Genomic DNA, 142,023 nt, shown 5'->3' with positions numbered 1-142,023 from the left:
TGTGACAGTTTCTTGGTCTTTCCTTCTCCTTCATGGCCTTGACACTTTTGCAGAGTCCTGGTTATTTGGCAGAGTGTCTGTCAATTTGTGTTCCTTTGAGGTTTTCTCATGAACAAATTGAGGTCATGCATTATTGTGAAAAATGTCACAGAGGTGGCATCATGCCTTTCTGGGTGCATCCTTCCAGTGAGAGGTCATGGCAGGTCCCAGCTACTTGGGAGGGTGGGGCTGTTATGCCCCAACTTCATTTTGCTGGGGGCTTTCTGCACTTCCCCTTTAAGACAGGAAGCTCAGCTGAAAGAGTTTAGTAATAACTGCAAAACCCCAGCTTCCCCTTGTAAGGATTCCCTTTACCAGGTGTTGCCTCTTGTCAAATTCAGCATGCATTGAGGATTCCCCCTCCCCTACTGAAAGCCCCTTATAAAAGGTTTCCACCCCTGCTTGTAGGGGTCCAGAGACTTTGAGGCGTGGGTCTGTTCTTGGTCAGGCTCATCAATAAAGGACCCTTGCTTAATTTGGACTCAGTGTGCTGGCATTTCTCTATTCCACTCGCTTAGGGTCTAACATTTGGAGGCCCCAGCAAGATTTGCCAGCCAGAGGGTTGGCCTCCCTGTGTAGCCCCCTGGAGAGGACAGGAATTATAGGGGAGGTGCCCCCTGGGATGTTCCAGGGCCCCATAATTCCCTGAACTCTTCCTGAGGGCTTCAGAGGGACTCCTTCCAACTCCTTACCCAAATTCAGGTCCTCCAACTTACTCTCAGGAGGTAATTGTTCGTGGTATTTGAGTCTGTGATGTTTGTTTGAGTCTGTGGTGTCTGTTTGAAATTGTTTTTTTGTTTAGAAGGGCTCTTAGGGACCTCTGAGGGGGGACCACTGGACAGGAGTCTCAGGGCTTGGCTCTGGCCTGTCAGAGACACTAGGATACTAGAGCCATCTGGATACAGAAGCTTTGGTCTTTTGGTCTCAGGGAAGTTTGGACGCAGGTAAAAAGGGAGCCTCAGGGGTTGTCCCTGAGGACAGGCCCGTAAACCTGTGAGACAGGAGCCTCAGTGAACCTGGCCTGTCTGTTAAGGCAGGAGCCTCAGTGAACCTAGCCTGTCTGTTAAGGCAGGAGCCTCAGGGGAGCCTGGCTGCCTAGAGCTCTCAGAAACGTGTGGGTGACCCATCCCTAGAAACACCAGGACACTGGTGTGGAGCCTCAGCCTCAGATGCGCACTTTAGATTTGTCTATGTCTGTTTATAGTAACCGTTGCTTTTTGGGAATTGTGTGTATTTCAAGTCATTTTGTTTGTCCTGATGATGTTATCTATTTTTGTTTGTCAAATCGTGAGATCTCATTCTGCAGTACTTCTTGCCTGTCCCTGACCCCAAAAGGGTCAGCAGACCCCACCAGTTCTTGCCGCATCAGGGGAAGAGGATTTGCTGCCTCCTCACAATGTAGGGGGGACTCTCCCACAGTCTCCTCAATGGGAGAAACTCCGCGACTGGAGCCTTCCGTTTCTCAGCTGTCACCTCCCCCCCCCCCCCCGCATCTTGCTTCCCGTCTCGCATGAACCCTAAGTCTAAAGCAGCAGCCTGGATCCTCCCCCTTTGGGAGGCATCTCCCAGGGAGAGAGCAGGAAAAGGTGTCCACCCTTTCTTGTCTATGTCCCTTTTTCAACAGGGTTAAAACTGAAGCTAGAAAAGTGATGCTGGGGAGGAAGGGCAAAAGTTTAATAAAGTTTTTCTGGCAGAACAGCTGGATGGGGACCCCAATACCTTAGCAGGATTCCAGGCTCTAGAACAGCAGTTCTCAACCTGTGGGTCTCAACCCACAGGAACTGAATTAAAGGGCCGTGGCATTAGGAAGGTTGAGAACCACTGCTCTAGAAGCTTTTTATCAGTCTCTTTTAATTGGTCTATGGGCAGCAGCCTGAAAACCTATAAATTTATGAAAAACAACTAAGGTGGTCCAGGGCCCAGAGGATTCACCTGGGGCAAATTTGGAGCGACTCAGAGTCCTTCTGAATTTATACCCTGTTTGCCTCTCAGCTCCAGAAAATGCCAGGGCAGTGAACTTAGCTTTTGTCTCCCAGTCAGCCCCAGACATCAGGAAGAAATTACAGAAGCTGGAAGGATTTGCTGGGATGCACTAAGAGTCAAGGACAGGAGAAAACCAGCGACTCCCTGGCCCAAGTTGATTGAGGCTAGAAAGAGACCAATGTGCCTACTGCAAAAAAAGAGGCCATTGGAGAAGTGAATGCCTGGAGCTTGGTGCCGACAGTAGCTCATATGGAAGATCTTGGCACTGCCTACTGAAAGAGGCAGCAACTTGGATTGAAGGGGCTGGGCTCTCTTCCTTTAGGCCCCCAAGAGCCCATGGTGCAAGCCAAAGTGGGGGGCTGCTAATTAAATTCCTGGTGGACATGGGTGGGGGGGTGGAGTGGTCTGTTTTACAGGAGTCGATGGGAGCCTTAGCTGAGGAGAAGATCCCCATCCATGGAGCCACTGGGACCACCCAGATGTGTCCAGTCACTGGACATTGAATGCAGGTGACCCATATGTTCCTGGTAATCCCAGATTGCCCTAACCCCCTCATGGGTACACACCTGTTCTGGAAACTCCAGACAACTATTTCATTATCCCCAGAGGGAAGTGACATAGTATTAGACCCAGACCCCACTCCAACGCCTAAGTCCCCTGTCTACCAGTTACATTTGTCTTGTCCGCTCCTTTATAGGAAGAGTACCTCATCCTAAATACTGATGGAAATGAGGCCAAAGCAGAAAACACAGTCCCCACACTATTAGCCCAGCTACAAGCAGACTTTTCTCAAGTATGGGCAGAATCCAACCCCCCTGGACTGGCTGCCCATCATCCTACAATAAAATGGCAAGTTTGAGAATTCCTGGGGGTGGCGGGCTACTGCCATTTATGGATCCAGGGTTTTGCTAAATCACAAAGCCCTTGTATGTTACCACTGCTGGTGATGGGCCCCTCCTGTGGACAGACCTAGAAGATCAGGCTTTTTTTTTTTTTTTGGACACAGAGTCTCAAGCAGTCATCTCTGGGTAAAGCACTGTGGCAACCTCAAACTCTTGGGCTTAAACGATTCTCTTGCCTCAGCTATCCAAGTAGCTGGGACTATAGGCGCCCACCACAATGCCCAGCTATTTTTTCATTGAAGTTGTCATTGTTGCTTAGCAGACCCAGGCCGGGTTTGAACCTGCCACCCTAGGTGTATGTGGCCAGCACCCTTGCCAACTGAGCTATGGGCGCTACCCGAGGATCAGGCATTTAAAGCCTTAAAGCAGGCCCTTGTAACAGCCCCAGTCTTCTTGGCTTTACTGGATACTACTTAGCCATTCCACCTGTTTGTCCATGAAACCAGAAGCATTGCCAAAAGAATGTTAAGGCAGATTTTTGAACTGTGGAAATGGCCAGTGGCCTGTGTAAGTGCCCTGACCCAGTTGCTGCTTGGTGGCCAGGCTGCTTACGAGCCATCACAGTCACAGTCCTACTGGTGCGGGAGGCGGACGGATTGACTCTGGGACAGGACTTGATTTTGACAGTCCCTCACGCAGTAGAGATCCTCCTTCAAGGCGCTACAGGTCACTGGATGTCAAATTCCAGACTCATGGGGCAGCGCCTGTGGCTCAGTGGGTAGGGCACCAGCCCCATATACTGAGGGTGGCAGGTTAGAACTCAGCCCTGGCCAAACTGCAACAAAAAAATAGCCGGGCATTCTGGCAGGTGCCTGTGGTCCCAGCTACTCAAGAGCTAAGGCAAGAGGATCGCCTAAGCCCAGGAGTTGGAGGTTGCTGTGAGCTGTGACGCCACACCACTCCAACAAGGGCAATAAAATGAGACTCTGTCTCAAAAAAAAAAAAAATTCCAGACTCACCCAATGCCAGAGCCTACTACTTGATCAGCCATGAGTGGAGTTCACCCAGGCACAAAATCTGAATGAGATTATTCCTAGATATGGGCTACCTCTTTCAATTGGTTCAGATAATGGACCAGCTTTCGTTTCTACTTTGACACAAGCAATTAGTAAAGCCCTAGGTATACAGTGGAACCTTCACTATGCCACTGGCCCCAAAGCTCAGGACAAGTAGAAAGAATGAATTGGGGCGGCGCCTGTGGCTCAGTTGGGAAGGTGCCGGCCCCATATACCGAGGGTTGTGGGTTCAAGCCCAGCCCCGGCTGAACTGCAACCAAAAAATAGCTGGACGTTGTGGCGGGCACCTGTAGTCCCAGCTACTCGGGAGGCTGAGGCAAGAGAATCGCTTAAGCCCAGGAGTTGGAGGTTGCTGTGAGCTGTGTGATGCCATGGCACTCTACTGAGGGCCATAAAGTGAAACTCTGTCTCTACAAAAAAAAAAAAAAGAAAGAATGAATTGGACCCTAAAGAGATTTTAACTAAACTCATTAATGAAACCAGTGGAAAGTGGGCAGAGATCCTGCCCTTAGTAATTCTCAGAGCAAGGTGTACTCCGTATAGAGCGGATTTTACTCCTTATGAAATCATGTACAGGAGACCTCCCCTTCTGCTCCCTGGTGTACCCTCAGTTAGCAGACATAACTAACGATACTCTTTTAAAGTAACTCCAGTCCCTCTCCCAGATCCAGAGGGACATCCACCCCCAGATTTGAGATACTTACTGGGACCCCAGAGGGACCAAAAATGACTCCAAAAGTGCCCGGCCTGAAGATCAAGTGTATGTTAAGTCATTCCAGAAAGAAGGCCTCACTCCAAAATGGAAGGACTCCTTCACTGGCATCTTCACCACCCCTATGGCTTCGAGAGGCGATGGTTTGTCAGCATGCAGACACCACACCCAGGTGAAGAAGACCAAAGAAGACAGCAGAGCCCAATGGACAGCGGTCCCAGGAGAAAACCCTCTCAAACTAAGACTGTTCAAATCTTCATTTCTTTCCCGTACAGGCTAGCCCAATATAGTTAAATGTGCCGCCCAGGAGCCACCTAAGACCAGTGGGGCCACTTGTACAATTGAATGACCCACTGTAACACCTTTGCTTTCTATTCTGTTAAGTATGTTAAATGATATGCATCATCTTTAAATGTAACTCAGCCAGATTTAGCTTTTGATTGTTGGTTATGTCTACAACCCCGATCCCCATATTAAGTAGGGGTAAGCAAGCAAGACTCAGACCAAGAGTCAAGGGTTTGACTCAGACATAAGACCCGGGGGAATGTTATGCCCCAACTCCATCTTGCTGGGGGTTTTCAACATTCCCCCTTTAAGACAGGAAGCTCAGCTAAAAGAGTTTAGTGATAACTGCAAAACCCCAGCTTCCTCTTGTGAGGCTTCCCCTTACCAGGTGTTGGCTCTTGTCAAATTTGGCTGGCATTAAGGATTCTCCTCCTACCGAAAGCCCCTTATAAAAGGTTTCCACCACTCCCCTGCTTCTAGGGATCAAGAGACTTTGAGGTGTGAGTCTGCTCTCGGCCCAGCCGATCAATAAAGGACCCTTGCTTAATTTGGACTTAATGTGCTGACGTTTCTCTATTCCACTCGCTTCAGGTGTAACAAGGCAAGAGAATCTCTTGAGCCCAAGAGTTTGAGGTTGCTGTGAACTATGATGCCATGGCATTCCACCCAGGGTGACAGAGTGAGATCCTATCTCAAAAAAAAAAATAAGAAAGAAAGAAAGAAACTATAAAAATATCCTGTTTCTTGGGTGGTGCCTATGGCTCAAAGGAGTAGGGCGCCAGCCCCATATGCCGGAGGGGGCGGGTTCAAACCCAGCCCCAGCCAAAAACTACAAAAAAAAAAAAATTCTGTTTCTGCTTACGGTTTAACTCAGTAAAGTTATCATCTTTCGTGTTCAGTGCTTTATAAGTTACAGTTATGGTTATGATGATGATGATGACAATGATGAATTGGATCTCAGAAAAGCACTCGCCAGCCAGGTACTCGGAACTAGTTTTTCCTCTTGGAGCCTCAGCTTTCTCATTCGTGCAATGGGATCGTTAGGAATCCGACCTCCAGAGTTGTCGAGGTGGCTCATGCCTGTAATTCTAGCACTGTGGGAGGCCGTGGTGGGTGGATTGCCTGAGCCTCACGGGTTTGAGACCATCCTGAGCCCCATCTCTAAAAATAGCCGGGCAGGCTCAGTGTCTGTACTCAGTGGCTAGGGCGCCAGCCACACACCAAAACTGGAGGGTTCGAATCCAGCCTCAGGAGGCTGAAGAAAGCAAATCGCTTAAGCCCAAGAGTTTGGAGGTGCTGTGACCTGTGATGCCATGGAACTCTACCAAGGGCAACAGAGATTATAATTATGATGTTATGATGATGATGAGAATGATGAAGTGGATCTCAGAAGAGCATTCACCAGCCAGGTATCCAGAACTAGTTTTTCCTCTTGGAGCCTCAGCTTTCTCATTGGTGAAATGGGATAGTTATGGGTCTAGACCTCTAGAGTTGTAGAGGTGTTGTAATGAGATACTGGTAGCAGAATACCCAGCACAGGGCCTGACACATAGTAGGTATCTTGGGATGGGGCTATCAGAGGACTGGACCATGAGGACAGGCTCTGCTTGCAGGGTGGGAGGCGGCAGTATGGGCAAGGCGTTGCTGCATAGGTTCTGAGTGGGATGATCGTAGGAATCTGTGCCATTGTCTGTGATCAACAAGCTGGGGAGGGCCTTGTCTCTGGAGGTCAGGAAGGGATCCTGGCAGAGTTCCTAGACTGGACTGTTAGGTAGATAGCAAGGGACCTTTGAGACCCTCTTAAGGGACAAATTGGGTGCTCTGCCTAGGTGCTTCCTGGAGCAACTGCTCCACCTGGGAAGAAGGACAAGAGCAGGCCCTATCTCATTGCTGCCCATCTTAATCCTATTCTAAGTAACTGCCACTCCTGGGAGAAGGAAGAATCCCTGCTAATCTGCAAAAGAATACAGAGAATCCCCCAGGGACAGGCCAGGAAGCCCCAGCACAGTAACATTTGTAAAATGACCTACTATAACCTAAGGCTAATTATTATGTTAACTGTCCATCAAGTGGTTCCATGGTGATGTCTGAACTATGAAGAAGACCCAATCTAGATGGTATAAAGGACCCCAGACCATTACCAGAGCCTTTTTTGTTTTATGAGACAGAGCCTCAAGCTGTCACCCTGGGTAGAGTGCTGTGACATCACAGCTCACAGCAACCTCAAACTCTTGAACTTGAGCAATACCCTTGCCACAGCCTCCAGAGTAGCTGGGACCACAGGTGCCCGCCACAACGCCTGGCTATTTTTTTGGTTGTAGCCGTCATTGTTGTTTGGCGGGCCCGGGCTGGATTCAAACCCGCCAGCTCAGGTGTATGTGGCTGGTGCCTTAGCCACTTGAGCCACAGGCACCCAGCCAAGGCTGGCACTTTGGGAGGCTGAAGTGAAAAGTGTAGCTTTGGTTACCAAAGCCTATTGTGGCATGAGGGCCTACTAAGTGCCCACCTGCCACTACTGCTCACGTTCCAGCCTGCAGGCTTTGCATGAGTTACTTCCAGTAATGTCTTCCAAGCCTCCTTTACTTGAATTCACCTCCTCCAAGAAAGCTGTTCCTACAGGAATTTAGGCAGTTGTCTGTGTTCTTGGTTCCTGGGGTGCTCCTAGCTGAAGAATTACCAGACCCACCAAAGTAAAGCAAGTGTGAAATAAAGCTTATTGAGGAAGAGGAACATAAGTTTACAGAGCAAGAGCAAGATGTACAAAGCAAGATGTGTTCTCATTCATAGACAATGTACCGCCCCCACTTGTCATAACAAAAAGGCTCTGGTAGCTCAGCGCATGTGGCTCAACCAGCTAAGGCCCCAGCCACATACACCTGAGCTGATAGGTTCGAATCCAGCCCGTGCCCACCAAACAACGAGGGCTGCAACCAAAAAATAGCGAGGCATTGTGGCGGGCACCTGTAGTAGAACAGCTACTTGGGAGGCAGAGGCAAGAGAATCCCTTGAGCCCAAGAGTTTGAGGTTGCTGTGAGCTGTGATGCCACAGCACTCTACTGAGGGTGACAAAGTGAGACTGTGTCTCAAAAAAAAAAAAAAAATAGCCAGGCATTGTGGTGGGCAACTATGGTTCCAGCTACTCAGGAGGCTGAGGCAAGAGGAGTTTCAGGTTGTTGTGAGCTACGACACCATGGCACTGTACCCAGAGTGACAAAGTGAGACACTGTCTAAAAAAAAAAGATATAGTCTCTGTATTTTTTATGGCTGAATAGTATTCCATGGTATATTAATCCAGTGACTTATTCATTCACCAAGTATTTCCTGAGTGCTAACCATGTGCTAGGCACTGTGCTAACAGTGGGCACATGGCAAAGAACAAAGCAGTCTCATAAAACACTCATTGTAGAGACAGAAAACATGGTAAGTAAACAAATAAGCATGATTGTTTTGTCTATATATTGCTCCATAACAAACTACACCAAAACTTGGTGGCTTAAAACAACAACTATTTTACGATTGGCACCCATAGGTCAGTGGTTAGGGCACCGGTCACATATATCAAGGCAGGTGGGTTTGAACCCACCCGGGCCTGCTAAACAACGAGAACTGCAACAAAAGAATAGCTGGGCGTTGTGGTGGTGCCTGTAGTCCCAGATACTTGGGACGCTGAGGCAAGAGAATCACTTAAGCCCAAGAGTTTGAGATTGCTGTGAGCTGTGACACCAGGGCACTCTACCCAGGGCAACAGCTTGAGACTCTATCTCAAAAAAGAAAGAAAGAAAGAAAATGGGAGGCCAAGTGCAGTGTCTCCCCAGCACTCTGGGAGGCCTAGGCAGGTGGATTGAAATTAACCAGGCATTATGGTGGGCACCTATGGTCCCAGCTACTGGAGAGGCTAGGACAAGAGAATCACTTGAACCCAAGAGTTAGAAGTTGCTGTGAGCTATGATGGCAGAGAACTCTAGCAAGGGTGACCAAAAAAAAAAAAAAAAAAGAGAGAGAGAGAGAGAGAAAGAGAAAAGGGGTAACTGTAGTTAAATGTACCTTTGTTTACAAAATATTTGTTAAAGTCATCTGGGAATGGTGGCTCCTGTCTGTAATGCTAGCACTCTGGGAAGCCAAGGTGAGTGGATTGTTTGAGCTCAAGAGTTCGAAACCAGCCTGAGCAAGAGGGAGACCCCTGTCTCTACTAAAAAAATAGGAAAAAAAAAAAATAGAAAAGAGCTAGCCAGGCACAATGATGGGTGCCTGTAGTCTTAGCTACTAGGGAGGCTGAGGCAGGAGGATGCTTGAATGCAAGAGTCTGAGGCTGCTGTGAGCTAGGATGATGCCACAGCACTATACTCAGGGTGACAGAGTAAGACACAGTCAAAAAACTCACAAAAACCCAAACGAAAATATTCGTTACAAAAGCTTAAAAAAAATTTACAAAATATTTTCTATTTGTTACCCACCTCTCTTTGTAAATTTTTGCTCTTTCTCTATAAACCTACCTTTATCTTCCTCAATAAACTTTGTTTCACGCTTACCTTAATTTGGTGGGTCTGGTCATTCTTCCCTACATCCGTACGTGTACACAAAACACACACTCTCCTACTACGGGCACAGCTCTGGCTGCTGTTCCTGAAAATTCCACCAGAGGCCGCCAAGGCAACAGTCTCCTCTGTTAGCACCGAAGTTTCTCGCTAGCTTTGGCGCAGCTCGGGCTCTACTCGAGAGTGGGCGCCAGTGGCCTGGAGAAGGCGAGAAAGAGCAGCGGGTGGGTGTTTGCTGGCGCAGAGTTCAGCTGTTCTGGAACACCCTGGCCCACCTCCCACCACTACCCTGCAGCTCAGAGAGCTTAGGGTCTCAAACCCAATAAATGAGTATCACCCAGAGATGTGGTTCTTCACTGTCATCTGCAGCCATTCTTTCAAATTTAGACCCTGCTCTGTCTCCACTACCTATAAATAGGAGTACCTGTCTGGCATGGTAGCTCATGCCTATAATCCACTCTGGAAGTTCAAGACGGATGGATCACTTGAGGTCAAGATTTTGAGACCACAGCTCTGCTCCCTTAGCTCAGCGGCTACGGCGCCAGCCACATACACCAGAGCTGGCAGGTTCGAACTCAGCCTGGGCCTGCCAAACAACAACGACAACTACAACCAAAAAATAGCCGGGTGTTGTGGGGGGCGACTGTAGTCCTAGTTACTTGGGAGACTGAGGCAAGATAATCACTTAAGAGTTTGAAGTTGCAGGGCGGCACCTGTGGCTCAGTGAATAGGGCGCCGGCCCCATATGCCGAGGGTGGCGGGTTCAAACCTAGCCCCGGCCAAACTGCATTAAAAAAATAGCGGGGCGTTGTGGCGGGCGCCTGTAGTCCCAGCTGCTCGGGAGGCTGAGGCAAGAGAATCGTGTAAGCCCAAGAGTTAGAGGTTGCTGTGAGCCGTGTGATGCCACGGCACTCTACCCGAGGGCGGTACAGTGAGACTCTGTCTCTAAAAAAAAAGGAGTTTGAGACCAGCCTGAGCAAGAAGGAGACCCCAACTAGCCAACTTGTGTGGTGGGTGTCTGTAATCCCAGCTACTTGGGGCTACTTGGGAGGCAAGAGGATCTCCTGAACCTATGAGTTTGAAGTGGTTGTGAGCTACGACTCCACGGCACTCTACCCAGGGTGACAGAGACTCTGTCTCAAAAAGTAAAACAAAATAATAAATGGGAGTACCTAGGTTTTGTGGTGCCTCTCATGAAAAGAACATTTTGTGAATTTTGCAAAATACACAAAAAACATATGAACACATGGCCAGAGCTCTTTCCAGGTAAAGATTAGGAGCCTTGAAGTTTAAGCTTTAGTAATTTCCAGGTAAAAATGCACCTCTGATTACACATATAAATACTTACTGTCTTCCACTAAGTATGGAAGTTTCAAGAGGACAAGGATTTTTACCTGTATTGTTAGCTGCTGCTTCTTTTTTTTTTTTAGCTTTTGGCCAGGGCTGGTTTGAACCTGCCACCTCCAGCATATGGGGCCAGCGCCCTACTCTGTTGAGCCGCAGGCGCTGCCCTTAATTTTTTTTTTGAGACAGTCTCACTATGTTGCCCTTGGTAGAGTGCAATGACTTCACAGCTCACAGCAACCTCAAACTTTTGGGCTTAAGCGATTCTCCTGCCTCAGCCTCCTAAGTAGCTAGGACTACAGGCACCCGCCACAACACCCGGGTATTTTTTTGTTGCAGTTTGGCCAGGGCCAGGTTTGAACCCACCACCCTCAGTATATGGGGCCAGCACCCTACCCACTGAACCACAGGCACTGCCCTGAATTGTTAGCTTCTGCAGCCCTGTTCCTAGCCTTATTGTAGAAGCTTTATAACTATTTCTTGAATGAATCCATTTGGGCTGGTAGTTTTCCAGGTAGAGATGGTTTAGTGCATGGGTTTGGGGTGATATCACTGAAACCTCAGAATAATGAATATAACATCGATTTCAAAGCTAGGAATGCTGACAGAATGGTGAAGCCAAGTGCCCAATCAAAAGTGTCACTGGGCCCAGAACCAGCTTCTGCTTCACCTCACCTCCTCTTGGCCCCAGCCACTATCCTCCCTTTAACCCCCTTTGCACAAGGCCCTGATGCAATGCTGTACCGGCCTGGGGCACCCCTCTTGGGGGCAGCGCTGGGAAGGAGGTTTTGCAAGAGTTGGGGCAGGAAGTAGCACCAGCCAAGGACGGGCAGGTCAGGGAGATAAGAGTGGCCCTGCCCTCTCCCTGAGCTCTTCCTGGCCTTCTGGTTTCCTCTTCCCTTCCCTTTCCGGGAAAGCACTGCCTGCCCGCACCCTGGCCCCAGCCTCGCCCAGCTCCAGGCCTGGCCCTCTGACTCACCTCCTTTCACTCTAGCAGCCAGGTTGGGGGCTGATGCCTGCCTGCCACTGGAAGCCCTGCTGTGTGTAACCTGGGAGGCAGGGAGCCTTCACTGGCTAGCATGTCCTGGTACTCAATAAGAATGACTGGCATGAAGAAAGTTCTAGGGCTGGGCTTTGGACTCAGGAGATACCTTGTAGGGGGATCCAGTGGCACCCCACCCCTAATCAAGCCAGCTCTCAGGTTGAAATGACTCAGACGGGCAGGTGTAAGGTTGATATTTGTGTGTGAAGCATCCCTGGCCCCTGGGGAGTGGTGTGGTGCTTCCAGAAGTCAGAATCTAATGACCCCTCAGCCTCCAGGACAGAGTCAGACCTTTCCACAGAGTTTGATTGGTTTCCACTTGGCTTCCTCCCTGTGTGACCAGTCTGAGATCTCAGAACCAGGTCACACAGGACCTGACCAAGGACCTCTGAGAATGACCAATGACCAATGACCTGGAGGTGGCCATTTCCATCTTTCTAGGCTCTGATTAGATTTTTTTTTTTTTTTGTAGAGACAGTCTCACTTTATCGCCCTCGATAGAGTGCCATGGCATCACACAGCTCACAGCAACCTCCAACTCCTGGGCTTAAGCAATTCTCTTGCCTCAGCCTCCCGAGTAGCTGAGACTACAGGCGCCCGCCACAACACCCAGCTATTTTTTGGGTGCAGTTCAGCCGGGGGCCGGGTTTGAACCCGCCACTCTCGGTATATGGGGCCCGCACCTTACCGACTGAGCCACAGGTGCCGCCCGCTCTGATTAGATTTTTTTAAACTAAGAAATGCCAAAACGTGGGTTGCAAAAATTGTGATTTGCATATATGCCTTGCATTTATGTGGTTTATGCTTTTAAAAAATAAATAACCAGGTATTATTTTAATTGGAAATAGGACAAAAGGCTATACTGAACATATTGTAGGAACATGAAGACTCTCAAGCCTGAGGTGTTCAGGGCTGATTTTTGAAAGTCAGTGTCCCAGTGTGACCTTGAGTGGGTCTCTTTCCCTTTCTGCAGTTCTCATCTGAAAAGCAATGGGCCCACATGCCTGATGGGGCTTGTTGAAACAATCCCTTAGTAAGGCATCAAAACACTTGATTCTGGGCGGCGCCTGTGGCTCAAGGAGTAGGGCGCCGGTCCCATATGCCAGAGGTGGTGGGTTCAAACCCAGCCCCGGCCAAAAACCAAAAAGAAAAGCAAAACACTTGATTCTAACACATGTGAAAGTATCTACCACAAGCCAGAGAAAGGGGCTGAGCTTTTCAATGTCTATCAGTTCAACTGATCCTTAAGACCCAAGTTATGAAGCCCATTTTTCAGATGAGAAAAGAGAGTCAGATAAGTAAAGTGATGAGCATCAAGGCTGGTTCTAGCCAGGCTAGGACTTTGGTAGGCAGAGGTAAAAGGATCCCTTGAGTTCAGGCATTGAAGACCAACCTAGGCAGCACAGTGAGACCCCTGACCACACAAAAAGTAGCCAAGTGTTGTGGTGTGCACCTGTAAATCCCATCTACACAGGAAACTGAGGCTGAAGGATGGCTTGAACCCAAGAATTTAAGGTTATACTGAATTATCATGATACCACTGTACTCCAGCCTGGGCAACAGAGCAAGACCCTCTCTTAAAAAAAGAAAAAAAAAATAAAATAAAGGGCGGTGCCTGTGGCTCAAAGGGTTAGGGCACTGGCCCCATATGCCAGAGGTGGTGGGTTCAAGCCCAGCCCTGGCCAAAAACTGCAAAAAAAAAAAAAAAAAAGGCTGATTCTCTGTGTTCAACCTGCCTTTCAACTAAAATATTAACTTATTATTGTTGCTACTATTTTTATAATAAGGACTGGTCCCAATAAATTCTCAGGATTTAAATGAACTGATACTTTATAAAGAGCGTACTACCGAAGAGCGCTGTTAGTGTTTGTTAAGTAAAATAAAAAGTACTTCAGGTCTCAGGCCCACAGGCAGTGCCCAGGAAACTTCTTCCCGGTGTTTCTCTATGTTTTCCACCCTGGCTCTTGGCTGCGCCCAGTCCAGGAAGGGTTAAGGCGTTAATGATTTCCAAAGGAGCAGGGTTTTGTGTGCTCTACACACACACACAGCCTCTGTCCCCCTCCCTCCGCCCGGCCCCGAGCCTCTTATGCAAGCCGCCGGCGCCCGCCGGTTCCCAGGCCCGGCTGCAGCTGCGGGCGGAGGGGCAGGGCGGGGGCGGCGCTGTTTGTCTAGCGCGGCGGTGCCAAAGACTGCGGGCCCCAGACAGCCAGGCGCCTCCGTACACCTGGGGATGCTCAGGTTAAATAGCTCCGCATTCCTCGGGCCCAGCTGATGGAAACGCTCCCAGGCCGCCGCCGAGCCGGCCTCCAGATGGGCTGGGCCCGGGCCAAAGGGGAAAAGAGGGAAACGTGGAATCCAGAGTGCGCCTGAATGGCGGGGGAGGTGGCCCTGAGGCCCGCCGCTGCCCCTTCCTCTCCTGGAAGAAGGCCCCGCAATGTAGGAGTGCGCGGGGGGGGAGGGGAAGGTGGGACCCGCCACCTCGCCCATGACCCAGTGGGTGGGCTGCCGGAGGGGGCCCATACGTGGGAGGGAGTGGGCGCACACGTGTGCTTCCAAGGACACACGGGCGACAATTATTAACTATAATTTATAATTTATCAAACGCTCCGTGCCAGGCACTATGCTAAGTGCTTCATTTGATTTAATTTATACTGTACTGCAGTTCACTGAGGTGGGCACTATAAAACAGCCGTGGGGTGGGAAGGGTAGCAAAGGACATAATTTACCCACAAATACTATGTTCTTTGGTGAAGTCCATAAAATGCTTGCGAAGCCAGTGGTACCTGGCTTAAGGTTAGTGCTCAATAAATAACAGTTAATTTTGATTTTGTTCATCCCTTCTCTGAGCTTGTTTCTTCTGCCAAGATCAGAATTCTGCCTTTAGCCCACATGAAATCCTTTCTGTGAAGGGTTATCGACCTAAACCGAAGAGGCTGAGGCAAAATTAATACAAGTAGAGAGTTACTTGGGCCAAGTGTTGAACGTTGCAACCCGCGAGCATAGATTTAAATTGCCCTGAATATACACACTGATTAGCAGCAGTTACAAGTGGATTTTTTTTTTTTGTGTGTGATTTTTTTGGCCGGGGCTGGGTTTGAACCCGCCACCTCCGGCATATGGGACCGGCGCCCTACTCCTTGAGCCACAGGCGCCGCCCTACAAGTGGATTTTTAAAGGCAAAAGGGGGACAGGAAATGGGCTGATACAAAGTTGTTTGCCAGAAATTCTCCTTGGTTTAGAGAAATAACATTGATTAGCGATTGGCTATAACCTAGCGATTGGAGGAGTTATAGTGTCTGGTGTGACATTATTAATTTGTAGCTACTGGTAGCAATAGTAAGTAGTTTCAAGAGATGAATACACAGCTCAAAGGGGAGAGAGTAGGGACTGATTGAGGTCTCAAATGTTTCTCTGGGCCTGATAATTAAAACGACTTAACATTCCACAGATAAAAATTCTTTTCTCAGGGTTGAGCATAGAATCAGGCCCCTGCTACTAGGTTGCTATTTATTTTATTCTATTGTGTTTATTAACAAAGTGTATTAATAGTCCTTACCCCCTCTGGGACAAATGCTTTGCCCTTTCTGAGACTCAGTTTCTCCATATGTGATACATGGGAGTTGACCTGGCAGAGATACTTGAAAGTTAGTGTCTCCAGGGCCTAGTAACTGCCCAGGGAGTAGGTATTCGAACTTTTGAAGAAGGGTTTGTCAAAACACAGATGCCCCCACCCCCTCAGGGACCGGCAGACTGTCAACCCTTCTACAGAACAATTACACATGGAAACTCAAGTGTGGATCTGTGGCCCACGGACATAAGAACCCATCCATGCCCAGATGCTCACAGTAGAATACACCAGCCCAAACAACTGGAAGTTGCACACTCATCTGCAGAACGTATGTGGTTCCCATTTGCTCTTCTGCACACACCCAAGCATATCCTTATTTACACCCCAGGCCTGCCATCAATAGATGACCAAGCCCCATGGCTGGGGGGCAGGGGAACTACCAGTTCACTCACATTATACTCACAGGCCCAGACAGTCATGTGCCCTCCCGTGTTAGTACAACCCCACATACATGTTCAGGAAGATAGACCCTTGCCAATGACATCTTTTTCCTGCTCAGGAGCTGGGGACAAGAGACTCACACCACTGCTCAGAGCCTACGCATTAGCCCTGGGGGAATAGAGGTTTGAGCTGCAGGCAGAGGGAGGCCAAGGAGAGGGAGCTGAGTCTGGACCCACTGCAGGTGGTCCAGCAGCTGTGCCCAGTCTGGCCCTGCCAAGTCGCTCACCCACTAGGACAAGCCAGGAGCCCCAGGGCAGCCTCCTGGGATCCAGGATGAGGCTCCCAAAGGGGAAGGAACTTCCTACTAGGAAATGGGCATTAGTGCTACTTCAGACAAGCTGTCACCCTGGGCAAGTCCCTTTCCACTGGATCTCACTTCCTACTATATCCATAAGAAGTGGGTGGTCCAGGGACCTGGTTCTCAAAATTAACTGGCTTGTTCAATAATACTTCCCAACTCAAAGCCTTGGAAGGTTCATCTGCATTTTAACAACCTCCCCAGGTGATCCAGATGGCCTAATGACCACTTTGAGAAACCCTAAGAGATCTAGAGTATTTAATTTTATGACATTGGGGAGCAGGAAAACGGCCAAGGATTGGGGGTGGAGGGTGAGGGTTAAAAGACACCGGAAACGTTCAGGCCGGTAAAAGCAACAGTCCAGATGTGACCCTCCAGTTCTCCTCCTCCCAGCACCAGCTGTGAAGGTCAGGGGTCAAATCCCAGCTCAGGGCCCTCTCCTCTTAGTCCAATCATTCACAGCAACTTTACCATTTAAAGTTATTTGTTTAATAACAACAACAAAAACACACACCCCAGAACTATTGTAAAACAATATTCTCAGTCGGTGATCATTGTAATATACAATACAAAGCAATTTCCTCAGAAATCTGAGAAGCACGAAACGTGACCATTTTTTAAAACGTCTGCTTTTCAAAAAATAGAAACACACGGGGGAGATCCCCCCTCAAGTCTCTGGTGACTGGTAAGTGTGCCAAGAGGGTCGGGCCCCTTCTCCTCAGTCCACCAACCCTGGGCTGGATCCAGGAAGGGCCCAATGGCTCCCGATCTGTCTTGTTGCCCCCTAGTTCCGGAGAGGAGCTTGGGCGGACCCGAGAACACTTATTTCTCTTGCCCCATGAAGGGCTGGGGTTCGCCGGTCCCTGGGGCAGGCGCTTCAGCGACACAAGATGCGATCATCCGCTGGAACACAAGCGGCCTGGAAAAAACAAGGGAAAAGTGAGAGGCAGGTTGGAGGGATTAAGGTTGCAAGCGCAGCAGAGTCCCTTTGCCCAGAGACAACATGGGTGTTTTATGGTCTCTTTGGGCATCCCCGGACAGCCAGGTGCCAGAAAGGACAGAATGTACAGAGTGCAAGCCCCCCCCTCGCCTCAGTTTCCCCAGTGGTAGGAGAACGATCCAGTGCTCCAATTCGGACCTCACCTCGGCCGCCAGGGCGCTGATCTCGCCGTTGAGGGTGCTGAGCGGAGCCCGGACCGGCAGCCCACGGCCAGCTGGGGTACCGACTTCGGATTCCGAGTTCAGTTCCAACTGTAGGTCTCTGATGTAGTCGATAACGTGCTGGAGGATCTCCACCTTGCTCACCTTGCGGTTCTGGGGCAAGGTGGGCACCAACTCCTTGAGGCGTGAGTAGCAGCCGTTCATGTCGTAGAGCAACACGTTCACCTGCTGCTCGTCCAGCAGAGCTGGCAGACGTGCCCCGGCGCCGCCCGCGCAGCGCGAGATGGCCACGCTCTGCTCCGACAGACAGCGTACAACCTCGCCCGCACCGCCTGCAGTCTTTCCCGCCTTCAGCGCACAGCTGGGGCCCGCGGCGGCCGTGGCGCTGCCACTGGCGACCTTCATGATCCTGATTTCGGGTTAAAACAGAAAACAAGCTAGGCCTGGAAAACGTGGGAGCTGAACGTTATCTAAAGACACTACTGGCAAAAGAAGACGACCTTAAAATGCTAGAGCCAAGCGCCACAGCTCGTCTTTTATAAAGAGGTCGCGGCCCCCCCCAGAGGGTGGGCTCAGAACGTTCAAAAGCAGCCAATAGGAAGCATGGAGGCGTGCCCTCGCGCGCTCTCGGGCCCCACCTCCAACCCAACCAGCGCAACCTCGCGTTGGTGGAAGGGAGATCCAAGTTATAGAGGGTGGGTGAAGAGCAAGGGGCAGGGCAGCTGAAGGATGCGAGGCCTACCTTGGGCTCTTTAGAAAGGAGGCAAAGAAGCTCAGGTGGTATTGCCAGTAACGCAAAGACCTCAGGAATCAGTTTTCCCAGGTTCATTTTCTCACCTCTCCAGTTCCATTTCACAGATGAGTGAAACTGAGGCCCCGACGGAGAAGCCGCTTGCTTTGGGTTTCCCAGAAAGCCCAGGACAAATCTGGGTTTTCGGATGGATCCTCTTGGAAAATTACTCTGGTCTAGGACCCTGGTCTCCAAATATCAGGACAGAAAATTAACGGGGACCCTTCATTACCCTGTGCTCCCCAAGGCTAGTTTCTCTTTATCACTTACCGCAGGTTAGCGTTAATGTCCTTGGTACCAGAGGGCCTACCCTAATCCCTTCGGGTGGGAACAGTTAATTTGGTAAAGTCTTCCAAGGTTAGGGGCTGGGACCTGAACTAGATAGAAGGAGCGCAGTGAAGGGAGGCTGCATCCTATTCTACCCTGAATTTGCATCCTGGCAAAAATTCCCTGAATCTTAAGCAACTAGTGATTTTTAATTTTTCTCCCTTTTTTGGTTGGATTTCCCCCCGCGCCCCCCTCAAAAGACCTCAGAGCAGGGTCTCCCACAGCGCAGCAGCTGCGAAGCTAAAGTCTACCCACCCCCCTTCCCGAGCTGGTCTGTGTCAGCGGCTGAGCAAGCAGCTCAGACCGTTAGACGCCAGGCCCGTGACGTCACCCATTCATAAAATCCGGACGGGCTGTCAAGCTGGCGCCGCGCGGGCGGTCGCTATGGAGACGGCAAACTGGGCTAGAGCGTTCCTTTGCTCCCCTAGCCAATCACCTGCAGACCCCGGGCGGGGGGCCTGGGAATGCGCTCCTTGCAAGCATATTAGCTGGGTAAGGGTCACCTTACCTCTCGGTCCCACACCTGCAAGTCTCCCTACCCGGGCCCACAGCTTGGACCACTAGAGAATTTCTTCACCGCTCCTCCCCGCCCCAGCTCCCCCCTTCGGGCCTGAGGAAAGAGGCATGAATTCCTATACCAACTCTGCTGCTAGGTGAATTTAGGTGAGTCGCATGCTCTCTCTAAGCCCTAATGTTTAAGGGACTATTCTTCTTGCCAGGCACTGTATGAAAAGTTTCTCTTTATTTTCTTTTGTAGTCCTTTCCACACCCATAAAGAGAGGAAACTGGTTTTTTATACAAAGAAGGAAACTGAGTCTTAAAAAAAACCCAAAGAACCACAGTAGTTGTAATGGCTGCATTAATATTAAAAAGACACATAACTGTAATTAAGTCCTTTCCTGCAAAGGGCAGGTATTCTGACTCCAGAGCCATAGACATGCCACAGGTGGGGAAACTGAGGCTCAGAGGGTCCCAAGGCCATACGGTATTAGCAAGACTAAAATGCTGTGCTCCCATAAGGGAGGGTGTTGTTATGGTCTTCTTCCCCCGACAATTAATTCACTGGCTACATCAGGTTCTGTTTTCCCGCAGAAATTTAGAGAAGTAAACAAATCAGCCCACTGCCTCCACCATCAGGAAACCGGGAAGACTGATCAGAGACCAGCTTCAAAAGAGAGAGACATGATCAATTAGCTATTAGATTCCTCATCCCCTTACTATACACCCCACCACTCTCCAAATTTCTAGGCCTTCTTTAGCAATCTTCTACTGATGGGCAAGAAAGTTTTGCTGCACAAAAGCATTGCTGAAAATTTTGATGATCAACCAGAGGAAATTACAATGTTAATTAATCACTGAGGATTTATTAATTGACTCAGCAATTCTGTATGCTGCAATCAAATCCAGAGAAACTTACACAGATGAGCCCAAAAGATGTTTCTCAGAGGACAAATAGAAATAACCCGAATGTCTATACACAGTGGCTTTAACATAAACTATGAATGGACCATCAATACGGAGACCTGCCTATGCAGTCTCTGGGAAGTGTGGCTCTGAGAGATATTTAGATCTTGCTGTTAATGGAAAAAGCAAGTGATAGATGGAGGGATCACGGTAGGACCTCTTGCATGTAACAAAACAAACACATTGCTCCTAAGTATACATGTATCTAGAAGTGAAAAAAAATTTTTTTGAGGCAGAGTCTCACTGTGTCACCCTTGGTAGAGTGAGTGCTCTGGTGTCACAGCTCACAGCAACCTCAAACTCTTGGGCTTAAGTGAGTCTCTTAGCCTCCCAAGTAGCTGGGCGCCCGCCAAAACACCCTACTATTTTTTTTGGTTGTAGTTGTCATTGTTTGGCAGGCTGGGGCTGGGTTTGAATCCACCAGTGCACGTGGCTGGCACCTTTGGTGCTGAGCTACAGGCACCAAACTGAATTTTTTTTTTTTTTTTTTTTTTTAAATTTGAGACAGAGGGCCTGTTAATCGTAGCACTCTGGGAAGCCAAAGAAGATGGCTTGCTTGAGCTCACAGGTTCGTGACCAGGCTGAGCCAGAGCAAGACCCCATCTCTAAAAAATAGCCAGGCTTTGTGGTAGGCGCCTGTAGTCCCAGCTACTTGGGAGGCTGAGGCAAGAGAACTGCTTAAGCTCAAGAGTTTGAGGTTGCTGTAAGCAATGAAAGCACAGCACTCTACTGAGGGCGACTAGAGACTCTGTCTCAAAAAAATAAAATTTGAGACAGAGTCTTACTCTGTCACCCTGGGTAGAATGCCATGGTGTCATAGCTCACAGCAACCTCAAATTCCTGGGCTCAAGTGATCCTCATGCCTCAGCCTCCCAAATAACCAGGACGACGGGGCACCTGCCACCACGCCCAGCTGGTTTTCATTTCTTTTTTTGAGACAGTCTTACTTTGTCACCCTTGATAGAGTGCCGTGACAGCATATCTCACAGGAACTTTAAACTCTTGGGTTCAAGCAAAAAAAAAAATAGAAAAACTGAGGCAAGCGGATCTCTTGGGCCCAAGAGTTGAAGGTTGTGAGCTATGATGCCAGGGCACTCTACCCAGGGCAACAGCTTGAGACTCTGTCTCATAAAAAAAAAAAAAAAAGACCAACTTATCAGTGATTTTAGTGGATCTTGCTTTTATTATCATCTAAGAAAACCACTGCTTGTCAGAGCAAAGGTGGCCCATGCCTGTAATCCTAACACTCTGGGAGGCCGAGGCCAGTGGATTGTCTGAACTGAGGTGTTCGAGACCTGCCTGAGAAAAGGAAACCCCGGGGTGGCACCTATGGCTCAATGAGTAGGGTGCCAGCCCCATATAGTGGAGATGGCAGGTTCAAACCTGGCCCCAGCAAAAAAAAGAAAAAAGTAGTAAAAACTATTTGGGCAGCACCTGTGGCTCAGTCGGTAAGGCGCCGGCCCCATATACGGAGGGTGGTGGGTTCAAACCCGGCCCCGGCTGAACTGCAACCAAAAAATAGCTGGGCGTTGTGGCGGGCGCCTGTAGTCCCAGCTACTCGGGAGGCTGAGGCAAGAGAATCGCTTAAGCCCAGGAGTTGGAGGTTGCCGTGAGCTGTGTGATGCCATGGCACTCTACCGAGGGCCATAAAGTGAGACTCTGTCTCTACAAAAAAAAAAAAAAAAAGAAAAGGAAACCCCATGTCTACAAATAGAAAAACTAGCCGGGTGTTGTGGCAGGTGCCTATAGTCCTGGGTACTTGGGAGGCTGAGGCAAGAGGATTGCTTGGGCCCAAGAATTTGAGGTTGCTGTGAGCTATGATGCCATGGCACTCAACCCCAGGGTGACTGAGTGAGACTCTATCTCAATTTTTTAAAAAAGACATCTTCATTCAACCTAAGACCACAAAGATTTTTTCCTATATTTCCCATACGTTTCACAAGTCCTGAGCTCAAGTGATCTGCCCACCTCAGCCTCCAAGAGTGCTAGTATTATAGGCATGAACCACTGCACGTGATCCGGGCCCAAGATTTTGAGGTTGCTGTAAGTTATGGCACTCCACTGAGGGCAACAAAGCAAGACTCCATCTCAACAAACAAAAAAAAGCCAACTCCAAATGTTTGGTATACCTCCTTCCCTCCCTCCGGGCCTGCTGGTCTCAGTGAGACAGAATGCCAAGAATACTTTGCAGACAAATAGGGGAGGAAGAAATCAAGGGACAATTAGGACCCCAAATACTTAAGTGCACTTAACATTCTTTTTTTTTTTTTTTTTTGTAGAGACAGAGTCTCACTGTACCGCCCTCGGGTAGAGTGCCGTGGCGTCACACGGCTCACAGCAACCTCTTAACTCTTGGGCTTACGCGATTCTCTTGCCTCAGCCTCCCGAGCAGCTGGGACTACAGGCGCCCGCCACAACGCCCGGCTATTTTTTGGTTGCAGTTTGGCCGGGGCTGGGTTTGAACCCGCCACCCTCGGCATATGGTGCTGGCGCCCTACTCACTGAGCCACAGGCGCCGCCCGCACTTAACATTCTTGACCATCAGCTCGGCTCGGCATCCTAGCACAGTGGTTACAGTACCAGTCACAAAACACCGAGGGTGGCGGGTTTGAACCCAGCCTGGGCCAGCTAAACAACTGCAACAACAAAAAAAAATAGCTGGGCGTTGTGGGAGGAGCTGAGCTACCTGGGAGGCTGAGGAAAGAGAATCACTTAAGCCCAAGAGTTTGAGGTTGCTGTGAGCTGTGATGCCACAGCACTCTACCAAGGGTGACTGTCTCAAAAAAACAAACAAAAAACACTGTTGACCATCCACTTCCTGCCAAGTGCTGTGCTAGCCACCAAGGCCATGGGTAGGAACTGCTCTCACATGAGCACTGTATGGTGAATATTTCCTGCTAGCTGCCTTAGAAATACAAAGAAAGGATAAGTTGTGTCTTGGAGGAAATCAGAGAGGTTTCCCAGGTAGGAATCCCACAAGGAGAGATGGCCGAAATGGAAGTATGTGTGGGACACAGGTGGTTGAGCAAATGAACTGCTTTGACATTGTGGGGAGAAACAGTCAGCTGCAGAATAGTTGAAAGGGCTGAGGCCTAGGATTCAACAGCTCAGGATTCAAATCCTTTTTCTACTGTGTGACCTGGAATAAGACCCTTCACCTTTCTGAGCCACAGCTTCCTCATCAGCAAAATGACAAATGTTCCTACCTCCTTTGGTTACTGCAAGAATCATGGAGATTAGGCTTGCAAAGCACTTGCAAGCACAAGTAAGTGCTTGCTTAACAGTGGAGCGTCATTGCATCTGCTCAACTCCAGGCCAGGGCCCTGGGACCCAGTTGGTTACAGTTTTGCCTCAAGCTTACAGACTGCACGAAATGTTCTTTTCAGTGTGCTACCCTCAGACTTCCTATCTGAAATGATATTTCCCTACATATACATTCATCCCAGGCCTATGGAGAAGAGTTGGCTTCATTTCACTTCAGAAATGTCCAGTACTCTGTTAGACACTGTTTTTTTTTTTTTGTTTGTTTGTTTTTTTTGAGACAGCCTCACTTTGTTGCACTCAGAGGGCTGTGGTGTCACAGCTCATAGCAACCTCCAACTCTTGGGCTTAAGTGATTCTCTTGCCTCAGCCTCCCAAGTAGCTGGGACTACAGGCGCCCGTCACAACACCTAGCTATTTTTGTTGCAGTTGTCACTGCTGTTTTAGCTGGCTGGGGATGGGTTCGAACCCACCACCCTCAGTATATGGAGTTGGCGCCCTACCCACTGAGCCACAGGCGCTGCCCTAGACACTGTTTTTTTTTTGTTTGTCTTTTGTTTTTGTTTTTGAGACAGAGCCTCGAGCTATTGCCCTGGGTAGAGTGCCGCCGTGGTGTCCTAGCTAACAGCAACCTCCAACTCTTGGGTTTAAGTGATTCTCTTGCCTCAGCCTCCCTCAGCTGGGACTAGAGGCGCCCACCACAACACCTGGCTATTTTTTGGTGGTGGTGGTTGTTGTTTGGCAGGCCTGGGCTGGATTCGAACTCTCCAGCTCTGGTGTATGTGGCTGGCATCTTAGCTACTTGAGCTACAGGTGCTGAGCCTAGACCCTGGTTTTAAATCTCTTACTTTTTTTTTTGAGACAGAGCCTCAAGCTGTTATCCTGGGTAGAGTGCTATGGCATCACAGCTCATAGCAACCTCCAACTCCTGGGTTTAGGTGATTCTCTTGCCTCAGCCTCCCAAGTAGCTGGGACCACAGGCACCCCCCACAACACCTGGCTATTTTTTAGTTGCAGCCATCATTGTTGTTTGGCGGGCCGGGCTGGATTCAAACCAGCCAGCTCAGGTGTATGTGGCTGGCGCCTTAGCCTTTTGAGCCACAGGCGCAGAGCCTAATCTCTTACATTTTTAAGGCCTGACAAGGAGTTTAGATAATAACTGCCTGTTTATCTTGATGTCAGAATGGGCATTTTTCTGGTCTTCTCCTTGGTAGTGTGAATTTAGTGAGTATTTTCCTCCCAGTCTTCCTTACCCAGGCCAGCTCAAGAAAACAGAGCCCTCATCTGGTGACCAGGAAACATGGAGGGCTCCTTCAGTGAACCCCACACTCTCTCAACCCACCCTTCATGCTGTAGTCTTTTAGGAAGCCCTTTTCATGTTCCTGGCACCATTTGATTTCACAGCTGCTTCTTGGGGCTGGGAGCAGCTATATTATTAAAATGCCTCATTTCACAGCAGGGTATACTGGAGCCCACACAGGAAAAGGGACTAACCCTTGGCGTCTTGAAATCCTGGCTCCACCACTGACAAACTGGGCCTCAGTCTTTCTCATCTGTAAACTGGAGTAGTGCTCATCTGTCTTCATAGTATGGTTATGAAGGTAAAATATGCCATGCCAAGAGCTGACCACAGCACTGGTGATAAGCAAGAATGTCTTTTCAATAGAATTTCTGTCATTAGAACTACCTTTCTGCTTTCCAGGGTGCCTCCGCTGACCCTCAGGGCTCCAGGCAAATGGTTCATGTTTACTCATCACTCCCTGAATGTCAGATGTGGTTCCAAGTATTAACCTGAGATAGTGGAGCTTGGGAGGGGAGGGACCACATGTTGTGACTCAGAGCCTATTGCAGTACCTGGCACATGGGACACACCGAATGAATATTTGTTGAATGAGAAATAAATAGCCCATGGAATAAGCAGTAATATCGTGTTCCCTTTACAGCTGAAGCCACTGACTCCTAGAGAGGTTGAGTGACTTGCTTCAGATGACACAGCTGGGAGGTGAGGCAGGGGTTGCGTGCGTGAATGTCCAGCGCTGCACAGTGCAGCCTTCTTGACGTGTATTCACATCCAGTATGTTCCCCTCTGCCCCTCCCGGGAGTCTGGCCTTGTAGACTCTAGGGCGGTCCTGCGGGTGCCACGTGACCCATTCTGGCCCGGCAGCTGCTCCCCAGATGTGCCCACAGTGCAGTCTTCCAGCCGCCAGGCCGGCGCCTCTGGGCTGGGACTGCTGGAGCTGCGGGGGAGAGACCTTTGGCTCTGGCTGTCCCCACCTCCCCTCTTGTAACAGGAGAGTACTCCCCCCTCTACCAGAACTGTGTGCCCAGCCCCCTTCCCTTGCTCAGGCCCCGCCTACTACCACCATTGCATCTCCTGCCCTTTCTCTCACCAGCTGCAGGGCTTTCTGTCTTAAACTTGCTTGGTCCTGCCTCAGGGCTCTTGCCCTGGCTGTTCCCTCTGCCTAGAACACTCATCAACCCTAGATCTTTGTAAAACTTCACATTCTTAGTCTCAGGTCAAAAGTCACCTTCTCAAAGGCATTCTTGGACACCCCCTACTTCTTTCATATAACCCTGCTCTTAATTATTCATTGAATTTATTACCATCTGAAATAATCTTTGTTTTCTTGTGTATCGTCCCTTCCCTGCTCCCTTTTTCCTCCCCAGGCTGTGAGCACTAAGAGAGCAAGAACCACTGTCCTGGCTTGGCACGTGTGTTCAGTGGGTAGGGCACCAGCCACATACACCAGAGCTGGCCGGTTTGAACCCAGCCCTGGCCTGCCAAACAACAATGACAACTACAAGCAAAAAAAATAGCCAGGCATTCTGGCAGGTGCCTATAGTCCCAGCTACTTGGGAGGCTGAGGCAAGAGAATCGCTTAAGCCCAAGAGTTTGAGGTTGCTGTCAGCTGTGATGCCACAGCATTTTTTTTTTTTTTTTTGAGACAGAGCCTCAAGCTGTCGCCCTGGGTAGAGTGCCATAGCATCACAGCTCACAGCAACCTTCAACTCCTGGGCTCAAGCGAGTCTCCTGTCTATGCCTCCCAAGTAGCTGGGACTACAGGCGCCCACCACAATGCCCGGCTATTTTTTGGTTGCAGCCGTCACTGTTGTTTTATGGGCCTGGGCTGGATTCGAACCCGCCAGCTCATATGTATGTGGCTGGCGCTTTAGCCGCTTGAGCCACAGGAGCCGAGCTGATGCCACAACATTCTACTGAGGATGACAAAAACAAAAAAAGAACCACTGTCCTTTTGGTCACTGCTGTATCCCAGGGCTAGGGCCTGGCCCAGAGAAGGTAAGCAATTGGCTCAGGTCACATAACAACACTTAGGATAGAATGATGTTTAGAGTAATGTCTATTGAATAATGAATTGTTGCCTTATGGTCCTCATGTGCAAAATGGGGATAAGATCTGACCCTACCCAGGGTACTTAGTACATGGTAAGCTTTCAGGAAAGGGGACCAGAATGGACAGTTTTGTGTCCTTCCAGAAGTCTCATTTCTCTATTGCCCAAACTCAGCAGGAGGCTGTGGATGGGCACATGAACAGTTCGGAGACTTTAAGCTCTCTGCCCTTAATAGGCAATGAAACCCTTGCTAAGTCCTTTTTCCATTCTGGCCCTCAGTTTCCCCATCTGCAAAATGGGACTGTCGCCAGCCCTCCTTCCTGGGTACTTTCAGGGAGTGTGGGGGTCTAGGCCTTTTTGCCTCCCATCCTGTTTTCCAAAGAGTCCCCAGAACAATGGATGGGAGGATGGAGCCTGCCAGTCTGGGCTCCTCCCTGGGTCTCCTGCAGATGGATGGGGGTGGGGCCTTCCTGTGGCTGGACAAAGGGCCACTGCTGCCCTAGTCTCCAGCCACTAAAGGGAGGGACAGAGTCAAGGCTCAGGGATCATCCATCTCAGGGTACTGGGTACAGGCCAAATCTGCAGGGGTACACACACACTCACGGCTGCACACATCCATACAGCAATATGTAAATGTACATCCCCACACAACCAACACAGCATAAATACACACAACTGACACAACTGACAAATCAAATTTAACAGCAACACACCAGTACACACAACCAACAGAGCAACCTGCCAAAATGCTCAATGTATGATATTCCATAACGTGTAATCAACATGCTAGCCTCAATGAACACAAGACCCCATCTCTAACACACACAACACACAGATACATGTGCTTACACTGCAACACACCAAACACAACACATATTTACACTTACAGAGTAATGATCACACCCAAACACCAGCCAAACCAAAATGCTGAGCCACCTGCCCCCAGCCTTGCAGAAAACAATCAAATGCCAAAAGATAAACAAGCTTCCTCAGCACCCCAGCCCCACAATGTGCATTTCTTTTCTTTATTTCTTTTTTTTTTTTGCAGGTTTTGGCCAGGCCGAGTTCAAACCTGCCCCCTCTGGTATATGAGGCTGGCACCCTACTCCTTGAGCCACAGGTGCCGCCCAGACATAATGTGCATTTGTGCATTTCTAATTAACACCCACACTCACCAATTCAAAGACCCTATATTGCCTCCCACCACCCCCAAAGTCTATTTATTTATTTATTTTTAGAGACAGAGTATCACTTTATCGCCCCCGATAGAGTGCGGTGCCCTCACAGCTCACAGCAACTTCTGGCTCCTAGGCTTAGGTGATTCTTTTGCCTCAGTCTCCAGAGTAGCTGGGACTACAGGCGCCCACCACAATGCCCAGCTATTTTTTTGTTACAGTTTGGCCAGGGTCGGGTTCAAACCCACCACCCTTGGTATATGGGGCCAGTGCCCTACTCACTGAGCCACAGGCACCACCTGTGAAGTCCTTTTAGATATAGACAGTCCCCTTCCTCTCAACACATACAACTCAGAATCCTGCATTAAGGCCCATAGACACACCACTGCACCTACCCAACCCCCGGGGCATCTCACACCCATGAATGCAGGCCTTGGCCCTGCCCAGGGTGGAGGTGTGGGAGCTGGTCTGACCCTGGCAACCAGAGAAGCTGATGCCACCAGTGGGAGTGCCCAGTTGGTCACACCCTAGGCAAAGCACTGCAGAGACCACTGACCCCAGCTGAGAGGCCCCATGAGGGACCTCTGAATGACATGAAGTAGACTGACAGAGGCCTCTGGGTAGATGGCTTCCCTATATTCCCCCTGGGTGGTGGACAGGATTTCCTAGAGGCCCCCTCCCAGAAGCAGCAGCCCCACCCCTGCACTCACCGTGGTTGTCCTTTGACTCCCCTGCTTCCCGTACACCTGGCTCACCCCCACTGCCCTAGGGCCTGAAACCCAGGAACTGTGTGAGATTGAGTGTCTCAGGACCCTGCCCAGCTCCCTGCCCACCCTGGGAGCCTGGGGCAACCACCGCCCTCTCTGCTCAGCCCAACCCAGAGTACCCTGTCACTTCTCGGTGGCACCTCCAGCTGCACCCTCACCTCAGGGCACAGCAGGGCTATATTCCTCAAGTACTGTGACTCATGATCTCTTAAGTTTTCTGTTAAAAGGTATTATTTTTTTGCTGATGCAAAAGCAGTGATATGCCAGTTGATGTTAAGACATCTAAAAACACTTAAGGAAAAAAAGGACCCTTTTTCATGGGAAACAGCAGAATTAAGTCTCTCAGAGAACTAAAGAGCCCCTGAGTTCCCATCCTGGTTCCACTAATTACGAGCTGTGTGACTGTAAGTCACATCTCTGTTTTCCCTTCTTTGAAAGTGGAGTTGGTGAGAATTCCCAACTGTGAGGAGTAAATGAATTAAGTCACATAAAGAGGTTAGAATGGTTCCTAGCGCAGTCGGTATTTTATAGACACTAGCTGTTATTACTGCGGTGACTGTTCTACCTCTCCTACAGTAATCCCTGTTAAACAATTGGGTATTGGCCAGAAGTAGCTCATGCCTGTAATCCCAGCACTACGGAAGTCTGAGGCAGAGGTTCTGGAGGCCAGAACTTTGTGACCAGCCTGGGCAACACAGGGAAATACCGTTTCAATCACATTTTTTTTTTTTGTTTTTTTGGTAGAGACAGAGTCTCACTTTATGGCCCTTGGTAGAGTGCCGTGGCCTCACCCAGCTCACAGCAACCTCCGACTCCTGGGCCCGAGCGCGATTCTCTTGCCTCAGCCTCCTCAATCAGATTTTTTTTTTCTTTTTTCTTGAGGCAAGAGTCTCACTTTGTCACTGGAGCTAGAGTGCTATAGCATCAGCCTAGCTCACAACAAGCTGAAACTCCTCGGTCAAGCAGTCCTCCTGCCTCAGCCTCCTGAGTAGCTGTGACTACAGGTGTACAATGCCTGGCCAATTTTTCTTTTCTTTTCTTTTTTTTTTTTTTTTTTTTTTTTGTGGTTTTTTGCCGAGGCTGGGTTTGAACCCACCACCTCCAGCATATGGGACTGGCACCCTATCCCTTTGAGCCACAGGTGCCGCCCAATTTTTCTTTTCTTTAAAAAAAATTTTTTTTTAGAGACAAGAGTCTCACTTTGTCACCCTTGGTAGAGTGCTGTGGCATCACAGCTCACAGCAACCTCCAGCTCTCGGGCTTAGGCGATTCTCTTGCCCCAGCCTCCCAAGTAGCTGGGACTACAGGTACCCGCCATAATGCCTGGCTATTTTTTTGTTGCAGTTTGGCCAGGGTCAGGTTTGAATCCACTACCCTCGGTGTATGGGTACAGTGCCCTACTCACTGAGCCCCAGGCAATGCTCTTTTCTTTTCTTTTGAAAGAGTCTCACTTTGTCACCCTCAGTAGAGTGCTATGGTATCATAGCTCACAGCAACCTCAAACTCTTGTGCTCAAGCGATTCTGTGCCACAGCCTTCAGAGTAGATGGGACTACAGGCACCCAGCACAATGCCTGGCTATTTTTAGAGATGGTGTCTCGCTCTTGCTCAGGCTGGTCTCAAACCTGTGAGCTCAGGCAATCTACCCATTTCAGCCTCTCAGAGTGCTAGAATTTTAGGTGTGAGCCATGACACCCAGCCATTTTTCTATTTTTTGAGGCAGTCTCAGTATGTTGCTCTTGGTAGATGGGAGCTACAGGTGTCCACCACAACACCTGGCTATTTTTTTGTCATTTTTGTTTGGCAGGCCCTGGGCCTGGTCCAAACCTGCCAGCCCTGGTGTATGCGGCCAGTGCTCTTGCTGCTGAGCTACAGGGGCCCAGACAATTTTTCTGTTTTTAATAGAGATGGGGTCTCACTCTTGCTGATGCTGATCTCAAACTCCTGACCTCAAGCAATTCTCTCACCTTGGCCTCTCAGTGCTAGGATTACAGATGTGAGCCACTGTGCCTGTTTTTTTTTTTTTTTTTTTTTTTTTTACAGAGACATAGTCTCACTTTATTGCCCTCAGTAGACTGCCAGGGCATCACAGCTCACAGCAACCTCTAACTCCTGGGCCTAGGTGATTCTCTTGCCTCACCCTTCTGAGTAGCTGGGACTACAGGCGCCTGCCACAATGCCCAGCTATTTTCTGTTGCAGTTTGGCCGGGGCTAGGTTTGAACCTGCCACCTTCAGTATACAGGGCCGGCGCCCTACCCACTGAGCCACAGGCACAGTCCACTGTGCCTGGTCTTAACCACACATTTTTTTTTTTTTTTTTGGCAGTTCTTGGCTGGGGCTGGGTTTGAACCCAGCACCTCCAGCATATGGGGCTGGCGCCTTACTCCTTTGAGCCACCGGGCTGCCCTTAACCACACATTTTTAAAAAAATTAGCTGAGGGGGGCGGCGCCTGTGGCTCAAAGGGGTAGGGGGCTGGCCCCATGTGCCGGAGGTGGTGGGTTCAAACCCAGCCCTGGCCAAAAACTGCAAAAAAACAACAACAACAAAAAAAAATGTGTTAAAAAAATTAGCTGAGGGCTCGGCGCCTGTAGCTCAAGTGGCTAAGGCGCCAGCCACATACACCTGAGCTGGCGGGTTTGAATCCAGCCTGGGCCTGCCAAATAACAATGACGGCTGCAACCATAAAATAGCGGGGCGTTGTGGCAGGCACCTGTTGTCCTAGCTACTTGGGAGGCTGAGGCAAGAGAATCACTTGAGCCCAGGAGTTGGAGGTTGCTGTGAGCTGTGATGCAACAGCACTCTACCTAGGGCGACAGCTTGAGGCTCTGTCTCAAAAAAAAAAAAAAGAAAAAATTAGGTGAGGCTGAGTGTGGTTGGAATCACAACCGTAATTCCAACATTTTGGGAGGATGATGCAGGAGGATTGCTTGAGGTCAGGAGTTGGAGACCAGTCTCAACAACACATTGAGACCCTGTCTTCACAAAAAATAGGCAAATTAGCCAGGTGTGGAGGCCAGTGCCTGTGGTCCCAGCTACTTAGGAGACTAGAGTCTAGGAATTGACTCAGTTGGCTGAGTTGCAATGGGCTACGACCACACCAGTGCACTCCAGCCTGTGTGACAGAGCAAGACCTTGACTCTAAAAAAAAACAATTGAATATATGTTCCACCACTGAATTACAAAACTTTAGAATCATTAAATACAAAGCATTCATTTCATAAACAAGTAGTGCACAATACTCTGTACTAGGCCCAGCAGGAAAAAACTAATAACCCAGGTTCATGCTTTTAGGGACCCACATTTAGTTGAAGGTATCCAAATGGGAATAAACCCTACCAGCCAGGTGGTTGGTTCCTGGCTGCTGCTATCCCAAAGGGGCACTTTGTGGGAATTAGAAAAAGGAACCCCTTACTCTGATTATTTGAAGTTTTTTTTTTTTGTAGAGACAGAGTCTCATTTTATGGCCCTCGGTAGAGTGCCATGGCCTCACACAGCTCACAGCAACCTCCAATTCCTGGGCTTAAGCAATTCTCTTGCCTCAGCCTCCCGAGTAGCTGGGATTACAGGCGCCCGCCACAATGCCCAGCTATTTTTTGGTTGCAGTTTGGCCGGGGCTGGGTTTGAACCCGCCACCCTTGGTATATGGGACCAGCGCCTTACCAACTGAGCCACAGGCGCCGCCCGAAGTTTTCTTTTTTTTTTTTTTTTTTGTAGAGACAGAGTTTCACTTTATCGCCCTCGGTAGAGTGCCGTGGCCACACAGCTCACAGCAACCTCCAACTCCTGGGCCTAGGCGATTCTCCTCCTTCAGCCTCCAGAGCAGCTGGGACTACAGGCGTCCACCACAACACCTGGCTATTTTTTGTTGCAGTTTGGCCGGGGCCGGGTTTGAACCCGCCACCCTCGGTATATGGGGCCAGCGCCCTGCTCACTGAGCCACAGGCGCCGCCCTATTTGAAGTTTTCTATGAGAGAATGATTTAAAAAAATTAATTGGGTGGGGCTCGGCACCGGCACCGGTAGCACAGTGGTTTCTGCGCCAACCACATGCCCCGAAGCTGGAGGGTTTGAGCTCAGCCCAGGCCACCTAAACAACAAGGACAACTGCAACAACAGAAAAATATAGCTGGGCGGTGTGGCAGGTACCTGTAGTCCCAGCTACTTGGGAGGCTGCGGCAAGAGAACCATTTAAGCCAAAGAGTTTGAGGTTGTGAGCTATGATGCCACAGCACTCTACCATGGGTGACAAAATGAGATTCTGTCTCAAAAAAAAAAAAAATTAATTGGCAGGGTCATAGAGACTCACACTGTAATTCTTGCACTCTGGGAGGCTGAGATGGGTGGATTGCTTGAGTTCATGAGTTTGAGACCAGTCTGAGCAAGCGTAAGACCCTGTCTCTACTAAAAATAGAAACCAGTTGGGCATTGTGGTGGGCACCTATAGTTCCAGCTACTTAGTACTTAGGAAGCTAAAGCAGAAGGACTACTTGAACCCAAGAATTTGAGGTTGCTGTGAGCCAGGCTGACACCATGGCACTCTAGCCTGCGCAACAGGGTAAAACTCATCTCAAACAACAACTTTTTTTGGAAAGAGTTTTTTTTTTTTTTTTATGGAGACGAGTCTAGTGGCATTGTCAAAATTCTGGGCTGAAGGGTGGCACCTGTGGCTCAGTGGGTAGGGCGCTGGTCCCATATACCGATGGTGGGTTCAAACCCGGCCCTGGCCAAACTGCAAACAAAAAATAGTGGAGTGTTGTGGTGAGCACCTGTGGTCCCAGCTACTCAGGAGGCTGAGGCAGGAGAATCGCATAAGCCCAAGAACTGGAGGTTTCTGTGAGCCGTGACATTATAGAACTCTACTGAGGGCGATAAAGTGAGTCTCTGTCTCTGTAAAAAAAAAAAAAAATTCTAGGCTGAAGCAGTCACCTCGCTTGAGTCTCACAGAAAGTCAGGATTACAGGCATGAGCCATTGCCACTGTGCCTGGCCATAATTTCTTACTTTTATTTTATTTTTTATTTATATATTTTTGAGACAGAGTCTCTCTTTGTCACCCTCAGTAGAGTACTTTAGCATCATAGCTCACAGCAACCACATCACACGGCTCACAGCAACTCCAACTCTTGGGCTGAAGCGATTCTCTTGCCTCAGCCTCCCGAGCAGCTGGGACCACAGGTGCCCGCCACAATGCCCGCCACAACGCCCGGCTATTTTCTTGTTGCAGTTTGGCTGGGGCTGGGTTTGAACCCGCCACCCTCGGCAAATGGGGCCGGCGCCTTACTCACTGAGCCACAGGCGCCGCCCAATGCCTGGCTATTTTTAAAGACAGGGTGTTACTCTGGCTCAGGCTGGTCTTGAATGTGTGAGCTCATGCAATTGCCCTTCCCCTCCCCCCAGGCCTCCCAGAGTGCTAGGATTACAGGCTTGAGCCCTAAATTACACAGGCTGGTCTTTCTTTTTTCTTTTTTTTTTCTTAGAGACAGAGTCTCACTTATCACCCTCGGTAGAGTGCCATAGTATCACAGCTCACAGCAACCTCCAGCTCTTGCGCTTAGGCAATTCTCCTGCCTCAGCCCCCTGAGTAGCTGGGACTATAGGCACCCACCACATGCCCGGTTATTTTTGTTGCAGTTTGGCTGGAGCTGGGTTCAAACCCGCCACCCTGGGTATGTGGGGCCTGCGCCCTACTTATTGAGCCAGAGGCGCCGCCCCCCTCTTTTTTATTTATTTATTTTTTTTAGACAGCCTCACTTCGTCGCCCTTGGTAGAGTGTTGTGGCTTCATAGCTCACAGCAACCTCAAACTCTTGGGCTCAAGCAATTCTCTTGCCTCAGCCTCCCAAGTAGCTGGGACTACAGGTGCATGCCACAATGCCTGGCTATTTTTTAGAAAGGACATTTCGCTCTGGCTCAGGCTGGTCTAGAACTTGTAAGTTCAGGCAATCCACCCACCTCGGCCTCCCAAGTGCTAGGATTACAGGTGGGAGCCACCTTGCCCAGCCTCAGGCTGGTCTTGAACTCAGCCTCTAGTGGTGCAGCACCTCAGCCACCATAATAGCTAGGATTCCAGGTATGAGCCACCATGCCTGGCTTGAGAGCACTATTTGTAGCACTTTTGTGCTCCTCATATCCTGCTCAACGGCCCTGCGAATGTTGTCCCTGGCTGTGGAGCTCAGAGTCTGGTGGGGTAGACTGACTGTGGTGAGGCAGTAATCCCCCAAATTCTCATTGCCTGAATGGAAAAGCACAAATGACTATGGGAAGCACGGATCAGGGGAGACTGTGAGCTATGATATCACAGCTCTTCCTTACTGCTGAGGAAGATCAGGGAGGCCTTCCTGCAGGAGGAGATCTCCCATCTGTGGTGAAAAAAGGTGAGGAAGAGTGAGGTGGACCAGTATTTGCACATTTGGGATGTCTGCAGGAGACAATTGCCATGTGACACTGTAAAATACTTGACTGATACAGCCAGGTGCAGTGGCTCATGCCTGTAATCCTAGCACTCTGGGAGGAGGAGGGTGGATTGCCCTTAGCTCACAAGTTTGAGACCAGTCTGAGCCAGAGCAAGACTCTGTCTCTAAAAATAGCCTGGCGTTGTGGTGGGGGCCTGTAGTCCCAGCTACTCTGGAGTCTGAGGCAAGAGAATCACTTGAGGCTCGGCACCCGTAGTTTAGTGAGTAGGGCACCAGCCATATACACCGAGACTGGCAGGTTTGATCCTGGTCCGGGCCTGCTAAACAACAATGACAAATACAACCAAAAAATAACTGGGTGTTGTGGTGGGTGCCTGTAGTCCCAGCTACTTGGGAGGCTGAGGCAAGAGAATTGCTTAAGCCCAAGAGTTGGAGATTGCTGTGAGCTGTGATGCTACAGCACTCTATTGGGGATGACAAAGGGAGACTGTCTCAAAAACAAAACAAAACAAAACAAAAATACCAAGAACTTGACTGATAACATAAAATATCAGTGAGGATATGAGAAAATAACTTTCATCCAGTGCTGGTGGGTGTGTAAACTGGTATGATGACTTGAGAATTCAGTTTGGCAATACTGAGTAAAAGTGAACATTTGAACACTCTATGACCCAGCAATTCACTCCCACAGATACAGCCTGAGAGTCCTAGGCACAAGATAGCAGATGTGGGCAAGAACAAGGCAGCCATGTCTACAACTGCAACAAGTTGAAAACTACCTACTTGTCCAATGACAGAACGGGGAAATAAAATGGTAATGGGATAGTACACAGCATTTAATAGGAATGAGCGTGATCTGTGTGTGTATTCTATTAGATACATGCACAAATGCCATGTTGCTTAGGGAAAATGCTGAAAGATTCTTAAAAAAAATGTAAATTTAGGCTGGCGCCTGTTGCTCAATGAGTGGGGCTTCGACCCCATATGCCGAAGGTGGTGGGTTCAAACCTGGCCTGGCCAAACTGCAACAAAAATAGCCAGGCGTTGTGGCCGGCGCCTGTGGTCCCAGCTACTGGGGAGGCTGAGGCAAGAGAATCGCCTAAGCCCAGGAGTTGGAGGTTGCTGTGAGCTGTGATGCCACAGTTCTCTACCGGGGGAGACAAAGTGAGACTTTGTCTCTACAAAAAAAAAAGGTGTAAATTTAGGGCGGCCCCTGTGGCTCAGTGAGTAGGGTGCCGGCCCAATATACTGAGGGTGGCGGGTTCGAAACCGGGCGCAGCCAAACTGCAACAACAAAATAGCCGGACGTTGCGGCTACTCAGGAGGCTGAGGCAGGAGAATCACTTAAGCCCAGGAGTTGGAGGTTGCTGTGAGCTGTGTGAGGCCACAGCACTCTACCGAGGGCGACAAAGACTATGTACGGGGAGGGGGGGGAGGCCCAGTGGCTACTATTATTTGTAAAGGTTTATTTGAAGAAGCGGGAAAAGAAGCGAATGCAGCAAACGCTCCAGAATTGTTAGTTCTAGTTGGGAATGTGGTGTTAGTAACCCAAATCGCTGTATTTCTTGGTCATTTTTACATTTCATAAAATTAAGAATTAGGCAAGCAATGAGGGCAGGGACATTCTAGGCGAGGGGCCAGCGCTGCTGGAGATTTGGAGGGGTGCAGAATTGTTGCATGTAGGAAAAAGGGGGTGCTGTTGGGCGCAGGCAGGTTGGCGCACCCACCCTCTGGGTAGGCCCGGGAGGGGCGCGGCGGCCTCCCAGTGCCCCAGCAACCCTAGGCCGGGAGAGGCGGCGCACTCGCCTGAAGGGCATTCCTGGGTACGGTGTCCCGCCCCCTGGGGACGCCTGGCGGCTGGGCCCGGCCGCGCCAGGCAGAAGCCTGCGGCAGATGGGCGGCCCCGGCTTCCCGCGCTCGGCCCGTGGGAACCCGGCCGGGCGGGTGGGGGCGGGGGCGCCAGGAACCGCCCCGGGGGAGCGGCGCACAGATGGGGCGGGGGCCGGAGCGGCGGCCGATGGGTGAGAGGCCGGCCTGGGGCCGCGCGACAAAGGCGAAGGGGCAGATGGTCGCGGGAGCAGGGCATGGGGGAGGAGAGCCTGGAAAAACCTGCTCGCTTCCCCGGACGCTGCTCAGGGCGAGCCCCAAGAAGGTGCGGCTGGTGGGGCCACCGCCTGGGGCAAGGAAAGGCGGGAGTCGAGGTCACGTCTAAGGGCGTCTCAGGTGGAAGAATTTTACCTCTGGCCGCTCCCACCAAGTCAGCGGTCCCATCCTCTTGCTGGGACTACTAGAAAGACATCTCAGGAATCTGGACTGAACACACCTCCTGCTAGGGGTCGCCTCCCCCAGCCCCTTTAGTAATTTGTGCGTGCTCCTGCACACCCCTGTCTTCAACACCATCCTCATTATCATAGCGACGACAATGATGGCTGACAGTTATTAAGCATTTACCAGGCCTTTAAACCATTATTTAATTCTTTTTTTGTGTGTGTGTGTGTGTGTGTAGAGACAGAGTTTCACTTTATGGCCCTGGGTAAAGTGCCGTGGCATCACACAGCTCACAGCAACCTCCAACTCCTGGGCTTAAGCGATTCTCTTGCCTCAGCCTCCCAAGCAGCTGGGACTACAGGCGCCTGCCACAACACCCAGCTATTTTTTCGTTGCGGTTCAGCTGGGGCCGGGTTTGAACCCGCCACCCTCGGTATATGGGGCCGGCGCCTTACGGACTGAGCCACAGGTGCCGCCCCCGTTATTTAATTCTTACAGCGCGGAAGTTGCTGTAAATATCTCCTCTAGTGAGGGCCTGTGAACCAGAAGGTCCTGAATAAGTAATAAGAGCAGAACTGGGGTTGGAGTCCAAGAGTGGGACACCTGCTGCTTGCTGGACAAAGAGGCAGCGCTGACATGGCGCAGGGAACAGAACTGACAGCCGTCTTTGTCCTGGGGCAGTTTTTATTCTGGGTTTGTGTGGAGGGGATTGCAGCAGAGTACACAACATATACTATGTTATCTGATGATAAATATAATAGAGAAAAATGTCAGGGAATTGAGGGGAGAGGGAAAGCTGAAAAATTGGGGGTAGGTTACAACCTTGAATAGGTTGGGTGGGAGGGCAGTAAATGCGTCCCTAGAAAGTTGGTATTTCAATTAAGAACTTGTTCCTGGCCACGAGTGGTGGCTTAGGCGTATAATCCTAGCACTCTGGGAGGCTGAAGCAGTTGGATCCCTTGAGTTCAGGAGTTCAAGACCAACTTGAGCAAGACAAGACCCCATCTCTACTAAACATAGAAAAATTAGCTGGGCATGTGGCACACACCTGTAGTCCCAGCTATTTAGGATCCTCAAAAGGATCGCTTGAGCCCTGGAGTTTGAGGTTGCTCTCAGCTATGACATCATGGGACATTATTCTGGGCAACAGAGTGAGACTCTAAAAACAAACTAAAACAGGGCAGTGCCTGTGGCTCAGTGGGTAGGGTGCCGGCCCCATATACTGAGGGTGGCAGGTTCGAACCCAGCCCTGGCCAAACTACAACAACAAAAAAATAGCCAGGCATTGTGGCAAGTGCCTGTAGTCCCAGCTACTTGGGAGGCTGAGGCAAGAGAATTGCCTAAACCCAAGAGCTAGAGGTTGCTGTGAGCTGTGATGTCACAGCACTCTACCGAGAGCGATACAGTGAGACTCTGTCTCTTAAAAAAAAAAAAAAAAAAAACTGGGCGGCACCTGTGGCTCAGTGAGTAGGGCGCCAGCCCCATATGCCGAGGTGGTGGGTTCAAACCCAGCCCCGGCCAAACTGCAACAACAACAACAAAAAAAAATAGGCGGGCACCTGTAGTCCCAGCTGCTCAGGAGGCTGAGGCAAGAGAATCATGTAAGCCCAAGAGTTGGAGGTTGCTGTGAGCCGTGTGACACCACGGCACTCTACCCGAGGGCGGTACAGTGAGACTCTGTCTCTACAAAAAAAAAAAAGAAAAAACTAAAACTAAACAAAACTAATCTTGTTCCTTCACTTCCTTCAGCTATTGAAGAAAATAAAACCATTTTAGGCAGCAGTCACAGCTAGTGCAAAGGTCCCGAGGCAGAGGTGTGCCTGGTATACAACAGGCCAATGAGAGGCTGGCTGTGCTCTAAGGCTGATGCTCGCAATCTCAGCACTTTCGGAGGGTGGGGTGGGAGAGTAGATTAAGGTCAGGAGTTGACCTTAAGGATACCAGCTCAGGATACCAGCCTGAGCAATATAAGTGAGACATCATCTCTATAAAAAAATAGTAATAATAAACTAATCAAAAAACCTAATCGAGTGTGATGGTGCACACCGGTAGTCCCCGCTACTCAGGAGGCTGAGGCAGGAAGATCACTTAGCCCAAGAGTTTGATTGAGGTTGCAGTGAGCTATGATCATGCAACTGTACTCTAGCCTGGTCAACAAGAGTGAGACCATGTCCCCAAAACAAAAGCAAAACAAAAAAATAAGATGACAGGGCGGCACCTGTGACTTAGTGAGTAGGGCACTGGGCCCCATATACCGAGGGTGGCGGGTTTCAACCCAACCCCAGCCAAACTGCAACAAAAAATAGGGTGTTGTGGTGGGCGCCTGTAGTCCCAGCTACTCGGGAGGCTGAGGGAAGAGAATAGCCTAAGCCCAGGAGCTGGAGGTTGCTGTGAGCTGAGACGTCACGGTACTCTACTGAGGGTGACAAAGTGAAAAAATAAAAAATAGGATGACAATGTGACTTTAGCTAGAAATAGGGTATTGGGGAATGAGGCCAGGCACATACTGGAGTGTGGAGCACAGCTGGATCCTGTAACCCCATGTATGGGCACACTGAGGACTTTGCCCCCTTTTTTTTTCTTTTTGAGACAGAGCCTCAAGCTGTCACCCTGGGTAGAGTACTGTGACAACACAGCTCACAGTAACCTCAAACTCCTGGGCTCAAGTGATTCTCCTGCCTCCGCCTCCCGAGTAGCTGGGACCACAGGTGCCCGCCACAATGTGCGGCTATTTTTTGGTTGCAGCCGTCATTGTTGTTTGGTGGGCCCGGGTTGGATTCGAACCTGTCAGTTCAGGTGTATGTGGCTGGCACCTTAGCGGCTTCAGCCACAGGCGCCGAGCCATTCCCCTTTTTTTTTTCTTTCTTTTTTTTTTTTGTAGAGACAGAGTCTTACTTTATGGCCCTCGGTAGAGTGCCGTGGCCTCACATAGCTCACAGCAACCTCCAACTCCTGGGCCTAACCGATTCTCTTGCCTCAGCCTCCCAAGTAGCTGGGACTACAGGCGCCCGCCACAAAGCCCGGCTATTTTTTGGTTGCAGTTTGGCCGGGCCAGGCTTGAACCCGCCACCCTCGGTATATGGGGCCGGCGCCCTACCCTTTTTTTCTTAACCTTTCTTTTTTTTTTTTTGGAGACAGAGCCTCAAACTGTTGCCCTGGGTAGAGTGATATGGCATCATAGCTCACAGCAACCTCAAACTCCTGGGCTCAAGTGAGTCTTCTGTCTCTGCCTCCCAAGTAGCTGGGACTCCAGGCGCCGGCCACAATGTCCGGCTACTTTTTGGTTGCAGCCATCATTGTTGTTTGGTGGCCCGGGCTGGATTCCAACCTGCCAGCTCAGGTGTATGTGGCTGGCGCCTTAGCCGCTTGAGCCACGGGCGCCAAGCCCTTAACCTTTCTTTCTTTCTTTTTGAGGTAGAGTCTTATTTTGTCACCCTGGGTAGAGTGCTGTGGAGTCATAGCTCACAGCAACCTCAAACTTTTGGGCTCAGGGGATCCTCTTGCTTTGCCCTGCTAAGTAGCTGGGACTACAGGTGCCCACCACAATGCCTGACTAGTTTTTCTATTTTTTGGTAGAGATGGGGTCTTGCTTGCTCTTGCTCAGGCTGGTCTCAAACTCCTGAGCTCAGGTGACCCATCCACCTCAGCCTCCAAGACTGCCAGGATTACAGGTGTGAGCCACCATGCCCAGCCTTTTTAAAACCATTTATAAAACACCTTTATTTTGGCCCAGAGTGTTAGCTTACACCTGTCACCTGTAATCCTAGCACTCTGGGAAGACAAGACAGGTAGATCACCTGAGCTCAGGAGTTTAAGACCAGCCTGAGCAAGAGCAAGACCCTGGCATTGTGATGGGTGCCTGTGGTCCCAGCTACTTGGGAGGCTGAGGCAAGAGAAGAATTTCTTGAACCCAAGAGTTTGAGGTTGCTGTGAGCTATCATGCAATAGCACTCTACCAAGGGTGACAAAGTAAGCCTCTGTCTCAAAAAAAAAAAAAAAAAAAGAGGGTGGCGCCTGTGGCTCACGGAGTAGGGCGCTGGCCCCATATACAGGAGGTGGCAGGTTCAAACCTGGCCCTAGCCAAAAACTGCAGAAAAAAAAAAAAAAAGAAAACTTTATTTATTTATTGAGACAGAAGTCTCATTCTGTCACCCTCGGTAGAGGCTGTGGCATCACAGCTCACAGCAACCTCAAACTCTTGGGCTTAAGCGATTCTCCTGCCTCAGTCTCCTGAGCAGCTGGGACTACAGGCGCCCACCACAACGCCTGGCTATATATATATATTTTTCTTTTTTTTTTTAATTTTCACATATACATGTGTTCCATTAGGCTTCCACTTTTTGCCTTCATATATATTTTTTTTCTTTTAGAGACAAAGTCTCACCCTATTGCCCTCAGTATAGTGCTGTGGTGTCACAGCTCACAGCAACCTCAAACTCTTGGGCTTAAGCGATTCTCTTGCCTCAGCCTCCCAAGTAGCTGGGACTACAGGTGCCTGTCACAACACCTGGCTATTTTTTTGTTGCTTTTGTTGTTGTTGCAGTTGTTTAGCTGGCCCAGGCCAGGTTGAAACCCGCCACCCTTGGTGTATGTGGCTGGTGCCATAACCACTGTGCTATAGGTGCCAAGCCTGATGGGTCATTTTAAAGTGCATGGTTCAGTGGCATTTAGTACATTCACAATGTTAGGCAACCACCACCTCTATCTAGTTCCAAAACATTGTCATCACCCCAAACAGAAACCCGTATCTGTTAAACTGTTGCTCCCTCTTCCCCCTCCTCACTGCCCTGATAACCACTAATCTCCTTGTTTTTTAAAAAAAATTGTATTAATTTTAAAAAATTTAAATTGACTCATAATAGATGCATATATTTGCAGAGGGACTTTGTCTTTTACTCTGGGTGAGATAGGAGCTATGGGAGGGTTTTGAGCAGAGAAGGATCGTGGCCTGATTCACTGTGCTGAATCTCATCAGCTCTGATGCAACCAATGAACCGTTAATATACCCACTGTGTGTAAGGCCAAAGCCCCAGCCCCATCTCTGGCCTTGCATCTCTCCATTTGTATAATGACAAATGGAGAGTTTCTTTTTTTTTTTGTAGAGACAGAGTCTCACTGTACCGCCCTTGAGTAGAGTGCTGTGGCGTCACACAGCTCACAGCAGCCTCCAATTCCTGGGCTTAGGTGATTCTCCTGCCTCAGCCACCCGAGTAGCTGGGACTACAGGCGCCTGCCACAACACCCAGCCATTTTTTTTTTGTTGTTGCAGTTTGGCCGGGGCCGGGTTTGAACCCGCCACCCTTGGCATATGGGGCTGGCGCCCTACTTCCTGAGCCATAGGCGCCGCCCAAATGGAGCGTTTCTTAAAGCTCTTGGGTAAGTTTTAAAGTTGGATGAATAGGTCAGGCATGATGGCTCACGCCTATAGTTCTAGCACTCTGAGAGGCAGAAGTAGGTGGATTGCTTGTATTCGGGAGTTTGAAAACAGCTTGAGTGAGAGGGAGATCCCGTCTCTACCAAAAATAGAAAAACCAGGTGGGTGTAGTGGTACACATCTGTAGTCCCAGCTACCCAAAAGGCTGAGGCAAGAGGATCGTTTGAACCCAAGAGTTTGAGATTGCTGTGAGCTATACCAGGGTACTCTAGCATGGGGCAACAGAGTGAGGCTCTTGTCTCAAAAAAAAATAAATAAATAAAATTGGATGAATTTGATGTGGGTTTTTTTGGTGGGCAGAAGGAGCCACAGCTTCTAATACATTGCCAAAAGGATCTTGGAGGGATAGCCAAAGTGTTCTCAGCAACCGTGTTCATTAGAGCAACCAAATGGAAACAACCTAAATGTCTGTTACAAGGAGAATGGTTAAATAAACTATGAAATGTCATGTGGCCATGGGAAATCATGAGGTAGCTCTTCCAATTTCTGGAATCTGTTCTAAGGATATACTCAAATGTCTGAAATAATGTATGTTCAGGAAGTGCAGCCAATTGGAAAAAACTCGTATGTCCTTCTAGGGGAATTGGTTGAATAAAGGACGTTGTAGACAGACAACAGAATACTATGCAGCTGCAAATATGCCAGACACAGAAAGACAGATAGTGCATGATCTCATGCCTCCAAGGGGGATGAAGGGAGACATTTGTACTTTTTTTTTGTTTATTTTATTTTATTTTTTGTTTCTTGAGACGGAGTCTCAACTATGTCACCCTTGGTAGAGTGCTCTGGCATCACAGCTCACAGCAACCTCAAACTCTTGGGCTTAAGTGATTCTCTTGCCTCAGATTCCCATATAGCTGGGACTATAGGCACCTGCCACAAAGCCTGGCTATTTTTGTAGTTGTCACTGTTGTTCTGCAGGCCAGGGCTGGGTTTGAACCCACTAGTTCCGGTGTATGTGGCTGGCACCCTAGCTGCTGAGCCACAGGCGCCGCCCCACATTTGTACTTTTCGAATGTAGTATGTTTTACTGTTCAAAAAATGAAATTAAATTGAAAGGTAAAGGGGAGAGGTTTATACCCAGAAAGGGTTAAGGAAGAGCCCTCTGGCCCTGGGGTTTCCCCCTCACTCTGAGGTTGTATGTTAGGAAACATCTGTGAACAAGTGAGTGAAACTTATCTGGTGGGTGAAACTCATCTGGACCCTGGACTTGTTCTTGGATCTGAGAATTGCTCAGTCAGAGCTACCTGGAAGTGGGGTGGTGGTGGTGGTGGTTGGGTGGGTGGGGTGTGTGTGTGTGAGGGGTGTGAGGGGCTGGTGAAGGCTCAAAGAAGCATTTCAGGAATTTAGTTTTTCTTTAACAGCATTATTGAGAGATAATTCATATACAATGCCATTTATCCATTTAAAGTGCACAACTCTGTAGCTGGGCATTGTGGCGGGTGCCTGTTGTCCTAGCTTACTCGGAAGACTAAGGCAAGAGAATTGCCTAAGCCCAAGAACTGGAGGTTACTGTGAGCTGTGACGTCACAGCACTCTACCAAGGGCAACAAAGTGAGACTCTGTCTCAAAAAAAAAAAAAGCACAACTCTGGCCAGGTGTGGTGGCTCACACCTGTAATCCTAGCACTCTGGGAGGCTGAGTGGGTGTATTGCTTGCGCTCAGGAGTTTGAGACCAGCCTAAGCAAAGTGATACTCCGTCTCTACTAAAAATAGAAAAACTAGCCAGGTGGTGGGTGCCTGTAGTTCCAGCTACTCTGGAGGCTGAAGCAAGAGGATCACTTGGGTCCATAAGTTTGAGGTTGCTGTGAGGTGACACCAGGGCACCTTAGTCTGGAGCCACAGAGTGAGACTTGTTTCCAAAAAAAAAAAATGAAGAGGCAATGATTTTGATTTTCTGTTACTTTCTGTAAATGGTATCACCTCCTCTCAGAGGCTTTCTATGAGTGTCCTGACCCCATCCTAATCTCCGTCACTTACCACAAGTTGGGATAATATATTTGTTTAGGGAATCATTTATTTCATAAACATTTGAGTTCCTGGACAGCACAAATTAAATAGAAATGACAATTCCAACAGCTCTCAGTTAAAGAGCAGGCAATGCAGGAAAAGTTTGAAACCACCCAGGGCACAGTGTCCTGCATATAGTTAAGTAGATGCTTCATAGAACGTAATGGATGCGTGAACTGATGCCACAGTCCAGAGAATAAAGATGTGTGCTCCATTTCCGGTTATTTCGTTTGGTAAGGCCTTGGTTATTTATTTTTTATTTTTTATTTTTTGAGACAGAGCCTCAAGCTGTCGCCCTAGGTAGAGTGCTATGGTATCACAGCTCACAGCAACCTCCAACTCCTGGGCTTAAGCGATTCTCTTGCCTTAGACTCCCAAGTAGGTGGGGCTACAGGCGCCTGCCACAATGCCCAGCTATTTTTGTTGTTGTTGTTGTTGCAGCCGTCATTGTTTTGGAGGCCAGGACTGTTTCGAACCCTCCAGCTCAGGTGTATGCGGCTGGTGCCTTAGCCATTTGAGCCATAGGTGCCGAGTCAGGCTTTGGTTATTAAGCACCTACTATGTGTCCTGCTCTGGCCAAGTCCTGGGTAGACAGATGAATAACTTTTAGGTCTCCTTCCTTCCTATATTCCTTACAGATTTTTATGTGGCTTTTTCTAAGATCATTATCTAATTTAGTAATTGTAATGGTAATAATGATGATAATGATCTAATGATGTAATAGTTAAGATTCAGGCTCTGGGGAGAGGTAAGGCAAAGCTGCATTCAAATCCTGGTTCTGATGAGGTGGGGACTGCAGTGCTTTGGGCAGTCTACCTTCACTGGGCCTCAATGCCTTGTTTGGCAAATGGGATCCCAGCGCCACCATTTGTGTTGTTGGTGGGGATGCACTGTGGCATGATGGCTCTGCCCAGACTGGTCCTGATAATAAAGTTATTATTATTATTAATGTATTTATTTGAGACAGAATCCCACTCAATTCCACCTAGAGTGCCTGGCATCATAGTTCACAGCAACCTCCAACTGTTGGGGTTGAGCAATTATTCTCCCTCAGCCTCCTGAATAGCTGGGACTACAGATGCCTGCAACCACATCCAGCTAGTTTTTTATTTTTTTTTTTTGTAGAGACAGAGTCTCACTTTATGGCCCTCGGTAGAGTGCCGTGGCATCACACAGCTCACAGCAACCTCCAGCTCCTGGGCTTAAGCGATTCTCTTGCCTCAGCCTCCCGAGTAGCTGGGACTACAGGTGCCCGCCACAGCACCCGGCTATTTTTTTGTTGCAGTTTGGCCGGGGCTGGGTTTGAACCCGCCACCCTCAGCATATGGGGCCAGCGCCCTACTCACTGAGCCACAGGCGCCGCCCTCACATCCAGCTAGTTTTTCTGTTTTTAGTAAGGGGGGGTCTCACTTTTGCTCAGGCTGGTCTCGAACTTCTGACCTCAAGCAATCCACCCATCTCTGGCTCCCATAGTGCTAGGATTACAGGCATGACCCACCAGACCAGCCGAGTTTCTTATATGGGTGTCATTCTCCATGTATATGGCAGTCCACAGGTCAGCAAGCTCGTCGTTTACTACCATTCCTATCAGAATCCTCCCACCACACTGTGACTCCTGTACCAAGAGTGCCAGTTTCCTGATGAAGAAACTGAGGGTGTTGAAGATGGACCCAAGGTCCGAGGCTGGAAGAGCTCTCACTAGCTATCTCCCAGGGCACACGTGAGACTGGGGGCTGGAAGGAAGGGGTGCTTTTCCTCCTCAATTTCCTAGCCATCCCTGGGAAAATCCAACAGGTGTAGGGGCTGCAGCACTGGGGACCATTGTGCCGGGAGCCTGGGAGGGTCTGGAGGGCCCAGTGTTTGTCTAGGCAAAGATTGATGTCTTCATTACCATGTGAATCCTGGGAAAATGCCGTGGGGGGCTGAGTGGTGGTGGGTGTGGACCACAGGGACGGGGGGGGGGGGGGGGGCTTGGCTTTCTCAGACCTGGACCACACAGAGGCTGGGAAGGGGTCCCGTGGAATCCTGAGAGACTGTTAAAAAAAAAACCCAAACCCTAGATAATGGGATTTTTCTCTTGGTTAATTTCTTATTTTAGGACATTTCCATCCTGTGGGGCTTAAAAGAGACATAGATTGAAAATAAAAACAAAATTTTTAAGGAAGAAAAAAAATTTTTTATCTCAGTTGGAACTTTCCCACTGATTGACCTGAATATCTTGGCCTGAACAGGCGAGTTGTGGGCCTTTCACAGTCTGGGACAAATCAGCATCTCTGGGGAAGCACATCCTAGTAGGCTCTTCCCTGAATGGCTCTTCCATTTTTTTTTTTGCAGTTTTTGGCCAGGGCTGGGTTTGAACCTACCACCTTCAGCATATGGGGCTGTTGCCCTACTCCTTTGAGCCACAGGCGCCGCCCTGAATGGCTCTTCCATTCATGTAAAATATGCCCTAGGTAAATCCTGGGTGAATACTGAATTGTTGCTGGGGAAAATGGGAGAAGCAGGGTTTAGGCTTGAAAAATAAAGTTGTTATCAGTTTGGCCAGAGCAGAGAGGACTGGCTGGTGTAGGGGAAGGAGGCAGGTAGCAGGGAGAAAATAATAATAATCAGAATAACAACAATTACTAGTGGCTGTGTGGCTAAAGCTGCCCAGGGAGACAATAGCAGAGTCAGAATCCAAACCCTGTTTCTGTAACTCCAGAGTCTGTGTTTTCTGGAGTTTCTCCAACAGGCCAGAAGAGAGAAAGACACGGGGAGGTCGTGGAGACCTTCAGACCGAGACAAAAGGGAGCACAGACCAAAAAACAGGACCTGGAAAACACACACACACATACAGGCAGAAAGCAGACTGAACAATACATATCCACAAATTTGCACAAGCAAAGCCTTTGCAAGAACCTTATAAACCCAAATGCTTCTAGATGATATATCTCTCTCTCTCACACACACACACACACTGGTGCAAGTGCTTGCTCACAAATATTCTCACAAACACATTTCCTAAACATGCCAAGATAGAAACAAACTCATGGGGCGGTGCCTGTGGCTTAGTCAGTAAGGTGCCGGCCCCATATACCGAGGGTGGCGGGTTCAAACCCGGCCCCGGCTGAACAGCAACCCAACTGGGCGTTGTGGCGGGCGCCTGTAGTCCCAGCTACTCGGAAGGCTGAGGCAAGAGAATCGCTTAAGCCCAGGAGTTGGAGGTTGCTGTGAGCTGTGTGATGCCATGGCACTCTACCGAGGGCCATAAAGTGAGACTCTGTCTCTACAAAAAAAAAAAAAAGAAACAAACTCATAAGCATCTATCTAGAAACACAACCAGATAGAAATGTGTCTATGACACCATCCCAGGGCGGTGCTTGTGGCTCATTGGGTAGGGCGCCAGCGAGGGTGGCGGGTTCAAACTCAGTCCCGGCCAAACTGCAACAAAAAAATAGCAGGGTGCTGTGGCGGGCGCCTGTAGTCCCAGCTACTCAGGAGGCTGAGGCAAGAGAATTGCCTAAGCCCAGGAGTTGGAGGTTGCTCTGACGGCACAGCACTCTACGGAGGGCAATAGAATGATACTCTGTCTCTACAAAAACAAAAAACAAAAAAACCCCACCATTCCGGTAAGATTTCAGCATCTTCATCCTGACCCACCTGTACAAACCCAAACACTAGCACAGGTTCTCACAAGAACACATACTCTCACACACAAACTTGTGGACACATACTCAGAGTTGCACAGAGAACCTGTCAAGCAGAAGGGCTCTCTCCGGAGCGGCGCCTGTGGCTCAGTCAGTAGGGCGCCGGCTCCATATACCGAGGGTGGCGGGTTCAAACCCGGTCCTGGCTGAACTGCAATCAAAAAATAGCTGGGTGTTATGGTGGGCGCCTGTAGTCCCAGCTACTCAGGAGGCTGAGGCAAGAGAATTGCTTAAGCCCAGGAGTTGGAGGTTGCTGTGAGCTGTGTGATGCCATGGCACTCTACCGAGGGCCATAGAGTGAGACTCTGTCTCTAAAAAAAAGAAGGGCTCTCCCCAACTCTACACCTTGACATCTGGCTTTCTAGCCTTCACCCTCTGAGTTTTCTCTACTCCTTCATGGGAGACACATGTATCTCCCATGCCTCCACCTCCCCGCCACCCATCCCAGCTGGATCCTGGGGTTGCCCAGGAAGAGGTGGGTGCCCAGCTCCTGACAGCAAGTGAGGACACCTGCCCAAGGTGAATGGGCCCATGGGGGCCTTGAAGCAGCACCAAGGGCTCAGCCTTCACTGAATCTCCCTTCCTACCCAGGGCCACTCCTTAGGAAAAGGCAGGGTGAGGAGGGTAGGAAGGGCCCATCGAAGATCCCTGGGCCTCATCCGCTGCTAGAGTCTGCCTTCACATGAAGATAACCTGTTTGTCTCATCTGTCCTGTCTTAAAATTACACAGGTTGGATGCTATTTGGGTACTGGATAAGATGACAACTGACCGAAATGGGAAAAGAATGTTGTTAACTGAGGAAACAAAATGGGTGTCAAAATTGGGCAGGTGTGGTGGCTCAACCTATAATCTTTTTTTTTTTTTTTTGGTTGCAGTTTTTGGCCCAGGCTGGGCTCGAACCCGCCACCCTCAGTATATGGGGCCAGCGCCCTACTCCTTGAGCCACAGGTGCCACCTTCATGCCTGTAATCTTTAAACATGGCTTTTTTTTTTTTTTCAAAGATGTAAAGTTTTCATCTTTTCCTTCTTTCTTTTTTTTTTAATTTAATTTTTTTTATTTTTGTTGTTGTTGTTGCAGTTTGGCCGGGGCCAGGGCTTGAACCTGCCATGCGCCCTACTCCTTGAGCCACAGGCGCCGCCCCCATGCCTGTAATCTTAGTACTCCAGGAGGCCAAGGCAAGTGGATTGCATGAGCTCAGGAGTTGGAGACCAGCTTGAGCAAACGAGTGAGACCCCTGTTTCTACTAAAAATAGAAAAAGTCCCCAGGCATGATGGCCGGCACCTATAGTACCAGTTACTTAGAAGGCTGAGGCAGGAGGATTTCTTTTACTTTTTTTTGTTGTTGCAGTGGGGCCGGGGCTGGGTTTGAACCTGCCATCCTTGGTATATGGGGCCGGCGCCCTACCCCCTGAGCCACAGGTGCCACCCAAGAGGATTTCTTAAGTCCAAGAATTTGAGGTTGCTATGGTGCCCTGGCACTCTACCCAGGGTGACAGAGTGAGACTCTGTCTCAAAAAAAAAAAAAAAAAAAAAAAGGCCAGGCCTAGTGGGTCATGCCTGTAATCCTAATCCTAGCACTCTGGGAGGCTGAGGCAAGTGGATCACCTGAGGTTACAAGTTTGAGACACATCTGAACCAGAGCGAGACCTCATCTCTAAAAGTAGCTGGGCAGGCTGAGCACCTGTAGCTCAGGCGCTAGGGCGCCAGCCAGATACACAGAGGCTGGCAGGTTCGAACCTGGCCCAGGCCTGCTAAACAATGATGACAACTGCAACAACAACAAATAGCTGGGTGTTGTGGTGAGTGCCTGTAGTCCCAGCTACTTGGGAGGCTGAAGAAGAGAATCATTTAAACCCAAGAGTTGGAGGTTGCTGTGAACTATATGCCATGGCACTCCACCCAGGGCAACATAGTGAGACTCTGTCTTAAAAAAAAAAAAAAAAAATTACATAATAAGCACAGAAAAAAAAAATCTGAAAGTATATTAAGGTGTTAACAGCAGTAGTCTCTGGGTGGAAAGAGTATGTTTTTATTTTCCCAAGCTTTAACATCGATTTTTTTATAATGCACACGTGCAGCTTCTGTGTTAATAAAAAGTTTTTATAAATAAATAATGACAAGAGAGTGGACCAACCAGGCTGAGGGTGGGGACAGTGCCCTCTTACAAAAGCTTGGGAAGGCTCTGGATGGTGCCTGTGGCTCAAAGGAATAGGGTGCTGGCCCCATATACCGGAGGTGGTGGGTTCAAACCCAGCCCTGGCCAAAAACTGCAAAAAAATAAAAAAGCTTGGGAAGGCTCTTGGTTGCTGGGTGACCTGACTACTCTGTGCCTTTATTGCCTCATCTGTATAAGGGAGGCTCATCACATAGGGGTGTGGGATACGAAAGGATATAAAGTTTTTTTTTTTTGTTTGTTTGTTTTTTTTTAATTTGGCCGGGGCTGGGTTTGAACCCGCCACCTCCGGCATATGGGACCGGCGCCCTACCCGCTGAGCCACAGGCGCCGCCCAGGACATAAAGTTTATAAACACTTAGAATGGTGCTCGGTACAATGTAAATTATTTTTTATTTTTTTGAGACAGAGCCTCAAGTTGTCACCCTGTGGCATCACAGCTCACAGCAACCTCCAACTCCTGGGTTCAAGCGATTCTCCTGCCTCTGCCTCCCAAGTAGCTGGGACTATAGGTGCCTGCCACAACGCCTGGCTATTTTTTGGTTGCAGCCATCATTGTTGTTTGGTGGGCCCGGGCTGGATTTGAACCTGCCAGTTCAGGTGTATGTGGCTTGTGCCTTAGCCACTTGAGCCACAGGCGCCGAGCAATTTTATTTTTTATTTTTTGAAACAGAATCTCACTTTGTTGCCCTTGGTAGTGTGCTATGGCATCACAGCTCACGGCAACCTCAAACTCTTGGGCTCAAGTGATCCTCTTGCCTCAGCCTCCCTTGTAGCTGGGACTACAGATGCCTGCCACACCACCTGGCTAGTTTCTCTATTTTTTTTTTTTAAGACAGAGCCTCAAGGTATCTCCCTGGGTAGAGTGGGTGGCATCACAGCTCACAGCAACCTCAAACTCCTGGGCTTAAGCAATTCTCTTGCCTCAGCCTCCCAAGTAGCTGGGACTACAGGCGCCTGCCACAGCAAACTATTGAATACTCTTACTTATTTTTATTTTTTTTCAGTTTTTGGACGGTGCTGGGTTTGAACCTGCCTCCTCTGGCATATGGGGCTGGCGCCCTACTCCTTTGAGCCACAGGCGCTGCCCTACTCATATTTTTTTATTTTAAAAATGTCTTGGACTTTTATATATATATTTTTTGAGATAGAGTTGCAAGCTGTTGCCCTGGATAGAGTGCTGGGGTGTCACAGCTCACAGCAACTCCAAATTCTTGGGCTTAAGCGATTCTCTTGCGTCAGCCTCCCAAGTACCACCACAATGCCCTGGTATTTTTTGGTTACAGTTGTCATTGTTTAGCTGGCCGAGGCCATGTTGGAACCTGCCAGCTGGGGTGTATGTGGCTGGTGCCCTACCTACTGAGCTACAGGTGCCGAGCCTTTTTTTCTATTTTTAGTAGAGTTGAGGTGTCGCTTTTTGCTCAGGCTGGTCTCGAACTGGTGAGCTCAAGCGATCCACCTGCCTCAGCCTCCTAGAGTGCTAGGATTACAGGTATGAGCCACCTCGCCCAGCTAGTTTAGGACATTTTTAAGTGTGGGAGTGGTACAGGTTGAACAACCCCCAAGGAAGAGGAAATTAGTAGGTAGAGTCAGGACACAAATGCCATGCTGCTGAGGGACATTTGGATGACCCTTTGGCTTGGTTTGAGTCCTTAAGTCTTTCTTGTCCATTCACCCCTTCAACCCTGCCCTTTTACCACTCAGACCACCATCATCACTGGCCTGGGGCCCCATCCCTGGGTTATTTGCTTTGTCCATTTATAATGTCTAGAAAGGATGATGTCACTCCCTTGCTCAGAATCCTTGTCTCCCTATCACCTTGGAGATGAAGCCTAAGCTCCTTGGCCTGGCCTTGTGGCATCTGCTCACCTTTGCACATCTCTTCCCTCCCAACCTTCCCTTTTGGCCCTCCTTCTACTTAGCTGGGATTCCCTCTTCCTGGAGAAGCGATAATGAGCAAATTAAGGAGGTGAGTTGTCTCTTCTTGTTTAATTTGGAGTCCAACAAATTTGCCTTCTTATCTCACCTTTTTTTTTTTTGAGATAGATTCTCAAGTTGTTGCCATTGGTAGAGTGCTGTAGCGTCATAGCTCACAGCAACCTCAAACTCTTGGGCTTAAGAGATTCTCTTGCCTCAGCCTCCCAAGTGGCTGGGACTACAGACGCCCACCACAACGTCCGGCTATTTTTTGGCTGTAGTTTTTATTGTTATTTGGCAGGCCCTGGGCCGGGTTAGAACCCACCAGCCTGGATGTATGTGGCTGGCGCCATAACCACTGTGCAACGGGCGCTGATTGCTTTTAAAATATGTTCACCTGGCTCAACATTTTTTTTTTGAGACAGAGTTTCACTTTGTCTCCCCCGGTAGAGTGCTGTAGTATCACAGCTCACAGCAACCTCCAGCTCTTGGGCTTAAGCAATTTTCTTGCCTCAGCCTCCCAAGTAGCTGGGACCACAGGCGCCCACCACAGTGCCCACCTATTTTTTTTTTTGTTGTTGTTGTTGTTGCAGTTTGGTCTGGGCCAGGTTTGAACCCGCCACCCTCGGTATATGGGGCCGGTGCCCTACTCACTGAGCCACAGGCGCCGCCCCATAACATGGTTTAACATATAAACTTATGTAGAGCAAAATTCTCCCAAGCCACCCAATTCCTTGCCTTCAAATTTGCCCGAATACATATAAAGTTTTTTTTTCATATATCGGAGACTCTTCCACAAATATCCTCTATTAAGGATAGAGCATGTGTGCTTTCCATGATTAGTTTTTTCACTTCATCCTCACAGTAACCTATGAGGTAGCTGTGGAAAGTGAAGCTCAGAGGTGGTAAGTCACTTGCCTGAATCACACCCATTGGTAAACATTAGATTGAGTGTGTCTATTTACGAAGTGCCCAGTATTATTTTAGGCCCTCCGGATTGTGCCAAACCTTTATATTCATTCATACAACAGATACTGAGTGCCTTCATGTTTGAGGCACTGGGCCAGGTGCTGGGACAAGAGTTTACAGTGGAGACAGCCGGTGGCTGCGGGAGGTACAAACAATACTTGTTCCATTTTCCAGGTAAGAAAGCTAAGGAACGGAAGAGAAAGACATTGTCTAAAGTCACACAGTGATAACATAGCTCCGATAAGCAGCCCCATTTTAAAGGTGGGGAAGTTTAGGCACAGAGAAGTGAAGGGACTTGCCCAGAGAAACCCTGCTGGAAAGTGGCAGAGACGGGTCTCCACCGCTCGGGAGAGCTCGCAGGCCGGGCTGCGGCGGCCTCTGTGCCCCGCCCCGACGGGGGCGGAACCAGCCCCGGTCACACCCCCGCATTCCTGGCAGCCGCGGCGGCGGTTTCCTGCCCCGGTTGCTGGGCGGGCAGCCGGCCCATCTGGCAGCCCCCACGGGGCGGCGCGGGGAGGCGGCCCAGACTTGCTGGAGCCAGGCGCCGGCCTGGGCCTCCCTGCCCGCCTGGAGAGCCCAGGTGTGGCCGCGGCGGGGTTGGGGGTGGTGCTTTCCTTCCCGCTCGGCCCTTCCTGACGCACTGGGCAGGATGCAGTTTACTACGTCCCTCCTGCCTCTGCCTCCACGACCCGGCCTGGAATCCCAGAAGGAGGAAGCGGGGTGGGAAGGTAGGAGGGGCCCCCACCTCTGATAGCCAGTTTGTGAGACCCGTTGACTTGCCGCCCCCTCCCCTTTTTGGAAAACCGCTGTAAAGTTAGCACCCCCTCCGTTTATTCAAGAACCCAACTTCCCCATTTGTGCAAGGACAGCTGAAATCCCACGGGGGTCGCACAGGCTTTTGCTTCGGTCCTCGGGCACCCCAGGCACGACTGTGGAAAGAGGAGGAGGCCCTTCCCCTGCCCAAGGCACAGCTCTTGATTTGACATCCATTTTGAGCTGGGGTCAGGCAGGCATTTGACCTCTTCTGTTCCTTGCTATGTCCTCGGCGACTTACCAGGTGCTTAATTCACACCTGGTATAGAGCCTTGATTGATGGTCTGAAAAAAGTTGGACTCACCCTGGGAGGAAGATTCTTACCTCCTTCACAGCTGAGGAAATAGGACAGGATGGCTCCCAGCACCTTGCGAAAGCCAGCCCTGGTTTGACAACCTTCGAGGATGCCAGTACCCGATCCCTTCGCAATACCCCCAAGGAAGGGAACCAGCCGTTCAGCTGTACTGTGGTGAACTTCATGGTCTTGGAACCCAGGCAACCTGGGTTCAAATGCCCCTTTGACACTTAAGGTCTTTATGCTTCAGTTTCCCTATCTCTAAAAATGTTGGTAGCTTCCTCATAGGGTTGTTGTATGATTTAATAAGTCTAAAATACAGTTGACCTTTCAATACACCTTGGAACTGTGTAGGTGCACATACGTGGATCCCCCCCCCAGAGATAGCAAGACCCACTCTTTCTCCTCAAGTCTACTCAAAAGATGAATGATGATCCATCTTTCACTTAATGAAGAATAATTCTCTCCTTCATGATTTTTTTTTCTTTTTTGAGGGAGTATTGCTCTGTTGCCCCAAGTAGTGTGGTGGTGCCATCATAGCTTACTACCAACCCCCTGGGCTCAAGCAAACCTCCTGTCTCACCCTTCTGAGTAGGTGGGACTATAGGTGTGAACTATCATGTCTGGGTAATCTCTTTAATGAAGGTCTTGCTGTATCACCCAGGCAGAACTTGGGGGCTCAAGCAGTTCTCCTGCCTCAGCTTCCCAAAATGCTGGGATTATAGGAGTGCATAGTGCACTCCTATAATCATAGTGCCTGGATTATGATTTTGTAAATTATTTTTTTTCCAGTTACTTTATGGTGAGACTACAGTGCATAAGACATGTAACATAGGGTGGTGCCTGTGGCTCAAAGGGGTAGGGCACCGGCCCCATATACTGGAGGTGGTGGGTTCAAACCCAGCCCGGGCCAAAAAAAAAAAAAAGACATGTAACATACAAAACGTATTAACATAGTGCTTTTTACTGGTAAGGTTTCTGGTCAGCAGGCTATTAGTAGTTATGTTTCGAGAAGTTATGTTACATGTGGATTTGACTGTGCATGGGAGGGTTTGTGGGTGCCCCCCATCTTCTGCCTTGTTCAAGAGTCAACTGCAGGGCAGCACCTGTGGCTCAACAGAGTAGGGCGCTGGCCCCATATGCCGGAGGTGGCGGGTTCAAACCAGCCCCGGCCAAAAACTGCAAAAAAACAAAAAAAGAGTCAACTGCACTAGCATAATTTGAGTTACATATTAAATACAAAGTGTGTACTGGGACTCTTAGAACGGCTGGCTTTCTATTTGGAGCTCTGTCCTACATCTTGCTATCAGGGGATACTGAGGCACAGAGGACACCCAACAAATCAGGGGTAGAACTTTAGGGTTCTAAAGCAGTTTCCCAGCTTGGCGCCCGTAGCTCAAGCGGCTAAGGCGCCAGCCACATATACCAGAGCTGGCGGGTTCGAATCCAGACCAGGCCTGCCAAACAACAATGATAACTACAACCAAAAAATAGCCGGGCATTTGTGGTGGGCGCCTGTAGTCCCAGCTACTTGGGAGGCTGAGGCAAGAGAATAGCTTAAGTCCAGGAGTTGGAGGTTGCTATGAGCTGTGACGCCACGGCACTCTACCCAGGGCGACAGCTTGAGGCTCTGTCTCAAAAAAAAAAAAAAGCAGTTTCCCAAGAATCTTCCCCTACCCCAAGGTGAGGCTGGCACCAGGCCCACCCAGTGCCCTGCCCAACCACCCACCCCCACCTCCCCAGTATGCAGGCCCAATCCAAGCCCGGCCTGGTGCCATTTTTCCATGGGACTCAGGCGGTGGCGGTTCACATCTGGAGTCTAGACTCGGAGGCTCTGCGGGCCGGGCCTACCGCCCGGGCTGGGCCACCACTGCCCGCTGTTTGCTCAGCTGAAGCCGGTTAATTGGAATTATAGGGGCCTCTGCGGTGCTGGCTGGCCAGGCAGGCCCTGATCAGCCGCTGCCGAGGTCTGTGGAACATCTGGCCAGGCCAGGACAGTCATTAGGTGGCAAACGCCTGGCGCCACTGCCACCTCAGCCTCTGCCGGGGGCAGGCGGTGACTCAATGAGGCCTTTGTGGGCCCTGGGCCGCAAAGCCAACCACATTGTGTGCCTGGGCTGCCTGCCCCCTCTGCTGCTCTCAGAGAGGCCTTGTTCCTGGACCACACGGCCTCCCCCTGGAGGTGGCTGGAGTCAGCAGAGTTGAGAAGACCCTGAAAGGGACCTCCTTGGCCTTTTGAGATTTTCTATCTTTCCGAAATTTCCTTTCCATAGAGTCCTGGGCCCAGAGAAGTTGGGTGGCAGACTTGGAGGTACCCAGCACACCAGACACAGTGACTCAGTCCTAAGGGCCTGGGGAGGAATTGCACAATTCTTAGGAACTTGGAATTTGATTTGGATTGAGGTAAAAAAAAAAAAGGTCCACAGGCAAGCTGCCTCAATTCACAGTGGAGCTAATAATAGCACCTACAACCTTAGACTGAAAATTCAGTGAAATCCTGTATTAAGATTGATTGACACATGTCAATACCTAGCAAGATGTTGCAGTGATGTTCTCCAGTCTCTGGTCATGCTTGTCTGTGGCCAAACTTCCAAACTGTCTGGAAGCCACTGTTATTTTCCACCTCTGGGAAGCTTAGGCAAGGGAGAGCCCTGGGTTAGGAGCTGGAGGCCTGGATCCAGGCCAATGTCCACCCACTCTTGTCTTGGTTTCCCCACCCAGTGATCCTATACCAGGCAGGTGGATGAGCGCTGTGGCTCTTCCTTGCCTGATTGACTGGAAGCATCTCCTGCAGGCCAGGCACATCTCAGGGAAACCCTGGCCCCAGGATTTCCAGCTCTTGGTCTCTCAGAATCAGTGGGCCCAATTTCTCCCTGCCCTGGCCCTTGTGTTGTGACTTGCCCCATAGTAGTCACTTTAGAAAGAACCCTAGGAATGAGGAGAATGGAGTTTGGGGCTTGACCTGTAGGGGAACCTGGAGTTCCGAACCTATCCAGCTGAAGTCATATGGACATTAGGACTAGGAGGTACAGGTTTTACAATTACTGGCTCCCTTGCTGCATCAGGTTAGTCTTCTGGTCCTACCCCCACCTCTTGCTAAGGTGAATGGGGGACTCAGTGAGCACCTGCCCAACATCCTCATTGCCGCTCAAAAGTGCTGGGAGATAAGGAAAACCCCATGGTGAGGGAGGGAGGGGGATGGAGAGAGAAAGAGAGAGAGAGAGAGAAAGAAAGAAAAAAAAAAAAAAAGAAAAGAGGCTCGTGGGCCCCTTCTGCTGGCTAGCAGGTGTTCTTAGGGTGCTGGGTTGGCCAGGCACTGAGGTGGGTATCTATGAAGGGGTGTGCAGAAAAGTTTCTGGATGGGCAGGTATGACCTAGCAAACTCAGTATAAGACACAGGGTTCTTATGCAGAGAACTATTCCAGGAACACAGTGGCCTGCCCCGGCCATGGGATGAGTTTTTAATGTGAAGCAAAGTCAGTCCACAATACAAAAATCTAAAATCACACCCACTTTTCCCACCTGGCTCCTGGGTAGTGGGGGAAACTGGGGCTTCCTTTGCCTGCAGGGGATGTGAAAGAGAGGAAGGCCAGGAAAGGGAGAGGGAAACAGAGGCCACCGAGGGCCTGCTGGAGGGATCCTGCTGCTCCCTCCCCGTCCTGGAGCTGCCCTCAGCCTCCAGTGCCCTCTGCTCACACACAACAGTGGGGCCATGCCCCACTGGTCTGGTCTGGCCCTCAGAGGGTCAGATGCCAGCCACGTCACTTCTCCTTCTTCTCCAGCCCCTTCGATGCTGATGCCTCCGTTCCCTCTTTGGATTCTGTTGTTGCCGCTGGATCCTTAGGGTTTGACTCCTCATAACTGACCAAAAAATAAAACAATAAAAATACATTTAGAGGAGGGGGAGAGCAGAATCTTTGCTGTTCCCCTCGCCTGCCTACCACCCCAGGCACCACCCAGGGCACATACAGAACATCAGCCCTGCATCCACTGCCCAGCACCTTCCAGTACTTGGCCCAGCCCCGTTGTGTGCCTGAGACAGGCGGCTGTGTTCCTTTGTGCCCAGTGGTGCCAAGAGGCAGCAAGGCGGCGGCCAGGGAAGAGAGGTTGGGCCTGGGTTTGTGTGGACCAACTTTAAAAGCATCTTGAACCTTCTGGAGAGGGTAAAAGGTGTGTAGGGGTGTGTGTGTGTGTGTGTGTGTGCAGAATCCCAGGGTACTTGTCAGGAATCAGCCCCAGAACAGTGTAGAAGGGAACTTGCTCTACTGGCAAGTGGCAAGGTGTTGCTTTGAAGATGGACACCCTGGCTTAGCTTTTACTATGGGCTTCGCTCACTGAGTGAGTTCATGCCAAGGACAATACACATATTTCCTCACCAGATCAACTCCATGAGGCAGGAATGTGCCCACTTACAGATGAAGAAAGAAAGGCTCCGAAAGAGGAAAGTGACTTGCCCAAGGTTATATATCTATAGCAACAGTGTCCACTGCTGTATGACAAGGGCCATTTGTATCTGCTCAGTTGTGTGAGGACAGTGAGGTTCTGGGTTGCCCTGCTCCCTAGCCCCATGGCTGGGTGCAGTGACTGCCTGGTGCTTGTGAAGGAGCTGCCTCCTGTGCCTACCCTGGGAGTACTCCCTGCCCTGTACCCAGAAGCTGGATTGTCTGCCCTACCTTGGGCCCCGGGGCAGTGGGGGGAAGCGGGCAGGTGGGCACCCGCTGGGCATTACATGGTGCTGGGATTCTGCGGGCGCCGGCGGCGAGGGCCAGCTAGCTTCTGCTGCATGGAGTCGGCCAGGCTGGCTGGGGAGCCCGAGACTGTGGGGAAGTGGGTGAGCCTCGGGGTATGAGGCAGGATTTCCGCCGAGGACTCGTAGCTGTGTGAGAGACAGAGAAGAGACAGAAAAAGAGATGGAGAGAGAAAGACTAAGGGAGGACAGAGACTTCCTTTCCAAGGAGCAGGGAACAGAACTGGCTTATTTTATTCTGCCAGACTTTGTGGAAAGACGCCAGTATTTCTTGGAAAATAGAAAATATGCACCTATACAAAGGCACATTATGCAGCTGTGTAAAGAACAAGGATGGTCTAAGTGTGTATGTGCTGCTATGAAAATATCTCTAAGATACATCATTCCGTGAAAAAGCAGGACACAGAATGCTCTCAGAGTGCCACCGTTGTGCAGGTTGTCTATACAGGTCTGTATCTCGGGGCACGGGGTCCTGAACATCTGTGTAACAAAGCTGGCCTCTGAGGGCTGGCTGGGGCGTGAGAGTGTCTTCCCTCTCAGAGCTATGGAATTTGGAACCTCTGCATTTTTTTTTTTTCTGAGACAGTCTTAAGCTGTCACCCCGGGTAGAGTGCCATGGCTTCATAGCTCACAGCAACCTCCAACTCTTGGGCTAAAGCGATTCTCTTGCCTCAGCTTTTCTATTTTTAGTAGAGATGGGGTCTTGTTTTTGCTCAGGCTGGTCTAGAACCGGTGAGCTCCAGTGATCCATCCGCCTCGGCCTCCCAGAGTGCTAGGATTACAGGCGTGAGCCACTGTGCCCAGCCGGCATTTCTTGCCTTTTGTTTCTTTCTCACAAAATATATGAAAGTATATTCTCTCTGTTGACATAAAGGTTGGTCATTTGTCTAAAAAAAAAAAGTAAATAAGTGAATTAAAAAAGGGTGAGTCTCAATGAGAGAGAAAAGTAAAACAAAAGCTAAGGTGGAGAGTCAGGGAAGAGAGATGGACAGAAAGAGAAGAGAAAGAGCAACGACTTTTTATCTGCTCTAAGAACCCCAGGGTAGGGGTGGGGATGGAGGTCACAAGGAGGGGGCAGGGTGCTCGTATGGCACAATGCGTGGTACCAACTACGTGAAGGGGCCCCTCGTTACCCAGGCTGTGGTTTTCAGAGCTTTGTCCAGTGAGGACACAATAGGACTGGACTAGAAAGGCTACCCCAGGGGCAGTGGGATCCAAGGCTGGATGAGTTTGGGGGGTAGGCGCTGAACTCAGGAATCAGGTGCCATGCCTGCTTCAAGGGCTTCCTCAGATTTACTCCAACCAAGTTCACTCCCCACTCTCCCCAACTGTCTCAGAAACCACAGGGCTTTACCAGGCCAGGAGACATGGGCAGCCAGGCTGGGAGGGCAGAGGCAGGTATGGGGGAGGAGTGAGTCACAGGCTCCCCTGAGGGCAGCCAGGTGCACAGGAGGCCTTGGCAGGCACTTGAGGGACAACTTGGAGGCCAGGCAGGTGGAGCTGGGTGGAAGGCCCCCAAGTGGGCAGCTTTAATCACAGCTGGCAGCTATTTCTAGGTCCCTGGCAGGCGGAGTCAGTGGTGCTAGGAGGCAGACACCTGCTGGAGTCACAAAGGCTTTGAGGTATGGGTGGGACTGTGCGTAGGGTGTGGCAGGTGTGGCTATGGCCCTGGGAAAGGGGTAGCTGTAGGAGTGATACACAAGCTGAGATGGAGGGAAAGCAACGAGTTACGGGTCAGAGCCGCATGGTGGCTGAACAGGGACTGACACAGGACTTCCACTTGGGTACTTTCTACCTTTGTGTTTCTTATGTGTGCTAACTGAAGCCAGGGGAGGGAGAAGAAAGTCACCTGGTGTGACATTCGGGTTGGAAACCCAGGGCTCCTGACAGCAGGCAGCTGAGAGAGAAATCCACACCAGCCATTCTGTTCTCATGGCCCGTGTGACATTTGGATTTGGGGGCTGCCTACAGGCCCCTAGGCCTTGCCCTCCCAACTCCTGGCCCAGGGAAAGGTTCTGGCTGGTGCCCACAGGTGAGACACCACCGGTGGAAAGGGTGAGGGGTGAAGCTGGTGGCAGGAACGTTCCCCAGAAACATGTACCAACAACCCTGGCTCCACTGGCTGCCCACAGATGTACCTGTACCCATATGACCATCTGTCCCCCACTCGTCCTTACCTGAACATCTCTGTTACTTCGCCCTTGGCCAGTGCCACCAGGACGGGAAAACCAATGCAGGCAGGGACCAGGTACAGGAGAGCAGGCTGCGAGAGGACAAGCTGGTCAGGCAATGTTGGCCATGGAACCTGTTCTGGGCCATGCCCAGCACCCCAAACCTCTTCCAGGTTCTCAGAGCAAGTCACTGGCTGGGTCTGAACCCAGAGCTGGGCTGCTCCTCTCAGAATAGAATGTAAGAAACACACACAAAAAACCCTCAAGTATGCAGAGGTTCAAGGGTTCCCAGGAGTCTAGCAGGCAGCATCTGAATCACCTGGGACACCAAGTTCAAAATGCAGCTTCCCAGCCAGCACAATGGCTCATGTGTGTATCTCAGCACTTTGGGAAGCTGAGATGGAGGGTCTCTTGAGGCCAGGAGCAACAGACAACCTGGGCAACATAACAAGATCCCACGTCTATAACAAGAAAATTAGCCAGGTACAGTGATGTGCATTTGTAGTCTCAGCCACACCCTAGCTTGGGTGACAGAGCAAGACCTTGTCATTTTTTTTCTTTTTTTTTTTTGAGACAGTCTTACTTTGTCACCCTCAGTAGAGTGCTGTGACATCACAGCTCACAGCAACCTCCAGCTCTTGAGCTTAGACGATTCTCTTGCCTCAGCCTCCTGAGTAGCTGGGACTACAGGTGCTCTTTTTTGTTGGCTGGGGCCACGTTCAAACTTGCTGCCCTCAGTATATGGGGCCAGCACCCTATCACTGAGCCACAGGCACTGCCCATCAAGACCCTGTCTTAAAACAAAACGCAACCTCTTGGGTTGGTTCTATTCCCAGAGATCCTGCTTCCCAAGGTCTGGGGCTGTAAATTTGCATTTTAGTAAATGCTCCAGGAGATGCTGTTATAATGATGGTAATGACATAGCAGCTACGCAGGCAGCACTTGCTATAGCCTGTATTAAGGAGATCCAGCTGGTTACTGGCTTTACCCCTTCACACCCAAGGGAGTCCAGTGCACAGAATCTGTGCTGGGACTCCTGGTAAAGATGGGTTTGGAGAAAAGGATAATTATACTAAGAGCCCCTGTTCACGAAACACCTGCTGTGCAGGCACTGAGCTCAGCCTTCCTGGGAACACCGTAGCCCATCTCCACATCCCCTCTGACTGTTCTCCTATTGTAGGGGAAGAAGACTTAACGTTTCAGGGGGTAGGGGGAAGGGGACAGCCCAAGCCTCAGTGATCTCAATATTAAACTGAGGATTGAACCTCAAGCATGCTAGACCCTAAAGCCATTCTTAGCTTTCAGTATTTCAAAGTTGGACATCACTCCACTGTTTAACCCTCCAAAAACCCCAAGGCTCCCAAGTGGCCTGAAGGCCCTGTGAGACATGACCCCCTACTTCCTTCTCCAACCTCATCTGACCTATCCCAATAGCCTTGTCACCTGTGGCCATAGGACCTTTGCATGTGCAGTTTCTGCTGCCCGGGATGCTCCTTCCTCTTTCAGACTCCACCTCAGATGACTTCTGTAGGATTTCACTCGCATGTGGTAGGTCCGCTTGCTGTACACTCTCAAAGCCCCCTCTAGATCTCCCCTACAGCATTCCCAGCAGTCTATAATGGAACATCTGGGTGCCCCTGCAGACTGGAGGGTAGGGTCCACAGATGTCTTCCTTGCTACTATATGCCTAGCATTCAGAAGAGGGCCTGGTAAATACTAAGAGAATGGCTCCTTCATGGGTTCTCCCAAAGAGAGTATCATGGGAATGAATGGCATGAAGGTGAAGAGATTGCGTTCTCAATGTAAAGCTAGCTCTTGGCCATGGAACAAAGGAATCTTCCCTCTGTGCTCCCTTGAGTCTGACCTTCAGATCATTTCCTGGTACCTACCACAGATTTGCCCTGGGTAGAGTGCCGTGGCATCACAGCTCACAGCAATCTTTAACACGTAGGCCTAAGCGATTCTCTGGCCTCAGCCTCCCAAGTAGCTGGGACTACAGGCACCCGCCACAATGCCCAGCTATTTTTTTTTTTTGGTTGCAGTTGTTGTTGTTTGGCAGGCCAGGGCTGGATTCGAACCCGTCAGCTCTGGTGTATGTGGCTGGCACCTTAGCCACTTGAGCTACAGGTGCCAAGCCTGTTTTTTTTTTTTTTTTTGGAGACAGTTTCATTTTGTCATCCTTGGTAGAGGTGCCCTGGCATCATAGCTTACAGCAACCTCAAACTCTTGGGCTCAAGCAATTCTCTTGACTCAGCCTCTTGAGCAGCTGGGACTACAGGTGTCCACCACAGCGCCCGGCTGTTTTTAGAGACAGGGTCTCGCTCTGGTTCTGGCTCAGGCTGGTCTTGAACCTCTGAGCTCAGGCAATCCACCCGGCTTGGACTCCCAGAGTGCGAGGATTATAGGTGTGAGTCACTTCATCTGGCCTTGATCACACCATTTTATATATATCATCTGTGACTCTATTAATACCCTAAGTACTAGGATTTGGATTTTATAGATGAAGTTACTGAGCTCAGAGAGGGGAAACATCAGCTGGGTGTGGTGGTATGTGCCTACCTTGTGACTACAAGTCCCAGCTACTCTGGAGGCTGAGGTAGGAGGATCGCTTGAGCCCAGGAGTTCAAAGGTGCAATGAGTGCCACTGCACTTGAGCCTGAGCAACATAATGAGATCCTTAAGAAAAGCAAGTTCTTGCCAGGTGCAGTGGCTCACACCTGTAATCCTAGCACTCTGGGAGACCAAGGCTGGAGGACTGCTTGGGGTCAGGAGTTTGACACCAGCCTGAGCAAAAGCAAGACCCCATTTCTATATCGCTACAAAAAATAGAAAAATCAGCCGGGCATGGTGGCATGAACCTGTAATTCCAACTACTTGGAAGGCTGGGGCAGAAAGACTGAGCCCAAAAGTTTGAGGTTGCAGTATGATGCTGCTGCTGTATTCTACCCAGGGTCATAGAGAGATTGTCTCAAAAAAAAAAGAAGAAGACCGGGAGGCGCCTATGGCTCAGTGAGTAGGGCGCCGGCCCCATATGCCGAGGGTGGCAGGTTCAAACCCAGTCCCGGCCAAACTGCAACAACAACAAAAAAATAGCCGGGCGTTGTGGCGGGCGCCTGTAGTCCTAGCTGCTTGGGAGGCTGAGGCAAGAGAATCGCGTAAGCCCAAGAGTTAGAGGTTGCTGTGAGCCGTGTGATGCCACGGCACTCTACCCGAGGGCGGTACAGTGAGACTCTGTCTCTACAAAAAAAAAAAAAAAGAAAAGGACACCTGTCTGGCCCTTGCTCTTTAGTGAGAGAACTCTGAAGGGAATACTCTTCTGTGTTTCACCAGGCAGAAGGCAAGCCTGCCACCTGGTGGCCATTGGGGAATTGTCTCCGGACTCGGATTTGGGGCTGAGGGTTACAGCAGATATCTCCAAAGGCTACACTAAAGCCCTAACCTGGGTCAAACTCACTTGCCAAACTCACGTCACTCTCAGCTTGAGCACCCCTGAGGCAATGTGGAACAGAAGCGAATGAGAAGTAGTTCCCCATGGGTTCTTTGTTTTTTCCACTTATGGGGTAGAGGACCTTGGCCCTTCTAATAAAATAAGAATACTGCACTAGAACCTCCCTCCAAGAGAGTTAGCATAGTCCCGGGCCCACAGTAATCAACAGCTCAGTGATTTGTTCAAAGGCAGCCCTGTGTGCTGGGCCCCAGGGAAGCAGAGAGCGAAGAGCCACGATGGCAGCTCACACTCACCAGGCCAGGTACAGTGCTGAGCACTGCACTCACGTTAACCTGCTTCATCCTCAGACCACCCTCGGGTGGCTGTTATTTATCCCATTCTCTGATTTTATTAAGCAACAACATAAAGTAAGCGACCTGCCTCGAGTCCCACAGCTCCTGGATGGAGTGTGGATTCACAGTGGGGCCTCCTCGGCTTCTCTGCTACGCTGCCTTTTCTATGGCTGGGCCACAGGGCTGGGTTTTCTCACTGAGCCGGGTGTGAATCCACCACATACTTGCTGGGTGGCACCTGAACTCATTTCCTCATCTGTTCATAAGGACCTTCATGAGCACAGAGGATGGCATGTGAGAAGTGCTTAACAAACAGGGGTCTTATTACTTCCAATAGAGAGTAGGACAATCCTGTCTGCTCACTTTCACCTCGCAGTGTTCCACTCTCCAGGCCATACTGATTGCTCCAAGCACTCATGCTATGCTAGTTCATTTTGTGGCAGCTCAGTATCCACCTCGCTGGGAGAAGGGGGTAGAGCTTGGCTGGGCTACTCCTGCTTGAGGAGTAGTGAGAGGGCAGGGCTGAATACCTAATCACTCTTCTGCAGGGTGGCTGCTGGGCTAAAACACCCCAAATCTACCTGAATCCCATTCTTCTCTATCTGCCCACACCCCTCCCCCCACCCCACCCCGGGCTAAGAAGCCAAATCCTCCTTCTAACACTCTGCAGCAGCCGGGGTGGTCCTGGGACTCTAATCTGGGCCATGAGGTGCTGAAAGGGTTCTGGGAAAGTCTTGCCTTCCTAATGAAGGCAACAGGCATGGCTGCTATGCTTTTCCCTCATTCTTGCCACTAATGTGCACATGGTGCCTCGGGCAGTGGCAGCCACCTTGCAACCACAAGTGAAAGGCCAAGAGAATCATAGACAGGACTGCTCTGACACTATTGGGAGTACCTACCTCTGGATTGCTTGTGTATGTGACAAATAAATCCCTCTAAGTTCCTCTTATTTGCAGCGAAGCATTCTTGACACTCTGAGTATAGCCTTGCTTACCTGGGCATGCTTGAAGATGTGCATGATGAAGATGGTAAGGCCCAGGCCAAAGATGTAGGCTGCAAAGCTGGTATAGAAGTAGGTATGGGTGTTCTTCTTCAAGCTTCAGGGAAGGTATGAGAAGGAGGAGGGTTAGATATAGGCACTGGAGCAATAACATCTCTTCTGAGGGAACTAGAGAAGACCCTGGTGGTTGTGGGGGTGAGAGCTCTGGGCTGGGAGACTGGAGATTGGCATGTACTCTGGGACTGCCCCCACCCACGTGTCTTTGGTCAAGTCACTTTCCTTCTCTCATTCTCAGCTTACTCATCTGAAAAATGGGAAGACGAGAAGCTTATCTCCTTGGTGGCTATGAATATCAAATGCCATCATCTAAAACAGTGGCTGTAAGACTTTAGCTACCATAAAGATAATCTGAACAGCCTATAAAAAGAAAAATGCAAGGCTTTAGGGACACTCCCCAGGTCTACAGCAAGGCCCAGGAATCTGCATTTTTTTGTGGGGGAGACAATTAATCTCACTCTGTCACTCCGGGTGGAGTGCTGTAGCATCATAGCTCACAGTAACCTCAAACTCCTGGGCTCAAGAGATCCTTCATGGGTGGTGCCCATAGCTCAGTGGGTAGGGTGCTGGCCACATAAACCCAGGTTGGTGGGTTCGAACTTGACCCAGGCCAGTTAAACAATAACTGCAACAAAAAAATAGCTGGGTATTGTGGTGGATGCCTGTAGTCCTAGCTACCTGGGAGGCTGAGGCTTAAGCCCAAGAATTTTGAGTTTGCTGTGAGCAGTGATACCACGGCACTCTACCGAGGGTGACATAGTGAGACTGTCAAAAACAAAAACAAAGACAAAAAACTAAGGTAAATCTGGTACAGGGGATCATGCTTTGAGAAACACTGATACAAAAATTGCAAAAGTAAGTTATTACTTTAAAGTGCAGTGGACATAATAGCTCAGTAATCTATTTGTGGGTACTAAGTAGATACTGGCTCCATGAATCAAATGCCAGTGGCTTCTTGGAGGTAATTCATTTGAGATTAGTTTTAGAACAGACGAACTGCATGCAACCTGGCACTGCCATTATATGACTTTCCTTTACAATGTTAGTTCCATAACCTCTGTGTGTCCCCAGCACCTGGAGTGGTGCCCGGCCAGTACTATGAATTCAGTGAACATCTGTGGAAGGAATGAATACTTTTGATCCTTCTCTCTCTTTGCCCCGGGCACACCTGAGCTGTAAGTATATTGAGAGCTATCCTGTTGTGAGAACAGGGGTACAAGTGACTCCCTTTGGAAATGTTGCACCAATTCTGCAACCAGTTCTGAGGAGCTTATCCTGTGAACCCAGGCTAGGAATTACATTCTACCTCTGAGGGTGCTGGCAGCTGAATCTGTGTTCCAGCAAACAGCCTGTGGGTTTCACTTTGTATCACCTCTGAACACCCAGAAGTAGAAACAGCTAGCACAGACATGCTTCTGTGTACAAACTGTCCAGGTCCCTTCCAAGGGTATCTGCAAACCCACGTGTTTAAGTGGTACTACACAAGTAACCCAGATGTATTCGAGTGTGGAAGTTAAGTTTCAAATGAAAATTTGATTTCAAGTTCGGGTGTCTGTAATCCTAGCACTCTGGGAGACCAACACGGGTGTATCACCTGAGCTCAGGAGTTTAACACCAGCCTGAGCAAAAGCGAAACCCTGTCCCTAACTGAAAATAAATAAATAAATAAATAAATAAATAAAAAGAGAAAGAAAAATCAGCTGAGTATCATGTTGGGTGCCCAGAGTCCCAGTTACTTGGGAGGCTGAGGCTAGAGGATTGCTGGAACCAAAAACTTTAAGGTTGATTTGAGCTATAATGCCACCATGGCACTCTATTCAGGGTGACAAGAGTGAGATTCTGTCTCAAAAAAAAAAAAAAAAAGAAGGCCAGGCACAGTGGCTCACGCCCATAATCCTAGAACTCTGGGAGGCCAAGGTGGGTAGATTGTCTGAGCTCACAGGTTCGAGACCAGCCTGAGCCAGAGTGAGACTCCGCCTCTAAAAAACAGCCAGGCATTGTGGCAGGTGCCTGTAGTCCCAGCTACTTGGGAGGCTGACGCAAGAGAATCACTCAAGCCCAAGTGTTTGAGGTTGCTGTGAGCTATGACACAATGACACTCTACCAAGGGCGACAAGAGACTGCTGCAAAAAAAAAAAAAAAAAAAAAAAAAAGAAAGAAAATTGGATTTCAATGATTTTGGTACTGAGTTTCTCATTACCACTGCCACTAACTATTATTACTGTTTTTGCAATTATGGGTATGAGGAGATAAAGAAAAGTTCATAAACCACCTCAAAATTAAGCCCACATATAAGACCTTGCTGGAATGACTGAGCAGCAAATGACAGCAGTGGCTGGCGCTGCCTGCTGGCAGCAGGCCCAGGTGCATTAACTCAGATTCCGTCTTCCTTGTGTTTTTTTTTTTTTGTAGAGACAGAGTCTCACTTTACAGCCCTCGGTAGAGTGCGTGGCCTCACACAGCTCACAGCAACCTCCAACTCCTGGGCTTAGGCGATTCTCTTGCCTCAGCCTCCCGAGTAGCTGGGACTACAGGCGCCCACCACAACACCCGGCTATTTTTTGGCTGCAGTTCAGCCGGGGCCAGGTTTGAACCGGCCACCCTCAGTATATGGGGCCGGCGCCTTACCGACTGAGCCACAGGCGCCGCCCCTTCCTTGTGTTTTAAGTGGTGACTCAAGTTGATCCCCTTCTTTCCTGTGCTCATTTCCTATAATAGGAAAGTGGCTGGGCGCTTGGTGGCTCAGGCCTGTAACCCTAGCACCCTGGGAGGCCAAGGCAGGTGGATTGCCTGAGCTCAGGAGTTCAAAACCAGTCTGAGCAAGAATGAGACTCTCTCTACTGAAAATAGAAAAAATAGATAGGTGTTGTGGGGGGCGCCTGTAGTCCCAGCTGCTTAGGAGGCTGAGGCAAGAGAATCACTTGAGCCCAGGAGTTTGAGGTTGCTGTGAGCTATGATGCCACAGCACTTTACCCAGTGCGAGAAAGTGAGACTCTGTCTGGGAACAAAGAAACAAAAACAAACAAACAAAAAAAAGGGAAAAAAGTCTGAGTAAGGAAAAGGCAGGGAACAGCTAGAGAAACTAGGACACAGTGACCTGACCCGTGGCTGATAAAAAATGATAATGATGATGAAAAAAACAAAATGATGATGACTGCAGCTGGGTTTGCCCAAGAGGTACTGAGGTCAGCCTGTGCTCAGCATCCCCTCGCTAGACATTCATGATAATCCCGAGGTAGGAACTCTTGTTTACCACTAATGTAAAGATGAGAAACCTGAGGCTCAGAAAGGTCAGGCAGGGCTGGGCGCAGTGGCTCATGCCTGTAATCCTAGAACTCTGGGAGGCCAAGGCAGGTGGATTGTCGGAGCTCACAGGTTAGAGACCAGCCTGAGTCAGAGCGACACCTTGTCTGTAAAAAAATAGCTGGTGTTGTGGCGGGCGCCTGTAGTCCCAGCTACTTGGGAGACTGAGGCAGGAGAATCACTTGAGCCTAAGAGTTTGAGGTTGCCGTGAGCTATGACACCATGGGCCTCTACCAAGGGTGACAAAGTGAGACACTGTCTCCAAAAAAAAAAAAAAAAAAAAAAAAGAAAAAAGAAAGGTCAGGCTACTTGCCAAGGTCACATGGTGAGCATTATCAGGACATTCTGAGTTTAAATCCCTGGATTGTGACTTATTTATTTACTTATGAGACAGAGTCTCACTCCGTCACCCTGGCTGGCTTGTGATTTATTTATTTATTTATTTATTTATGGATGACACAGAGACTCATTCTCCTGCCCTGGATACAGTGCTTTGGAATCACAGCTCACGGCAACCTCAAACTCTTGAACTTGAGCAATACCCTTGCCACAGCCTCCAGAGTAGCTGGGACTACAGGTGCCCACCACAGAATCTAGTTAGATTTTTCTATTTTTAGTAGAGGCAGGTTCTTGCTCTTGCTCAGGCTGCTTTCACTCCTGAGCTCAAGCAATCCGCCAGTCTCCACCTCTCAGAGTGCTAGGATTACTGCCATGAGCCACTGTACCTAGTCTGGTTTGTGACTCTTAACTTTTAAAACATCTGACCACAGGCTCTTTGGACATTTGGAACTTCAAAATGTGAAATGTAGATAAAATCAGAATGGCTTTGGCTGCTGTGGGGGTGGAGGGTCTGGTCCCCTGAGGTATGCCCTTGGGGTTCCTGCAAGCCACTGGAGAACCCCAGCCCAGGGTGGGCCCTCATTCACTTACCTGATGTCGAAACGCAGCAACAAGGCAATAAAGATTCCTGCAGGGAGAAAGCCAGGGTTAGAGAGATAGTATGGAAGGAGGACATTGTACCAACAAGAGACTGGGTCCTGGTCCCCATTCAAGGGTTCCCTGTCATGGAGCAATTGTGGGGGAACAAGGGTGTGACCAACACTGTCAAGTGCCAGTGGAAATCCCATTTCTCTACCTGGAATGATGAGAAGGCCCTGGGATTTTTCTTTGGCCTGTGATTATAATGCTCCAGCACCTCAGAGCATCATGCTGTGTTTATTGAGTGCCTGCTGAGTACGCAGGCAACACAGGAGTAAGCAAACTCATTGCACACAGAGCTTAGCCAAGGCAGTGAGGAGCAGCCATGCCGTGACGTACCTCAGATAGTTACAAAACCACTGTAAGAGTATAACTGTGAAAGGGGGCTTCCTGTGTCACAAGAAGGTGTGTCAGGGATGAGACCAAGGCTGGGAGTAGTGGTGGTGGAGGGGGAAGGAGGGCTTCTCTGAAGTGACACCTGCCAGGAAGAAGGAACAGTATGTGCAAAGGTCCTGAGGGAAGGAGGCTCAGAGGTAGAGCAGGATCTGAGGGACCAGTAAGGTGGCAAGGCAGAGTAGCTAAAGGATGGACCAGCCATGCAGGGCCCTGAGGGCCATGGGAGGAGTTGGCCTTTGTCCCAAGTAAGGGGACACACTGGAAGAGTTCTAAGCAGGAGAACAACCTAAACAGGTTTTGGAAAAGACCTCTGTGGCAGCTGCCTGGCTGGTAGGGAAGTAGGAGCAAGCAGCAGATCATCAGGAACTCTGCAGGAGCTCTGCAGAGGACATCACCTCTGTCCACCCACTGCACTTTCAAACCAGGGAGACACCCCAGAAGCCTAAGCGTCCCTGAGACACAGCCAGTCCAGCCTCTGTGTCCTGCACACACATCTGTTCCCGTGTCTGTCTCCTTCACTGGAGGAAGACATACAGGAAATGAGCTAGTCCTCAGGGAACTGTGAATAAGGAGCTGGGTGGAGACAGCAGACAAAATGCTGTCTTTCTGGAAACAAAGCTGGGCACTCAGTGCCCTCTGGTGGCTGAATTCCACAACTGTCCTCCAAAGAATACAGGGATTCCAGTCCTGCCAGCAATAATGCCCGAACAAGGCTCCACCAAGAATCTGCGAGAACAAGCTCAACTTACCTGTATCTGATTGCTGTAAGATTTGTTTTTGAGACAGAATCTCACTCCATTGCCTTGTGTAGAGTTACACGGCATCACAGCTCACAGCAACCTCAATCTCTTGGGCTCAAGTGATTCTCCTGCCTCAGCCTCCTGAGTTCCTGGGTTACAGGTGCCTGACGCAATACCTGCCTATTTCTTCTATTTTTAGTAGAGATGGGTTGAAGTATTTTTTTTTTTTTTTTGCAGTTTTTGGCCGGGGTTGGGTTTGAACCCACCACCTCCGGCAGATGGGGCTGGTGCCTTACTCCTTCAAGCCACAAGGCCACCCTATTTTTAGTAGAGATGGGTCTCACTCTTGCTCAGGCTGGTCTTGAATTCCTGAGCTCAAGCAATCCACCTGCCTCGGCCTTCCACAGTGCTAGGATTACAGGTGTGAGCCACCACGCCCAGCCTGGAGGGGATGTACCTATATCTAATCTATATACAAGGCAAGAAGGGACAGATAAGTACAGATATGCTGTATCTGTTATGAGTAACAAGAACACCAGGGAAGTTTGTGTGGATGCCTGTCAGGGACCATGCTCTGGATGGTGAGCCAAATGCTTTTATAAGACTCAATTTCTTCTGTTTAATGAAGCCACTTTCTCCTGGGGAAGCAAGTCTCCCTCACAGTACTACTTAATATATGAAAACTCTTGGGTTTCATGGCTTAGACAAGTTGAACCATCTCTTTGAACCTTACTTGCCTCATCTGTAAAACGGAAATACTGTACCTCATTGGGCTGCTATAGTAAAGATAACATATAAAAAGCACCCACCACAATGCTTGGCACATAACAGGTGTTTGGCAAATGATGGCTGCCATTAGTATTACCATACTATGGTTGTATTACTGTTACATTAGCTGGTCTGATGGTGTAACCTTTGTTGTAGTCAGGTAAACATGGTCTGTATCCTGGCCCTGTTGTTTACTCCTGTGTGAATTTGTATCAGGCCCTTCATTTCTGAGCGTTGGCCTCAGTGGTACAACAGGGAAAGCCTCTGCATCATCTCCATGTATGTCACAAGACCCAAGTATCACACACAGAAGTGCCTGGATCACTCTAAGTTATTAGAATTGCTATCATGGGGCGACGCCTGTGGCTCAGTGAGTAGGGCGCCGGCCCCATATGCCGAGGGTGGCGGGTTCAAACCCAGCCCCGGCCAAACTGCAACAACAACAAAAAAAATAGCCGGGTGTTGTGGCGGGCGCCTGTAGTCCCAGCTGCTCGGGAGGCTGAGGCAAGAGAATCGCGTAAGCCCGGGAGTTAGAGGTTGCTGTGAGCCGTGTGATGCCACGGCACTCTACCCGAGGGCGGTACAGTGAGACTCTGTCTCTACAAAAAAAAAAAAAAAAAAAAAAAAAAATTGCTATCATGGGGCGGCACTGTGTGGCTCAGTCCGTAAGGCGCCAGCCCCATATACCGAGGGTGGCGGGTTCAAACCCGGCCCCGGCCAAACTGCAACCAAAAAACAGCCGGGCGTTGTGGTGGGCGCCTGTAGTCCCAGCTACTTGGGAGGCTGAGGCAAGAGAATCTCATAAGCCCAGGAGTTGGAGGTTGCTGTGAGCTGTGTGAGGCCACGGCACTCTACCGAGGGCCATAAAGTGAGACTCTGTCTCTACAAAAAAAAAAAAAAAAAGAATTGCTATCATGTTCTACAATAGAAAATAAGCTGGCTTTTCTTTTCTTTTTTTTGAGAGACAGAGTCTCACTTTATCACCCTTGGTAGAGTGCCATAGTGTCACAGCTCACAGCAACCTCCAGTTCTTGGGCTTAGGCAATTCTCTTGCCTCAGCCTCCCGAGTAGCTGGGACTACAGATGCCCACCACAACACCTGGCTATTTTTTGTTGCAGTTTGGCTGGGGCTGGGTTCAAACCTGCCACCCTTGGTATATGGGGCCGGTACCCTAGTCACTGAGCCACAGATGCCACCCTAAGCTGGTTTTTCATTTGCTCCAATTTTTTCTTTTTTTTGAGACAGAGTCTCACTTTGTTGCCTTCTGTAGAGTGATGTAGTGTCATGGCTCACAGCAATCCCAAACTCTTGGGCTCAAGTGATGCTCTTGCCTCAGCCTCCTGAGTGGCTGGGACTACAGGTGCACACCACAACACCTGGCTATGTTTATAGAAATGGGGGTCTTGCTCTGGCTCAGGCTGGTCTTGAACCCATGAGCTTAGGTAATCCACCTGCCTCAGCCTCCCAGAGTGCTAGGATTATAATTGTGAACCACTGCACCTGGCCCCTCCAAATTTTCTTTTAAGCAAGCTTCTAACCTTCACTCCAAGATTAGGAAGATAAGTATGCCCTCTGGGTGTTCACTGTCCCATCACTGGGCCCACCTCTGCCAAGCCTCAGCCACTTCAGCTGCCTTCAGAGTGACAGCTCAGCTTTGCCCATGGTCTCTTGATTGGTTGTTTGAGCAGCTGGTGCCCCAAGGTGAGGCAAGACTATGGGATGTATGCCCACGCTTGGGACTATGGATGGGGCTCCTGTGCCTTTATCTATAGGCACACCTGCTAGCATCTATATGTAGATCTGGGGCCTCAAAGGCCAGCTTGTGTGGACAAGCAGGTGTGCACGCACATGTCCTTCTGCAGAGAACGTAGACACAGGAGCCATGTGCCACATACAGTGTGCATTCAGCAGAGGGAGGAGGAGCAAGGGGACTATGGATGGCCATTCTAGCATATCTGTAAAATGTGGGAAGGGGGCATGTCTTAAAAATGTGCCTTTTCCTAGAGCATATTTCAGTCTGTCATTGTCTAATATTACTGTGTAGTTCTTTAATAATGTTTGTTTACCTTGGTGAGAAGCTCCATGAGGACAGTCTTCTCACTGCCATCTGACCAAGGCCCAGCTTGGGGCCTGGCATGTGACTGGCACCCGGTAACTGTGTATTGATGTGCAATCCTTTTACCACATCCTGGCCTGACCCAGGTTTAGGCGTTGGCATTACTCAGCCTAAGGCTTTCTCTTTCTTTTTTCCTTTACTGGCAGTAAAGCAGTCTGCTTTGGAGTAATCCCCCTTCTTCCAGACGCTACCATCTCCATCAGTTACACTACAGTCTGTACCCTAGCAAGCTTACCTGGAATGACGATATCCCCAAGTCCCAGCATGGCAAAGTTGTCTGCTTCAAGGCCTTTCTCCAGCAGATCCTGGGGAAACACCACTGCAAGGGGAGGAAAGGATGTGAGCAGCCTGGTGGAGCCCAGCTTACTCTTCTTAACTCCTAGGCCCCACCCCTGTTGTATGAAACCCACACATTTGTTGTTTCTGAGTGGGGGTTGCGATGGGGAGGTGGGAGGATGTTGGCTGACAGGCAGAAGGGTAATAGCTCCATCTGGAATCACAGCTGGTTAGAGTGGGGAAGAATTTGGCGGAAGTCATTTAGGCTGAAGGTTTAACGCCTTTTTTGAACTGTAACTCACCTACTGTACCATTTCAAGGCGGTTATGTAGGTAGAGAACCCTTTGGCTAAATGAGATTGACCCTAATGCCCAGTACATGAAAGAAAAGAGCCACACAGTGCTGATATCTAAAAGGTTTTCTATCTCACTACAAAGGGGTATGGACAGATGGTGGCTCTTACTCTGAAGTAGGATAAGGAACCTGGCCTATAGGCTCCTTCTGTATTCACTGAGGGAGAAAAGGCCACACACCTGCAAATTTCATGCTTAAAGCCTCCACTCAGAAATCCTGCTGGACAGACTATTTGGATAACAAATACAGATTAGGGAGGACCGTCTCCCTGTATCCAGTCACAGCAGATGGTGGCTATAACGGGATTGACTTAGTTTTCTCACCTGTGAAACAGATAGAACAACAGAACCGATCCCACAGGGTTCTGGTGAGGATTAGATGATCTGCACACATTAACTGCTATCCCACGCCTTCCTTTACCAACCCCATCCTGACTCTCTGTGGGGTAGCCTTCCCAGGGGACAGATCACATATGGTATCAGACTAAGTCAATCAGGACAATCCTGTCCTCTGAATTCCTGATTCCCTTGCAGCCAGGGGTGGTCCTATGATGAGGCTTTGGCCAACAGCATGTACACAGAGGCACGCTAGAGGTTCTGGGTAAACGTGTGCTTCCCTAATAAATGTGTAGATGCCCTTGCCCTGCCTGCTTCTTCCAGCTTCAAGTGGGCAGCGCACAATGACTTACAGATTTCTTCAGTGGATCCTCTCAATCCTGGTACCATTCAATTCTGAGGGGTAAAGACTATTGTCTCCATTATTCAGACATGGAAACCAGGGCTCAGAGAGGTTAAGCCTCCTCCCCAAAGCAACATTGTTGGTAAGTGGCAGGACTGAGATTCAAGGCCAGGTGGCCTGATTTCAGCATATCTGCACTTACTTATTCTGTTTTTCTACCTCTAGTCTTAGTAGCAGAAGGCTATAGGCCTTCTCTTCAACTCAAAAAAACAGATCCCAAGCATCAGAAATCAGGTAAGACAGTTCCATTTCCCTGCTGATCCACTGCCTATTAGGCAGTGTCCAAGCTCCTTGGCATGACATTCTTGGCTTACCCAATTCTGGCCTCTGCCCACCTTTTTCCAGTCAATTCCCCCAGAACTCAGCTGCTGTTCCCCTGAGCTTGTCTACATTCTCTCCCTGATTCTCTCATCTTAGGAACCTCCATGCATTTTCCTGCCTCCAGCCCTATGCTGAAGCTGCGCATTCTCTTTCAAACACCCATACTGCCCCTGCACGCTTGATAAATGCATATTCATCCTTCATGACCCAGAAAAGCTTTTTCTGACACCTTGGCTGAGTTCTCTGTGCTCCCAATCCCCCTGGGCTCATCCATCAAAGCATGTGGAGAATAACTGTTCTGGCTTGCCCAGCATCTGTTCCCTTGCTCTACTTGACAACTGCCCTCCCCTTCTATACTGGTTCTGGGGGCCTGCCAATTCAAACACTATGCCCCCACTAGAGAGGGCTTTGACCTCGACCTGTCCGTCATGATTTTCCCTCTCCCAGTGGGAGTGTCTGGCTCACAAGCCAGGCTAGGCTATGCAGGTTTATTCGAAGCTAGGAGAAACTTGTTTTCCTCTGGGATCACTGAGCTAGGACCACAAAATTTGGAAGCAGTTTGTGGTATGAACCAGCCCCCTAACCCCAGTGCATGGAGAAAACCTGTCTGGAGTGGTGGAGAATGAAAACACGAGAAACAGCAATAGATCACTATTGCCTTTTTTTTTTTTTGAGATAGAGCCTCAAGCTGTCGCCCTGGGTAGACAACCAGCAACCTCCAACTCCTGGGCTTAAGCGATTCTCTTGCTTCAGCCTCCCGAGTAGCTGGGACTACAGGCAACCACCAGAACGCCCGGCTATTTTTTGGGTTGTAGTTGTCATCATTTGGCAGGCCCGGGCTGGATTTGGACCCATCAGCTCTGGTGTATGTGGCTGGCGCCTTAACAGGCGCCACCTCTTTTTTTTTAAATGACAGTCTCACTTTGTTGCTTAGGCTAGAGTACCATGGCATCAGGCTGGCTCACAGCAACTCACACTCCTGGCTTCAAGTGATCCTCCTGCCTCAGCCTCCTGAGTAGCTGGGACTTCAGGTGCTCTCTGTGACACCTGGCTAATGTTTCTATTTTTAGTAGAGATGGGGTTTCTCTCTTGCTCAGGCTCAAGAGATTCTCCTGCCTTGGCTTTCCAAAGTACTAGGATTATAGGTGTGAGCCCCTGTACCTGGACTAAGACAACTGTTTCTTGATTCCCTGAGAGGACTACCCCTGCCTGCCCACTCCCATGAGCCAGGGCACTCATGCACTGCTGACTGCCTTCCCAACAGTGTCTTCCTCTTCTTCCTTACTATCACACATGACTGATTTTGTCACCCTCTTTCAGCCTTGTGGTCTCAGATAGTGGTTCTTGATTACCCTGAGGCTTGGACTCCAAGTGAATCATGCTTTCCTATCCCCTTTACTCATGAATGGTTTGGACTTGGGCCTATGACCCAATTTTGGCCAATAAAATATGAGGAAGACTACGTGAGGGATTTGGAGAAAACCATCCCTCCTTAATGAAAAAGAGACAGTTTCCCTTTTCTGCCTCTGGACACAGCTGTGTGAAGAATCAATGCTAAGGACTGTGGCAGCCGTTTTGGAACTATGAGGGATGAGCTAAAGGACAAGTGGACATGCTGAGAATGGTGGTGTGGGAGGACTGAAATGACCTTGGCTCCTGGTGACTCCACTAAAGGTCATCAAGACAATCCTGAGTCTTCTACCCCTTAGTTTATTATAGAGTAAGATAAGAAAATTGCTCCCTTGTTTGATGATGTTAAACAAGTTGAGTATCACTTATCTGAAATGCTTGGGACCGGAAACATTTCAGATTGTTTTGGATTCGGAAATATTTGTAAATCTTGGGTATGGGACTTAAATCTAAACAGGAAATTCATGTAAGGTTTCTTTATTGGAGACAGAGCCAGTACCATGGCCTCAGCACCAGTCACAACAACCTCAAACTCCTGGGTTCAAGCAATCCTCCTGCCTTAGCTTCCCGAGTAGCTGGGACTACAGGTGCCTGCCATCATACCTAGCTAATTTTTCTATTTTTAGTAGAGACAAGGCCTTGCTTTGCTTAGACTGGTCTTGAACTCTTGATCTCAAGCAATCCTCCTGCCTTGGCCCCCTGGAGTGCCAAGTCATTTATTTATTTATTTATTTTTGAGACAGAATCTTACTATGTTGCCCTCGGTAGAGTGCTGTGACATTACAGCTCACAGCAACCTCAAACTCTTGGGCTTAAGCAATTCTCTTGACTCAGCCTCCCAAGTAGCTGAGACTACAGGAGCTCGCCACAACGCCCGGCTATTTTTTTGTTGTTGTTGTTGTTGTTGCAGTTGTCATTGTTTAGCCGGCCAGGACTGGGCTCGAGCCCACCAGCCTTGGTGTATGTGGTTGGCGCCCTACCCACTGAGCTACGGGCACTGCTGTCATTTATATTATACCTTACATATATAGCCTGCAAGTAATCTTATATATTATATTTATTTACTTATTACTATTATTATTTTTGCAGTTTTTGGCCGGGGCTGGGTTTGAAACTGCTACCTCTGGCAAATGGGGCCGGCACCCTACTCCTTTGAGCCACAGGTGCCGCCCTGTTCACTTTATTTATTATTTTTTTTGAGACAGAGCCTCAAGCTGTCACCTGGGTAGAGTACTGGGGCATCACAGCTCACAGCAACCTCCAACTCCTGGGCTCAAGCAATTCTCCTGTCTCTGCCTCCCAAGTAGCTGGGACTACAGGTGCCTGCCACAATGCCCGGCTATTTTTTGGTTGCAGCCTTCATTGTTGTTTGGTGGGCTTGGGCAGGATTTGAACCCGCCAGCTCAGGTGTATGTGGCTGGCGCCTTAGCCACTTGAACCACAGGCACGGAGCCTATTCACTTATTTTTTAATGAACAAGGTCTCACTAGGTCACTCAGGCTGAAGTTCAGTGGTGTGATCACAGCTCACTGTAACCTCAAATTCTTGGGCTCAAGTGATTCTCCCACCTCAGCCTCTGAAGTAGCTGGGACTACAGGTGTCCACCATATAATTTTGTACAAGAAACAAAGTTTGTGTTAAGTACTTATGTGTGGAATTTTCCACTTGTGTTCTATCAATGCTCAGAAAGTTCTAGATTTTGGAGCAGTTGGGATTTCAGATTTTTGAATTAGAGATGCTCAACCAGTAGTTGGATTTTCTAAACAATAAACAACAAAGGTCCTGAATAACAAAACCAAAGCAGATGTAAGGTAGACAGCACCCAATACTCAAATGTCAAGGGGATCACAGTGAGGGAAGCTTCTGGTCTCAGTGCAGAGGTGAGGTCCAATCTCCTGCAAAGCCTCTGTGTGCCCACCCCGGCCTGGGTTAAATACACTCCCCTCCACGCCTGCTCCCACTCCAGCTCATCTCACACCATGCTGCACTGTGACCAAGGGGCCAGAGGCCAGGGCCTGGGTGGGCAGGGGATGCCTGCTTGTGAGTACAACCAGATGAATCACCGAGAAGCAAACCAGGCTGGAGGGATGTAAGAAAGCCTGTTGGAAGAAGAGGCATGTGGGGAAGACATAGGAGAGGCACTTAACACAAAACAGGGGCCATGAGGACATGGGCCAACTGGGGTGGACAGAGGGGTTCCCCATGGTGGGGGTGGTCACTTACATTTTATTGGTGCCTCAAAGGACTTGGCCACTGTCACCATCACGTTGGTGCCGAATACCTAGAAAGAGAAGAGAGGAGTTTGGAAGGAAGTAAAGTGATGGATAGGAAAGAATGGCTGTTCCTGGGCTTCTAGCTGTGCTACTGCCTGAGATCTGTGGGGAGAAGGGCAGGGAGCTGCAAGGAGCTCCAGTGAAGATCTAAAGTTGAGGTGAGGTGGTGAACTGATACTGGTTCAGGGCAACAAAGGGGAAATGTGGTGTACTGAAAAACCTCCAATGGTCCAAGCCAGGAAGCCGATGTTTGCTCAGCATTCCACTCCTCCCAAGTGATAAAGTCCTGGGGTGAAGAGGCTGTGTGGGGCAAGGGAACAGGTGCCCAGGCCAGGTTCTGCAATGCCTCTCAGAATATGAGAGGTCCCTTAGCCCAGGGCTGTTGTGCAGCCAGAGCACAGCCAGCCTCTTCCTCCCAGATTAGTGCCCTGGCTGGGTTCATTCATTAGCATTCTACTTCCTCTCCCTGGACTTCTCTGAATCTCAGCTTGCTTGCTGAGGAAACGCCGATAAAGTAATGCCCCCACTAGGGACACTGTGAGGAAGACGTGAGAGTGGTTGGAAGGCACTGCGCACAGACTGTTCTTAGAAAGAGGTGGAGTCTGTTCTGTCTGACTCCCTTTCACAGATGGGCCCAGAGAGGACCTGCTCTGAGATCCTGACTTCTACTCCAAGGTAGCTGCTCTATACCATACCTCTGTCAACTTGGGTCAGGCAGGGGAGTAGGAAGGTGAGGGCGCCCTGGGGCTGGACATCCTTGGTCTCCCCACCTGACTTACCCAGAAAACATCGTAGATAAAGAGTCCACCCAGCAGGATGCAGCCAGTGCTGACATTGTTCAGGTGCAGGAGCTCTACCCCATTGAGGGAGAAGGCCAGGCCAAAAAGGTTGTTGGCAATCCAGTGCTGGGGAAAGGCAGAAATGAGACCAGCTCACTGTGCCCTGACCCTGCCCTGTCAACCCAGCCTCCCCTGTGCCCAGGCCTTGGCTACTTACCTTCCGCAGCAGGTACCAGACACCAACGATGCTGCTCAGGCCCAAGCATACCAGGTCCTTGGTGTCAAACTCATAATTGACGATCTCTGAGCAGAGAGGCCAGGTAAGTCCACTCCCCAAGGCAGGGCTGCCCCTCCCACCTGTCAGCCCCTGGACGGAGGACAGCATGACTGTGGGCAATGTCAGAAGCCCGCTGGCTGGGGGGCTAAGCCTCATCTGCTTCAGACTGGGGGGGAGTTTCAGGAGGGTGGGGCCTCACTGGAGTCACCTCCAATTCCTCCAATTTCCTAGAGAAAGGAGCTGAGGCCCAGAGAGAATACAAGCCTGGTGCAGGGTCACTGGGAGGTGGTCCTTAGTGAAAGAAGCACAAGCTTTGTCGCTTGTAGCTGGGTTTGGGAAACCTTCGGGAAAGCAGTTCCCTCTCTGAGCTTGTTTTTTAATCTGTGAAAAGAGGATAATAGTACCTCTCTCATGGAGCTGCTGTGGGGAGTTAAGTAAGACAGTTCTTACAATGCACTCAGCACAGTGTCTGGCACACAGTGGGTGCTCAATAAATGCCAGCTACCATTGAACCCAGGTAGTTAGCAAGGTCCTAGTTCATTTTGGAACCCTTCTACTTTGCCACCAAAGGAATCAAGAAGTTTGCTGGCAGCTCTTAGTTCACGAGCAGAATAAGAAGGTGGTTAAGAAATGGAGGCTTGGAAAAAAGGCAGGAAGGAGTCCCTGAGGTTGATCTTGTGGGGGGCCCTCTTGTAGACATCCTTAGACTCATTATTTTTCATTTCCAAATAAGGAAGTCCAGAGAAGAGGTGCAGCTTGCCCAGAGTCAGAGTGCAGCTCTTCTTTTCAGATTCCAGTGTAACAGGTTGCTTGCTGCTTGTCCCGCAGTTTCTGTTATCTCCTCTGTGGTAACAGAACCCTGATTTTTTTTCCTTAAAACTGTTAAATTTATTTAGCATAACCACAGAGGCATTGTCTTCATGCTGTCACATACATACACAAACACATAAAGTACAATATCCATATTCAGCCCCCCAACTGTATTCCTTCTGAGACTCATTTAAAGGTCTTCATGTGCCATAGCCCATCATTTAAATAATGGATGTTTTCAATGCCAATTCCTTTGTTGACTTTCTCAATATCTTCTGCAGACATCTTCATGACGCCAACACACAGAGCATGCTGTTTACCTTCTGCCATGACCGCAACAATCGTATCTACCGCAACAGGGTAAAGCTTAGCTCCAGGAGAAGTTAAACCCGGACACATGATATTTGCTCCACTGAGCACAAATTTGATGGCTCCTTTATCAACCTGCTGGTGTGGCAGGATAAAAGGATACTTGTGAAGTAGCCTTAGAGTTGGATAAAAAGGCCCCTTCCTTTGTCTAAAAAATAGTAATTCTCCATTTACTGTAAGAATTTCTGTATGTTCATGGCATCGGACTATTTTGACAGGATCTTTCTTAGGCATGATTTGATTAAGCCATGGTTCAATACCTGGAAACTGCTCTATCAGTTGGTTCTTAATACCCTTAATAACTGAAGTTTTCAACTGGATGCAGTTGGACACATTTTCCTTTTCATCAAATTTCTTGAACATGATCCAAGGTGAAAGGACGACGGCAGAGAAAGGCCCGGAAAGGGAACGAAACGGAATCGGCACAGTTGGGCAGCGTCCCCTACACCGAAGCCGGCGCGTACGGTCTGATGCCGTTGTCGCTAACCGGAAACTGAACATAGGCAGCCGCGCTTTACGGCCTACGAAATATGACCACTTCCGGTCTTCTGAAGGCCACGTCACGTGGGCACGCTACCCATTCTTCGGCAAACTACCGGGTCCCGTCCAGTGGCCCCGGGTTGCTGAGAGGGCGGGACTTGGAAAACAAGCCGTGACACAATTTTGGTTGCCGGAAGAAAAGCATGGAGGGGCGCACCCTGATGATTATTTCTAACTGGACACAAGGCCGACTCACGGCCATTTTCCAGATTCTCCTTTGTAACGAAATGGCCTGGAACACGGATGCCTCTTCTTCCCTTTGGCTGGACTGTCGAGTGGTTGTCACCATCCTGGATCCAAGAACCACCCCCCAGCATGGCGGAACCTGAGACTGAAGGGGCCTGGAACTCTGAAGACGCTGTGGCCTCAAGTTTAGCCTTCTTTATAAACCTCTAAAATAATTTATTTGGCATAGATGCACTAGAAATGCAAAAAGCAATCATTGCTCTCTAGGGGACAAGGCAGAATATGCCACGCATCCGGGAGAGTAAGTACCTTCTACTCGGTTGAGCTACTGATAATTTTTTTTTTTTGAGACCGAGTCTCACTATGTCACCCTCGGTAGAGTGCTGTGGCATCACAGCTCACAGCAACCTCAAACTCTTGGGATCAAGCGATTCTCTTGCCTCAGCCTCCCACGCAGCTGGGACTACAGGTGCCCGCCACAAACGCCTGGCCATATTTTTGGTCATAGTTGTCATTGTTCAGCTGGCCCGGGCCGGGTTTGAACCTACCACCCTTGGTACATGTGACTGGTGCCTTAACCACAGTGCTACAGGCGCTGAGCCACCAGTGATAATCTTTACAGCATTCGAACCAGTATCCTAACTGACCCATAAATCCTAGGCTCCTCCCAATTCCCCACAGTTTTTGTTTTTGAAGAACTGTGGAGCTCCCTTTCCAAATCTTTTTTTTTTTTTTTTGTAGAGACAAGAGTCTCACTTTATGGCCCTCGGTAGAGTGCCATGGCATCACACAGCTCACAGCAACCTCCAACTCCTGGGCTTAAGCGATTCTCCTGCCTCAGCCTCCCAAGTAGCTGGGACTACAGGCGCCCGCCACAACGCCCAGCTATTTTTTGGTTGCAGTTCAGCCGGGCCAGGTTTGAACCCGCCACCCTCGGTACATGGGGCTGGTGCCTCACCAACTGAGCCACAGGCGTCGCCCTCCCTTCCCAAATCTTAGGAGGAATACCAATCATATTAAAAATAAACACAATAAAAATAGTTAGTTGTAAAGGTCAACTTTTACTGAGTGCTTTACTATGAGCCAGGCAGTGTGCTGAATGTTTTCCATTTATCATTTACTTAGTCCTAACAACATGCCCATGAAGGAGGCAGATTATCATTTTCATTTTACAGATTTAATTTAAAAACAACCACTACCTAACAAAAACACCCAGTGCTCAGAGAGGTAAGGCATTCACCCAGGATCCTGTGTCTAGGTAGAAGCAAGAACTGGGATGTGAACCCAGGCCTTGAGATCCCAGAACCCACTTCTTCCATCACTTCCTCTATTGGAGAACCCTAATGTTGTAGAGACAAAGGGAATGGTGGCAGAAGACACCCACGGCACACCATAGGGGAAGAGCGGGCAGCACTGACCTTCCTTGCTCTCCCCAGAGCCCTGTGTGAAGAGCAGCTGGTACTGTCGATTTGGGAAGTTGGCTGGAAAAAACTTATTCATGAAGGGGCTAGAAGGAAAGATAAAGCAGGTTGGCAAATAGAGCCCCTGTAGCAATCACAGCCCTGACAAGTCCTTTCCCCCAACACTCACAGCTGTTATCTCCTGGCACCCTCACACCTGATCTGATAGGTAAGTGTTATTGTTCCTCTGGTACAGATGTGGAATAGGCCCTCAGAGGTTAAGGACTTGCTCTGGGGCCACACGAGGAGCTGATGTCTAAGTCGAGGCTCCAACCTATGTCTCTGAACTCCTGGTGATTTCGAAGTTGCATTTTTTTTTGAGACAGTCTCACTTCGTTGCCTTTGGTAGAGTGCTGTAGCATCATAGCTCACAGTAACCACAAGCTCTTGGGCTCAAGCAATTCTCTTGCCTCAGCCTCCCAAGTAGCTGGGACTAAAGGCGCCTGCCACAACGCCCAGCTATTTTTAGAGACAGGGTCTTGCTTTGGCTCAGACTGGTCTTGAACCCATGAGCTCAGGCAATCCACCTGCCTCGGCCTCCCAGAGTGCTGGGATTACTGGGATTACAGGTGTGAGCCATCATGCCCCGCCTCCAACTGCCTTTTTTGTAACCACCAAAGAAATGCAAAGCAGTGGTGGATAGACTTTCATGTAAAATATAGTTTTGGGGAAAGCAATGGATCTCAAAGTCTGGCCCATGCACCACCTGTATGAATTTGTCAAGAAGCATATTCCAGACCTATCAAATCAAATGACTGATGGTTACCTCCACCCTACTTGGTGACTTGTCATTCCGCTCACCAGCAACAGGCCTGAGACTTTTATAAACTCAGCCGGAATCGATCAGTTAGATGAATCTCAACCCCCAGGGCAGGATCATCACATTCACTTCTTCCACAAAGGCCTCTGTTGCTCAAGACCAGTCTGGCTTCACCTCTAGAAGTACTGATTACCCGGTATGCCCTACTTCTCAGCTGGGCAAGAATGTAGATATTCTTTTCTTGATCATCTTCAGAGCAAGATTAGCAAACCAGGGCCTCTCAATATAGCTGCTCCCAGCAGTACTGTTAAGTAGCTACAAGCTTAGGCTGCTCAGCCCCAAAGCCTGCTCTGTCATGCACCAGCTCTGTGGCTCTGGAAGAGCAGCTCAGTGTCCCAGGCCTTAAGTCTCCTCACTTGTATGTAGGGACAATACTATCACCTTATCAAAGGTTTACTGTGAAGATAAGAGAAGGCAAGTGAGAAGCTCAGCCCTCCACTAGGCCTGCAGAAGTAGAAACTGTGGCACACTCCTCTAGAGCCTGAGCTTGAAAGCATTTGCAATATCACATTGGGCTGATAATTGCTAGTGAGCTAGGCAAATCCAGGAATGGTCCTCACAACTGACAGGAGGCAGGCCAGGAAGTACCTAGTCACAGTGCTAGGCAGGACTCTTGAGGAACCAGATGGCTTAGAGAAAGATAAGAATTCAAGAACCATCTCTAGGTTTCTATTTTCCCACTTGTCAAACAGTTGACCCCTGTGGGGCTTGTGGTATGAATGATGAGAGGGCGTGTACTGGCAGGCAGAAGCTACTAGAGGAGGCTGGAACTGAAGCTACTTTCAGCTTGGTTCGTCGAATCACTTTTGGGGGAGTTTGAAGCCAGAGTGTGTGTACAGGTGTGGGAAGAGGCAGAAAGGCAGCCTGAGGAGCTTAGACCTTCACCCAGCTTAGCTGGCCTCTTCCTTAGTTTGGTGCTTGGTTTCTCAATAGGCAGAGTGTGATGGTTAAGAACATGGTCCCTGGGTTCAAATCCCAGCTCTGCCACTTATAAGCAGTATAACACTGGAAATTCACTTAATGCAACAATTTCCTCATCCTGAACACTATAATACCTTCTTTCTTTTTTTTTTTTTTTTTTTAATTTGGCCGGGGCTGGGTTTGAACCCGCCACCTCCGGCATATGGGACCGGCGCCCTACCCGCTGAGCCACAGGCGCCGCCCTATAATACCTTCTTTCTTTGTAGGGTTACTAAAAGAATCAAATGAATTCTTGGCACCCTGTAAGGCAGTTTTAAGTAGAAAGTCTCCAGAGTGATGTCTTTGTTACTTCAAGAAAAAAGGGGCTGCCGGGTAACACAGGGGAAGAGGCAAGTGACTTGGGGAGTAGAAGCTTGTGGATGGAGGGCATGTCCATCTCATCATCTTCACTGCACCTTGAGGTGAAGGTGCCTGGTGCCTGGGAGGCATCTGATAAATGCTTGCTGAACTCTGAAGAGTTTCTGAAGAAGGCAGATTCTTTCTGCTCCCTGATGGCTCACATTAAACTTAAAGGTCACTGCTTCCTACTGAGAAACTACATTCTGGTATCTTTCTCCCCTGGGGATAGAAGGCAAAGGTCAGTGAAACTGGTGATGTGGTTGCTTCCTTCTCCTGGGGTGGAAGATTTGAGCCCTCTGGGCTTTTTCCCCCTTAAAGGTCAGCTGTATGGGACATGAGCTCAGTCAGATAAACCAAGGTTCCCTTGGCAGGAAAGGTTATCTGGGATTTTGCTTGGGCTTGAGTCTTGATAACTGTGCTGTGGCCCCTGCCTTCCTCCAATACCCCAAGCTGTGGTTTGTTCCCAAAGGGGCTTGAGGTGGGCTAGGGGAAGGTAGTAGAGGTGAAGGGGATCCTGAAAGAAATCTCAGCTCAGGTACAGCTCTTTATAGTCTTTCAGCAGGCCTCTTTTCTGCCAATCCTCAGGAGACCACAGGTCCAATGGGAGAAGGTGGACAGCCCACCCTCTATAAACTCTCCTTTCGCCTTCGCTTTTGCCAAAACTGTAAAGAACACTAGTTTTGGAATCAGACCCACGCTCAAAACATCACTCAGCCTTTACTAGCTGTGAATCCTGGTGGTCCTTAGAATCCCATAACCCTCTTAGCCTCAGTTTCCCCGTCTTGAATCTTTGGACCTTGTTTGGATCCTGAAGAAGGTTTGACTCCAAGTTTGTAGATATCAGCAGCTCCTGTAGATTCTAACAACACTGTAGACTTCCTTTCAGAAAATTCAATTTAATTGAAAAAGAAAAGTCAATTTAATTTTTGGGTCAACTTTCTAAAAAGTATGATAAAATAATGCTTTACTAAAATTGTTTTCATCAGATTCCATTCTTTTCCACATAAATCTTATGGTAGCTATTTCATTCATCCGACAGTTTTTGGTCCCCATCAGATTTTTCAGTGGACACTGTTGGCCTTCCCTGTATGGTTAGCAGCACCCCTTAGTTTTGTGAGGTATAATTTTCCCAGCCCAAATTTTCTTGCTCTGAATTTCATTAAGCAAATGATTCTTCTGTTAGTTTCTAATCACTAACATATAAATTTTACCATGTGCAGTTTTAGCCGCTATTGGTTTTATTTTCTGTTGATAACATCTCTAAAATTAGTTAAAAGACAATTATTTATTAGCTAATCTATGAGAAATCTGGGGACAATATCCCTCAGTTACTGCTCTAAGAGGAAAGAACAAGGTCTATGGTGTCAAAATCATAGAAGTTCAAAATACTCTGCTAGAACAGTTGGGTAAACATAAGATTTCTTTTGTAAAGTTGTCGAAATAAAGCACATGGCCTAAGACTGGCTTTCAAAACACATTAGAGGCCAGGCATGGTAGCTCACACCTGTAATTTTAGCACTTTGGGAGGCTGAGGTCGGATTGCTTGAGATCAGGAGTTTGAAACCTGCCTGAACAAGAGACCCTGTCTCTACGGGCTCTACGAAATACAGAAAAAATTAGCCAGCAAGATGGCACATGCCTGTAGTCCCAGCTACTTGGGAGGCTGAGGCAGGAGGATGGCTTGAGTGCAGTATTCTGAGGTTGCAGTGAGCTATGATGATGCCATTGCACTCTAGCCTGGGTGACAGAGTAAGATTCTGTCTTTCCTTTTTAAAAAAAGAGAAAAAAAAAAAAAGAAAAAGAAAAAAATACATTGGGTTCTCTCAGTCTGAGAGGGAGGCTGGGCTGTGGGGAAGAACTGGGAGTCTCAAGCCTCTCACAGATGCTGGGGTATAAATGGCTAGAGTTGGGGAGAGGATGCTAGTCATTACAGGAAAGGAGGGATCCAGCGCCTGGAAGTGATTGCCCCTCACCCCACCCGAGGTCTCCCGAGAGATAGGTCTGTCCTTCAAGCAAGTTAGACTGGGTCTGCCACTGTCTTGCTAGTCCAAGTCACTTTGGACCTTCACTGTGCAGGAGAAGGGCTTCTCTAAGCCAGCTAGAGTAAGATTTTGGGGAAGGATTGGTGTAGGACAAACTGACCTCAGTAAAAAGATCAGAGTTGATGTTCTAGCTGTATAACCACCCACTTGAGCCATCCACTCAACTCACTGTGTGCTCTGGGGATATTAGAGAGGCTCATTTGATTCTTCTTAGACCTTTCTGAGGAGTTACTTCCCTTTATTTTATAGGTGGAAAACTGAATGTCAGGCTGGATGTGGTGGCTCAAACACTCTGGGAGACTGAGGTGGATGGATTGCTTGAACTCAGGAGTTTGAGACCAGCCTGAACAAGAGTTTGAGACCCCATCTCTACTAAAAATAGAAAAACTAGCTGGGTGTAATGGCGCATGCCTGTAGTTCCAGCTACTAAGGAGGCTGGAGGAAGAGAATCACTGGAGTCCAAGAGTTTGAGGTTGCTGTGAACTATAACGCCACAGCACTCAACCCCAGGACACAGAGTGAGACTCTGACTCAAAAAAACAAACAAAAAAACACCAAAAAACAAAAAAGAAAAAACCCCCACAAAAACCAAAAACAAAACAATGACAACAACAAAAATCCCTGAGTGTCAGCTGGCCAAGCAGGACCTTGGTCCTGGGGTTGCCTGCTTTGAGCTCATGCTCCCGACTACCACAGTGTCCTGCCAGCATGCCTCCAGTAGTGAGGTCATACTCACCTCGGCATTCAAAGCCTGGTAAGCACATTTTGCTTCTTCTCTCTAGCCTTTTCTTTGTCTACTCTGCTGTGCTCTCAATGTGCACAAACTATACAGCTCCTGGCCTGACCTCTCTCCACTTTATACCTCTTCCAGGTTTCCTGCCCTTCAAAGATGTGTTCAAGTCAAGTTTCTTCCTTCTGGGAACTTTCCTTGGTCTGTTGGCCACCTCTTGATTAGTGGTACTCAGCCTGAGGCTGTATGACTTCAAGGGGGGAAGACAGAAACACGCTGGGACATCTTTGTAGACACAAGCTCAGGGAAGGGTGGTGGCACAATTCCCATTTGGTTTGAGCAGGGCAAGGATGCCAAATGTTTGTTAATGCCCAGGATAGTCCCAGACAGTGGAGAACTGGCCAAAACACTGTTAACACTGCCCGAGGAAGACTGGACTATTACACTCATCCCTACTGTAATGACATCAGTGTGTGGCAATCTGAGCAGTGTGGCAGTGGGAAGAGGATGGGCTTTGGGGCTACACCTGGGTTTGAATCCTGGCTCTGTTGCTTACAAGCTGTGTAATCCTAGCAAATTTCTTTACCTCTCTGAGCTTCAGTTTCCCTGACTTAAAAATAATGCTTACGGAACACATTAAGTGCCAGATACTGTGCTAAAAGCTTTACATATGACCACATAAGGACAGTACTATTAATTTTCTCCACATTTGTGAGGAAACTGAGGCCAGAGAGATCAAGTAACTTGTCTGAGGTCACAGAGCTATTAAGTGGCAGAGTCTGGATTCAAAGTCAGGTAGTCAAATTCCAGAGCCTGCACTCCCAACTTCACCACAGCCTCACTCTCCTTATGAAATAAGATCAAGTGCGAGGAGCCGAGCACAGTACATGGTGCGTGGCAGGCAAAAACACCTGGCAGATGGCACTGGGATTACTCACCTCAGTACCATGAATTATTATCCACAAATAATGTTCCTAACAACTGTGGTGGTGGGAAAACACCTACTAGATACTCTTATTCCCTGTAAGGAAACTGTGGCCCAGAGAGGTTATAGGTCTTGTCCTGGTCATCTATAGTTTGACAGCCAGGATTCAAAACCTGGCTCTAAGTGAAGGCAAAGGTCATGTTCTCATCCAAGACCCTGTGTTGGCTCCTGAGAAAGCTGCTTCAAATGTTGCAGAGAGGTGCCTTCTGACCTGATGGTGTGGGACAGGGCCAGGATTCCCAGCACGAAGAAATACATGGACAGCAAGAGGTTGATGTACTCCTGGGAGAATATCTGAGGCAAAAATACAAAGAGAAACAGGAAGTCAGGGTTGCTGGTGGCTAGGAGGAAACCAGAGTCCCCACTTCTCTTCTGGAGGTTGGTCTCACCCTTCTGGAGTTGGGGTGAGGAAGAGTCTTAGACAATAAAATACTAGAGGCCTTGTAGTGATGGCAGCTGTGGGGAAAAAGGGGGAACCTCAAGCACCCCAAAGGAGTCTGTAGTTTTCTATTTGGTGGCTTCATTACCTGGAGACAGGCAAGTAATTGTGTTTGTGCCCTACACGGGAGTACTGGGGGTGGGTAGGGAAGCCTGAAGAGCCCCAAGAAAGCTGTTGGAACCTCAGAACTTGTTCTCCCGTGTTTCCTGCTCTGCTCAAAACCCCCGGCAGCTCCCCCGGAGTGGTGCCCTGGGCTCCAGGCCTGCCAGTTATAAGACATGCACGTGCCTCACTCCGTCCCCCACACCCTTGCTCTTCTGAAAATTCCTGCTACAGTGATGGCTGCAAGTTATGACAGTAGCCTTGTCAGTTGTTTCTTGGTTTATTATTGTTAGGTGAAATTGAGAAATATTCTCTGTCACGATGCTCCCAATTCAACTGTCGCATGTTATTAATTTTGGACTTTGGTAAGGCTGTGCCATATAGCTCCATTTTTGCTGCATTGTCTGCTGAATGTGCTACTGTGATGGCGTCTAACTGAATGACGTGCTGCCGCATGGGGCGTACAGGTCTAACCACTCTCAAGCTGGGCTCTTTGGAATCTGTTTAAATGCCTGTCTGATCATGTCACTGTCTCATGTCAAGTCTCTCTAGGGCTTCCCTCTGCTATCATAAGCTAAAGGCCCACATCCTCCTGCTGGCCTCTCTCGGGCACTGTGGTGACCACTGCAGCCCTTCTGAGCCTTGGCTCACATACCTTCTTTTGTTCCACGTGCTGCAGCTACACTGGCCTTTTTTGCAGCACCTTGTCTGTGCCACATTTCCACCCACAGGCAGACTATGCAGACACTTCTGCTGAATGAGATGTCTGCCTCTCCTTTCACCTAAGCCACCCCAATGCAGGCTTCTTGGGCTCCTAGCTCTGGCAGTTTCCTTGACACAGCCACCCCTCAGTGATCCAGCACATATTTATTTACTGACTGCTCACTATGCCCCAACAATGAGGACAGGGCATTGTGGTAACACTAGGGCTACAGCAAGGAGTGAGGCAAAGTCCCTGCCCTCACAGACTGCACGTGCTGGGACAGGGGAAGAATTTTAACAGAAACAATTACACCCAATATTCTGTCGGGTAGTGTTGGGTGCTAAGAAGAAAAGCAAAGCAGAGCAAGGGGTAGAGCGAAGGGGGAGAACTGCTACTTTCAATAGGTGGCCAGGGAAAGCTTCGGGGTGAAAGGACACTGGTGGAGAACCCTCCATGAAGTAAGGGAGCAGACTGTGAGGGGAGCTGGCAGAGAGATAAGGCAGTGGGAAGGGCAGGTGCAGAGGCCCTGAGGTGGGTGCATGTTCATGTGTGCAGGGACCAGTGGGGCCTGTGAGCCTGGTGCAGAGGGAGCAGGGCCAAGAATCAGGAGATGTAGTGCTCTGGAGAAGACTTTAGGTTCATCTGGGCAAGACAGGCTGGTACCGAGTGCTGAGGGCAGAGCTATGACATGACCGACTGGCATGAAAGGATCCCTCTGCTGCTGTGGAAGATAGACCCTGCAAGGCAGGACTGAAAGTAGAGAGCCCAGTGAGAAGGGCACTGCATGACCCAGCAGGGGGAGATAGGGTCCCAACTGGGACAAGGGAGGGGGAAGTGATGAGCAGTGGGAAGACTCCAGATCTGTTCTGGGACTGAAGCTGCACCATGTGGGGAGAGGCTGGTTATGAGGGCAGAGAGACAGGAGCAGGTGGTTCCTGGGGTCTGAGTGAGAAGCTGGGCAGACGGAGGAGCTGTCACCTTGGATGAGGGCTTGGGCAAGAGCGGGGCTTCTACCCTAGGCTAGTTCTGCTAGATTTTTGGGGTTCTATGGACCCTGCCCTCACATCTATCTGTGTGATAGGATGGTCAGCTATTTTTTCTCACTTTGGTGTCCCCAGAACCCAGCACAAGACCTGAAGTAGTAGGCACTCAATAAATGCATAAAGCTTGAATGAGGCCTATGTGAATATGAGGCCTATGTGAATGCTACAAGAAACAGGCCTGTGAATGAATTTAGCAGGCATATGGAGTCTCTATGAAGATGTGTACCTCTCATACTCTGTTCTTTCATTGTGGACCCTTGGGAAAAATCTCTCTCTAGCCATACCTTTAAGCTTCTGGTTGGTTTGACTGTGGGCTATGTGAATAGGACATCAAGTCTCACTGTCCTTTGTACTTGGGCTGCAAAAAAAGAGCCACACCTATGGCCCTTGCCATAAAGGCTCCCACCCATGGGCCCTTCTTCTGCCTGACTGGCTGAACTGCTCCCTGGGAGCTCCTCCTATGTGGCCCCTGTGTGGCGTGCCATGCTTCCCTCTCTAGGACCTCTGAGTATAAATGCTTTTGTGTCATAGGCCTGAGCATAATTTCCAGGGCTGTGTTGGGTGACCCTTAAAGACTCCAAAGGGGAACTTATTCCCCTATCTCAAACACAACTGGGGATGAGGATGGATCATTCTAAACTCAGGTGGCGAGTTCCTCAAAGAGGCCTATGTAATGAAAGGATCTGTCATACTCCCAAGTCCTAGAGAGGGAGTGCTTTTGTTGGGAGTCAGGGAGGAGCACACAAGCAAAAGGCATGAGGGGACTGACTTGTATGTGGTCTAGGCCACAGTCAGGGAAGGGCAAGAAGGGGAAGTTATGGCAGGGACCAGTTATGGTGTACCTGGGTGCCTGGTGGGGCATTCAAGCCTGTCTGTGGGGATGGTAAGGTATGAGGAAAATATGAAGTGTTAAAAATGTACTCCAGTGCTCCCCTCGGAAAGAGGAGAGGGAAGGGGCTGAGGAGGAGCTACTGTGGTAGGCTGTTTTTCAGTTTAGCAAAACCAACCAAGGAAGCAGCCATTAGGCTGGAGTGCAGGAGGAGCCCAGGGGCTGCCCTGTTCACCAGGAAGCTGCCTTTTAGAAATCTCAGCATGGACACTCTAGAGGTAAGAGAAGAGGTACACTCTGTGCTTCTGCACAGGGCAGGCTGCAGCTTACCTGCCCAGAGAGGAGGAGAGGCTGAGCAACAGGAAGCCAGTGCCTTAAATAAAAATGTTCACACCCACTACTGCCAGAAATTCCTATTTGGGACATCTGGCTTAAGGAAAGAATCCTAAATACTAAAAATGTTAGAAGGTCTTAAAGCAAAGGACTGGGTATGTATTCCTGGTGCTTAGCACAGCAGACTTGAGAAATATCTGCCAAAAGCAAAGCTAGAAGCAATGGGCTAGATGTACACAGAGCCACAGTTGGGGAGAGCTCAAAAGTATAGGGGAGAGAAAGGAAACAGAGATGCATTGCACAGTTCTATTTAAGGAAACTCAACTCTCACAGATGCACACAGATACACCAACACTATTTATAAAAAACACACATATCCGAGGACATAAATCAAACACATTAGAGCAGGCATCTCTGGCAGAGAGGGAAATGAAGGTGGGAAATGGAACTGGGTATTGGGGTGAAGGAGGGAAAAGGAAGTGGGATCCTAGCATGGACTGAGGATGGTATGCTATGAACCAAGGCATTGGATAAATTCAGTTCTTCACCCCAGATCCAGGAAAAACAGGAAAAAAAAAATCAGTGATTACTCAATATTATTTAATACACTCTTATTTATAAGAGTAAACATCAGAATGACATTTTCTGTTTTAAGTGAGTGGGATGCTATAAATCAACTGCGCTATATATTTTAAAACCATTGAAAAGAGTATTTCTGATCCAACAATGAGGGAGCTATGGAATAAGAAACGGGTTAAAAATCATGCTTTTGATTCACTCACAGACTGGTAAACACTAAAAATTTTGGTGCTACCTAATGTAGGTGAGGGTCTGGGCAACCCAGCACATTTCTGTTAGTAGTAACATAAAATGGTATAATCCTTTCAGAGAGCAATTTGGTACTAGCTAAGGAGAAATGAGATACAGACTGGGTACAGTGGCTCACACCTGCAATCCCACTACTTTGGGAGGCTGAGGGGGGAAAATTGCTTGAGCCACGAGTTCAACACCAGACTGGACAACACAGTAAGATCTCACCTCTTTCAAAAAAAAAAAAAAGAAAGAAAAGAAAAATCAGCCTGGTGAGGTGGGAAAATTGCTTGAGCCAGGAGTTGAAGACCAGACTGGACAACACAGTAAGACCTCACCTCTTAAAAAAACAACAACAAAAAAAGAAAAATCAGCCTGGTGTGGTGTAAGCACCTGTAGTCTCAGAAGGCTGAGGTGAGAGGATGACTTGAATCCAGGAGTTGGAGGCTACAGTGAGCTACGATCATTCCACTGCACTCCAGGTTAGGCAATAGAGCAAGACCTCATCTTTTTAAAAAAAAGTAGATGCTGTTTGATCTGGTAATCCTAAAATATGCTTGAAGAAAATATGTGCATGAAAATATTCATGGCGATACTACTGTTACCTCAAAACTGGACACATGTCAATATCCTCAGAGGTACACTGTAAAACAGACCGGTGAATAGCTGTGAACAAAAATGAGGTAGATTTGACTGTGTTGATACAAAAATACCTTTGTGCTAAGAGTCATATGTTTTACATATTTAAATATTTTAACAAAAGTGTAGGTCTACATATAAGAGATTCAAAGAAACTATACTGGGGAACGATTGTGGCTCATTTATTTGTACCTTTCCTGAGGTTAAAAAAAGTTTTTTAACCATGTACATGGATTTTTAAAATGTAAATTAAAATTAGTATTGTGGAATTTTTAATGATCAGGAAAAAGCACTCATGATGTACTATTAAAAAAATAAGAAGTGAGGCGGGGCGTGGTTGCTCACACCTGTAATCCTAGTATTCTGGGAGGCTGAGATGGGTGGACTGCTTGAGCTCAGGAGTTCAAGACCAGCCTGAGCAAGAGCTTGAGACCCTGTCTCTACCAAAAATAGAAAAACTAGCTGGGTGTAGTGGTACAGGTCTGTAATTCTACATACTCGGGAGGCTGAAGCAAGAGGATCACTTGAGCCTAAGAGTTTGAAGTTGTGTTGAGCTATGATGCCACAGCACTCTACTGAGGGTGACAAAATATGATTCTGTCTCCAAAAAAAAAGAAGATATAATATCTTTTTATGCTTATCAAAAGTCAAAGGATATATGCCAAAAACTTAACAGTGAATACCTCTGTATTGTGAAATTTACTTGTCTCTCTCGATATCCTTTAAGTTTTCTGTATATATTAACTTTTACAATTCAGAAAATCCAGAAAACAGTTCAGTTATATTGAGAAGAGTTTGCAGTAACATGAGAAAATGCTTATGAAGTTATTAATGTGCAGTGAACAAAGCAGCTCCACACTGAATACACCATGTGCTCACAGCTATGGAGAGACCATGCACAGGGAGAAAGAGTGGAAGGACACACCTCCAAAGGGAGACTGTAACTGTCTCTGGTAGTGGGGTTTTGGATGATTTCTGTGTTTCCCTTTTTACTTTTCTGTGTATTCCAGGTTTTCAACACTGAGCCTGTGTAACTTTTATTGGGAAAATAAACCTCGATAAATTAAAAAAAAAAGTGATTAGTATGACAGCAGTATGTCTGAGACACAAGCTATACCCCACCCCAACATAAACAGTACGATGAAACCAAACTGGTATCACGATAACAGAACAACGTGCTACATGGAGAAAAGAAACAGGGATGGTGGGAAAGGGCCCCAAACACCAACAGTGGTTGTCTTTGGGTGGGATTATGGGTGAATTATTAATTTTTCTCTGCTCTTTATTTTCTATAAATGAACATGCATGGCTCCTGTGATGGGAAAAATAAAACAAAATAAAACAAAGTCATTTAAACCAAATGACAAGACAAGTGGCTAAAGACTTACTTTGAAAAAGAGGTAGAGCCCCAAGAGCGTGCAGCTGGCGATGATGGGGAAGCGGGCAGCATCCCGGCTGGTGATTGTTTCGGGCATGTCCGAAGCATTCTAAAGAGAAGAGTGGCACTAGCTGAGCTGGATCCTGGTGGGAATTTGATGCCCTTCTCTCCCCCTCCTTCCATTCCACTCAGTTAGGTGCCTCAGGCTTTGCTACTGCTGTTCCCTCTGCCAGGGGGCGCTGCCTACCTCACACCAGGGCAAGATGCTCTGATCCCACCATTTTGCCATAAGGAGATCTGGACCCTGATAGAGACAGTCCAGGGAGAATCCAGGGCACAGGTGGCACGCCTTGGGACAAAGTGTATGGCAGAGGCTGCTCTAGTATAACTTAGAATAACTAAGAGAAGAACACCTGGACACTGGTGATGTCAGAGCAGTCTCAGACCTCATGAGGAACACCATCTCCCATTTTCTTATGGATTGGCTAAGACAGAAATATGGTTAGTCTTTCATCCAGTAGGTTTTGAATATTACGAATTGAAATAAACTAATACCAAATAAAACTGACAATGGCTAAAACAGCAAATGGGGAGACACCAAATGCGAGGAGAAGCAAATCTTGACAAAACTTAGGAAATTTGACTGGGAAACAGAGGAAAAGTAAAAGGCACATTTAAATTTACAATGGCAGATTCTATGATCAGGGAAGAATGTGATGTGGGTAAAGAGCTGATGAAGGATAAATATTTGTATGAAAAAGAACTGAATGCAATAAAAATAATTTTAGTTTTATAAAAATGGAAGGAAATTGAAAATGAGTTGACAGTGCAATGCAGAAATTAAATTAGCTTCACAGAATTCATGCCAAAGGACTTCCTAATGAAAATTCATCAATGATAGTATAAATTTGTAGTCAAACACATTCAAAAGCTTCCAGGATCACAATGCTCTCTACATGCCCTGTCTCTGTTAGACAAAATCCTCAGGGTTCTCAAAGGGCCCAGCAAATATTACTGCTACAAAGCTGTTTCAGGAATTTCCCTGCTAGAACGAGCCTACCTCTCAACTATTTTATTTCACACCGAAAAGTCCCAGCAATGGCAGATTAAAGCTCTCCTTATAATGAAAGTGACATTCTTTCCATAGGAACCACAGGTTCATTACAGTGCCTGAGATTTTACCATCAAATGTCCATCCTGTGAATAAAGCACCAGCATCCCTGGAGAAGGGATTCATTGAGTTGTAGAGTCTCACTGGTATTTTGGTTCATAGCTGGCTCTTAAACACCAACAGGAAAAAACCTGCTAAGAGAGAAGCTGTCTGGAGAAGGCAGACTTTGGCTGTGGGAGGACCTAGTGGCCCAGGGTGGACAACAGCAAAGGTGAAAGAGAGGGGCAGAGGGCAGCACATTTGTGAAATGATCACTGGGAGAGGGGGTTGTGGGGAATGGGCATGCGTACACAGCACTGGCCAGAGTACAACCTGTCCAGCCTTTTGGAAAGGGCTATTTGGCAGGATGCATCAAATCATAACTTGGATGTGCCCAAGGATACAAAGAGAAGATTCACAGAATAGGAACTACAAATGGCTCTTAAACATAAAAAAGGAATGTCCATTCTCATTCTTTTTTTTTTTTTTTTTTTGAGATGAGTCTCATTATATCGTCCTTTGGTTAGAGTGCTGTGCCATCACAGCTCGCAGCAACCTCGAACTCTTGGACTTAAGCAATTCTCTTGTGTCAGAAGCTGGGACTACAGGCGCCCGCCACAATGTCCAGCTATTTTTTTTTTGTCATTATTGTAGTTGTCATCGTTGTTTGGCAGGCCCAGGCCGGGTTCGAATCCACCAGCTCCAGTGTATGTGGCTGGTGCTGTAACCACTGAGCTATGGGCACCGAGCCTCCATTCTCATTCTTAAAAAGAGAAGCTCAAATTAAAGTACACTGAGATTCCAGTTTTCATCTGTCAGAGCGGCAAGGAGCCACATGTTTGGAAACATACTGAGTTGGTGAGGCTGCATAGAAAGAAGCAATCCTGTAGAAAGCAAAACATGTCTGTATCAAAACCACAGGTGCACATACCCTCTGACAAAGTGATACCACTTCTGGGATCCATTTTGCTACAGATAATTCTCATGTAAGTAAAATGATGCTATAAAGTACGCCCAAGGTATTCATTGCTGTTAATGGCTTGCTGGGAGACTGAGGCTAATTATTTGCTCTTTGGGCCTCAGTTAACTTATCTCTCAAACCAGATGACAACCTCTAGCTTCACTTACCAAAAAGGCTAAGAGCCTTAAACCAAATGAAATACAATGCAAAAGAGCCGGACAAAGGAAATTGTGCCCACAGGAACAGCCGTGATTATCAGGGAAAGGCTAGCAAGGAGGCCTTTAACCAAACCCTTAACACATGTATGGCTGTGGTGCCCCACACACTGGGCTGGAAGGTAGACCCTCGCTCTGGAGGCACGGGGGTAGCTCTGCATGACTCATCCTGGCAGCTCTGCCAGGAGGTGGGGTGGTGTGGTGAGCCATACTGACAGAGAGGCCCACTTCCTTCCTTCTCTCCTCTCTCTCAGCCCTTGTTTTCTGCTTTTGGCAGCAGTGTGCTGTGGGACTCGGACAAGTATTCCTCACCCTCTGTGCTCCTTGACATATTCAATACATTTCCTGCATAGCAATTGTGTACAAAAATGAATCAGCCCCTGGCCAAGTGTGGTGGCTTATGGTTGTAATCCTAGCACTCTCAGACACTGAGGTAAAATGACTGCCTGAGGCCAAGAGTTTGAGACCAGCCTGAGCTGGTAGAGACCCCATCTCTACTAAAAATAGAAAATCTATCTGGTGCCTATAGCCCCAGCTACTCAGGAGGCTGAGGCAAGAGGACTGACTGAGCCCAAGAGTTTGAGGTTGCTGTAAGCAAACAAAGAAGCCATGGCACTCTACCCATCTCCCAAAAAAAAAAAAAAAAAAAAATATTGTACCCTCAATGAATCCCTAACAATAAAAAAATAAAAAAAAAAAAATTAGCCAGGCATGGTGGCTGGTGCCTAGAGTAGCTATAGTTCCAGCTATTTGGGAGGCTAATGCAAGAGGATCACTTAAGCCCGGGAGTTTGAGGTTGCTGTCAGCCGCGATGATGCCACTGTACTCTAGCCTGGATGATAAGACAAAGACAACTTCTAGCTTGGTAAACCCTTCCTTTCCTTGAGATTCCAGTTTTCATCTGTCAGAATGGCAAGAAGCCACATTTTTGGAAACATACTGAGTTGGCGAGGCTGGAAAAAAAAAAAAGACAGTTCCTGAATCAAAGAGTTCACAGGCAGGTAGGTTAAAAGCTTGACAAGTGAATAGAATATTACAACGCAGCGTGACACATGACAAAACAGACATGTATAATGGTATGAAACACAGTATGAAACGCCACTTGGCTCAGAGGACTCTAAGGTCAAAAAGCCCAGTCTGACTCCAGTTGTACTTCTTTCCAGCTGTGGGACTTTGGGAAAGTTATTTTCTCCCCCCTCATTTTCTGAGAGCCTCAGTTCCCTCAGGGGCAAAGGCATCAGAGGATTCTGATTTCTGCACAGGAGTGCTTAGAATTGCATCTGGAGTCATCACTTAAGGTCTCTCTATATGCTGTTTATATCACTGCTATGTATGAGGGCATCAGGAGAAAGCAGATGAGACCCCATTTCTGCAGAGGAAGAAAGTGTCAGAGGTGGCTAGAGCAGATGCACTTAAGCAAGGCATGCCATACAGTAGGAGCCAGATATACACTGAGGAGTTTGCTCTGTGTTCAAGGAAAAGAAGGGTTTACCAGGCAGAAGGACCTGTGAGTACAGAGGTTCAGGGCTATGACTTTGTGGCTTCACCTACAAACTAGTGTTACAGCTCATTTCCATATATTCTTTTCAATTCATTGGGTAGATACCCTGGGTGGGAAAATGCTTAATACTATTCAATGACAAACCAAGGTTGGACAGATGCTTCACCACACAGAGGAATCTGGTCTCCTTTGTGGGTGACTGTTATAAATATGTCCCACAGCAATGTTGAGTCAGAATGGGAGACCTGAAATGTGAATGATGGAAACAATAATAAAGATAACATTTACTGAGAACGTTGTGTGTTAAGCACTGTTCAAGGTGCTTTACATGAATTCACCCTTACAAAAAACCCACAAAGCAGTACTTTTAATAGGTCCATTTTACAGATGAGGAAACTGAGGCTCAGAGAGGAGCAAAGTAATTTGCTTAGAACACACAGTTGGCAGAGCCAGGAATTCAAAGTAAGACAGTTCCAGACCCTAAACTCCTTTTTTTTTGAGAAAGAGTCTCATTATGCTGCCCTTGGTAGAGTGCTCTGGCATCACAGCTCACAGCAACCTCAAACTCTTGGGCTTAAGCAATTCTCTTGCCTCAGCCACCCAAGCAGTTAGGAATATAGGCGCTCACCACAATGTCAACAGGCGTTTTTTTTGCAGTCGTCATTGTTTTAGCTGGACTGGGCCAGGTTCGAACCTGCCAGCCTTGGTGTATGTGGCTGGCGCCGTAACCATGGTGCTACAGGCACCCCCGAGACCCCAAACTCTTGGCAACTATTTCCTAGAGGACCTCTCTTTCCTACCTGGAACTTTCTGTTGGCAAGTGTGATGCTCCAGAAGCTGAGAGCTTTCTGAAGAACAGAATGCTGGCAGCAACTGAAAAGTTCATCTTTGTAGTTACAAAAACACTAAAAGTTGTTAGGACTCTTACCAATTTGATTGGGATTTTTCAATCAGATGCACATATACAAATACAATAGTTCCTGAAACACAATTAGAGTGGGGAAAAAAGCTGACATAATAGCAGAAATAAATTTAGCTTCCAATGTTCAGTTATCAGGGCGGAAGCAAAAGCAGTAAGGGAAGACAGATGCCCAGCTTGCAGCCATAGGCAGGGCTCAAGCTCTGGGAGCACTGCTTCCAGGCCATGCCCTGGGAATTATCCAGAATTCATGTACCATTCTGGTATTGTTGCCCCAGCTGGAGACCCCAGGGTTTCCTTCCCTTATCAGCACATTTAGTCACTCACCTCCCCACAATTGTGTTTCCAGAACCCACCTCTCACTCCCCTTCTTTGGCCGCCACTGCCACCCTCACCACAATCCTGGTGCCTTGATCTTGTCTCCTTATACTTCCTTCTCTCTCTGTCTATCATCTTCCCTGCCAGGAGCTCTTTCTAAGGCCTCCATCTGACTGTATCACTACCTGCTAAAAAACCTCCGGAGAATTAGCTATTAGGCAGCCATTAAACAAGAATTGAGGTCACTGCTGGGGGGAGAGTAAACTGATACAACTTCTACAGTGGATCAGTTGGTAAAATCTATCTAAATAAAAAATGCACACAGCCTACAACCCAGTAAATCAATTTTGAGAAATTTAACCTACAAATAACTCAAATACATTGCTGGGTCCAACTAGAGTTTCTAATTCAGAATTTGTATTTTTAACCAGTTCTCAGGTGATACTGATGCTGCTGGTCCAGGCACCATACTGAGAGGACTTTAGAAGTGCTCTAAACAAATTTTGGGGTACCGGTGGATACAACACAGCTGTTAAAGAAGAGTCCATAACATATATACCGACATAATTGGATCTCCAACACATATTTGGTGAAAAAAACAAGATGTGAAAGCGTGTGTGTGTGTATGTGCATACACATATATAATATGTAACAGTTACATTTAAAAAAAAGTGGTGGGGGAATCACATGCTTATTTATTTGTAAAAGCACAGACTCTCCCAAGATAGACATATAAGAAAACAGGTGACAGGGGCTGCCTCTGGGGAAGGAAATTGGGCAGCTTGGGTGGGAGGGAGACTTTCACTGTGTACCCCTTTGTACCCTTTGAATTCAGGACCACGGACATGTACTCCCCACCATAAAAGGATGAGACAGAGTAACATGTGTTGATATAGAAAAATAACCAAAGAAAAAAATCAAGTTGCAGAGCAATACGTATTGCATAATCCCATTTTTATAAAAATAAATAAATTTACATGTGTATATACACAGGCCCAAACATTGTATGTTAAGTATATACACAGAAAAAGTTCTGGATGATTACACACTGAACAGCTAATTGGAAGTAGCGTGTAACTTGTTTCAAGGAGTAATACTGAGGTTTTTTCCTTACACTTCTGCAGTGCTTGAATTTTTTATAAGTATGTAGTATTTTTGTAACTACAGTAGAACCTCCATAGTTGATGACCTTCCTACACTGACCACCTTGTTAAGTTTATTTAATTTTCATAGACTGGACAAGCACCACATGTATTCAATGTACAGTAGGCCTAGTTCCTTATGTTGACCAGTTTGTTATAGTCCCTTGGTCAACTTAAGAGGTTCTAGTTATCAAGTTAAGCATTGCAGTGCCTTCAGGATTAGCCCTTAGAAAAGGCGACAGGCTCCCTGAGCATCTTCTTGTCACTTCATCTAAGCCCTCTCCTGGGCTCATGTCACACTCCTCTTCACCTCCCTGAACACACCTGTGGTCCCATGCCTCGCTCTCCAGTCTGCCTGCTGAACTCTTGACCATTCTTGCAGACAACTGCTGCCCCCTCCAGGAGGCATATCAGAATTCAATCTAGCTGGCTGGTCACATGTCTATTTCTCCTTGGTAACTGAGCTCTGTGAGGGCAGGGCTTGGCCTTCTTTGTCTTGGCACTCCTGGTACCCAGCCCAGAGCCTGGCACAGAGTGGGCACCCAGTCCTCTTGGCTCAGAGGCTCCTGTATTACAGGCCAAGGGCCTCTGAACCAATCTGATGTTCAGCTACTGCTTGGGTCAGATTAGCTTCTGTCTGGGGACGTAGGTATCCAACAAGAATGGGTGCTGCTCTGAGACAAATCCTCCCTAGGGTACTTCCCAACACATTCCTGGATGCACCACCTTTTCCTCCCCATGATTTCACAATCTGCCCTGACTGACTGTTATGGGAGAAGTCTGTCCTAACATTGGCTTTAGGGGTCTAACGCTGGTGGGAAATCAAAGTTCCTAAGTCCCCACATTAACTCTTTTCTTTTGTTGCCAAATGACCAGGGAAATGATTCTGGCTAGAAAAGGGAAGCATTTGGCTTATCCTTTCTCTAGGTCAAAACACCACTTGAGTGAGCTTTTAGAAACATCTATATGAAGGAGAATAATAGCTCTGGATTAGGACTAGGCACACCTGAAGATCTGGTGATCTTCAGAAGTTATTTCTTTGACTCTTAGTTTCTTTTTCTGTACAATGGGGATAATAAAATTGGCTCTACCTGTTACACTCAGTTGCTGTAAACATCAAAGGGGATAAAGGTTTTCAAGCAGAGGTGTCTAACTTTTTTTCTCTGCTACACATCAGAAGAAAAGTTGTCTTGGGCCACATGTTAAATAAACAAACACTAATAAAGCTGATTAGCAGGGCTAGGCTTGGTGGCTCACCCCTGCAATCCTAGCACTATGAGAGGCCGAGGTGGGTGGATTCTCTTGAGCTCAACAGTTCAAGACCAGGCTGAGCAAGAGCAAGACACCCATCTCTACTAAAAACAGAAAAATTAGCTGGGCACTGTGCCAGGCACCTGTAGTCTCAGCTACTTGGAAGGCTGAGGCAAAAGGATTACTTGAGTCAGAGTTTGAGGTTGCTATGAGCTATGATGTCATGATACTCACCCCCAGGGCAACTGAGTGAGACTGTCTCAAAAAAAAAAAAAAAAGCTGATGGGGGGAGTTGGGGGGTGGGAAATGGTCTGCGCATACTTTTTGTGATATCCAACACCATACATAAGCAAAAAAAGTCCTCACAAAATCAGCAGGTGGCCCATGAGCCACAGATGGACATCCCTGGTTATTGGCAGGCACTAATGGTCAGGTCTTGTTTGTAATTTATATATCCTCCAACCCCGTTGCCTTGCAGGAGATGCCTGGGATGTATTTAGAGGTGCAATACTCTTTTTTTTTTGTTTTTTGAGACACAGTCCTGCTCTGTGATCCTGTGTCATCATAGCTATCTGAAACATCAAACTCCTGGGCTCAAGTGGTCCTTCTGCCTCAGCCTCCCAAGTACCTGGGACTATGGTGTACGCCACCATACCTAGCTAGTTTATTTTTAGTAGAGAAGGGGTCTTGTTCTTACTCAGGCTGGTCTTGAACGCTTTTTTTTTTTTTTGAGACAGAGCCTCAAGTTGTCGCCCTGGGTAGAGTGCTGTAGCATCACAGCTCACAGTGACCTCAAACTCCTGGGCTCAAGCGATTCTCCTGCCTCCACCTCCCAAGTAGCTGGGACTACAGGTGCCTGCCACAACTCTTGGCTATTTTTTGGTTGCAGCCCTCATTGTTGTTTGGTGGGCCCAGGTTGGATTCGAACTCACCAGCTCAGGTGTATGTGGCTGGCGCCTTAGCTGCTTGAGCTGCAGGTGCCGAGCCTTTTTTTTTTTTCTCTGCTTTTAATTTTATTCTTAGAAAATGATGGTATTGAGCTGTCCAAAGACAGTTCCTGCAGATTAATTCCAGTTTTTCTTTTGTAGAGGAGATTTAAGGGAAGTCTTTTATTTTTTTTTTTGAGACAGAGTTTCACTATGTCACTCTTGTTAGAGTGCTGTGGCATCACAGCTCACAGCAACCTCAAAGTCTTGGGCTTAAGTGATTCTCTTGCCTCAGCCTCCCAAATAGCTGGGACTACAGATACCTGCCACAATGCCTGGCTATTTTTTGTTGCAGTTGTCATTCATTGTTGTTTAGCTGGCCCAGGCCAGGTTCAAACCTGCCAGCCTCGGTGCATGTGGCTGGCACCATAACCACTGTGCTATGGGCGCTGAGTTGGTCTTAAACTCTTGACCTCAAGGGATCCTCCCACCTCCATCTCCTAGAGTGATAGGATTACAGGAATGAGCCACTCCTCATGCCTTAACACTACCCTCTGCTCCACTCAACCTCAGAATCTCCAGTTATCTCCTGAACAGCCACATACCTCTCAGTTTACCTGGTTTCTTCTGCTTACAATGCCTTCTTCTAACTGAAACTCAACCTTTACATCAAGGTCCAAGCCTACCTCTAGCAAAACCTCCCCACCCTGCCCTAGATGTGCTCAACCTTTCTTCTTAAACCCTGCAGCACTACTTGTATTACAGTTAGAGATCTAATTATTCTCCCTTCATTCAGACCCCTGATCTCCTTGGTGGCAGGGCTCTGACCCACTCATCTTTACAGCAAACCCCCACCTTAGACAATAGTGGAAGTTCAGGAAATACTGCTGCATGGAAGCTGCTTTCTTTTTTTTTTTTTTTTTTTGTGGTTTTTGGCCGGGGCTGGGTTTGAACCCGCCACCTCCGGCATATGGGACCGGCACCCTACTCCTTGAGCCACAGGCGCCACCCCCGGAAGCTGCTTTCTGAAGAAATTAGTGATGCATCTGCAGAAGGTGCCAAGAATTAATTACTCAGACTGTTTTGAGAGCTGCTTTGATCAAGCTGCTTAGCCTTATGCCACCCTGCCCTCACCTCCTTTGTCCTGGTCTATTTCGGAACTTCTCTCTGCCTGATAGGCATGTTAGAGAGACTTAAGGCCACCTGAATTTTGCTTAGAGGAGATAGAATAAGGAAAATGGGGTCACATCTGAGTCTCTCAGCCTAAGTCCTGCCTGTCTATTTTCTTTTGTGTCTGACCACTGAGAGCCAGTAGTGAGTTCTCTGCTCTAGAAGGAAGGTGGCATGTCTCAACCAAGCTCAAGTTGGGTAGTGTTTTGAGAACATGAGCTTAAGCAGTTTCAAAACTGGCAGCTGCTTTGTGGGGTTGCTCTCTTTGGGTAAGACAGCTTCCGCTTAGGTCCATCTTCAGGTCTGGGTGGAGGAAGAGCAGTGGGGAGCTGCAGATTAAGAGACTGTGCAGGAAGGGACAGGGTGTCAGGAAGTGAGAAGGTAAAATGGACTACAGTGAACTTAACCCTTTCCGATCCTATGTTGAATCTAGTTTGACATGATGATTTTGTTGTTTATTAACAAAAATAAACAAAAATACTTTATTTTATGTAAACTAAAATAGATAATAAAATCACCAAATGAATTCATATATATATTTTTCTCTTTTAAAACTGTAAAATAAAAACAACAACTGTAAAATAATTAGAAGTAATCCACCAACCTCTTTCCTGCCCAAAAGAAATATGAACATGCACGCGGCAGAAATATTGGATTGGAAAGAGTTAATATGGTGGAGAAGTGTGTGGAAGGTGAGGGAGCAGAAGGTGGGAAGTGCAGGAGTCCTCTTAGGTATCCAACAGGACAGATGTTAAGGAAGGCCAGGGATGGGTGTGGCCTGGTGTCACAAGAGAGGCCAACAGTGGCTCAGTTACTCAGTAGGTGGGACCAATTTAGGGGAAAGACTGTTGGGGGTATGAGGGAGAAAGGCTACCTTGGGATAGTTAGGGAGTAGGTGGGAAAAGGGTCAGGAGTCTGGACCAGGGTCTGGGTTTTGGCTGGGACAGGTCCAAGGTTAGATGGTAGTTAGGGAGAGGAAACCAGCAAAATAAGATGACCACGTCTGGTTAAAAAGTAGAAACAACAAGGTGCCAGGTTATTAGGACCCAGCTGACAGGAATTGGATCCAGAAAGTGAAGTGACAAACTGGGAGCTGAGGATTGTTTTTAAGGAAGGAAGCAAAGGCCTGATCTGGGGGTTGTAGAGAACATCGCAAGTGCCACAGATTCCAGTGAGACAGGAATGAGAGTTTGGCCCTGGGGTGGGGTGAGGCAGATTTCTATCCAATGGGTGACAAGAGATTGTACCGTTCAGGAGTCCTTGGGACCAGTATCCCAGCAGGTACAGACTGGGGTTGATTCAGAGCTTATTAAGGGGCTGGTCTGGCAGGGCCCAACAGGCTCAAAACCATCAGTGCCCCAATTGCAGTGAGGGTCGGTTGACAGTGTTCCTAGCCGCGGCGTGATGTAGAGAGGGGGATGTATCAGGGTCCGGGTTGGGGGGGAGGGGCAGGTAGAAACAAGTCCCTATTTCAGGAAGGTGTCAGCGCCCAGATCCTGAAGTCAGATTGGCTGGCGCGAAGTGGGCCCGGGGTGGAGGGAACTGTGGTGACCAGTGCTGGGCAAGGTCGGTGTTCAGGGAGAAGAGGTGTCTGTCTCGCCTAGAAAGGGTTCGTGTCAGCTGTGTCTGGGATAGGGGTGGAAAGCGCCCAGTTTTGCCGCCGACCCTACCTTGCTGCGGGCGCAGCGCACAGAGCGCAGGGCGCCGAAGAAGATGGGCAGCAGCGCCATGAGCAGGAGGCTGCCGTAGGCCAGCGCGATGCCCTCGGGTGTGGAAGGCGGCCGCGTCGTGCCGTTGGTTGGACTGCCTGACTCGGCGCTGCCGTTGTGCGGGTCGCTGAGGGCCGAGTCCATGGCGAAGGTGCGTTGGAGATCCGACTTCAGCTCCGGCCGCCGCAGCAGGACGCAGATGGAAAGACACTGGCGCTGCGGGGAAAGCCACGTTCCCCTAAAGAAACAGGAAATGACGTACCTTCCTCGCCATACCGCTTCGCGCACGCGCACGCATGTACGCGCGCGCGTTCACTTCTCCCCGCCCGCTCGCCCTCTAGCGGTGGCAGAGGGCTGGGCGCCGGGTTGCTAAGCAACTTACTAAGTTCAGAAAGGAACACTGGACCACTGCGGTGGGCATCCATCCGAAAAGAGACCTGAGGACTCCAGTCCCCAGCTGCATTCTATCTTCTCAATCCCAGGCTCTCCCACTGTCCACGAATCCTCATTTTCCTAATGACGAAGTTTTTTTTATTCATGCATGCATCCATTCAATATCCGATTGTTTATTCACTGCTTAAATAAATACTTGTGTCCCACCATATGCCACTGTCTAGACTCTGGGGACACTGAAGTGAACAATAGAGGCAAAAGTTCGTCACTATCTTCATGAAGGTTGCACTTTAGCGTGGTGTGTGTAGGAGGTTGGGAAGACAGTAAATAAAATGAGCAAAATAAAATGTATAGTCTGTAAGATGTAGTGTGTTACACAGCATGTTAATACACTTAAATAATTTAGAGAAAATTAATCAAAAAGAGGTAAGGGATTTTGTGAGCTGTGCAAGTGTATTGCAAATCTGTGTGCCAGGCAATAATAATCCCTTCCCAGTTCATGACCCTGTACAGTTTATAAGGCTTGTGGCTATTATCACAATTGGAAGAAACTACTTATTTAGATTTATGTGATCCTATTTTTAATATTGGTCTTCATAACAGGAATGTTAACATATACACATGGTAAAAACTCAAGAGTACAGGCTGGGCAAGGTGGTCCACACTTGTAATTCTAGCACTCTGGGAGTCCAAGGCAGGTGTATTGCTAGAGCTCAGAAGTTTGAGACCAGCCTGAGCAAGAGCGAGACCCTATCTCTACTAAAAATTGTAGAGATGTGATGGGCACTTGTAGTCCCAGATACTCAGGACGCTGCGGCAAGAGGATCTCTCTCTTTTTTTTTTGTAGAGACAGAGTCTCACTTTATGGCCCTCAGTAGAGTGCCGTGGCCTCACACAGCTCACAGCAACCTCCAACTCCTGGGCTTAAGAGATTCTCCTGCCTCAGCCTCCCGAGCAGCTGGGACCACAGGCGCCCGCCACAACGCCCGGCTATTCTTTGGTTGCAGTTTGGCAGGGGCCGGGTTCGAACCCATCACCCTCGGTATATGGGGCCACAGGTGCCGCCCGCAAGAGGATCTCTTGAGGCCAAGAGTTTGAGGTTGCTGTGAACTATGATGCCACAGCATTTTACCCAGATGACAGAGTGAGACTCTGTCTTAAAACAAAACAAAACAAAACAAAACCCCTCAACAATACATTGTACACAGTGAACAGCAAGACTCCCTCCCTTTTTAGGTTCCTGGCCTTCCTGAAGGTAACCACTCTTAAGACTTTTTTGCATATCATTCTAGAATTTCCTTGTGCATTGCTAAGCATATGTACTCATTTACTAATTCTTTATTCAACAAATCATTACAGCATACCTAGCACATAACAGGTGCTAGGCTAGATTCTGGGAATCTAAATGGTATAAACGAAACAAATATAGGGCTGGGCCATGAATGGCCCAAGGAAATCACCTTGGGCAGAATGCTCAAAGAAGGGCTGACACCAAAAGTGTAAGGGGGAGCCAGCTGAAGGATAAAAATTCTAGGTAGAAGTATGTACAAAGGTCTTGAGGTGAGGAAGGGCTCGATAGAGGAACTGAAAGATGATCAGTGTGTCTGCAGGGGAGTGAAAAGGGAGCAGATGGTGCAAAATGAGGTCAGATTGGTTGACGTGAGTCATCTCACATTGGGCTTGGCGGACCATGGATAAATTTTTTCAAGGGAAATGTGAAAGCAGCCAAGGTTGTTATACAGGGGAGTGGTATATTGATCCTTACATTTTTGGTAATTTTTTGTTTACTATCTGTCATCTCTGTAGGAATTTATGGTCCACAATGCACTACTATTCACTGTTAAATTTTAAGCACCTGGAATAATGCCTGGCACTCAAGGAATATTTATCGAGTAAATGAATGGATGGATGAATATCCCATTTTGTTTTCAAACAACTCTTTAACACAGATAGGAAATTTATATTCTCATTTTATAGATGAGGAAACCGAGGCTTGTATGGCTCATATAGCCTGCTAACAGCAGAGTCCTGACTTAATAACAGGCCTTTTGATTCCATGTCAGAGAGTATTTCCTCCACTTACATCTCACATCTGCCTTTAGATAAAGGCATTTCCCCAGTACTAAAACATTTCGTTATTTCTGCACCTATTCATCTTTCCCCTCATTGAAAACCAACATTGTGCTCACTGATGACTTTTCTTTTCCAGACTTTCCCTCAGGTTTTCCCCTGCCTCTGTCCATTCTTACCCCATATTATTAGTAAAGCTGGAAAATGTACAAGGCACTCAAGTAAAGAAAGGTATTATGGGAACTACGGCTTCAGTCTGGCAGGTAGGCTTGGAAATTTGAGCTTTAATCTCATTCACTGAGTTATTCCACATGTATTTGTAACAGCATGGAAAGGAACAGGACCTGCCACATAGAAGGGGCTCAACAAATGTTAGATGATTAGAAGCAAGAGGGAATGATGTGAGACTTAGGTCCCTAATTTTCACTTCCTACCTGTATGCCCTTGAGCAAGTCACTTTACTATGACTATGCTTCAGTTTCTTCCTCTGGAAAATGACAGCTGTCAAATGTAGGATCCTCTTGTAGTTCATAATTATGATAATTGAGTTTTCATAGGTTGATGTGAAATGTGCCTACCTCAAACCTTGTTGCGATGTCAACACATTATTTGTCTGAAGTGAAAAGAAAAGAACAACCCAGGGTTGTTTCGAGGAAGTAAACTTGGAAGGCATAGTAAATGCTAGATATACATTTGGCCTCTTTGTTTCCCTCTTTACACTGGTTGCTGGGAAGCTCACTTTCAAATTTGCTTCCCACTTTTAGCAATGATACAAACCCTACAGTGTACTAGCCTCACCCTGACTCATCTTTGTACCTTTACTTTTTTTTTTATAATTTTTTTTTTATTAAATCATAGCTGTGTACATTAATGTGACCATGGGGCACCATACACTAGTTTCCTAGACCGTTTGACACATTTTCATCACACTAGTTAACATAGCCTTCCTGGCATTTTCTTAGTTATTGTGCTAAGACATTTACATTCCACATTTACTAAGTTTCACATATACTCTTGTAAGAAAAAATATGGAACGCTTCACGAATTTGCGTGTCATCCTTGTGCAGGGGCCATGCTAATCTTCTCTGTATCAGTCCAATTTTAGTGTATGTGCTGCCGAAGTGAGCACTGTACCTTTACTTTTTATTCACAACTTTTACATCTATTAAAAAAAATCATGTTATATTTAACTGTATTCTGTTAGTAGCTTTAGATAATTTTTCAGAAAGCAGAATTTACTTTAGATTTATTCTTTTTTCTTCACGTGTAAATCTTATTTTATTTTTTAAAATTTTATTTATTTATTTGTTTTTCTTTTTTTATTACATCATAAACACATAGATCATGTATACATTAATGCATTTATGGGGTACAATGTGCTGATTTCATATAGAATTAGGAACACTTAACATCACACTGGTTAATATATACCTCATCTTGCTTACTTAATTATTGTGTTAAGACATTTATAGTCTCAATGATGATTCTGGATAGGGAGGTATTGGAGCTCGTTCCTGTGAGGGAAACCGATGTGAAAAAAGTGCAACTTCTGCTGTCCAGAAATCTGTAGTCTTCAAGAGTAGGGCAGGGAGAGTAAAAGATAAATCTATGACTGTAAAACAATACCAAATATGTTAAGTGTGTAGATAGGGGTGAAAAACAAACAGAAAAGACATCTCTGTGGCGTAATGGTGTTGGGAGATGTTTTTGTTAGTTTTTTTTTTAGATAGAGTCTTAGTACGTTGCCCTCAGTAGAGTACCGTGGTGTCACAGCTCATAGCAACCTCAAACTCTTGGGCTTAAGCTATTCTCTTGCCTCAGCCTCCCAAGAAGCTGGGACTACAGGCGCCCGCCACAACGCCCGGCTATTTTTGTTGTTGTTGTTTTTGTTACAGTTTGGCCGGGGCCGGGTTCGAACCTGCCACCTTCAGTATATGGAGCCGGCACTCTACTCACTGAGCCACAGGGGCTGCCCTGTAAGTATTTTTTTGAGACAGGGTCTCACTCTGTTGCCCAGTTTGAAATGCAGTGGCATGATCATTGCTGACTGTAACCTTGAACTCCTGAGCTCAAGCAATCCCCCTGCCTCAGGTTCTGGAATAGCTAGAACTACAAATGTATGTCACCGCATCCAGCTTATTTTTAAATTTTTTGTAGAGATTGGGTCTTGCCATGTTCCTCAGGCTGGTTTTGAACTACTGGCCTCAAGTGACTCATCCAAATTAGCTTCCCCAAGTGCTGGGATTATAGGCGAGAGCCACCTCACCCAGCCTACTGTCTGTATTGCTTGCACATATCTGTATTGCTTACAAGATATTACACATTGAAGGACATCATGTCTTAATTAATTTTGGATGTTGTCTTTCTTTATCTTTTTTTTTTTTTTGTGGTTTTTGGCCACGGCTGGGTTTGAACCCGCCACCTCTGGCATATGGGACCGGCGCCCTACTCCTTGAGCCACAGGCGCCACCCTTCTTTCTTTATCTTATACAGGAAACTCCAGCAGATTTAATGTGTTCATTCACTATCTAGTCAAACCCTTCACATGTTATTAAAACCAATCAAATATGGTATTCTCATACAAGGTGTGGGATTAGTAGGCTCCATGAAGACTTGTTTTTTCCTTGCAACACTGGATTTCTAGGTGCCATTTGGATTGTGTTTAGAAGATGAAGAAGTACAGATGTTTCTTCATCTGAATCTCTTGAAGAGAGAGTGAGACCATGAGGAGACCAGCTATTGACTGCAGGACATTGCCAACTGCTTTGGTGGTGACATTAGCGGGATTTTGAGCAGCCAAGGTATTCTGGGATGAGTTACTTAGAAGTGTTATTTACAGTTGTTTGATTTGAATAAATCTGCATGGTTAGGAGGCATGTCAGAGGCAGCAGCCCCCATCTATGCCTGGTCGCCGCTGCTCAGCCCCTGCCCCTCCATTGTTGTGCTGTGTATCTTTCTTTCTTTCTTGTTTTTTTTTTTTTTTTTTCAGACAGAGTCTTACTCTGTCCCCCTGGGTAGAGTGCCATGGTGATGAAGCGCACAGCAATCTCAAACTCTTGGGCTCAAGTGATCCTCTTACCTTGCAGGAAGAATCTGAGCTCAGGAGTTCAAGACCAGCCTGAGCAAGAACAAGATTCTATCTCTACCACAAATAGAAAAACTAGCCAGGTATGATGGCAGGCTCTGTACTCTCAGCTACTCAGGAGGAAGGATCGCTTGAAGCAGGAGAATCGCTTGAAGCCCAGAGTTTGAAGTTTCTATGAGCTAGGCTAAGGCCATGATATTCTAGCCTGGGCAAAAGAGTGAGACTCTATCTAAAAAGAAAGAAAGAAAGAAAGAAAGAAAGAGAGAGAGAGAGAGGGAGGGAGGGAGGGAGGAAGGGAGGGAGGAAGGAAGGAAGGAAGAAAAGAAGGAAGGAAGGGAAAAGAAAGGGTAAGAGGATTTTCATCCCCTCCCCTTTAGCAATCATTCCAAGAGTCCTATATATTAATAATACTTCTACTTATATTTAATGAGCCAGACCATAATTATCTGGTCCATCTAACCACAAAGGAGACTATGTGCACTCTATGAGTTGGAAAGCACTAAAGCTAGTTATTATAAATCTTGCAATTGCCTAGATAAATATTGAGTTTTCTTTTTCTTTTCTTTTCTTTCTTTCTTTCTTTTTTTTTTTTTTTGAGACAGAGCCTTAAGTTGTTGCCCTGGATAGAGTGCCGTGACATCACAGCTCACAGCAACCTCCATCTTCTGGGCTTAAGTGATTCTCCTGCCTCAGCCTCCCAAGTAGCTGGGACTACAGGTGCCTGCTACAATGTCCAGCTATTTTTTGGTTGTAGTTGTCATTGTTGTTTGGCAGCCAGGCTGGATTTGAACCCGCCAGCTCTGATGAATATGGCTGGTGCCTTAGCTATAGGCACCGAGCCAAAAATTGAGTTTTCTTATGATGGGAGGAGAGGTGGGGAATGGAAGATAGGAGCTGACAGCAATCTATGCCATTGAAGGGCTCCCAGGGGAGTGGGCATTTGAACCAGGTCGTGAAGGTTAAAGGAGACTTTATTTTCTATATTTTATTTTTATTTTTTAATAGCTAATATATATACATGATAGTGTTCTAATAATGTAAAAGGGAATCCAGTGAAAAATTCCCTGCTTATAGTTTCCTAGGCTTCCTCTCCAGATGTAAGTACCAGTCATAATTTCTTGGGGCATACATATAAAATCATATCCCTAAAAAAAAGACAATTGAGGCTGGGTGTAGTAGCTCGTGCCCATAATCCTAATACTCTGGGAGGCTGAGGCAGGTGAATTGCTTGAGCTCAGGAGTTTGACACTAGCCTGAGCAAGAGCAAGACCCTGTGTGTATTAAAAATAGAAAAATTAGCCAAATGTTTTGTCAGGTGCCTCTAGTCCCAGCTACTCAGGCGGATGAGGCACGAGCATCACTTGAGCCCAGGAGTTTGAGGTTCTATGAGCTATGATGCCATGGCACTCTGCCCAGGCCATCAGACTGAGACTCTGTCTCAAAAAGAAAAAAAAAAGAAGACTATGGAGTCAGGTGTGGTGGCTTACACCTGTACTATCAGCTACTTGGGAGGCTAAGGTGGGAAGATTGCTGAGATGAGGAGTTTGAGACGAACCTGGGCAACACATGGAGTGGAACCCCATCTCAAAAAATATATAATTGGAATTTGTCTTAGTCTATTTTGTGTTGCTATAACAGAATTCTTGGATAATTTATAAAGAAAAAAGATTTATTTGGCTTGTAATTCTGGTGACTGGAAAGTCCAGGATTGAGCAGCTGCCTCTGGTGAGGGCCTCAAGTTGTTTCCACCCCTGATGGAAAACAGAAGGGGAGTGGGCGTGTGCAAAGAGAATGTGATGAGAGAGGAAGCAAGAAAGAGAAACCAAGAAAGAGGAAGCCATACTCATTTTAACAACCTGATCTTTTGGGAACGAATTCGTTCCTGAGAGAGTGAGAATTCACTCACCCCAGAAGGAAGGCATTAATGCATTCATGAGGGATCTTCCCTCATGAACCAAACACCTCCCACTGGGACCTACCTCTTAACACTGCCACACTGGGGACCAAATTTAAACATGAGTTTTGGCAGGGACAAACCAACTCACAGCAAGAATATAAGTAGGCTCGGCACCTGTAGCTCAAGCTGCTAGGGTGCCAGCCACATAGACAGGAGTCAATAGGTTTGAATCCAGCCCAGGCCTGCCAAACAACAATGACAACCACAACCAAAAAATAGCTGGGTGTTGTGGCGAGTGCCTGTAGTCCCAGCTGCTTGGTAGGCTGAGGCAAGAGAATGGCTTAAGCCCAACAGTTGGAGGTTGCTGTGAGCTGTGAGGTCCCAGCACTCTACCCAGGGCGTCAGCTTGAGACTCTGTCTTGAAAACAAACAAACAAACAAACAAAAAAAGAGTGTAAGTATACTAGTGCTTTGGAGATCACTGAAATAGACGGAGTTGAAAACAGAACAGAGGATGTTATTTCTGCCTAATATAGGGGAAAGAGAATTAGGAAAGGTTAGGGAGAAGAATAGGCCTTTTAAGATGGGCCTTCAACGATAATATGTACGACTTTTTTTTTTTGCAGTTTTTGGCAGGGGCTGGGTTTGAACCCTCCACCTTTGGTATATGGGACCAGCACCCTTCCTTTGAGCCACAGGCACCGCCCAATACATAGGACTTTTTTAAAAGACGGGGGAGAGTGTTCATGCAGAGAAAATAGCACAAGTGAGGGGATGATAGGGGATCAATCTGGGTCCAATCAAGAGATAGAAAACACACAGTAATTTAAACGGGAATCTTCACGTGAAGAACTATTAAGCTATGGTAGGACTATAAATAGCTAAGTAGCTATAAACATTGGGGGCCTAAAGGGTACCCTTGGCCTAAGGGAGGATACCGCAGGAAGGACAAACCTGGAATGAGGGAGCTCTTCCCGGACTGAATTTAGCCCTCGTTAGAGAAACTGTGGTTGTAGCCCCCTAGATGGTGATGAAGTCTGTCAGGTTGCCTGGGCCAGAGCTGGTCCATAGTTGCTGAGCAGGAAAGAACAATTTTGGGTATAGGGGAGCCAAATTTGGCAGACTAGGATACAGAAGGAGTTGGGGTGCTGCTGTGGGCTCAAAGACTGGAGAACATGGTGCCCATGTTGGGATGGACAAATCTCTAGGATGCAGGCTCTGGAGTTGAGTGTATGGAGAGAGTCAAGGCACTGCTGTGGGCACTGCTGGAACCAGGAGCTGGAGAGGGCACGCTCTCGAAGAACCTAGTGCAGTTCTGTATATGGCTTAGGCCATAAACAGGTGGTTCCAGCCAGTACCAGGGTCTGAAGATCAAGTGGCTGGCTCTGTAGACAGGCAGTCCTGTGGGGCCCTCAGTCTGTGTGTGTACAAGGGTGAAGAGTAGTTGTGGGCAACAGTGAACCTAGGCTAGGGTGCAGGCATCTATGTTCTCTGGGGCTCCTGGCTATGCTACTGTGGCCCTAGTTAACTAGGCACTTAGCTCTGGAGAAACTGTGGGCCAAGTACTGAAGAAGACAGCATGCTCTCCAGGGCCCTGGCAAGTGAGCCAACCTGGAACTAGAAAGGGAAGAGTCACTCTCCTCCAGCGTCCCTCTAGTATACTCTACTAAAAAGGCTCAACATATAGCAGCCAGCAAAGGAGAGATATTTATAAGGCCTAGCTTTATTATTACATAGTATAAAATCACATGGCCTGGTTCAGGTTTGGAAGATGGTACTGAAAGAAAATATTACCATGAGAATGTGACCACTTCTCACTCCCTACCATAGGAATGTGACCACCTCTCACTCCCTACCATAGGAATGTGACCTTTTGTAACTGTTCCAGGAGATAGCCCCAGGAGCTGCAGCAAATGTTTACTATTAAGCAAATATTTGACTGTTAGTCTTGTCTTAAGACAGTTGAATAGTGAACCAGAGTTCTTCTTATCTGGTTAGAGCCCCAGCTGTGTCTATTCCCTCTTACTTTATTAGAGCCCCTGGCATGTCTGCTATTCCCGCCTACTTTGTAGTTTTTGCCTTTATAAGCTTGTAAAAAACTGCTGTGCGGGGCTTGACTCCTCAGCTTCTAAAAGAGTTGTGAGTCAAGTCCCAGCATGCTGGAATAAAAATCCTCTTGCGTTTTTGCATCAAGCGACGTCTCTTGCGGTTGATTGGGGTGGTCAGAGCTCCGGGCAGAGTGGGGGTTTCTGCCCCAAGTCTTTCATTTGGGGGCTCATCCAGGATATAACGACCACCCCTCACCTGCAGAGTCGACCTTGGAGGTAAGAAAGGGGTACCCTGAAAACTGTCTAGTCTGTGTCTTCAATCCTTTTGTTTGACTTTGTGTGCGCGCTTTCGATTTCGCAGCCGTTCGGCACCTCGTGAGAGTGGCCGGACAGTGGTCGGTAGACGTGCCCGGAGGACCACAGGCTGAAACCCTGGGGGATGCCCCAGGAACTGAGGAGAACCAGGGACGCCTGGTTGTCTCCTGCTGTAAGGGCGCTGGTCGAGTCTGGTTGTTCGATCAAAAATTACGGGAAACGCGCCCGTCTGATTCTGTTATAGGCTTGTGAAGGACCAAGTGTGGTAGGTGGGTCCTTGTACCTGTAATATTTCTGTTATTTCTGTTATTTGTGTTTCTGACATATCCACTGACGATGGGACAGACTGTGACAACCCCTCTGAGTTTAACTCTAGATCATTGGACTGAAGTGAAGAGAAGAGGTCGTGATCTGTCAGCAGAGGTTAAAAAAGGCCCATGGCAGACTTTCTTCTCCTCGGAGTGGCCTACTTTTAACATCGGCTGGCCCTCAGGAGGAACCTTTGACTTATCTCTTATTTTTGCTATTAAAGAGATTGTCTTTCAGAGAGGACCGGGAGCCCATCCGGATCAACAACCTTACATCATAGTCTGGCAGGACCTGGTGCAGAATCTGCCCCCCTGGGTTCGGCTGTGGACTGCCACATCCAGGCCCCCGTCTAATCCTCAGGTGCTCGCTGTCCAATCTTCCAGTCCCAGAAAAGGGGGCGACAGTTCGGACCCCCCTAAGAAGATCTACCCGGAAATCCAGACTGATCATCTTCTCCTCGACCCTCCACCCCCTCCTCCCCCATACCCTCCCGCCTTGGCTCCTGTTGGGGGGCAGGGAGGACCAGCATTGCCGGATCCGGCGATTGCCCCCTCTGCACCCCCGGGGGAACCTTCACTGGGGCCCGCACAAGGTACCAGGAGTCACCGCTGGGGAGGAGTGTCTCCCGACACTACTGTTGCCCTACCCCTGAGGGCATACGGCCCCCTGCCGGTGGCAACAGATGAGGGACCACCTCCTCTCCAGCCCCTCCAGTACTGGCCATTTTCTTCCGCAGACCTGTATAACTGGAAAACTAATCACCTCCCTTTTTCAGAAGACCCCCAACGCCTGACTGGGCTGGTAGAGTCCCTGATGTTCTCTCATCAGCCCACATGGGATGACTGCCAGCAGCTCATACAGACTCTCTTCACTACTGAAGAGAGGGAGAGGATTTTACTAGAAGCTAGGAAGAATGTACTCGGGGCGGACGGGAGTCCTACCCAGCTCCCCAACATCATCGAGGCTGCCTTTCCCCTCTCCAGACCAGACTGGGATTTCAACACGGCAGAAGGTAGGGAGCGACTGTCAGTCTATTGCCAGGCTCTAGTGGCTGGCCTCCGTGGGGCGGCAAGATGCCCCACTAATTTGGCTAAGGTAAGAGAAGTAATACAGGGGGCCACGGAACCCCCCTCCGTGTTTCTTGAGCGTCTAATGGAAGCTTTTAGGCGCTACACCCCATTTGACCCTGCCTCTGAAGGACAGAGGGCTTCCGTGGCTATGACTTTCATAGGGCAGTCAGCTGTAGACATTAAAAGAAAGCTGCAGAGGATTGAAGGATTGCAGGACTATACCTTGCAGGATTTAGTTAAGGAAGCTGAGAAAGTATACCATAAAAGAGAAACTGAGGAAGAAAAAGAGCAGAGAAAGGAGAAAGAGAGAAAAGAAAGGGAAAATAAGAGAGACCAAAGACAGGAGAAAAACTTAACACGGATTTTGGCCGCAGTAGTAGGGGAGAAGAGCCAGGAACAGACCCAAGGTAGAACTAAGAAGTCAGGTAGCCTGAGCAACCGCATCCCGTTAGATAAGGATCAATGTGCCTACTGTAAGGAAAAGGGGCACTGGGCCAGGGAATGTCCTAAAAAAAAAAGAAAGAACTCTCCAAGAAAGTACTGGCCTTAGAGGAAGAAGAAGATTAGCGGGGACGGGGCTCGGAACCCCTCCCCGAGCCTAGGGTAATACTTAAGGTGGAGGGGAAGCCAGTTGAGTTCCTTGTAGACACCGGAGCTCAACACTCAGTCCTACTCGAACCATCAGGACCCGTCTCCAAGAAAAAATCCTGGGTTGTAGGGGCCACAGGGCATCAGCAGTACTCATGGACTACCCGAAGATCAGTAGATCTGGGAGTGGGACGGGTAACCCACTCGTTCTTAATTATCCCTGAGTGCCCTGCGCCCCTCCTCGGGAGAGATTTACTCACCAAAATGGAAGCCCAAATCACTTTTACTCCTGATGGCCCAGAGGTAACCCAAAATAAGAGGGTAACAGCCCTGACCATGCGTTTAGAGGATGAACATAGACTCTTTGAAAAGCAGCGGGAGAAAGGGACTAGTCTCGTAAATGACTGGCTAGAAAAATATCCCGGGGCATGGGCCGAAACTGCTGGAATGGGACTGGCCGCAGAAAGGCCACCTATAGTCATAGAACTCAAAGCTACTTCCACTGCTGCGGCAGTGCGCCAATATCCTATGACTAAGGAAGCTCGGGAAGGAATTAAGCCTCACATTCAGCGTCTCCTACAGCTGGGCATACTAGTAAAATGCCAGTCACCATGGAACACGCCCTTATTACCCGTCAAGAAACCCGGCACAGGAGACTATTGCCCTGTGCAGGACTTAAGAGAAGTAAACAAGCGGGCGCAAGACATCCACCCCACCGTGCCTAACCCTTATAATCTGTTAAGCTCTCTCCCTCCAAACCATATCTGGTACACTGTCCTGGATTTAAAGGATGCCTTCTTCTGCCTCCGACTACACTCCTCTAGCCAGAACATCTTCGCATTTGAATGGAGAGACCCGGACTCTGGAACAACGGGGCAATTGACATGGACCCGACTTCCACAGGGGTTTAAGAACTCCCCAACCATCTTTGATGAAGCCCTCCACCAAGACCTAGCTCACTTTCACGCCAGCCACCCTCAGGTAACGCTCCTACAATATGTAGATGACTTACTACTAGCTGGAACAACAAAAGAAGAGTGCTATCGGGGCACAGAACTGTTGCTAGAAGAACTAGCCCGCTTAGGATATCGAGCCTCTGCTAAAAAAGCCCAGATCTGCCAGAAAGAGGTAACGTACCTGGGTTACACCTTAAGAGGAGGGCAGAGATGGTTAACAGAAGCCAGGAAGCATACTGTGACTCAGATTCCAGTTCCCCGCTCGCCCCGCCAGGTGCGAGAATTCTTAGGAACTGCGGGGTTCTGCCGCTTATGGATACCGGGGTTTGCTACTCTGGCAGCTCCCCTCTACCCTTTGACCAAGGAAGGCACTCCCTTCGAGTGGGGTGCCAGCCAACAGCGGGCCTTTGACAACATTAAAAAGGCATTATTATCAGCCCCGGCCCTGGCTCTACCAGATGTAACAAAGCCCTTTGTCCTATACGTAGATGAGAAGAGAGGAGTGGCCCGAGGGGTGCTGACGCAGCCTTTAGGGCCATGGAAAAGACCGGTAGCATACCTCTCCAAGAAATTGGACCCCGTCGCTGGTGGTTGGCCAGCCTGTCTGAGCTCTGTGGCGGCAGTAGCGGTACTGGTAAAAGATGCAGACAAATTGACTATGGGGCAGAAGTTGACAGTCATTGCCCCCCATGCTTTAGAAAGCATCATCAGACAGCCCCCTGACCGGTGGCTGTCTAATGCCCGCATGACACATTACCAGAGTCTCCTATTAAACGGAGACAGAGTCCAGTTTGGACCGCCTGTCATCCTCAACCTAGCTACCCTATTACCTGATACCTCTGTCCAGAAAGATGTATTACACACATGCCAAGAAGTACTGGCTGAGGAAACTGGAACTCGGAAGGACCTCTGTGATCAGCCCCTGCCGGATGCCCAGCTGACCTGGTTCACTGATGGGAGCAGCTCCATAATAGAAGGTAAAAGGGTGGCCGGGGTGGCGGTAGTGGACGATAAGCAGACCATCTGGGCAAGTAGTCTGCCTGAAGGGACGTCGGCCCAGAAGGCCGAGCTGGTCGCCTTGACCCAGGCCTTACATTTGGCAGAAGGGAAAAAAGTTAACATATACACCGATAGCAGGTATGCTTTTGCTACGGCCCATGTTCATGGGGCCATTTACAGGCAGCGAGGACTGCTGACTTCAGCAGGAAAAGAAATTAAACACAAGGAAGAAATCCTAAGTCTACTGGAGGCTGTTCACCTCCCTAAGAAAGTGGCCATTATCCACTGCCCTGGGCATCAGAAAGGGGGGTCCAGAGTTGCCGAGGGAAACCAAAGAGCCGACCGAGAAGCTAAGCTAGCAGCTCAAAGGCTCAACATCCTGCCGCTATATGAAAACACTTTAAGGCCTAGCCTTAAAGAAATAGCACCCCCCCTTGTCAAACATCTCGGAGCGGGATCTCGAGAAAATGAACAGATTAGGCCTCCACTTAGAATCCCCAGAGGGGATCCGAGAAACTCCGGAAAGAAAAATCATCCTCCCTGAAGAGCAGGCGATCACCTTTCTCAGACAACTTCATAAATTAACTCATTTGGGCCCCAAGCATCTAAGAACTATTGTTCAGTCCTCCCCGTACTATATTATGGAATTAAGTAAACTCGTTGACGCAGCTGCAAAAGAGTGCAGACCTTGCCAATTAGTAAACACCCAGCCTAGCACATTACCTCAGGGAAGACGACTCCGAGGAGATCATCCTGGGTGCTACTGGGAAACAGATTTTACAGAGATTAAGCCGGCCAAATACGGATACAAGTACTTGCTGGTGTTCATAGATACTTTCTCAGGATGGGTCGAAGCTTTTCCTACAAAAAGGGAGACTGCTCAAGTTGTAGCCAAAATAATATTAGAAGAAAGTTTTCCAAGATTTGGGCTACCCAAGGTAATCGGATCCGACAACGGTCCGGCTTTTGTTGCCCAGGTTAATCAAGGTTTAGCCAAAATCCTGGGGCTTGAGTGGAAATTACATTGTGCTTATCGGCCCCAAAGCTCAGGGCAGGTAGAGAGGATGAATAGAACCCTAAAAGAGGCCATGACTAAATTATCCTTAGAGACTGGCATTACTGACTGGACAGTCCTCCTTCTCTTTGCCCTGTTCCGTGTGCGCAACACCCCTAGCACTCTCAAGATGACCCCCTTTGAAATCCTATATGGAGCTCACCCCCCGCTCGTTGCCATGCAGCACCTCCCTTCCCCAGAATCTTACTCCTCTCAATCTCTATACACCAGATTAAAAGCCCTTGAAACTGTGCAAAAGGAGGTGTGGAGCCGGCTGATCGAGGCCTACAAGCCCGGGGATCTGCAAATACCTCACCAGTTCCAGGTTGGAGATTCGGTGTACATCCGGCGCCACCGGACAGCCAACCTTGAACCACGGTGGAAAGGACCATACCTAGTGCTGCTCACAACCCCGACGGCAATAAAAGTCAATGGCATCGCAGCCTGGATCCACGCATCTCATGTCAAACCAGCACCGCCGCCAGACTCCGGGTGGAAAGTGGAAAAGACAGACAACCCCCTCAAGCTCCGCATTCGCTGCAGTAGCCCTGCTCCTGCTGATACAACTCCCGGTGATAAGTAGCTCCGGTCCCAACCCCCATGCCCCCCAGAGGTTAACCTGGCAGGTTCTCTCTCAGACTGGTGATGTAGTATGGAGTACTACAAAAGAAGACCCTCCTTGGACCTGGTGGCCGTCCTTCACCCCAGATATTTGCGCCTTAATAGCAGGGCTAGATAATTGGGATATCTCCGATGAGACCTTTAAAGAGGTTCCATCAAGCCTTGATCACCATTTAACAAAGCGCTCACTTACCCAAGGCTCCACATCCCAAGGCCAGTACGTTGCAGACGCCCCTGGCTGTGGCAACTTGCCCGCCCAGCGCCGGATGCGACAAACGGAGTTCTATATCTGTCCCCGGGACGGGAGAACGAGAAGCCAAGCCAACAGATGTGGGGGGGTAGAAAATTTCTATTGTAAACAATGGGGATATGAGACGACTGGGCAGGCCTTCTGGCACCCCTTCTCCTCTTGGGACTTAATAACCGTAAAGAAGAGCAGTACCGGGGCAGGGTCAAACCCCCTAAATATTTCCTTCACGGAGAGGGGGAAACAAGCCCGAGATTGGATAAAAGGAAGAACATGGGGATTCCGTTTCTATATGTCAGGGTGGGATAAAGGATTTACCTTCTTCATCAAATTAAAAATAGAGACCCCCATCGCTGTCCAAATAGGACCCAACATCGTACTCTCAGGACAGCAGCCACCAGCTAGGCCGCCTATTTCTCCCCGTATGCCCCAGACTCCGGGGAGCACCCAATTTACTGAGGCCAGCACAGCCCCATTGCCTGCGAAACTGTCTCCCCAGGTAACATCCCCGGAGACTCCAAGCACCGGGCAGAGACTTCTTAACTTAATACAGGGGCTTTCAATGTCCTCAATACTTCCAACCCTAATCTTACCGAATCTTGCTGGTTGTGTCTAGCCTCAGGCCCGCCCTATTATGAAGGGATCGCCTTCTCAGGTATCTTCCAAAATACCACCTCCCATAATTCCCGTGACTGGGGATCCAAGATCACCCTTACAGCAGTCTCTGGGCAAGGCATTTGCCTAGGCACGATCCCCGAAAATCGCCAGCATCTGTGTAATCAGACCATTAAAAGCCCATCAACCACTATCAATTATTATCTAGTGCCCCCTAAAGGAGGATGGTGGGCTTGCAGCACCGGGCTAACCCCGTGCATTTCCTCATCAGTGTTTAACTCCACTGCAGACTACTGTATCCTCGTACAATTAATACCTAGAGTTATCTATCATGAGGCGAGTTCCTTCGAGGCAGAATTCGATCTCAGACCCCGTAGACAGAAGAGGGAACCAGTCTCTATTACTCTAGCTGTCCTGATGGGTATAGGGGTGGCGGCCGGAGTAGGAACAGGAACGGCTGCACTTGTCCAGACCCCACAGTATCTCGAAGAACTGAGAGCAGCTGTAGATGAGGACCTAAAAGCCATAGAACAATCAATCACAAAATTAGAAGAGTCACTAACATCCTTATCAGAAGTAGTATTGCAGAATAGACGGGGACTCGATCTCCTGTTCCTAAAAGATGGAGGGTTATGCGCTGCACTAAGAGAAGAATGCTGTTTCTATGTAGATCACTCTGGTATGGTAAAAGACTCCATGTCTAAACTCAGGGAGAGACTAGAAAAAAGACAACGAGATCGGGAGGCCCATCAAGGATGGTTTGAAAGTTGGTACAGCCGATCACCTTGGTTCACCACTCTCGTTTCCAGTTTAATAGGCCCTCTTATTATACTGCTTCTAATTCTTACCTTTGGGCCCTACATTTTCAACCATATAGTCACCTTCGTCCGGGAGAGAGTGAGTGCTGTACAAGTTTTAATGCTCAGACAGCATTACCAGTCTCTCCGCCGGGACGATAGCCATGAGAATGAATACATAGAGCCAGAAGTTCCATGATTAGAACTTCCCAAAAAACAAATGGGGGAATGAAAGAAAATATTACCATGAGAATGTGACCACTTCTCACTCCCTACCATAGGAATGTGACCACCTCTCACTCCCTACCATAGGAATGTGACCTTTTGTAACTGTTCCAGGAGATAGCCCCAGGAGCTGCAGCAAATGTTTACTATTAAGCAAATATTTGACTGTTAGTCTTGTCTTAAGACAGTTGAATAGTGAACCAGAGTTCTTCTTATCTGGTTAGAGCCCCAGCTGTGTCTATTCCCTCTTACTTTATTAGAGCCCCTGGCATGTCTGCTATTCCCGCTTACTTTGTAGTTTTTGCCTTTATAAGCTTGTAAAAAACTGCTGTGCGGGGCTTGACTCCTCGGCTTCTAAAAGAGTTGTGAGTCAAGTCCCAGCATGCTGGAATAAAAATCCTCTTGCGTTTTTGCATCAAGCGACGTCTCTTGCGGTTGATTGGGGTGGTCAGAGCTCCGGGCAGAGTGGGGGGTTCTGCCCCAAGTCTTTCAGTACATGCCAGGTGCTTTTATATATATATATATATATATATATATATATATATATATATATATATATATATATTTTTTTTTTTTTTTTTTTTTAAGATAGAGTCTCACTATGTCACCCTCAGTAGAGTGCTGTGGCATCACAGCTTACAGCAACCTCAAACTCTTGGGTTTAAACCATTCTCTTGCCTCAGCCTCCCAAATAGCTGGGACTACAGGCACCCACCACAATGCCCAGCTATTTTTGGTTGCAGTTGTCATTGTTGTTTAGCAGGCCCGGGCCGGGCTGAAACCCGCCAGCTTTGGTGTATGTGGGCGGTGCCCTACTCACTGAACTACTGGCGCCGAGCCTGTTCTCATAACATTATGGGTGTTTTCTTTGATCCCACTAACACTAGTAAGGAATCATTGGTCTCATTTTGCAGATGAGATAACTGAGCCTTGCAGAGGTAAAGTAGCCAGACCAGGTCATGAAGTCAGCTATGAAAGAGCAAAGGCTTGAACGCAGGTCTGTAGGACTCCAAAACCACTGTTCCTTCCAATATTCCAGCTACACAGAAGGCTGAGTTTGGACTAGAGAGAGTAACTTAGTTCAGGGGCAGTTTTAGTCTTTTTTTCTGTTGCCTATAACAGAATACTTGAAACTGGGTAATTTATTTTTTTCTTTCTCTCTCTCTCTCTTTTTTTTTTGATACACAGTCTCAGTATGTCATCCTTGATAGAGTGCTGTGGCGTCACTGCTCACAGCAACCTCAAACTCTTGGGCTCCAGTGATCCTCTTGCCTCAGCCTCCCAAGTAGCTGGGACTACAGGTGCCCACCACAATGCCTGGCTATTTTTTGATGCAGTTGTCAGTATTGTTTAGCTGGGCTGGGCCAGTTTCGAACCCGCCACCCTTGTTGTATGTGGCTGGTGCTGTAAGCGCTGGTGCTGTAAGCACTGGACTACGGCGCCGAGCCTGGGTAATTTATTTTTATTCTTCTTTTTTTTTGAGACAGAGTCTCACTTTGTCACCCTTTGTAGAGTGCTGTGGCATCATAGATCACAGTAACCTCATACTCTTGGGTTCAAGGGATGTTCTTACTTCAGCCTCTTGAATAGCTGGGACTTCAAGTGCCTTCCATGATGCCTGGGTATTTTTTTAGACAGTCTAACTCTTGCTCAGGCTGGTCTCAAAACTGTTGAGCTCAGGCAATCTACCTGTCTCAGCCTCCCAGAGGAAACTGGGTAATTTATAAAAAAAAGAAATTTACTTCTTACAGTTATAAAGGCTGAGAAGTCCGAGGTCATGGGGATGCATCTGGTGAGGGCCTTCTTGATGGTGGAGACTCTCCAAAGAGTTTGGACGTGGCAAGGTGTATGCTAATATGCCATATCAGGTCCCTCTCTCTCTCTCTCTTTTTTTTTTTTTGCAGTTTTTGGCCAGGGCTGGGTTTGAACCCACCACCTTCAGCATATGGGTTTGAACCCACCACCTTCACCCTACCCCTTTGAGCCACAGGTGCCACCCTCTCTTTTTCTTCTTATAAAGCCACCAGTTTCCCTCCTATTAGTCCATTAATCCAGGAGTGGATTAGTCCATTCCTGAGGGCAGGGACCTCATGATCCAATCACCTTTTTTTTTTTTAACAGAGCAATAGAAATTTATTTACATATTGTTAAATTTTCCCCACACAACTTCTGAGAGTGATTTAGATGATCTATTTTTAAACTTTAAAATCACAGAAAAGTGTAGTCTGTATTTTAAAACTATATATTATCACTATTTCTCTAAATTGGAAAATATTTTCCTTTTTCCTAGAAAAAAATGAATATTTTCATGAAGACAACAACAAGCACAAATGTGTTTTAAAGGCACCGCCTCTCTATACTGTCACACTGGGGATTAAGTTTCAACATGAATTTTGGAGGAGACATTCAAACCATCGCAATGGTGTAGTTGCAAACTTTGTTTTTCCATAAGCTGGACAGAGCCTGAGTTGAGGGTGAAGGCAGTGTGCCTGATGAATTCATCCATTAGTAAATCAGGCTACAGAATCTGACTAGGAAAAATACAGGCCTCCTGGCTGTCAGTCTCCTTAGCTGAGAGCATAGGATTGGAAATGGAGATACTTCTGGTTCCTGCTGGACTGAGCACTTGATTGAGTTTGGCTTAGGGAAGATTTTGCCATCTCCCCTTATACTCCGGAGTGGGAGATTGTGAGCATAACCCAGGAAATGGAGGGGTTGACCCAAGTTCAGAAGCTCCCATCAAGGCTCTGTCTGGAGGGTTGGTCTTTTGCCTTGGAGCAGACTTGTCTTATCCCCTGAAGACAGGGGTGAGGCAGCGGAGGGTGAATGCTGCAGGCTTCTGACAAAGCCTCCTGTAAGGGGTTACTTTCCCAGAAGGGATCTGAGCTGAAGTCAAGAATGGAGCCTGGTTAGAGTCTATAGTAGTTAAATTACTGCTCATTTATTCCAAAGAAAGAGGCAGCCTACTTTCCACTGCCGCCTTTGTCTTTTTTTCTCTCTGTACTTGAATGGATGCAACCCCCACCTCAATTTTTTTTTTTTGAAACAGAGTCTCACTTTGTCACCCTTGGTAGAGTGCTATGGCATCATAGCTCATAGCAACCTCAAACTCCTGGGCTTAACTGATTCTTTTGTCTTAGTAGCTGATTCTTTTGTCCCAAGTAGCTGGGACTATAGGCACCTGCAACAATGCCTGGCTATTTTTAGAGATGAGGTCTCACTCTGGCTCAGGCTAGTCTCGAACTTGTGAGCTCAGGCAATCCACCTGCCTCAGCCTCTCAAGTGCTGGGATTACAGGCATGAGCCACTGAGCCTGGCCTCTCCACCTCAATTTTTATTTTACTTATTACTGTGCTCAATCACTGTGAAAGGATTTTAGATTTTCCAACCTTTTTTTTTTTTTGCAGTTTTAGGCCAGGGCTGGGTTTGAACCCACCACCTCTGGCATATGGGGCCGGTGCCCTACTCCTTTGAGCCACAGGTGCTGCCCGATTTTCCAGCCTTTTAAAATAAGAGATCTGACAATTAAGTTTGTGACCTCTCCCTAGAAAAAGTGCTACCTACCTCATTACTGAATATCACTATGGTTACCAGATAAGCAAGAGGAGTATTTGGAAGGTGAACATAGCGCTATTCAGCAATGAGGTTTGAACCCAGCCACCTCCGGCATATGGAACTGGCGCCCTACACTTTGAGCCACAGGCACCGCCCGGTTATTTACATATTAAAGGATACATGCTAAGCACATTAGAATGGTTGTCTATGGTGGGATGGGAATGCAAGTGGGAAATGGGACTAAAATAAAACCAATCAAAATGTAGGGAAGTGCAATAAACTGCGTGATGATATTATAATAAACAGGTGAAAATGGTAATGATAGTCTATTATGGAGGAATAAGTATAATCAACATATCTTTGCTTCTGATAGTCAAAATAGAAAATAAAAGATCTTTGGAGACATTAAGATAAGGTTGTCATTTCCCAGTTCCCTTTATTCTTTTTTGGGTTGGGAATTGAGCCTGGTTTTGTAAAGGGAACAGCAGGTGTCAGAGAGAGAACCTCTGACAGAGAGTTAGGACTCTTTAATTTGTAAGAGCCAGAAGCATGGCTTGAAGCATGTTAGGCACAGGTGAGAATGTATTGACTCTTGAACTCCGAGGCAGAAGTGAATAAATAACCCCCTGGACTGGACAGGCAAAGATGGAGCTGAGTCTCAATAACCCCCAGAATGGACGGAAGCAGTGGCTCATCCCGGCACTTTGGGAGGCTGAGGCAGGACAGTCATCTGAGGCCATGAGTTTGGGACTAGCCTGGGCAACATGAGACCTGGTTATCTACAAAAAAAAAAGAAAAAAAACAAAAACAGGCCAGGCACAGTGGTTTACCATGCTTGTAATCCTAGCACTCTGGGAGGCCGAGATGAGTGAATTACTTGAGCTCAGGAGTTCGAGACCAGCCTGAGCAAGAGTGAGTCCCCATCTCTACTAAAAATAGAAAAATAAGCGAGGTGGCGGGTGACTGTAGTCCCAGCTACTCAGGAGTCTGAGGCAAGAGGATCACTTGATCCTAAGAGTTTGAGGTTGCTGTGAGCTATGATGACGCCATGGCACTCTACCCAGGGTGACTGAGTGAAATTCTGTCTCAAAAAAAAAAAAAAAAAGAAAAGAAAAGAGAAAAAGAAAAAGAACAACTCCCCCTCAAAACTCAGAAGCCAGAGGATCCATGATTTAATCTGCTTCCTCTTTTTTATTTTCATTTATAGCAAACCTGTGCGCTATGGGTGGCAGCCCCCCTGAACTGAATTAACATGTTAAAATTGGGCCAGGTGTGGTGGCTCATACCTGTAATCCTAGCACTCTGGGAGGCCAAGGTGGGTGGTTTGCCTGAACTCAGGAGTTTGAGACTAACCTGAGCAAGAGCTAGACCCTGTCTCTAAAAATAGCTGGGCACTGTGGTAGGTGACTGTAGTCCCCGCTACTTGGAGGCTGAGGCCAGAGAATCATTTGAACCCAAGAGTTTGACATTGCTGTTAGCTATGATGCCGCGACACTCTACTGAGGGTGATAAAGCGAGACTCTGTCTCAACAACAACAAAAAAACCCTCAAGAAATAAAAAGATGTTATAATTAGACACAGGAAGCTGGAAGCTCCCAGATTCATAAGGCTCCTTGGCTCAGGTAGATCAAGGGAATGTCCAGGGCGTCCGGCTCTAGCATCAAAGGCCTCCAAGGTGGGTGAAGCTTCCATTACACAGTTACTCTGACGTCAGTGAAGATTTCTATGATCCTAGGTTGAGCCATACAATGTTGAGAAGATAGAATGCAGGAGTCTTAGAACGTCAGCCTCACCATGTACCTGTGTGAAAATATTACTGTCCTGACACTGGTATTTGTCCTAGGGAGGGAGCTGTGTTCATATCCACTGTGGGAACATACCTTGGCAATCTGCTTGAGGGGAATGAGAGCTCTGAATCACCCTGCTTGGCGGGGGCTAAAATGGCAAGTCTCCTTTGTAGGAGGATATGGAGGGAGAAGGGCCAGTGGGGTGGCGTGAGACTAGGGCACCAACTGGAGAGAGGGGAAAAATTCCCAGTGGTGGGGCGGCCACGAGCTTTTCGAGGCTCTGACCCAAGCACCCATGCTATCTTGAATTTTCGGGTGTTTTCCACATGCACAGATTGTCCTGGATGGGGCTGTATATCCACCAGGAATTTTGACGTCTGGTTTGACACCGAGTGGTATGAGCAGCTGTGAGCTTTGGGGAAAGGATTCTGGAGTCAGAAGGTACCATGAGCACTCTAGCTGCTGAGTGGGAAATGGACTGGCCAGGAAGGGAGAATAAAGAAGTGATGGTGGTGGCTTTGGCTAGGGTGGGGCTGGTGGAAACAGAGAGAGGTGGGCATGATCAGGATATATTTAGGACATTTCTGAGTCAGGATTCTATTTGGGAAATAGAATGAAAGGGACTTCCTGATGGAGTGGAGGGAGGAGGAAGTGTGGAGACTGGGTCCTGGGTTTCTGCGTTGACCTACTGCATGGTGGAGATGCCATTAACTGACATGCCTTGCCATTAACTGGAAGGTGGGGTAGGAGGTGGAGGGTGGTGAGGCCATCTGGAGTTCAATTTTCTTGGGAGGCTGCTGCTCCCCTTGCTTGGAGTGCCCTCTCTTGCCAACAGAGGGCAGCCTAGGCCAGTTAGACGCAGCTTGGCCATGGCCAAGATGGGAAGGTAACTGCCTGGCTAATGAAGAAGGAGCAGGCCTGCTCTGAGCCTCAAATCCAGCCTTTGACTTTGAGGCCAATTTCAGACAGAAATCTGGAGCTGTCCATGTTCAAGGCTGCTGGCCATTCCAAGCCACATCATCTCTTCTGGGCTATACAGCAGCTTCTTAACTTGTCTCCTGGAGTCCCCCCACCACAAATCTCTTTGCTTGGAACTCTTTAATGACCGCTTGCTGTCCTCCAGATAACTTCATGCTCCTCACCATGGCCTGCCTACATGGCCCTGCCTAGTGCTTCAGCTCATACAGTCCCCCTTTTGCTTTAAGCTCTTTTCTGCCTCAGGCCCTTTGCATAGGTGTCCATTATCTGTTTTTCTCTCCTTTTGCTTTCTTGTTAAAGTAGCTTCTTTTCATGGTCTTAGCTTAAATTTCATCTTCCCTGACCACTTTTCCTGTGCTTAAAAAAAAAAAAAGAATCCTGTCCAGGTGTGGTGGCTCACTCATGTAATCCTAGCACTCTGAGAGGAGGCTAAAGCAGGTGGATTGCCTGAGCTCAGGGGTTCGAGACCAGCCTAAGCAAAAATTAGCTGGCTATTATGGCAGGTGCCTGCAGTACCAGTGACTCCGGAGGCTCAGGCAGGAGGATGGCTTGAGCATAGGAGTTTGAGGTTGCTGGAAGTTATGACACCATGGCACTCTAGCCTGGGGCAAGAGTGAGACTGTCTCAAAAGAAAAAAAATCCTCGTCTCATATAGCATTTAAGTACCAGGACAATTTGGTATATAAATGTGTGTTTATCTTTTTCTATTTTATCCTCTCCTTACTGTGATCTGTTACCTAGGGGATGTTTGGTCACAGGGCCCAGAGAAGAAGCTGCCCCTAAGGCGCTTTCCTTTCTGCCTTCCATTTTCTGTAAGCTTGAACGCTCTGAGTAGATACTGCAAACTATCTGTCTATACGTCCGATCCTGCTGGTAGATGTGTTTTGCATGGTTTAAATCTTTGCCAATGTTTAAAAACTGTTTTTACTCAGTTGCCAAAGTTAAAAAAAAGAGAAATTTCAGAATAAGAATTTGGCTATTTGTCTTCTCTTGAATATTGAGTAGATCTGGCAATCTGGGCCCTGCATTTTCCTGTGATGGGTGCTAATATTTAGTGAATAGTTAATGTCAGGCGCTGTCCTATTTCCTCATGAGAAGTTATTGTACCTACCTCTATAAGTATTACTCTTTTTAGTCTCACTTTGTCACCCTCGGTAGAGTGCTGTGGCATCACAGCTCTCAGCAACCTCAAATTCTTGGGCTTAAGCAATTCTCTTGCCTCAGACTCCCAAGTAGCTGGGACTACAGGCACCCACCACAACGTCCGGCTATTTTTTTGTTGCAATTGTCATTGTTTGGCAGGCCCGGGCTGGATTCAAACCTGCCAGCTCCAGTGTATGTGGCTGGTGCCCTTAGCCACTGAGCTACAGGCGCCGAGCCTACAAGTATTATTCTTGCCTTTTTTTTTTTTTTTTTTTGGCGACAGAGTCTCCCTCTTTCACCTTGGGTTGAGTGCCGTAGCATCATCATAACTCTCAGCAACCTCAAACTCTTAGGCTTAAGTGGTCCTCTTGCCTCAGCCTTCCAAGTAGCTGGGACTACAAGTGTCCACCACAATGCCTGGCTAGTTTTTTCTAGTTTTTTAAATTTTATTTATTTTTTTTATTGTTAAATCATAGCTGTGTACATTAGTGCAGTTTTTTCTATTTTTAGTAGAGACGGGGTCTTGCTCTTGCTCAGTCTGGTCTCAAACTCCTGAACTCAGGTGATCCACCCCCTTCAGCCTCCCAGAATGCTAGGATTACAGGCATGAGCCACTGGGCCTGTCCTACAACTATTATTCTTTTTTACGGCTAAGAAAACAGGTACAGAGGCTCAGCGCCTGTAGCTCAGTGAGTAGAGTGCCAGTCACATGTACTGAGGCTGGCAGGTTTGAGACCAGCTTGGGCCTACTAAACAACAATGACAACTGCAATAAAAAAAAATAGCTGGGCATTGTGGTGGGCACCTGTAGTCCCAGCTACTCGGAAGGCTGAGGCAAGAGAATCATTTAAGCCCAAGAGTTTGAGGTTGTGTGAGCTGTGACTCCACGGCACTCTACCAAGGGCAACATAGTGAGACTCTGTCTGAAAAAAAAAAAAAAAAAAGAGTTATATATAGCAAACAATAGCACCAGAACTTGAACCTGGGCAGCATAGCTCTAGAATGCAGCCTCTAACCGCTAGGTTAGCAATTTGAGAAGCTGCCCTTTTTAGGTGGGGCATATGTTCTCAATCTTTATTTATTTTTTTGGGACAGAGTCTCACTGTCTCACTATGTCTCCCTCAGTAGAGTGCCATGATGTCACATCTCACAGCAACCTCAACTCTTGGGCTTAAGTCATTCTCTTGCCTCAGCCTCGCAAGTAGCTGGGACTACAGGCGCCTGCCACAACACCCGACTATTTTTTGTTGCAGTTGTCATTATTGTTTAGCAGGTCTGGGCTGGTTTCGAACCCACCAGCCTCCATTTATGTGGTAACCACTGTGCTACGGGTGCTGAGCCAATCTTATGCTTTTGTTTGGTTACCTGTTTGGGCCCTGGGACTTGGAGTTTGCAAATCCTTGGTATAGAGAGGGTGTTCATTGCTGTTGAGGCCAGAAGCAAGAGTACAGAAAGAAACTTTCAGAGACTGTGAAGGGAAGGGAGTTTAGTGGAGTCACAGATCAGGCAGCTCTTCTACACCAAGAGATGGTCAGGAAGTGGGGATGGACAAATGCCATACCTCAGGAGGCTGGACCCAGGCATGGTGACCCAAGACTCTAGCAAGTCTGCCAGGCCCCTCATTTGGCTTGGAAGTAGGGGCTGCTGGACTTCAGGGGTCATTTATGCCTTGGGCACTGTAGTCAAAGGCCTCTCTTGGTCTAGTGCCAGGGAGAGCCCTCTGGTTTCCCTTCTTGCCCCCTGGCAAGGAGTAACTTTCGGTAAGGATGGGATTGGATTCCCTATAGCCCAGAAGGATAGGGGCAGGGCAGTTGGAGTAGAATTTAACTTGGTTTTTGAGAAAATAAAAAAGTGAATATTTCTTGCAAACCTGAGTTTGAGGGTTGAGCTTTATATCTGATGCAATAGACATAAATTTGTGATTTGTGGCTGATGTAACTCTTTGTAATTGTTTTTATTATTTCTGTTTTTATGAAGTTTTCTTTGTTGGTTTGCCTCCCTTTTTAGACTATGAGCTCTTTGAGGGCAGGAATGACACAAGCTGTGTCCACATTGTGCACCTACTGTCTAGAGAGTGCCAGACACGTGATAGGTGCTCGATAACCATGATGATAATTATAACTCACAGTTTTGGATTCCTGAGTTTCTTCCAATGTACTGTGTTTAAAATTTACATGTATGGGCTGGGCAAGGTGGGTTGTGCCTGTAATCCTAGCACTTTTGGAGGCCAAGGCTGGAGGATCACTCCTGGGAGGGAGCTCGAGACCAGCCTGAGCAAGAGCGAGACCCCATCTCTACTAAAAGTAGAAAAACTAGCTGGGCATTGTGGTGGGTGCCTCTAGGCCCAGCTACTTGGGATGCTGAGGCAGGAGGGTTGCTCAAATCCAGGAGTTTGAGGTTGCTGTGAGGTAGGCTGATGCTACAGCACTCCAGCCCAGGTAACAGTGAGACATTTTTGTCTCAAAAAAAAATTTCATGTCTGAGCTAACTCACTCGACCCTCTCCCTACCCACGGAGTGGGCTTCTTCATTGTCCTCATTTTACGCTTGAGGAATCTGAGGCACAGAGAGGCTAAATCATTTTTCCAAGGTCACACAGCTCAGGCTGTGTTTAATAAGTATTTGTTGAGTGAATGCATGAGCGAATGATTTTCTGGAGTGCAAAACCTTGTTCTCTCCCCAGCCCAGACCTGTCCCTCATCCCACACTATGGGGTACCCCTCAGGTGTCTGAATTATGCAGGTCAGACTTGGGCAGGAGACTCTGAGCCTAAGGCCCATGAGGCAATGTCTTCACCCCTGAGACTCGTGCCTGATTCCTGTCAGTCACCTCTGGCTTCTCCTTCTGGTCTTTCTTTTCATCCCTGCACTTCAACAAACTAACACTCCTGGGTTTCCCTAGATTCTCTTCAGCCTCCCTGCTTTTGCTCAAGATCTTCCTGTGCCTGGAATATCTTTCCAATCCTGAGAGTCCATTTTTCTAAAAGGAGATCCCAGCAGGGTAGTCCAGTTCTTTCAACCATGGCCTTCCCTTGCTTAGTAACATGAACACACTAGATTGGGGGTTGGTGTCCAGCGGTTCTATGATGGAGGTGATTGTAGACCAGTATCCTCCTTATCCGTATCTAAGCCGTGGGGATACCAAGTCCAAGAGAGGAGAAGGGACTTGATAAAAGCAAAACAGGGGATCTGGATGCAGAGTGGGGCTAGAATCCAGGCCTCTGGCCTCTCACTGCAGTGCTCTGGCCACAGTGGGGCAGCAGCTGTTTGGTGTTAGACAGTGGATGGGGTCTGACCACCCCAAAAGAGCTACTCACATCTGAGCATGGTGCCTGAAATTCCACCAATGGAGATCAAGGTCTCCAGGGTGTCTCAGCTAATGTTGCAAACCCCTGTGATGAGTCCTATGCTAACCTCATGTCAGCCCGTTCCCAGGAGGATGAGCTGGCTGACCGGCAGCCAAGGGTGAGAGAAGCCGTGGGAAGGAGATCCTGACTGAGGGCTGGAGGAATGTGGGAAGCACCAAGGCAGACAGAAAAATGGGAACTGGGTGGGGGGATGTCAGCCGCAAAACGGGAGGGGTAGCTGTGAGAACCTTGGGTAGGGAACTCGGAAGTTTGGTTTCACTGTCAACTTGCTGTACGATGTTGGGCAAGTCTCTGTCCTGCTCAGAACTCTGACCTGGGTCAGGGCTATGAAACAGGCTTACTTCTGGGTTTATCTAAAGGCTCTTAGGTGTCAGAAAGTTGGTGCCCTGAGTGGCGGTTGCCATGGCAACTATCTCTGTGGAGATAGTGACCAAGGAAACTGTTGCCATGACTACAGTGACCAGGCACAAGAGCCAAGTGATTGGCTGTCAGTTTTGTCTTGCGGCAGATTCTTCCCCATCACCTGCTCAAGTTCAGTGTGTGTAGAGCCAGATAAATTGACACCCAAGGGAAGTGATACTGCTAGGCTGTGTGACCTTGGGCAAGTTTCTGCTTCTCTCTGGTCCTTGGTTTCCTCATCTGGAAAATGAAAAGATTGCACAGGGCCCCTTCACCTCTAAATTTCTATCATACTGTTTGTCTTTAAACAGGAGACAAAATTGTAAACCAAAGGGTTGTTTCCAGGAGTGATATGAAAAGTATTAACATCTGTTATGACTGTCACTAACTGATGACCCTCAGAGTCCTGGGTGCCCTTTTAGTGGCTGTTAAATGGGGAGGCCTAGAGGGTCCCAGCAGAAAGTCTGGAGTGTCCAATTTGTCTGTAGGAGGGTACTTGGGTTAGAGGTTATTAACAACTAGTAGGAATGTATCTAAATATTTTAGCAACTGGAATGGGTACACCCTTGCAGACTGAACACCAGGCTTGACTGTATCTATAATGGTGGAATTATGGGGACTATGAGCAGCAAGGAGAGATTTTCTGGGCAGAGGTGCCACATTGATGCCACAGAGATCAGGAAGCATCTGGTGTGGCCAATGCCTCTCAAACCCAGCCTGGTCAAGATTGCTGAGGGTAGAATCAATCTGCGCTCTCCCAGAGTCAGCCGTACACACCCCCAGACAGTCAGGTTTGCCCGCATCTCCATTCTAGGAGTAGCTGGTACCCAGACAAATGGGCAGGGCACAGCAGGAGCTGGTGGAGTCCGGGAGCCTAAGGAGGAAGCAGGGAGCTTAGGAGGTGCCTGCTCCTCCTCTCCCAGGAGACTGCCCTGAACAGATGCCAGACCCTCATCCTCCCAGATCTGCTCCTTCCCCTCCCCCACCCGCTGTCCCAGGAGTTCCCTCCCCCTCGCTTCTCCCAGCAGGACTTCACAAAGTTTCTCTGGATGGACGTGGCTGTGCCTCCTCCCTGCACACTTTCCGTTCCCAGCCCTGAGCCCCAGCCAGGGTTCCTCAGGAAAATTGGCTGAAAAAGACATTTTCCATGCTCTTGACTCCTCTGCTGGGTGACTGTCCCTGCTTCCACTCTCTCCAGTCTTTTTTCCAGCTGATCACCCAGACCCAGAAAAAGAGGATATTTGGTCAACTGGCTATTTACTTAGCATTTAATTTTATATGCCATTTCAGCTCCCTGGGTCTCAGTTTTCCAATCTGTGAAATGAGGTAACTATTCCGGGGAGCAGGCTTTGTTAGCACTCAGAAGTTCCTGACCTAATACTTAGCACGGCTCTTTACCAACTTGGTGACTCTGGGCAAAGTGCTTAACATCTTAGAGAGTCAGTTATCATCTGTTGTGAGGACTAATGAACTAACCCGAATCAGTGCTGTGCACAGGTCAAGTGCTTAATAAATACCATTTAAAAATTAATAGCTATTAGTGCCTACTAGATACTAACTGTTGTTTGAGGTGCTTTACACATCTAGTTTTTAATCCATAATAACACCTGTGCAAAATGCTTGTCACTCCCTTTGTAGAACTGAGAGTCTGGAGGTTTAGTAAGGCCAAGTAACTTGCCTCACGTCACACAGCTGGTAAATGGCTGAGCCAGAGGGATTTGCGCTCAGATCTGGCTGATTCCTGATTTCCTGTTCTAATCAAGCCCCTGGTAACTAGAAGAGAGAACACTCCTCTCCCTCAGGCAGAGAGTGAGTAGAATAGGCTAGGTTAAGAATTTAATCCAGTCCTTAGAGAAACTGATTTTTTTTCTGTTTTTTTGAGACAGAGTCTTACTATGTCTGCCTCTGTAGAGCGCTGTAACATCACAGCTCACAGCAACCTTAAACTCTTGGGCTTAAGCGATTCTCTTGCTTCAGCCTCCCCAGTAGCTGGGACTACAGGTGCCTGCACAACCCCCAGCTATTTTTTTTTTTTGTTACAGTTGTCATTGTTATTTTAGCTGGCCAGAGCCAGGTTCAAACCTCCAACCTTGGTGTATGGGGCCAGCGCCCTAACCACACTAAGCTACAGGCACCTCCCTAGAAACTGTAATTTCAAAGCTCTACTGGGATTTGGGGGCAGCTAAAGAAGCACATTTATTGAGAGGAATGTTGCTCAATTTTGTTATAATTAGGGAAGTGCAAAGTAATCCATGAGACACCTTCTTTCCTACCTTCTCTTCTGTCCCCAATGGAAGGTCAAGTGAGAAGAGACTGGTAATAGCTAATGTGGGCCATAGTGGCACTGGGCACTATTCATCTGCATATAAACCAATGCAGGCCTTTTGGAGGGCAATTTGGCATTGTCTGTCAAAATGTAAAATGTACATGCCCTTTGAGTAAATTTGGATTTGGTAGTCTTTTCTGTATGTGTAAAAATATTCACTGCCAATTTTATGAAGGGCAAAACATTTGCACTAACCTACATGTCCTTTAATGGGTAAAATATGTTATGGTATATCTGTACTGTGGAATCATAGCTATGAAAAAGAACAAGAATGGGTGGCGCCTGTGGCTCAGTGGGTAGGGCGCCGGCCCCATATACCGACGGTGGCAGGTTCAAACCCGGTCCTACTCGGGAGGCTGAGGCAAGAGAATTGCCAAAGCCCAAGAGCTGGAGGTTGCAGTGAGCTGTGACGCCACGGCACTCTCTACCAAGGGCAATAAAGTGAGACTCTATCTCTACATAAAAAAAAGAAAGAAAGAAAGAAACAGAACAAGGTAAAGAAAAAATTGACAGACTGGAAGGATAAATAGACACATCCATAATTATAGTTTGATATTTGGACACTTCTTTCTCATCAACTGATAAAACAAGTAGGCATGAAATCACTAAGTATAAAGGAGATTTGAATAGCATTACCAACCACTTTGGCCTAATGGGCACTTTTATAACATTACGTACAACAATAACAGAATACATATTTTCAGGTGAAATACGCATCAAGAGAAAAATTAGCAGAGTGTTGTGGTGGGTGCTTGTAGCCCCAGCTACTTGAGAGGCTGAGACAAGAGGATCATGTGAACCTAAGAGTTTGAGGATTCTGTGAGCTATGACACCATGGCACTCTAACCAAGGTGACAGAGTGAGATTCTGTCAAAAAAAAAAAAAAATAGACAATATGTTGAATTCTAAAACAAACCTCAAATTTGAAATGGAATTAAATTAGAAATCAATAACAAAAGAGACATATAGAAACTCCTCAAATATTTGGAAATTAAACAACATCCTTCTGAATAATCTCTGGGAAGAAGGAATCACAGAGGAAATTAGAAAATACTTTGTCGGCTCGGTGCCTGTGGCTCAAGTGGCTAAGGCGCCAGCCACATATACCTGAGCTGGCGGGTTTGAATCCAGCCCGGGCCTGCCAAACAACAATGACGGCTACAACCAAAAATAGCTGGGTGTTGTGGTGGGCACCTGTAGTCCCAGCTACTTGGGAGCCTGAGGCAGGAGAATCGCTTGAGTCCAGGAGTTGGAGGTTACTGAGAGCTGTGATGCCACAGCACTCTACCCACGGTGACAGCTTGAGGCTCTGTCTTAAAAAAAAAAAAAAGAAAATACTTTGTCCCTGGTGGTTAAAAAAAAAAGAAAAAGTATTTTGAATTAAAATGATTATAAAAAAACACAACATATCAAAATTTACAGGATGCATATAGCTTCTAGTATCTCTATTACTAAAGAAGAAAAGCTTCAAATAAATCATCCTAAATTTTTATCTTAGGAAGCTAGAAAAAGAAACTCCTGAAATAACAAGGTAAATTTATATGTACTGGTATGGATGGAAAGCCAGGATAAATTGCATGAAAAAGCGAATTATAACTAAGATGCACAATACTGCAGCAGAGATTGCTCATTGTTCCTCAATGCCTATTCTTTTCCTCCTTAAACATAGAATCCTCGATTGTGAAGCTGGCATATGGACACTTAGAACATAGTACGTTTCCTAGACTCCTGTGCAATTAAGTGCGGCGATGCGACTATGCCCTGGCCAATGAGATGTAAGCACAGGTAATACCGGCACCTTCTGAGAGCCTGTATTTTTTTCGGTTCCTAGCATTTGGCCAGAATGTGAATATGATGGCTGCAGCTCGAGCAGTATTGAACATGATGGAACCGCAGGGTGGCAGGACCCACGGTTTCTGCCCTGCGGAACACCACGTCAGCCTTGGACTGACTGCTTCCGACTTCTTTTACACAAGACAGAAATATACGCCCTTCTCTTCTCTCCCTTTCTCTTCCTTTCCCTCCCTCCCCCCTCCATCCCTCCCTTCTTTTCTGCCCCTTTTCCCTTCCCCTCCCCTCCTTCCCTTCCGTCATGTGCGTCTGCAGGCAGCTCCACAGATTAAACGCATTCACATTTTTCAACAATATATTCTCTATTGTTTTGATTTGTGCTTATAATAAAAATGTACGATTATTATAATTCAAAGTTCAATTTAAGAAAATTGTATTACCTGGCTTTGGGCACCCTTAGTATGCCAAAAGGCCGAAGAAGAATTCTTGGAAAGAGGGATAGGGAGGAGTTGAACAAAAGGAACAAGCTGTTCTTTGTAATTTCGTACTAAGTGCGTGGCAAAGGGGTGACCTTGCAGACTGGGGGATGGCTGAGAATATATTGCTCTGTCACTATTTGGGTTTAGACCAGAGGTTATACGCTATTAGCTTCTGCTCAGAATTCAGCTGGCGGACATGTTTTCCTTGTCTTGCCCAGGGTTTTTAAAAATTAGAACTAGCAACAATTATTAAAGAATTGGGATACTTCACATAAATATCTGGCTTTTTGGCTTTCTTAGAAAAACTGAAATACCTGGCAATGCTGGGCTTGTGTCCTAACAGCTTAATAGGCAGCCTAGTTCTGTCTGTCCTTTAGGCAGGGCAGATGCTGCCAGTTTGAAGGTGTTTTTTTTGAGAGAGAGAGTTTCTCTGTCACCCTTTGGTAGAGTGCTGTGGTGTCATCATAGCTCACAGCAACCTCAAAGACTTGGGCTCAAGTGATTCTCCTGCCTCAGCCTGAGTAGCTGGGACTACAGGCGCCCACCACCATGCCCAGGTAGTTTTTCTATTTTAGTAGAGATGGGGGTCTCACTCTTGCTCAGGTTGGTCTCAAGCTCCTGAACTCAAGCAATCTGCCTGGCTCAGCCTCCAGAGTTCTAGGATTACAGGCACGAGGCACGGCGCCTGGCCAGGTGCTGCCAGTTTGCCACAGGACTTAATGCACCCTTGATGGCCCTACTGGGGCATTTGGGGTGTTAAGTCAGCCCCAATATCTCAGACTGCTGAAAGGCACTGCCAAGGGAGGAGGAGAATTCTAAGGCAAGAAATACATTTGTGGGTAGGGAGTAGGGTTTTCTGAAAGATGGATAGAGATTTGCTTAATGGAAATGGACTTGCTGAAAGGAGGTCATAGAGATTTGCTTAATGGAAATGGACTTGCTGAAAGGAGGCAAGGCCAGACTCTGGGGACAGTGTCCTCATGTCCCTTACATCCTACTGGTGGGGGAGCCCCTTTAGTTTGGGGCCGTCTTAGGCATTCTTCACAATAAGACTGGGGAGAGGAGGAAGAGTGAGAACCCAGCTACCAGCTTCCTGTACTCCCTACTCTAACCCACTGCAATAGGCA

General features: G+C 48.1%; 3 protein-coding genes and 2 non-coding genes across 7 annotated transcripts; 1 reads left to right on the top strand and 4 right to left on the bottom strand.

The window, feature by feature from the left end:
- Positions 1–16,694: 16,694 nt before the first annotated feature.
- Positions 16,695–17,900, bottom strand: ID1 (inhibitor of DNA binding 1). The gene is made up of 2 exons (XM_053574152.1): positions 17,369–17,900; positions 16,695–17,144 (listed from the first exon to the last, which is right to left on the bottom strand). Exons 1-2 carry the CDS (start codon positions 17,789–17,791, stop codon positions 17,103–17,105), a joined length of 465 nt encoding a protein of 154 aa, XP_053430127.1. The 5' UTR covers positions 17,792–17,900; the 3' UTR covers positions 16,695–17,102.
- Positions 17,901–57,942: 40,042 nt separating this feature from the next.
- Positions 57,943–108,074, bottom strand: HM13 (histocompatibility minor 13). Of its 3 annotated transcripts, XM_053574133.1 has the most exons (13): positions 107,745–108,044; positions 96,532–96,630; positions 90,457–90,539; positions 84,307–84,395; positions 80,924–81,009; positions 80,707–80,832; positions 79,878–79,935; positions 74,791–74,874; positions 70,487–70,523; positions 66,191–66,293; positions 61,423–61,508; positions 59,228–59,374; positions 57,943–58,359 (listed from the first exon to the last, which is right to left on the bottom strand). In XM_053574133.1, the coding sequence occupies exons 1-13, from the start codon at positions 107,925–107,927 to the stop codon at positions 58,260–58,262; spliced, it is 1,281 nt and encodes a 426-aa protein (XP_053430108.1). In that variant the 5' UTR covers positions 107,928–108,044; the 3' UTR covers positions 57,943–58,259. The 3 variants fall into 3 exon arrangements, with proteins under 3 accessions (XP_053430108.1, XP_053430107.1, XP_053430106.1); XM_053574132.1 differs by lacking the exon at positions 59,228–59,374 and having other exon boundaries at positions 107,745–108,040; XM_053574131.1 differs by lacking the exon at positions 57,943–58,359 and having other exon boundaries at positions 59,175–59,374; positions 107,745–108,074.
- Positions 81,018–84,300, bottom strand: MCTS2 (MCTS family member 2). Its single transcript, XM_053574135.1, has one exon. It carries the CDS (start codon positions 82,661–82,663, stop codon positions 81,980–81,982), a length of 684 nt encoding a protein of 227 aa, XP_053430110.1. The 5' UTR covers positions 82,664–84,300; the 3' UTR covers positions 81,018–81,979.
- A 2,687-nt stretch (positions 108,075–110,761) lies between the features above and the next one.
- Positions 110,762–110,865, top strand: LOC128574409 (small nucleolar RNA U13). Its single transcript, XR_008376772.1, has one exon. It is a non-coding gene; the product is annotated as a small nucleolar RNA U13 (small nucleolar RNA).
- A 403-nt stretch (positions 110,866–111,268) lies between these two features.
- LOC128574450 (U6 spliceosomal RNA) lies at positions 111,269–111,375 on the bottom strand. Its single transcript, XR_008376800.1, has one exon. It is a non-coding gene; the product is annotated as a U6 spliceosomal RNA (small nuclear RNA).
- Positions 111,376–142,023: the final 30,648 nt, after the last annotated feature.

The sequence above is a fragment of the Nycticebus coucang genome, chromosome 21 (assembly GCF_027406575.1).
Source record: "Nycticebus coucang isolate mNycCou1 chromosome 21, mNycCou1.pri, whole genome shotgun sequence".
NCBI classification, from domain to species: Eukaryota; Metazoa; Chordata; class Mammalia; order Primates; family Lorisidae; genus Nycticebus; species Nycticebus coucang.
Note: the sequence above shows the minus strand (reverse complement) of the source record. Positions and strands in the feature narration are given on the sequence as shown.

What these genes read in the sequence shown, in the direction of transcription:
- HM13 (XM_053574133.1), bottom strand. Translation starts at nt 107,927, where the DNA reads ATGGACTCGGCCCTCAGCGACCCGCACAACGGCAGCGCCGAGTCAGGC. An exon ending in CTCTGGGGAGAGCAAGGAAG is followed by an intron (nt 81,010 to 84,306) that starts GTCAGTGCTGCC and finishes CTCTCTGCTCAG; the next exon opens with AGATCGTCAATTATGAGTTT. An exon ending in GAAGTAACAGAGATGTTCAG is followed by an intron (nt 59,375 to 61,422) that starts GTAAGGACGAGT and finishes TCTCTCACACAG; the next exon opens with CTACGAGTCCTCGGCGGAAA.
- MCTS2 (XM_053574135.1), bottom strand. Translation starts at nt 82,663, where the DNA reads ATGTTCAGTTTCCGGTTAGCGACAACGGCATCAGACCGTACGCGCCGG.
- ID1 (XM_053574152.1), bottom strand. Translation starts at nt 17,791, where the DNA reads ATGAAGGTCGCCAGTGGCAGCGCCACGGCCGCCGCGGGCCCCAGCTGT. An exon ending in TCAGCGCCCTGGCGGCCGAG is followed by an intron (nt 17,145 to 17,368) that starts GTGAGGTCCGAA and finishes TGTTTTTTCCAG; the next exon opens with GCCGCTTGTGTTCCAGCGGA.